Consider the following 144,179-nt stretch of genomic DNA (forward strand, 5'->3'; position numbering starts at 1 on the left):
TCGATGAAAACATGTTAAATAAATTACGTTTAAGAACCATATGGGTATATTTTCTCCTGAAACTGAAGCATTATTTAATTTTTTTTTCATTAAACAAAGGAATCATATTCTGCTTCAAAGTACTTTTCACTAGAAGTGTTTTTTTTTCTGGCTTTTTAATCTCTTTTTAAGGAAAGAATTCGAAAGATTCGTGGATTCGTAGAACCTTCCTTGGATTCGGAATCGAAAAAATCTGGATTCGTCCTCTCTCTAGTATATATGGTTTAGTATTTATGCAGCTTCACGCGTAGTCGCTCATGACTATACTTGTCTCGCGACTTAAAGCCACGAATTATACAGCTGGACGCGTACTTAGGTCCCTTCTTAGGCAGCAACGGTGCTGCACTTTGCCGCATGCTTTGCCGCACGTCCCTTGCATTCATCTTTTTAGCGAACGCGTACGCATCTCCCGCTGCAGTGGTGGCAAAGCTGCGATCTCCTAACTGCGCGAATGCTTCGCGGTGCGTCGCTTACATTGTAACTCCGTGTCGGTCGTGTCCGTGTCGTGTAACTCGTGGTGTCGGACGATATTGACAACGTTACATGTACCACGCTGTGCGGGCACTAGAGCGTTTCAGCAGATCACGAGCACTGTACGAAAACGATTCAATAAAGGAACAGATTAAATAGATTTGTGTTGTATTCGTCTGTTTGTACGTTCCTAGCACAGAACAACAACAAAGGAAGCTGCCAGACCCACAACATGATGTCAGCCACTTCAAAGGAATCAGATGTTTGGGTTATCGTGTTCTAGGAACCGCTATCGTAAAGACTAGTCACTAGTAAATACCTCTTTTTTCTTAATAAACATATCCCCCCTCCAATCAACACCACCTAGATAACACAAGGCCTCCTCATGCTTCCCTCTCCCTGCGCGTGACGTAATGCTAGTTGCCCCAGCCTGATCACGAGTCCGATGGCCCGATGCATGCTGATGCAAGCGTTGTGCAACTTGCCGGTCAACTCTCCATGCTTCTACGTATAGTGTCTGTTTCGTGAGTTTTTGGCCTGTGCGTCGCGTACTGCATTGTCAGTTTTCTCGGGTGACCGGTACGAATGCTTTTGGAACGCTCTATGTAGAGATAGGCAGTGTCCGTTAACTGAAACGATGCTGGTGAGTCAGTTCCACGTGGGCCAGTGCTGTGTTCCTCGCTGTCGAGACAACGACGAAGGCCCAATAGTTCATGTGTTCTCGTCTACAAAGGATGAAGCTCTCAGAGAATCATAGCTGAAGGCGATTCCACGAGCAGATTTTAAACCGAGCGTTCGCTCCATGGTATGTAAGTAAACCTGAAGTCACTGCCGCTGGAATGCGCTGTGGGATGGGATCTTGCTTACATGTTGATTGCAATACGGTCGTCCTCATTCTCTCGCGGGTCTGCGAACTGCATTTTCAGCAATCGGAATTGTCGCGAAACTCACACATAGCGATGGGGCCACTGGGAAGACGACTGAAATCGAAAGCGATCGACTACGATCGTAGTCGATCGCTTTCGATTTCAGTCGTCGATTTCGCACAGCACCTCACACCACTCGAGTGGTGTGAGGTGCTGTGCCTTCAGTTTATTCAAACTGCGCGACCTACATGTCATCTACGCGTGCTCGTCGCGAATCAACGAACTCCAAACGCGCCAGAATGAAGAACATGACCCTTCAGAAAGCCCTAGAGAATTCACTAGGAACCAGAAGAGAAGAAGTAATGAAGAATTCAGTGTATTCTATGACGACTTAAAAAGCAAGTTAGGAGGCATCTGCAACACCACTTTTGGATAATGAGTGTGACCGACAAGTGTGATGTTTCTCCAAATTGAAAGCAACCCATCATCGCACTTAAGGTTTTATGTAACCATTTAAGTGTTCGAAGGAGTAAAGTAGTATCTTCAACGTCCGGATAAATATATAAACCTAGAAGTGCTTCATTCACCAGTGGGCCTTGTTCCCGAGTTGATGCTAAATTCCATTACGTTCGTTAAAACATCGCTTTCAACAACAAGAGCCCGACGTCGCTTGCTTATAGGCACGCTCTGGCGACCGTCCAAGTATCAGAGGGAAGCAGCGGAGGGACAACTAGCGTGACATCAAAGCGCGCATGAAGAGGCCTTTGGTTATCTAGGTGTTGTTGCTCCAATCCGCTATATCCCCGCCCGCTGAAACGTTTCTTATCAGCCGAACCACCCAATAATGAAACAAACGAGGGGGAGATAGCGCATCGTTAGAAAGAAAGGCCGTTCTCCACTGATGCTACGCTAAACCGAGGCCCAAGAGTGCGTTACAGAAATGCCATTGCATTTATCAATGTAGCGTACTTAATGGGATATTCTCCGTGCTCCACAAATGTTTCCTAACGAAAATGACGGCCATGTAACCTGTGTTTATGAACGATATTGCCACAAAGACTCCTACTCCAACCGCATGCCTTCCAAGCCATGAATGGAACGTACCACGCGAATGAATCTCTGTTCCGGCTCTGTGTTCGTCTGGGTACCCCGTTCATTCGCAGGAGATAATATTCTTTGTGCGGCTACTGCAGCAGCGTTTACATGAATATGACACAAGTGTATCGTATCCGGTTGTCGAATCGTATACACCCATGTAAACGGGTCAATTCGCTAGGAGAGCGAATAGTATTCAATTCGCTAAACAGAGCCAGGTCGAGACGGTTGACGTACATTCTGATTGTGCATGTAAACAAACGATGCGCATACAGGGAAGAACAGAGGATTATGGGAAGCGCGTTCGGATGCGAGCTAGTTGCGTCGTCTGCTGCTCCTAAAGTCAGGGTGAGAAAATGGCGATATTAGGGAGTTCTCGGCCACACTCCGTTCTGGATATGCAGGTTAGTCTACATTGACAGAAGCAGCAGAGCTTGCAGCTCTAGAGCAGAATTCATTCTGAAGCATGCTTGAATGTGAGCCTTAGACGCCAGGAGCGTAGCCAGGAAAATATTTCGGGTTGGGTTCCATGGGAACATTGCATGGGTTTCACCCACGTTTCCCCTTCACAGAAGCACTACCAAAGGTACGGTTTCACGAGGGGTTTAAACCCCCACTAAACCGCCCTTCTGGCTACGTCACTGATAGACGCTGCGTTTTCGACGTTTTAATGTTCGGTGTCAAGGTAGGCGGACACCGGAAATGGCAGTATTTGTGGATATGCGCCTCTAAGTTTCCAATATGACACGACGTGGTGCGATCTTCGATCTGGTCTCGATACGCGCATCCATGTAAACAGTGGCGTATCGTCTTCTCTCCGGTATCGACTCGATTCGATACGTTTGTGTCGTATTATTGTAAACGCGGCAATAATACGGTCTTCGCATGAGCACCACCATTCAGTAGCTTTCTTCGGTGAATGAAATGCCAGGTGAAGAAGAAGAATATCGCCATCACCTCAGCGCGCACTTATTCCTTTCTACAAGAGAGAACGCGCGTTTTCGCTGTCGCGTCATCCAGCTAAACTACTACCTCCATAGAATTCGCCGCTCTGTCTCTCCTCTTTGCCCCTACTGCCAGCAAGACGAAACTATTGAACACTTTTTTCTCCATTGTTCGCGCTACTCATCCCAACGCGCCATGTTCCTAGCCGTCCCGCTCCGTGCCCACGATGTTCCACTGTCGGCATCTTCCATTCTGTCTTTTGGTAGATTGTCAGGTCGTCATTCCATTCCCCCGCTCGTCTTTTATTCAGTCATTTCATTCATCTCATCCTCTCATCGCTTCACGTAACTGTCATTAACTGGGCCCTCATGTCACGATCCGTGGCCAATTGCCCCGTGCTATGCGCCACTGCGGAGAAAGACGAAGAAGAAGAAGAAGAGAGAACGTACGCTTCTATATATGGAGACAGCATCATGAAAATTTTCGCCGGTCTGTTTCCACTTGCAACACTTCTCTTACACGTCGTGGTGCACAGCTCTGATGGATACAGCCAGTCCGTAGCGGGAGGAGAGGAACAGGTCATCCAATTGGTCAAGTATGGCGTACCGCCCAACGGTTCTTCGCCATTTGCCTGCACGACTGGAAGCGATTTTTTGGGCTTCCTCTCACACAAGCCGAAATCGGCACAGCCTTTGGCTGATGCCGCAAAGCAGCCCAGCTACAGTGGATTAACGACAGTCATGTCACGTCATCAGAAAGGAGTCCACTCCTTCGTTACCTGCTTGTACGTCTTTCTGTTCATCATGCTCGTCGTGGGTATCATCTTAATTCCAGGGCGCTGTGGAGGCCGCAACCCACAAGCGGTCACGGCCAATTATATGACTGCGTACATTTTTTATGTGACCTGCCTTGGCGTTGTGGCCGTGGCCCTTATGGCCACGCTGCTTTCCACCATCAACACCCGAGACGGCATCGTGCGATCGCTTCAAGACAAGGCACCCAAAATGCGAAGGTTAGTGTTTGATAATTTGAAGGCATACGCAGAACGCACGTACGATGAAATAGACCAAGTGTCGAGCCGGTCTGCCAGCTTATCCAGTAAAATAAACCGACTGTTTACGTCTGACTTTGTCGAAGAATTCCCGAAGTTCATCAGACGGAGCTTTGCGGCTGATCGCATAATTCCGCTTTACAGCGTCTCGCGAGATTGCCAGAACGACCTTGCACGCCTCAGCAGATTATTGAGAGATCCAGGAATGACCGATATAGGCTATACATTCGTGACTCTCGGCGAAGAATGCGGTTCGCTACGGAAAAGATATGACGAACTTTTCGAATGCGCCGCGAAACATGTTGCACGCTCAACGAGAGGCGAAAGGATTCACATTGCACGGGTCGTCCTGTCGCGAAGTGGAAAGACGCCGCTCCATAAGGACGAGCGGAACGAAACACTCGGCAGCATCAATTCTTTGGAGAGGAAGCTAGAAGCGTACGAAGCGAAGCACGGTGTTTACAGGTTTCTCTCGGGAACGTTCATAGATGTCTTGCACGTCTACATGGTCACTCTTCTGATTTCTGTCAGTGGTATATGCTCGGGCTTCGTAACCGGACTGTGCGTTCACGACCGAAATGTCACACCTCATACGAGAAGCATGCTCTCCCAAATGGTGGCTTACATCCTCTTCTTGACTGCGTGCGCTTTTACTCTGTATGTAACATTCACAGTCTTTTGGGTAGCTTTTCTCACAGCCTATTCCGCTTTACCACACTGCTACCTTTGCCACCCGTACCGCACGGGACGGTATTCCATAGTGGACGACGCCTTCGACAAGCTGTGGCCTTCGAACCAGAAGACAGGCCTGTTCGCGCATTTGACAGTGAGCAAAGTGTTCGCGAAATGCAGCGACGAATCTGTGTCAATTTTAGACCTCAACCGTAACCCGATGCCAGTTGATGCCGGCCGTACACCGCATGCGGCATACCCGGAGGTACGTCTTCACCTCTTGTGTATGACGAACATGGCGCTTGGAGAAACAAAACGAGACGCAGAGAAGTTGAGCAGACTTGTAGGGACATTACAACAGGCTTTGAGAAACGTGACGAAAACCAGCAATGTAACCGCAGGGCGTCTTGTCGTGCGAGATATTTATGAGAGGTGGTTGGACGCCGGGAACATTGGATTTCATCCACACAACTGGAGCACAACGCTGAAAATCGTTGAACCTCTGATTTCATCCTATTATACTGCATTCTTAGAGCGGGCTATAGCTGAGGCTGAAGGGCTACTTCAGGGCACGATGAATGTAATTGGCCCCTGTTTCGTTCTCCTCAATATTCTATCAGCTGTCATGGATGTGACATGCGGGATGTTCGTGACGGACCTCGTCGGCCATTGGTTTGCTCACCTCGTTTCTCTGCCTCTCGGCCTCATAGCTATTCCTCTGATTCTTGCGCTATCCAGATATTTCGTCCGAACGAGAAGACCACAAGAAGCTGGAGACAGTACACTTACAACAAAACGCTCGAATCTCCGTAAAGCTCCGGTTGATTTGGAGCGTGCACCTGCATTGCTGACGGCACGGGATTCCAGATTCATTCATGGTGCGCAAACTCGTCTGCCGCACTCACCGGTTCCTCCACCGATTCCGCCACCCTTTCCATCACCAGCATCACTTGCGCCACTTGCACTTGCTTCTGGTACCAGACCCTTCACCTTCTCAACAGTACCTGCAGAAACGACTTCATTGCGGGAAGACATGCCACAAAACGGTGCATACTCCTCCAGTAGCAGTGCCTCAACCTCATCGTCTGTGGCGTCAGGTAAGAAGAGGCGAGCGACGGCCAATGCTGCTATCCAGACCCAGAAAGACCAGCCGTCAGTTATTAGTATTCAGACATCGTTCCCTCACCCTACCCACGGTACGGAGGCACTAAGGCTAACACTCGATCATTGTCAGTACGGTGGTCCACCATGCATGGTTCCCAGGCTGCAAGAGCATCCATGTCACCTGGCACTGCGGTCTGCTCATGCCCAAATGCTGTGCCCCCCACCGCAACTCTATCACCCGCCACCGCAATATCTTCTGCAACCGTCGGCAGCCATGTCACCTTGCTGCTGTAGTCATATGCCCTTATCAAACGAAGTACAATCACAACGTTTTTCAGGATTCCCTGCGCAGCCCGCTTCGCCTCAACAGATCATGGTCCCGCCATTTATACTGATCCAACCTCCCGCACCTCAAGTCCCTCAGACCACACCGGCCGTGCCACAGGGACAGCAAGAAAAGGTCCCTCCACGACCAGCCACATTCAGTGTCCGTTCGGAGTCTCCGGACAACCGGCAAGGGACCGGGACGCACACGGCCATCAACTTATTCGGACTTCCAGAAACAGAAGGATTTAACGTCCGAGGCCGCATTGCGACCCGTGTTACGGCGGATGCGAACGACTGGGCGTCCTCCACTTTCGACGTTGACCCACGCTGTGCGCACGAGCGGCAACAGCGACAAGGACTTTCGTCATGGCATTCGCACGGAAGAGATGTGTCTGCTCGAATGTCATGAAGCGCAATTTTAGTTAGAATACAAAGCCTAGTACGCACAAAGGAGAAAATGAATAAATTTTATTGCGGCATCTCATCACAGTCAGTCCTATTGTCAACAACCACAACTTTATTTTGAGATCATCAATCGGAGAGTTTGCAATCTGCCGCAGGGGGCCGGGACACAACGCGTCCCCCTTCATACGCAGAGTGACGTCATGAGGCAAATGTTTACAGGATGTTCATGTTCACTCCATGAAACACGCGATTCTTAGGGTATTCCTAGAAACGTTCATCTTGAGTGTCAGCTGCGTAGACTTCCCCCTGGGAAAGTTCATGGGAGGGAGACCTCGCAGTCGGCACCTATGTTTGAGGTGATTAATGGGAAGTTTCATCGCCTGGTGTGATACGATTGTCTGTTGTAGTCTAGTACTGATTCTTCGGTTCTGCCACGGTCTGTGGCAGAACTGGCAAATGAACTGTCAATGATGTCAAAATGTCAATGCTGTCAATGATGGCAAAGGAACAGGCAAAGGAACTGTCAATGATGTCGGATTGACTTTCCAGCTGCCGACCGAACACATGTAGCCCATTGGCTCCGCAGTCTGCTAACGGAGGGCGTCCCCCCCCCCCCTCCCGCAACACCTTCGGACCATAAATCATTGGCTTCATTGTATTCCGCTGGAGCTTTGTACCAGAGAGAATATTGAGTGACCGTGGTTTTGCTTTTCCTTGCACCACTTTCCATACTGTCCAGGTTCCTGTGCGTGAAAGTACTTAGGTATTTTTTGTACCTACTCATGACCTTGCCCTTTCCGGTAAGGATCTATTATAGATACGTTGACAATACGTTTGTTGTGCTGGAAAGAAAGAAAAGCTCACATGCCATCCACCAGGCTCTTAATAACGGACACCCTGACATTCAATTCACTTCTGAAAAGGAGGAGGGTGGTACACTCCCTTTCCTCTATGTGTTGGTGAGACGGGACCGAAGGCGCAGGAGTTTACCGAAAGAGTTTACCTGGAACAGCTTTCTACTGCAAACCCGGAGGGTTATCTTTTTACTCACACCACCCAGTCGAGCACAAACAAACGGTGGCGCATACCCTCCTGTCACGATGAGACGCACTATCATCTCATTTCATTTCATTTCATTTATTTAACCCTAGAAGGCCCGAGGGCATTACATAAGGGGACATCATCACCGAACATCTAACGAACATCATCTAACGAACATGTACGGTTACAGGAATTAACCAAGATACTCAGCGCCCTAAATAGATTGGGCTACCCTGGTACCTTCCTGAATAATACAAGGCGGCATATGAAAGATAATGCGAGCAGGGCTCACAATGCTAAGTCTGTGGTATGCATCCCGCTTGTCCAAAGTGGGTCTTATGCAATTCGTAGGGCTTTACACCCACTAGGCATTAGAACGGTTTTCAAACCAATGCATACTTTGGCAGCCACGTTTGGAAAGCCTCATGACAGCACCCCGCCGCATGAACAAATTGGTGTTCTATACAGGGTGTCCCAGAAAACGTGTCAATGAATTATAATAAAAAAACTACATCAACTAGAGTCATGCGGTCAATGGCATTTGTTCTTACTGGGTTTTTGCCACCTCCTCGTGTGAATGTCGTGTAACGTAAATTTAATTATGTAAATTTGCCTAGTAAAGGTCACTTTTTTACCCCACCAATGTGAAGAGCGTGTCTAATTTAGTCAAATTAATGATAATTGACAGGGATATTCAGAAGCTATCCCATCAGAAAAAATAGCCGTACATCATACTCTACGGAGGTCGCACAGAATAGCGCACGATGAATTTTTCAGCGCAATCTTTGTCAGTCCGACGAAAGGAGGTTGGAAAGCCAGCCCTCCCCGACACCGCAGAAAGAGATAAAACAGGCACGGCTTATCACGTCCGACATTCGCTGGGATAATGCTTTCCCTCTCCCAAATTTAGGAACTGTTACTTTTTCTACTATCACTCTGTGGGCTGGCTTCGGAACCTCCTTTCGTCGCACTGCGAGCGATTGCGCTCAAAAAGTCATCGCGCGCTATGGTCCGGTGCTCGGAAAAGCATGATATTCGCCTATTTTTTCCGATGGGATAGCTCGTGAGTATCACTGTGAATTATCATGAATTTGAGTGAATTCGGCACGGTCTTCATAGTGGTGGGGTAAAAAAGTGACCTTTACTTAGCAAATTTCCGAGTTCAGTTCACAAATATTTGCATAATTAAACTTGGCGTACATGACATTCACATTAGGAGGTGGCAAAAACCTAATAAGAACAAATGCTGTTGACCGCATGATTCTAGGTGGCGTAGTTTTTTTTATTATAATTCAATGACACGTTTTCTGGGACACCCTGTATAAAATCGCATTCGGGGACTGCGACAAAACCTACATCGGTGAGACAGGCAGGAAGCGAGTAACACGTTTTAAAGAACATTGAAGGGACGTTGCCAAGGCCACGAATGCCACACGAATTGGTTGATCACTGTGGGGTTAGCGGACACGTGTTTGACTTTGATAGCGGGAAAATCTTGACACGGGAGACGCGATGGGGCCCAAGAAAGTTTTAGAATTCTGGTTTATTAGACGTGATGTGATGTATCAGCCTGCAACGCAAACCGGGGCCCCTTACCGGAAGTGTACAACGCCCTCCTGAATAAATAGGTTGACATGCCCCCTTGTTTGGCCGTTTGTACTGATGATGTCGAGTGCATATAGGTGGCGAGACGTCTACGGTTTACTTTGTTATGTACAACAGCTTTATTTCGAGATGATGGATATGGAGTTTCATCGCCAGGGGCGATACTCTACCCCATTGCTGGTGGTGATGCTGGGGAATGAAGTAATGAGCCCCTTCACAATATGGACGGAAGTCCAATGGTATCCAGAAAGGTGAAGAGAGCTTTGAGGGAAGAGCGTTGGTGGGTTGGATGTGGACAGGGACCAAGAAATTTTGTGTGTGAGAGAGAGATAGAGGGGGAGGGGCGAGAGTCCAGCTTCTTAAGGGATCCAGAGAGTACAGTTCGGGAAGGTTGATAGTGTGGGCAATGGAGAAGAATGTGCTATAGATCTGATTATGTTACTCGGTCTGGTTATGTAAGTCGGAGCACAGTAAAGCATTTTACGTTATATCTTCATCTCCCGGGTTTTGGAGTATGTTTTCGCGTAGTTTTTGTGCGCGTCAGTTGTCGGATTAAGATAGAGAAAAAGCAATTCAAACGATATTAAGACTTACGAGCTTGTATCCCATGCTCATGCTTGTTTCATTAGGGCTTACGAGCTACTTCCGGGAAAAGGTATGCGTTACCACCATATGAAACTCATGCGCGGAAACTCATCCGTTTTTCAAGGAAACTTTGTAAATCGGGATAAGGTCCGAGTTCCTTTCATCCAGTTCTGGAGCACAGAAACGCGACCCGCGTCCTTCCTCTCTAGCCGCGGTTACATAAATCCGAAAAAAAATATCGCACCTCCTCACATCAATCCTCCCTAGAAAATTGGTTGACATGATCTGATGTGAGAGGATATGCTGCGATAAAGCCACTCGACCCGCTTTTGACGGGTTCATGTAAACGCGGCTTCTGACGACAGTCATGTGCTTAAGCCAGTGTAGAGTGTGCTGGTTGAAGGCTACCACGGTGAACGCATAGAAAAAGACGGACGGACAAGGGTTTCCTTGGGTAGTGAACGCGTCCCTTGTCTGTGCGTCTTTTTCTTTGCGTTCTTCACCATGACAGTCAGGTGCGCGGCACCTCCCCGTTTGACACCACTTCCTTGCTGCTGCTCCGTGAACGGTGCGAAATCGGTTTTGACTGTGTATCAGAGCCGGCCCGAGGCGAACAGCGGCCTGGGGCACGGGCGCCCCCTCTGGGGAAGGCGCCCGGGGCGTCTGCCCCTCTCGGCCCATCCTCGAAACGGCTCTGCTGTGTATTCGGAGATCAAGGGGCGTTTTTGATTAAGGAGGGTAAAGCAGTGTTGCCAAATTTGGGGAAAAGTCGCTAAATTTAGCGGATTTCGGGGTCTGTCTAGCGACAAAATTTTGTATTTGGGATTAGCGGATTTTTTGGTGACTTTCTGATATGTTCAGCGACTTTTTAGCGACACGAATATTCCTTCATGAAGTCAGGAAGAATCGTGATTTTCCTGTCACATTTCGGTGGACGACAAGCCCTATCGGAGAATAATATGAAATCGCGCCACCCTTTGCCGGCCGTAACTGCTCTAGAGCCAATCCCATGACACGGATAGTTGCAGCGGCTCAGCGTAGTGCAGTTTCGTTGCTGCTCTTCGCAGTGCTAGTTTCTTTGAGCTGTTGCCAGTTTGCCCCTTTTCTGACGAGCAGCGTGGACTAGACGCAAGCGCTTTCCAAAATGCCTCCTAAGTAAGACCAGAAGTATCGCAAGAGCTTGGTGATGCTGCCAGTATTCAAGGGATAGCTTTGTCTAGTCAAAGACTGCGACAAAAGGGCGCTGTGCACTATGTTGTCAGACATAAAAAAGCATAGAAGGTCGCAAAAAGACGAGAAAGCATCGGAACCTTTTGCAAGCAATAAACAAACCACGTTCGGTGCCTCCGATGACAAAACCAGAAAACGTTTTGCAGAAGATATTCAAGGTCCGAATTTTCTTTACTTTCTCTCATTCTTATCCACTCAGACCCATTTTTTCATGTCCTCTCTTGGCCAACTAGCACGCTCATTCGCCTACACATCCTGGTTGGTCTGTAACCACATTGTTTCACAACGTGCAACGAACAAAAAGGGCACAGTAGCGGCAGCGACTTTTTTAGCGACTTTCAGTTTCGATTTTAGCGACTTTTAGCAACTTTTCGGGACGCCACTAGCGACTTCCTGCGAATGACATTTGGCAACACTGGGGTAAAGCCAGTCCCCCACAGCTACCCGCAGTCGCGGCCGGAAACAGAGTATCACTGCGCGCAGAGCTAAAGAGAGGCTCTCATACGTCAGACACCTGTAACGTGCTCCGGTTGGCTTGCCAGAATCATGTGGCTAGGATTCAAAATGGCACTTGGTACTTTCTCGCTTGCGCACCTGCGTCCTTCTTCTGCGTGCCGGCTCAGCGGTTTCATTTGAACTGTGGGCAGCTGCGAATTGACGGCTTGATGATATCATCTTTTGTTGAAAAAGTTTGGTGCGGCGGGCTTACTCGTGTGTTAGATGTGTCTCTGTGTGTCTTGTACTATTTCTCGACCCAGATATCGGCCAGTCTATCAGACTTCGGAATGTTGTCGTCAGTTGAAGTCATGTTGAACCTATCTGATTTCGAGCACAATGTCAACAAGTATAAGCGTGCAGCGTACGTACTTTGCTTCGCTGAGACTACTCAACGTATTACACACAACGAGAGGACATGATCATGTAAAACTTGTTCGTTATTAAGAATACACTATGTGTGTGCGCTTTACAAGCTTGAACTTGATCACAGTCTGTTAGCAAACGCGACAGTTAGGGCGCTTATTCATGTTTTAGGCTTCTGAGCCACCGTGATACGTCAATAAATGTCTGTTTCGGTCACAACATTCCAGAGTTGTTTTCCAGTTATTTTAGGATCGCGGGACGATTGACACGAAACCCAGTAGAAGTCGATGGGAGCCAGGAACGTCCGAGTAGCGAACCGAAGGGGAAGGCTCCTGATTATATGGTTCAGGGAGCTGTTGGGGGCTGGTATAGCTGCGTTCAAGTGCAGAACGCCATAAGCGCCCCCCCCCCCCAAAAAAAAAAAACTTCCTGTTTATCTGCGCATATGTACAGGGTGAGTTTAGTAAAGCTTATACATTTCGATCGAGTCGTAAAAATACAAGATAACGTCTCCGGCGCTTCAAACTTTGCAAACTGATAGTCATTCGCCTAAAGTTTTATCCATATTTTTTTTCAAATGCTATCGCTTTGTAGAAAAAAAGTTAGAAGCAAACCAAGTTCTCACCCCGTGAATTTCCAATGGCCTATACCACCTGAAAAAAGCAATTTTTCCCCTATGTCTGCTTCACGTTCAAGTCACCACGTATAGGTGGCGCTGCCTGGAGACGAAGCGAATCGCAAAATGGACCAGATCACGTGGACCAGATGCAGGGTTTCGAGGCAGCGCCACCTATACGTGGGAATGTGAACGTGAAGCAGACAGAGGAAAACATGGCAGTTTGCGGGCGGTATAGGCCATAGGAAATGCATGGGGCGAGAATTTGCTTTGCTTCTAACTTTTTTTCTACAAAGTGATAGCATCTAAAACAACAACAACAACATGAATAAAACTTCAGGCGAATGACTACCAGTCTGCAAAGTTTGAAGCGCCAGAAACGTCATCATATATTTTTACGACGCGATCAAAACTGTAACCTTTGCTAAATTCACCCTGTAGATACGCATAACACATAGAGATATTACTTGCCTTTTTGTCCTGGCTCTTATTGTGTGGTCTAGTTTGTTTGATTGTTTGGTATGGTATTGAGGAGAGGCCAGCCGAGTCTTAGTTATAGTGTTTCTGGATAGGGAGGCGCGTTGACTTCGGAACGGCTCTGATGGTGACTTCGTGATCCTGTCTTTCTTTTTTCTTCTTTACTGATTTACTATCTACTTTACTACTACTTTACTTTATTACTACTACTTTACTGCTGTTTACTACTTTACTACTTTTTTATTTTTTTACCACCACTTTTACTTTTTTCTACTGCTACCTTACTACTTCACTACTACTTTACTACTGATACCTAATACGTATACTCCTTTCTACTGGCGATGTCGAAATATCTGATTTCCAATTTGTGTTTTTTAGGCGTTAGTCATTCGACAAGGCGCAGTTTGAGCGTAAAACATATCCGTGTGCGCGCAGCGTTGCGCTCACAAAATTACTCTGGAATGGAATATTATATTTTTGCCACCATTGCTGAACACTGATAGGATTGTTGATGAACTACAGCTGTTTTAACAGGCAAACGTTCTGGTTCAAACGTACACAGCCAAAAACCGACACTTTGGGTGGAGTTTTGGTCACGGAGGCACCCTCACAACTTGTTTTAAAGCGTTGCCGTCACAGGCCTCCAACTCATGACCTAAAACCAGTCAAGCCTTCACGGCCTTTCACCCTCCCACCCTTCAACTCATAGCAGATGTCACAACCCTTCAAGGCCTCACGAGCCCTTCACACTCATGCGCCTTCAATTCATTGGAACTCATTGAGCAGTGGTTCCCAACTTCTGTCATTCCAGCGAAGCCGTGATCGTGGAAGCATGACCTCAAGGAACCTTACACTGCAGCAACTCTGTAGAAGTGGGTGAGGCGAACGAGATGTCGTACAAGTAGCAAATTGTTGTTATGTCTAACTGATCATTTAATCGTTTAATTACAATTTCTTTAATTCTTTATTGGTTCGTCATAAGATGTCTCTTGTGGTTTGCCGGATTCATTCAAGTGTTTCTTAGTAATTCCCCGCAGGTAATGGAGGTTGTGGGTTGCCAGTGATGCTTGTAAATCCCAAGTCCATGCAAGCAGGAGAGTAGCTCCGAAGCTTCTCCAAGTAGTAGCTCAGACTTTTCAAGAGCCTGTACTGCTTTCGAAACGCAAGAGAAAAGCAAAAGCGTTGTGCGGAGAAACTGTCGGGTTACGTTGCGCGTTGATCGAACCGACGAAGATAACAGCTGCTGGCTCTACTCTTTCCAATGTCTGCCAGCCACGGCAACTTGGTCCTGCGATCCCGATGTCAATCCCAATGTCAAATCAAATGTCGAGCACAGTCCGATAACAAGGATGTCCGAGAGTGAGCCTTGGGCGTCGGTCCTGTGAAAAAGCGTCTTAACTCGCAACGTACTTGGGGGTGTAAGTGTCTCAGTGCAGCAGCTGCTCTTTTGATCCCTCTGAATACCGTGGAATAAAAATGACGCGAATATTTCATCACAATGTGGTCAAAAACTGTTAATATGGAACAGAAGGCAGGGTGTTTCAATATGCCTCAACCTTGGGGTACGTTGCAACAGGCTAAGGGGACGTTCAAACAATTGGATATTGCATGAGGCAGGAGTGACAAATTTGCCGTGCATTCATGGAAATTGTAGAACGGGGCTTCGTTACAACAATCTCGATGTTACTAGCCTTTGTAAACCTTACACCGCACCGATTCCTGGTTCGGTTCTTACTTCTCAAGTCACAACAGAGAGTAATATTTCATGTAGTCATCCAAAGCAGTAATTGGGCGCCGTTTATTCCTCAACGTACTATAGGCTTTGCTCCGGTGAATGTTTGCTGTGTCTTGCTTTTCCCTGCGATGTATGTACCGCAAGTTGAAACACTTGTTGCAATTTGTCCTATAGCGGCATGCCACCGGTAAATTAACGACACTTTGCCGCCTGGAGGGACTCCATAAGTTTCTAGAGTTTGAGAAGCTAAGACTGGACTGACTAAGAAAGGACATCCAAGTATGCTTTAACTTTCGTGCTTGTCGTATGAGCATTCTCGAGCACAGGGAAAATAAGTGTAGTCAAGGAAAATTTGCCTTTGAGGCCAGAAATCATTTTTGTTGTCTCTGGGACGATTCGCTCTACGCAGCACCGTGACACCGTTCTGAATGCAGCAGAAGTATGAAACGACGCCACCGTCGAAAGTTGAAACTGCTTGCGTCAAACACAATAAGTGTCAATTAGTTAGTGAACAAACTTGTTGACATTAAGTGTGGTGTCTTAGGCACCTTTTCTGGACGTCCTTAACGTAGCGAGGTTGCACTACTTGATCTCTGAAAGATAATGAAAACGGGAGAACCGTAAGGTTCACGCAGTGGGTTTCTTATTTTTTGCAACGCTACGTCAATCAAGGTACAGAGAGGATAATTATGCCAAATTTCGGAAGACACAGAAAAATTTCGGTGTTATCAAAGACATACATGATTGGTACTCGTGGCCTCTGCTCACGGGGGGTCGGTGGGCGAATGTAGTCTGTCATGTCTTCATTTGTGCGAGTCCACCAGCCCCACTTGTGTTGTGGTGGCAAAGGGTCAACCTGTTTCAATACCCCATAATGCAGTCGATCGAAGTCGGTGGAATTACCCTCATAACCGCTCAGTGACAGAGAATCGTCGATACTGGTAGATTCTCTATCACATCTGACAACGTCGCGCGTTGAGCAACCCTTCAGCAATCGCGCAATTGCCGCGGCAACGAAGGCAACCGAAAACAAATGTTTTGCTCTCCGCTCAGCCAACGGGGAACATACTTACCTTCCTGCAAACGCCGTGCGTGACGTTCGTGAGGGCAAGGTGGAAATTCCGCCGTCTGCTCTATAGCAGCATGAGTGCTACAAATTTCTCCGAAACCATATCCTTATTCCAAATAAAATTTCATGGTTGGATCCTCATCTATACGAGACCGTCCCTTTAAATGCGAGAGAGAAGAAGAGCTGCTGCCTTTTTTCCTCGCATTTGGGGGTAAGGGAGAAAACGCGCATATGACGCAGGGACAGAAATGAGCCGTTCTCATCAGGGGCTATTTCGTCGCTTTTTTTCCCCCGAAAACGGCAACGGCATCAGCTCACCAAAAGGAACAGGTATTGGCATTTCGCAAAACGTTTATCTTTCACAATTAAACGTTAATGAGTCATTAAAATGCTGCTAGTGCCGCCATAAGGTAACATATTTGACCTAGCATATACTAACACCATTTATTGCAATAAAAAAAATCCCTATCTTATGCAATCCTGCCAGATAGCGCATAGGCCTTGCACAATAAAGTCATACGCAGATTACGTCGTTTTGTAAAGGGACCAGAGCTGAAGCATTTTGGTGCACACTGCTGTGTGGGAAAACCAAGTGAGATGAGGAGTTATATAGGTTCTCGTAGATAGATATAGCGTATTCTGAACAGCTGGAGGGTTCTATTCATCATTCTTCCAGCAGAACCATTCATTCTACGTTTTGAGTGACATTGTTGCAGTTCCAGGGATGAAGAGCTCGAAGGAGATACGAAATTATAACCCTATGCACTATAATAAAGGTACCAGATGCACCAGCAACACAATAGTTCTCGCGCAATAAATTTTATTGCTTAGTGCTTCAACAGAACATCCTCAGGGACATTCCGGATGATCAAGTGTATAGCCAGTCCTTCGTCCAGTATCAGAGCGGTTCCCGTCACCCGGTTCGCAAGACCTCAAGCCACGTGCTGCGATGCGAGGCACCAGAAATGGTCCCAACAAGACACGTGTACTGTCCACTGTCCCCGACAGTAACACTCGGTAACGACAGGACAGTCGGATTTGTAACGGCTGGGTCTCCCGAATCTTGCACGATCCATGCGTATGGCGCTCCAGAACTGTCCACGTCTGATCCGTTCACTTTGTAGTGTTTCAGCCACCTCACAAACGGAGTTAGGTCACTCACAATTTCGCATTCCAACGTTACCGTGTCGCCTTCGAATACTGTCTGGTTCCCGGTGACGGCAACGACCGCTGGCCCGCCGGGAAGTCTCTCTTGCACTTCGACCAGGAAAGTCCAGTTAATCGAGCCGTACCTGTTGTACAGGATGCAAGTGTAACGACCGGTGTCGTTGATGCTCAGCTCACCCATCGACAATGAGTATTCTCGAAGTTTCGGAGGGGTTCCCAGAGGCCTTGAGGTGAACGGTTGCCCGTCTTTGAGCCAAACAATCACGGGTCGAGGGTAACCCGTGGCGGGACATTTCAGTTTGATGGAAGTTCCGGAAGGACGGGCGTTGAAAGATTGCTGCTCCATCTTTCGGACGTTGGTGAAACGCGGCGGGAAGGTTGGACTGGAGTCGTAGATGGGAGAAATGTCATTGTCTTGCCACGCGTAGATGGCGGTGAGTATGAGCAGGAATAAAAGTGATAGCAATGGTCCCGTCATGCTGGATGAGGGTGTCAAGGACTCTGTGTCGATGACGTCAGTGATGCCTTCGTGCAAGGACTTCGTTTACCCTGAAAAGCAGAAGGGGAACTTAAGAAGGCGCATCCGGCTCCTCGTTTCACGGAATTTGCAAACTTAGGCAATTACTCCCTCATATCTCTATGCAGACAGAAAAAATAACCGCGCGAGAAAGAAATTCGACTTGTCCGTACTTTTCACCTTCAAAACGTTATTTAAAAAAAGCATAGACACAAGAAGAACTTTAGCCATCCTGTCGTTCTCGAAGATAAGAAAAGTACAGAGAAAGGCTCTGGCACTTTGAAGAGCACGCAAAGAACGGCTATTTTTCTTAGTGATAAGTGCGATGATATGACTGCAGACACTTGCGCGTATTCTTCGTCCGACTGTTCAAAAGAGAATTCGAGTAAAGTTGCTTCTAGGGAGATCTTACATCGCTTCGTTATCACAAGGCGTCATGCATTACAGTGAAATCTAAAGTCGGTGAAAACAGTGCTGGGAAGACAATATGACTTCAAAAAGTGCACCCAAACACAAGCACTGAGCTACCAACCCCACTGTATTTCCGTAAACAACATGCTCTTGAATCGTTACCCTCTTGTCCTGTTTTTTCTCGTGCTCGAAGAATGCTTGGCCCTTTTTGTGTTCCCAGCGCACGGGGTTTGAACGATATTTGGTGCATCCCCAAACTACCCAGGTTTTAACTCTTTTGAGTCTGCATAATAGTTCGTGGCTTTGATCATGGTCGGTTTACCTAAGAGAAAACGGTGCAATATAGGAACGTCACGCATCTGACCCCTGGGCGGTCTGAAAACAGTCTGCAGTTCTCCCCACCTTGTAACTGCATTCTTCTCGTTGTCCAAGCTTACATAGCACCACAAGGCGAGTTCCGCACAAAAATCACAGCAAGCGCATTCAAAGACAAAGCTCTAGCCTTATCTACTGCACACAAGTTCACAACCACCGCAGCACCATATACCCATTAGTATACTATACTTACCACCGCGATGGGGGTCTTGAAGCACAGAGAAAATCCTAAACGAGTCACTGGGAAATCAACGAAGGCGCTTATCTACGTTCCCAGTAGTTGAATGCCTCTTCAGCGTCACAGACACAGCCACAAGTTCTTCTGTACACTAAATGCACACGAGACTCCTGAGCTATATGCCTCATCACATTTTATTTCCCTCGCTGCTCAATCACATAATCTGGAGCACTTTACAACCGACTTCCTGTGACAGAACTTTCTCGAGCTCCCAATGCGTTTTCACAATCTCGCCTTGAAGTGGAAGAGCATCGGGGCCCCTCGTAGCGTACCGGAAAAGTACAAGCCATCAACATCCTCCTACGTTCATCCTATCACGTGACAATTTGAAGTCGGGCCAAGTTAGCACGCTAGAGATTGTTGTGTACGACGCTTTATTAACCTTCATTGAGTCGCCGTGGGGGTGGGAGTGCCTTCCCGCTAAAAGGCTGACTCAGATCATGTAACCTAGCTTTCAATGGAAGTTTGGCAGAAGGATGAGACTTGGCTGTGATGGTGGGTCCCGTTTTGAGAAACGGAAAGTAAATTGGGTTAATAGGTTCTATTAAGATGGACTCATTTGAAGATGTGAGAATCGATGTAGATAGATAGTGAAGTAAAGTCTTAAATTTGTCGGACGACGCTTCTCCTCTGTACATTAATTCACGCATTAAGCTAAGATATGTGTTATTCAAGGTAAATTAACAACACAATCTGAAGTGGACAAGAGGCCCTATCAGGCACATATACATAAATGTGAGTAGTGTAAGTAGCAATGGCAAGGCGTGCATTTCAGATATCGGCGTTTAACACAAGCAAAGGGCAGAGTTGAAGACAGCTGACATAACAATTTTGAATAATATTCCTCTACCACAGCGGTCTTGCATTGTGTCCGAAAGTGCAAAATCCAAATTCTGGAGAGCATCGTCACCCTGTTAACGTGTAACTGTAGCGCGCCACAATATTATTTGTTAAAGAGGTTATTGTGTGAAATGCAAACTACATATTGTTGCCTGATGGAGAGAGACACTCTTTTGACTCTGGAGTAACGTGTATTTAGGGTTCCGCGTTTTCGATGTTTATTTTTGGGCGGATCCGGCGTATGTTTTTCGATGCTTATTGCTTTTCACGAAATTGGAGTTTTTCGATGTTTTTCCTTGCGTGTACATGGTTTACCCGACAGTTATCGGCGAATAGCAATTACAACGTAATTTCAGTGTTGTGCGCGTCTAAAGCAGCCTTATGAACAACCAATGCGAATTACCAATTTCTGAAGTACCAGTTCTATAAGTGCTGCAAGAAATGACCGGAAGGCGTTTGCTCACCCTGTTCGTTACGAGGATTCTTCAGATTCATGTGGAGCCGCGATTGCACGTGCTCCGATATGCGCTCCGGCACCTCTTCCACAGCCCACATTAACTGTCACGCGACAACACTTGCATACGACAACATTTTCCTTCCTGAGAGTTCAAAATATTGACTTACGCAAACGTAGTCCGATGCCCTCTTCGTTTTTCTTCCCATCTCGGGTGCCACGGAAAGACAGGACCGCCGTACGTGGAAAGTGCACTCTAAAAACAGAACTTCACCGCATAGCACGCTGTGCGCCAACCATTGCCACGAATGATAGGGTTGTCGCTTCTGATTCGAGGAGAAAAGAGGGCGTACGGCTTTTTGTGGAAATTATCATATATCCAAATTGCCACAAAAAGGCGTACGCCCAGCACTTTCCTCGAATCCTATCATTCGTGGCAATGGTTGGTGCACAGCGTGCTTTGCAGTGAAGTTCTGTTTTTAGAGTGTGGAGGTTTATGTATTGTCGTAACCTCTCCACTAAACAACTAAAGGCCGATGACCGAGATTCTACTTGACGTCACATCCCTGAACGGTTCGCAAGCGCGGTGGGGCACCTACAATGGCAGAAGAATGAGATTCCGAGCAGCGCACGCGATCCGGGACAAAAGGATTGACCCTGGAACACTCAATGGGGTCGCAGGTCATCCAACCATAGCAAATACCACGAAAAGATGAGTAATAAAGGAAAGCCTGCTTGGCATGTTGGAATCTTAATCTGGGCATGGTGCGGCAATCTATTTGTCATGATCACTGGAATGTTCCTCTGTATTCGATGGTTTTCGATTAAAACCGAATGAGGGAAAATTTACCCCGGCGTATGTTTTTCGATGTTTTCGATTAAAACCGAAAACGCAGAACCCTACGTATATTGAAAGCGCCCAATACCTACCGAAAAATAATACCCGTCGCTGACACTTCGCTCCAGCGATCAGCGCAGAAATTCCATCTTGCAAGGGTATTTTGTAAAGGAGAGGAGATGTCACAGCTGTCTCAGTTGGCGACTTCGCCGTGAGTATCAATCTGACATATACGAGGGACGCTCAGCAATAAATAACCTTTTTTAAAATCGATCAAAACCCCAGTGCGAAGGTAAAATAATGGGACGAGACGAACACAGACAAAGCGACGACACACAGCACTGACTGCAACCATAAGAGTTTATTTCCGTCACTATCTCCTTTTAAACTAATACCTTCTCTCCACACTAACCACAGCATCACGTGAGAATACATTCCTTAAAACCTTAAAAACGCATTTAGAATTCTGAACTGTATATCGTGTTCGCTATCCTTGATGCCGACGATGGGTCGGGTCTTCTAAGTGCAGACGTTGTATTTCAAAGCCCCGGCGTCACACACGTAGTCACGTGACAGCTGTGTACGACTGGCTTCCCTGCTGGAGGTTTGCACCGAAGCAGTGCAGCAGTCAGTCATCCGTTTTCTTATGAGTATCACTCATGATGACTATACTTCAAACATTCGTGGGTTTCGATTTAGGTGACTTCCACATCCGCCATATCCGCATGACGTGGCGTCGTCGGACAACCACATATTGGACAGTCACAAGGAGGAGTTGGGCTGTCGAAAGTTTTGTTCCCAGCGGGTGACGTCAAGCAGGCAATGCACGAATAGCTACACGCAAGACCGGGAGACTTCTCTGCACGAATACGCACAGGCGCTTTCCAAGGGATTGCGCAACTGCATCTATACGTAATGAGTATATATACGTAGAAAAATGATATCATGTTTTCTAAAAAATTCAGGTTTGCCACTATCTGTCAATAAAATATTTAATGCTACTTATTGAATCACTCTCGTATTAATATCAGAATATTTTGGGGGTGTTGAAATATATTTGAGAGGGTGTTAGGGGTGTTCGTGTGGTGCCAGGTAAATTCCTGCTTCGTTCCATGCGACGCAGACGAAAAATTCGCTCGGATCATATGTTAGCTGACGCTTTGGCATTTAAAGGGTTAGAGAAGACTCGTTTTTGTGTATTATAGGTCACACACACACACGCACACATAAATGGGATGATGATGTGGTGGGTCATTCTCCACCGTTATGGCGGTACACTGCCCCATTGCGCTTGTGGAAGGGGTGAGAAAGTGATGATGATGGAAAGGTGCTCTATAGGTGTATTATAGGTCAATAGCATACGTCGATGGCATAAATCAAACTAGACACCGACTCAGGTGGGCAGGCTGCGTCCAAGTTGAGGAGTTGGCTGTGGTGCGGAAGTGTGGTTAGGTGGATGAATGCAATCTTTGCTCTTGATACATTACGAGCCATGAGCGAAAAAGGATGGCCAAGGCACATATATGTCTCTCAGAAAGCGCACCCGAGCGCAAAATGTGGCTTGTCTTTGCTGATTTGACCAGTTGCCCTGCACTTTCTCTTCGTTGGGTGATCGACGGTCGAGCCTATCCATAGCACTCCTCAGAGACTGTCGGCTGGACGTGAACATCCAACAGAACACCAAGCAGGTGCTCAGTGTCCCCGGCGAAGCACTTTCTTGGTTTTTGTCACTCTACCTCCGTTTTGTGACGGCAGCGGCATTACTCTGCCCTTTACAAATACGTGGCGATATAAGAAATGCGAAAACTGGTGGCGAAATTTGGAGAAAGAAATTATCTAAACTGGTTCGTTCCAAAATTCATTGTTCCTGAATAAATTGTTTAAGATAAAATAGGATATCCAAGATATGGGTCCATCGTCTATACGGCCCCACCTGTCAATCCGTGTTGGAAGCCTTAGACCTGTTCGTCACCAGGGGATCAGGTTCGTACTCGCCGCTTCTCGAACATCACCAGTCGAGTGTTTGTGTGCTGAATCACATGAACGTTTCTTGAACAGGCGGCGATTTTGTCTTGGGGCACCATATGTACTGAGAATAAGAAATCACCTGCAACATCCAGCACTGATAGGATTGACATCGAGATCGCAGGACCTTGTTGCCGTGGCTGGCGGTCATTGGAAAGAGTAGAGCCAGCAGCTCTCATCTTCATCGGTTCGATCAACGCGCAACGTAACCCGACAATTTCTCCGCACCACGCTTTTCTCTTGTGTTTCGAAAGCAGTACAAGCTCTTGAAAAGTCTGAGCTACTACTTGCAGAAGCTTCGGAGCTACTCTCCTGCTTGCATGGACTTGAGATTTACAAGCAGCACTGACTTGTGTTAAAAAACACTCGATTCAAACAACTCTTCATCAACAAGTAATCGGTCGTTAAGCCGTTGTCTAATGCTAACTGCGAGAGATGCTGAGCTTCACGAATTTGCTTCTTACAGTTCCCTACATGTAAGGGCGTAGTAATAGGGTCCCACCTTGGAACTACACTACATTGACATTAACTAAATATATATATATATATATATATATATATATATATATATATAAAGTACAGCAAGCAGAAAACTGCTACACCGATACTACAACAATAATTTGAACACTTGGATTCGGAAGCGAAAAATAAGGCGCAATTTGAAACATGGAATTTGGGTTGAAATCTAGTGCTACTGATACATCCAGGCGTTATCGGGTTGTTATGGGTTGGTCCCTGTCCTGCGAACTGCCTGCGGTTGAGTGCACATATTATTGAAACATATCTATACCTCGCGATTTATAGGGACCTGCACCACATTTTTTAACATCAAATGTGCTTCGCGTCCTTGGTGGCACAATCAAATAATATATGCGCCACACATTCGGTGATACAAACTGATACGTGATTGGAATTCAGGGAGAAATCGGGTATAACCCGAACTGGTCCTCAACTGATTCGGGAGGGTGTAATCGGGGGAAATCGGGGTTAACCCGAAAAAGTCAGACCCTATACCATATTGACGCTATAATATATATGACCTTATATAATGAATATCTTGTGAAACAACCATTTTTTTACGTACCGCCCTGATTTTCAATGCATGTGCGCCACGGCTTGGGAAGCGCTTGTATATTCCAGCAGGAAAAGTGTCCTTTTTGCGAGGGGCTTTGAGAGGGAGAGGAAAAACATAAATTGCGTTTTTTTCCATCGATCATTAATCGCAAACAATCTCAACGGATGACTACCGTTCCTTTTGTATTGATGTCAAGATAACGCCATCTTTCATTTTACGAGGAGCAAAATGTTCCACCTTATAGTGTCCACTTAGCCTAACGTAGTCCGGTAGGTACCTAACTCTGGGTACCAAAAATGGTGACGCCTCAAATATCAAGTGCGGCTTTTAGTGGCATGTTGTCACGAAATGTTGTCATAGTATGACACGAACCCGACATTCCCGTTTATGATTTGAATAAAAATTTGTTGCCCTTGGTATCATACAATACGTAAACAAGTGTTCATAACATTTGGGGATCGCAGCATAGATGCCAATACCAGATATCAACACCTCCGTCATCGTCATTGACCTATGGCGAAGTGGAGCCAGGCGCTCAAACAGAAAAGTGGGACAGTGACGGCCGTTCCGAGTTCCTCCTAGGCAACTGTCCGAGGTATGTTCATCTGATACGTCTTAGAAGGTTCGGCACATGACCACGGACCAAATACCCAGTGCCAACAGGTACAATGTGTGAGAGGAGTCCCATGTACTGGTTATGTTCCAATATTCGGCTCCGAGTCAATTCGGCAGTCTGAGTCGACAGCTCCTTAGATGTCTCAGAGGCGTAGCTTTCGAAGAAACTCTGCGCCGCGTTTGACATTGCAAGATGTCGTAGGCACTACCCCCCACGCACTGCCTTCGAAATTTCCACTGACCGCTACCAGTTATCAGTTAGTGCTGAGACATCGATACGTTTGTCCTATATATCCGGCTGCCGCATCGCACCGGACCTGGAAACCTTGAATGCAACGACGGACCTTCACTGCTTAGAACCTTTGAAGGGCAGGAGGACGCCGCTGTGATAGCTTAGAGCAAGTGTTCATATCGCGAATAGCGTACACTCTTAAAAATGAACTTCACCGCATAGCACGCTCCTAGCCAACCATTATCTCGAATGATATCGTTATCTGCCTTGATTTGTTGAAAACGGGGGGCGTACGCCATTTCTGTGACACTTATGCTGTTCATAATTGTCACAGAAAAGGCGTACGCCCCCTGTTTTCAACAAATCAGGGCAGATAACGATATCATTCGAGATAATGGTTGGCTAGGAGCGTGCTATGCGGTGAAGTTCATTTTTAAGAGTGTACACGCCACTGGCACAGCGAGGAGCAGAGTTATACACTCTTAAAACTGAACTTCACTGCATAGCACGCTCCTAGCCAACCATTATCTCGAATGATATCGTTATCTGCCCTGATTTGTTGAAAACGGGAGGCGTACGCCTTTTCTGTGACACTTATGCTGTTCATAATTGTCACAGAAAAGGCGTACGCCTCCCGTTTTCAACAAATCAGGACAGATAACGATATCATTCGAGATAATGGTTGGCTAGGAGCGTGCTATGCGGTGAAGTTCATTTTTAAGAGTGTACGAGGGCGCTGAGCGAGGATGCATGGTTCAAAGTGTGCTTCGCAAACGTACTTTCCACAAATCGGTCTTGCGATGACGTGCCGAGGCAAGAATTCGGACGTTCAGTGTGGCTGAACGGACTCCCCTTTCCGCAAAGAATCATGGATTAACCCCTTGGGACGTCGTGATATTTGCTGCTACACTCTTAAAAATGAACTTCACCTCATAGCACGCTCCTAGCCAACCATAATCTCGAATGATATCGTTATCTGCCCTGATTTGTTGAAAGCGGGAGGCGTACGCCTTTTCTGTGATAATTATGAACAGCATAGGTGTCACAGAAAAGGCGTACGCCTCCCGCTTTCAACAAATCAGGGCAGATAACGATGTCATTCGAGACAATGGTTGACTAGGAGCGTGCTATGCAGTGAAGTTCATTTTTAAGAGTGGAGGTTCTACACTCTTAAAAATTAACTTTTACCACATAGCACACTCCTAGCCAACCATCATCCCGAATGACAGCACACTCGCCCCTGATTTGCTGACAACGGGAGGATGATCCTATTGTGTAATGGTACAAAAGGGTTACAAAATAGGTTCCGCCTCCAGTTTTCAACAACGAGTGGGCGAGAACGTTGTCAATCGGGATGATGGTTGGCTAGGAGTGTGCTATGTGCACTCTTAAAAATGAACTTCACCACATAGCACGCTCCTAGCCAACCACCACCCCGAATGACAACGTTCTCGCCCTAGATTTGTTGAAAACGGGAGGAGGAGCCTATTTTGTGGCCATTGTGCACGGCACAGAATAGGCTCCTCCTCCCGTTTTCAACAAATCAATGGCGAGAACGTTGTCATTCGGGATGGTGGTTGGCTTGGAGCGTGCTATGTGGTGAAGTTCATTTTTAAGAGTGTGGTAAAAGTTAATTTTTAAGAGTAGGTAACCATGCGCATTTCAAAAATATTTATTTATTTTAGGGAAGCCAAAGACGAGTGCCATGCAAAACAAGTATTTTTGTTGAAGTTACCTGTGACATCAAAGTGACGTCCTATTTGTGCCCATCGGCTTTCCTTCGGCATAGTATAGCCGTGAAGTCTTGCGAGATCCTGTTGTCGAAGAAAAAACTCTGGGGTAGAACGAGATCAGTTGAAAACAGGAGGCGTACGCCTTTTCTTTCTTTTTGTGAATTATGAACTGCATAATTGCAAAAAAAAAAAAAAAAATGCGTACGCCTCCTGTTTTCAACAAAGCAGGGCAGAGAACGATGTAATGCGCTATATGGTAGTTGGACTGCAGCTGGAGTAACCGCCCTTCCGCTAACGGACTTAGGTTTGCCGTCTTACTACACTCTTAGAAATGAACTTCACCGCATAGCACGCTCCTAGCCAACCATCATCTCGAATGATATCGTTATCTTCACTGATTTGTTGAAAACGGGAGACATACGCCTTTTTTGTGACAATTATGAACAGCATAAGTGTCACAAAAATGGCGTACACCTCCCGTTTTCAACAAATCGGGGCAGATAACGATATCATTGGAGATGACGGTAGGCTAGGAGCGTGCTATGCAGTGAAGTTCATTTTTAAGAGTGTAGGGTATTAGTTTATCAAACGAAAAGCGGAGCTTGTGACCAAAGGTAACAACACTGTTCCCATAAGAAGTTACGTCGGAGCTTGAATCTGTGAAGTCTGGGAAGCTAATACTGCTCTGGTCACGTGATGAGACTCGGAATGGTTGAGGCTTGCCCGCCTCCGATGACGTTGCGAGGACCTGAACCTCTGGCTCGGACAGAAACTGTTAACTGCATCGCACACACAGAGAAAAAAGTATTTTTACTCGCTACCCTATCGTGGACAACACTGCCAGCATCGTGGAAATATCCAGAAATATCGATAGCGAATATCAAACCTTGTGCAACTCGTCCTTTATATGGACCCCCACTACCACGGCCTCTTCAGCATATTAATAAGTATCTTTTAACACGCACGCACACAAAAACGCATTACTTACTACTACTTATTTACTTCCCTTAAAAATGTTACTTAATGAATGACGCTACTTATTTACTTCCCTTAAACATGTTACTTAATGCGCTATTTTATTTAAAGGCGTAAAGACTGTACAGGCAAAGATACTCTATTAAACGTTACCCTGTGCATAAAAGAGTAGTAGAGTGGAGTAGTGCCGTCTTGTAGTACTTCTTTTTTTTTATGTCAATGTTTTGGCCGTACGGCAACCGCAGTATGGTTCAACCCACCGTGGCCTATTCGTTGATACTGCAACACTTCGAACCATATAACTGATGATGACGTCGATTGTCGCTTTTGTGGCGCAGAAACAAGAGGTGGCGGTGAAAAGAAAAAGGACATGGGGATACGTCGACTTCTTTATCTCAAGACCTGAACTTTCATGTTTCTGTTTCTTCCGTGATCGCACTGATACATACGTCTGCTGTTGTATTTGTTGGTGCTAATTATTCCCATTTCCTCTAGCGCCCGAGAGAAGCTGATGTGATGGCGCTGCAGGGCAACGAAGGTAAGGCGACCTCTTTTCGTAAAACCTAGTCACCATAGACGAATTATTATGGGAAAGATCGAGTTGTCTGGCTGCAGGGTACCATATGCACCCTAAACGTCTTTGTTGGCTATTTGTCGTCAACTATACTAATGGGACCTTAGAGTGACTATCGCATCCAGAGGCGTAAGTACGAGACCGATGCGGCAATCTTCGACACCGCTCCGCCATCTATACGTGGTCAAATTTCCCTTGCAAAAAACAGATATTTTCAATATTCGTACTGCCTCTGTAGCTAAGGAAGCCGCAGCGATTGTAACATCACGATGACGTAAGCTATGCTCACGAATGGGAGCGTAGCGCTGGCGGTTGTCTCCAAATTCGTCTGCTTCACGTTCGCACCACAATATACGAAGTGAAATATGTCCTCGGTAAACATGCTGTCTTGCGCTTACTGTTCTGACCAATGTCGCGAAGAACACGATGTTACGCTTCTTGGTATACCAACACGTCCGACGCTATCTCAGGAGCGACATTCCACAGGCAAATCACAGTGCATAGATTCTCCGCGACCTGCAGGCGCCGTCCCACCTTCTCTCCTGTCGCCAAAGGCCCTCCTGCCTCTCCCCGATTCGCCTTGTCCGAGTGACATTTTCTCCGATTTCCAAAATGGGAATTCCGGCATACTCTCAACATCCGTCTTCTGCTCTTGCCATGCATTACATCAAATTGCACAGAAACTCCTTCACTTTTCTTCGTGTCGGATTTCTGGCGTTATTATGAACGAAGAGTAAACCGGCACTGTAGCTCCACAATCGACCGGGACGGATGCGACAGTCCCTTTACAAGAAGAGAGAATAGACGATGGAGAGATTTCTGCAAAGATCCTGTAGCATATCGTCAGCATGGACAATGACGAAGATGGCGCAGAGCGCGTGATCTTATTAACCTAGGCGATTCCGTCGAATAAGTCAGTTGCTGTTAACACCCGGGCTGTTTACATCATTCCTCTCGTGCTCCTACATATTTGGTGACCCGGAACAGCCGCCGATGTTCGGCACGAGCCCGCCTTGTGATCGGCCTTCCGCTAACCTTCCACCTCCTCGTATGGCCTGCTCTTCCTCTGTGCCACCCGTGGCACACGTCGCCGTGCGGCTTTTCCCTTTCTGGACCTTCAACCCGAAGATCTGGTTTATGCAAGCGGAAGCACAAGTTCTGCTGGCAAGTATTACCACTCAGGCGACGCAGTACCGACACATTGTCGCTGTTCTGCCTCCCGACGTCGCCTTGGAGGTAAGCGACATTCCATCCAGCCCACAGGCCGACCGCCCCTACACTGTAAACTTTTTCACACCTTTAAAGGTGTGCGCTATGCACATTCAACCTGGTTGTGTAACATTGCATTTCCAGGATGATGTTTTACAAAATTCGGAAAGCATTACTAAAGATCAAGTGTCAGTGCAAATCTTGCTTTCATTATGTCTTGGATATCGTAGGTACGAGCTAATGCATATACATGCATCGCTATCGATAATCGAGCACGCGCAAGTGCCTACAATACTGTTGAACAACGTTGAGATGTTGCAAGACTGAATTTTTGGAGGACAGACAGCACTCGAGTAAATAAAAATTGTGCGAAACCGTGCTCCATTATGATGTTACCGAAATTACACCTAAAAAGGCGTGCGCCATGCACGCTATTACACCTTTAAAGGTGTGAAAAGATTTAGAGTGTACGACCAGCTCAAAGACTCTATTGTCCAGCGTACGACGGCGTCTGAGCGCAAGCGATGAAGACGTGCTTGTGCTGGCGCGCGCTCTGCGCCATCTTCGTCATTGTCCATGCTGACGATAAGCTACAATCCAAAGGCAGAATGGCGTAAATGCAGGTTAGCTGGTGGATATAAACTCCATGATAGGAAGCCTGGAGAGATGGGCAAGACAGGTGAACAAACACAATACGAGGGCTCTACAAAATCGTGCCGGCTGCTTTCTCCGACTGTTTTTTGTAAATTCGATTGCACAGCTATAACGCACCGCGTAGCACAAATATTTTGCATGGTTACTCCTCGTGGACAGCTTGACAGACGAGGCAGGATTTCGAACGACATTAAATGTAAACTCATAGCTCCTTTAGGTGGAAGTCTATTACACAGTGAATTTGGGTGGAGAGAGCCACTGTGTTTTGTTCCGTGGTGGAGGTCTGGCGTTGTGCCCTCGTGTTGTGTTTGTTTACGTGTCTTGCACGTCGCTCAGGCTTCCTATCATAGAGTTTACCCAAAAACAGTTTGTCTGTGGAAAGTGTTTAGATGACCAGAATTTTCGATGACCCATTTTTTCGACCGTTGTTTTCGACTGATGCGAAAGAACGACGGGCACAAGTGTCCTGCAACGCGCGCGTATAAGGCGTTTGTTCTGCATACCTTTAAAAAGTCCTCCCACACTAGGAAACAGCTTATCAGAGAATTAGGGAGCGTCGTGACGTAGAGTACTCCCCTGGCATGTGACTCGTGACGTAGAGCGGCACAACTCAAGCAGGATTTAGTAGCGCTTGAGCTGAGGAAATAAAGAAACAAAGAGGAAAGGCACGAGGAAACTCTTCGACGCCACGCGACGTTCGCGTCGGCATTACGCGGCTGGTTTCTTCGAAAAAATATGACGGGGCGGTGACAACAAACCGCACATCGAAAATACGAGGGGCGTTCAAGTCAAACCGGGACTTTTCATTTTTCGCAAACGTAAAATGAACTTACAGGCGAGTAATTAGTTTTATTTTTCAACGTAATCTGCAGCTGCACTAATGCACTTGTCCCAGCGTTTAACGAGGGCTTGGATGCCAGCAGCGTAGAAATCCTTACCGACGCGTAGCAGCCGCATGATCGGACCGCATTCGTGACCTCGTCGTCGGAACTGAAGTGTCGGCCCCCAAGGAACGCCTTCAGTGGCCCGAAGAGATGGAAATCGCTGGGGCCGAGGTCTGGACTGTAAGGGGGATGTGGCAGCAACTCCCAGCCAAATTCCTGTAAGGTGCGTGTCGTGAGACGCACGGTATGCGTGCGTGCATTGTCCTGTAGGAGGAGGACTCCTTTGGTGATGAGGCCCGGTTTTCCGAAACTGGAGGTGTTCATGAATGATAGTGTTCAACGTTCCCATAGAAAGGTCCGTCTTTCGAGCCATCGATTGTGGTGTCGTGGGGAACGAGCAGGCCGACAGCGCCGCAGAAGCAGCACTCTCGTCTCGGAACCGGACCCGTATTGTTCTGCTCAGAGGAGACCGCCGTTCAATTCTGCGACGTCTAGTGACACCCCTGGCTTCCCGCCAACGGACAACCGACATTCTTCCCCCCTCTATGTTGAACAGAGTTGATCCCACGCTCGCTTTCCGCATGCCACGAAACACATCTCGTCAGGATGCTGCATTAATCCACCGCATGCGCCTCGATGTGGCCTTTACAGCTCAGTGGCGTTACCGCTTGAGACAAATTGATTCTCCCACCTGCTGCCACTGTGGTGCTCTTGAGGATCTGGAGCACATTCTTCTTCGTTGCCCTCACTACGAACCTTCCCGAACCACACTCTCCGAGTCTCTTCGTCAGCTGGACTCTCGCCCTTTCTCCCCACCGAAATTGCTTGGTCCCTGGCCCAATCCAGCCCAGCAACGCTCTGCGCTCAAAGGTCTTCTGACATTTCTGGACACCATCGGACTTCGATCGTTATTGTAAAGGGGCACGTTATTTTATTCCCCCCATTCCACCAAGCACTGGGGTAGAGTATCGCCTGTTGCGATGAAACTCCCCACTCTCCAAGGCCGAAAATAAAGTTGTTGTTGTTGTCGAGCCAGTTCGAGACATGTTATCCGTCGGTCCTTGAGGATCAGGCGCTCCACAAGTTGGATGTTCTCAGGAACTCTGACACTGGGCTTGAGCCGCCCCGGCCGGGATCGTCCTGCACTGACGTACGACCGTCTCTGAACCTTTTGCACCGCTCAAACGCTTTGCTGCGGCTAAGTGTATCGTGGCCATACTGAGCCTGAAGTCTTCTGTGAGTTTCAGATGACGTTACGCCTTCATTCACGAGAAACTTCATGACAATTCGCTGTTCGACGTGCGCGCTCGCCTCGTTGTCGGCCATCTCGTCTAGCACGCGTCTTCTGTTTTGCACAAACTTTGGACCACCACGTGGTGAACGCGGAGGCCTGTCGCGGGCGAAAATGATGAAAAAGAAGTAGCGGGAGCCATTTGTACACTCAGGAGACAGAAAGTCCCGGTTGGACTTGAACGCCCCTCGCATTTTGTACGTTGGCTCCTGATAGGCAGTTCGACATTTGAGACAGGATTTCGAGCCATGTTCAATGGCGTATCATTGCTCCTTTAAGATACGGCAAGGTAAATAATCTCTACTGTTATACTTTCGTTTTGGATAAGTGCACATTGTCGATTGGGGGAAATATTGCAAGTCTACCTTGCACAATCTGAGTATGATCGCGATCTTTGACCTCAATTCATTACACTTTCTCGCGTTTCGTTTTGTTGAAATACTCTTTCTTGCAGTCCCGTTCCGCCGCCTAACACGCGGTTTTTCTGCAGCTCACGCTTAGCGTAACTAGCCTAGCGTCGCTAGGAAAAATCGTTAAATTGCAAATATTTTGGCTCAACGAAAGTGGGCGCTTATCAACGCCCCTGATTGAGCCGATATGGAACTAAACAATTTGTACCTCTTTTCAGCCGGCGCGTTATACGGTCAGGAGGACAACCCGCAGTACGGAGCACGTAAGTACTTCGTACGGCTAGGAAAGCCTGTCCTTGTATGTCCTTTATATGAGTTCCTGTTGGTGCTACAGTGAAGTTACCTAGGCTATCCTATGCACAGTTGGCATTTGTTTTCAGCCGGGGCGTTATACGGTCAGGAGGATAACCCGCAAGACGGAGCACGTAAGTACGGCGTACGTCTAGGAAAGCCTGTCATGGTGTCGTTTCTTTAGAAGAGTTCCTGTTGGTGCTACAGTGAAGTTGCCTAGGCGATGCTATGCACAGTTGGCATTTGTTTTCAGCCGGCGCGTTATACGGTGAGGAGGATAACCCGCAATACGGAGCACGTAAGTGCGTCGTACGTCTAAGAGAGCCTGTCATGGTGTCGTTTCTTTATATGAGTTCCTGTTGGTGCTACAGTGAAGTTGCCTAGGCGTTCCTGTGCACAATTGGAATTTGTTTTCAGCCGGCGCGTCATACGCTCAGGAGGATAATTCGCAACACGGTGCACGTAAGTACGTCGTACGTCTAGGAGAGCCTGTCATGGTGTCGTTTCTTTAATGAGTTCCTGTTGGTGCTACAGTGAAGTTGCCTAGGCGATACTGTGCACAATTGGCATTTGTTTTCAGCCGGCGCGTCATACGCTCAGGAGGATAATCCGCAATACGCAGCACGTAAGTACGTCGTACGTCTAGAAAAGCCTGTCATAGTGTTTCTTTATATGAGTACCTGTTGGTGCTGCAGTGAAGGTGTGTAGGCGATCCTATAGTGTATAATGTAATATAATAATATAACTTTACGACTGAGTCGTTCACTCTTAAAAATGAACTTCACCGTATAGCACGCTACTAGCCAACCATCATCTCGAACGATATCGTTATCTGCCCTGATTTGTTGAAAACGGGAGGCGTTCGTATTTTGCGTGACAATTATGAACGGCATTAAGTGTAACAAAGAAGGGCGTACGCCTCCCGTTTTCAACAAATCAGGGGGCTTAATCGCTTCATCGTTGTTACGGTCGTTACAAGCTAACGAGTGGCGGGAAATCCAAAAAGGTGGGCACGTGACACATTGCGCGTGACGTGTACCACGACCTTCACGTATCGCGCGAAGAGCGCCGTGCACGTGTTGTATCACATGCCCACCTTTTTAAATTTCCTGCCCGCCTTTTTGAATTTCCCGCCACTCGTTAGCTTGTAACGACCGTAACGACGATGAAGCGATGAAGCCCCCAGGGCAGATAACGATATCATTCGAGATGATGGTTGGCTAGCACCGTGCTATGCGGTGAAGTTCATTTTTAAGAGTGTAGTGCCTCTTTAGCTACACCTGAGCGAATGTTTTACAGTTTTTAACTTCGCATTGTTTTTATTACAGAGAGCGATCGGAATGTGCCGCAGTCAGGTAAAAAGATGATAATGTCTTTCGAGGCTCTTATGGCGCTCATTGTTTGCAGGCAACAGCACAGCGAAAGAGACGGGAAGGGCTGCCTGTAAGGAAAATTAACAATGCTACAGTAACACTGCAATCTTAAAACAAAGCTTCACCACATAGCACGCTGAAGGCCAACCATTGTACAGAGCGGTACCTCTATCACTCTTGATTGGTGGAAAGCGTGGGGCGTATGCCTTTTTGTGACAATCAACATTTCCGCATAAGTGTCACAAAAAGGCGTACGCCTCCTGTTTTCAACAAATCAGGGGAGAGGACGATGTCATTCGGGTTTCTGGTTGGCTAGGAGCGGGCTGTGTGGTGAAGTTCATTTCTAAGAGTGTGGCAATGCAACGGTTGGGAACACTGCTGGTTCCAGATATAGCGTGTTGGAACAATATACAGGCATCGGAGTTCCACCCGCGTGATCTGGAAGTACACTCTTAAAAATGGACTTCACCGCATAGCACGCTCCTAACCAACCATCATCTCGAATGATATCGTTATCCGCCTTGATTTGTTGAAAACGGGAGGCGTACGCCTTTTTGTGACACTTATGCTGTTCATAATTGTCACAAAAAATGCGTACGCCTCCCGTTTTCAACAAATCAGGGCAGATAACGATATCATTCGAGATGATGGTTGGCTAGGAGCGTGCTGTGTGGTGAAGTTCATTTCTAAGAGTGTAGTAAACAGCATCGCACCCAATGTTCACATCCGCGTGATTTTTCTTTGTTTCCTTAGTCGTATCTACACTGTTAAAACAGAACTTCACCACATAGCACGCTCATAGCCAACCATCATTCCGAATGATATCATTCTGTGTATTGATTTGTTGAAAATGGGAGGAGGAGCCTATCTGGGACACATTATCTTGTCCCAGATAGGCGCCGCCCCCCTGTTTTGAACAAATCAGGACACAGAATGGTACTATTCGGAATGATGGTTGGCTAGGAGCGTGCTATATGGTGAAGTTCTGTTTTAACAGTGTAGGGATCGAGGATTATTCGTTGGATAATTTTAGGGTTAATTTTAGCGTGTTTGGGTTGGAGTTTATTATTTTCAGGAAATTCTTTCTTTTTTTTTGCCGTTTTCACCACCGATTTAATATCAGAACTATCCTTATGGTAACCGACGGTTGCAAAACGACATACTGGCAGAAAGATTGTCATGCGAAAACACTGAGTGCTATACGCTGGTAACTTCTGCAGACAACATCTGTACCACGGTCACCCGGCGACCTAAATAGGGTACCCCAAACAGTGATTTCTCGAGGTGTCTCTATAGGCAAGTACGGAGTTCATGAGTATTCATACGGATGATTCATGTGCTGTTAAAGGAGCATTGAGGTGACTATGATATACAGCGCGCATGAGCGATACCACAGTGACTCCCAATTTTCTTCGTTTTTCGGTGCGGAGTGTTCTCCAACGAATAAAACGAGATCCTGCCAAAGAACGATGAGCGCACGTGACCTGCAGAGCGAGCGCCAGGGCTTTGTTCCGCACACCTTAGAAAAATCCATTTCGTCGTGGAAAGACCGCACTGCAGAACGAGACGTCTGACGTATCTACTCCCCTCACGTGACCAGTGGCGTACAACGGCACAGTTAAAGCATGTATAAGCGGCGCGTGAGCTGTGAAGAGAAGAGAGAGAGAAAGAATTGCATGGAGCCTTCACTACATCACGCGAGAATCGTGTCAGCCGTCCACGGCTGCTAACTTCGACTGTTCTCTCTCTCCTCCTTTTTTCTTTTGTAAATTCGATTTCACATCTGTAATGTACCGCACAGCGAAAATATTTTGCATGGTGACTCCTGGTGGACAACTTGACAGACGAGGCAGGATTTCGAGCGACATTAAATGTCACCTCATTTCTCCTTTAAGTGGAAGTGTATTACACAGTGGATTTGGGTGGAGAGAGTCAGCGTTTCTTGTTCCGGGTCTGGCAACTAGCGAAACAAGGCAATCGCGACACAAAAGCAAACGAGCACCGTCGACTTGTCGTCAGGGCACAGCTTTCCTTGCTTGAGCTCTCCGTCACTGGAACCCACACAAGCGCAGTTTTCCCGGTACTTCCCAATTGCTTTTATTTTCGGAATGTTTTAGGGACAAATTCGAAATCCCACAATACTAAGGTCATATTTAAACCGCAATGCACCCCCCCACCTCTGTCAGGCATACACTTTACATTCTACATGAAGCAGAAATTCTTCAGCGAAGTAATTTGAACGTGCATGTAATTATTTAGCACGCCATACCGCTATAACCTGTAACGTGATGTTCCAGTAATGCCTAGGCACGAACTCACATAGCACGCTGCAATCGGTGAACTTGAGCTTCCCTTTAATGTGTACGTTACTTGCCTTTACATTGGATCTTCGAGTCGCACGGAAGGACATCCTGTTCCATGTGCCCTTCTTACACCCCCCACTCGCAGTACCCCCCGATACAGTATCAAACAATTCGGCTGTGACCGTCCGTAGTACATGCTTTTTGATTTCTGTAGGTCGTGTTTTGAGCAGTTGTGTTGCTTTTGAGCAGTAGTATACTTCTGCTGTGGTTACGATTTCGTTTCATTTGCACTTTCAGCTCAAAGGTTGGTACCACTTAAGATACTTAGTAGTTGTATGGGTTATACAAGGTCTCCCAGAAAACGTGTCATTAAATTATAACACAAAACTGTGCCGCCTAGATACACGAGGTCAACTACATTGATTCTCAGAACGTTCTTACCACCTCCAGATGTGAATGTCATCTAACGTATCTCTTATTATGCCGGTTTTTCCAAACTGAACTCGCAAATTTGCCAAGTAAATGTCGCTTTTCTTACACCATCAACGTGGACCGCGTGTAGAATTCACTCAAGTTCATGATAGTTGACACAGAACATTGTTACAAGCTCGCAGGGAGGGTTGGAAGCTCGATCTGTCCAAGCCCGTCAGACACAATTCTGTTCGCACCAGTGCACGTGTTCATGCCCGCCCCAATAGCCTCCTCTTTATCCATGACAACACTATTCACCCTCCTCCCCCGGTTGCGGGTGACGGAGGCATCCTGAGTCGCCCAGAGCTGGTGTGGCCGAAGCTCCTTAGTATGGTGTCAGGCGGTCTGCGTGGACGACTAGAGGCCTGGATCTACTCGGCATCTTGATGCGGTATACCACGTCATTGAGCCGCTTCACGTAGAGTCCTTGCCATACTCTTAAAAATGAACTTCACCGCATAGCACGCTCCTAGCCAACCGTCATCTCCAATGATATCGTTATCTGCCCCATTTGTTGAAAACGGGAGGTGTACGCCATTTTTGTGACACTTATGCTGTTCATAATTGTCACAAAGAAGGCGTACGCCTCCCGTTTTCAACAAATCAGTGAAGATAACGATATCATTCTAGATGATGGTTGGCTAGGAGCGTGCTATGCGGTGAAGTTCATTTCTAAGAGTGCAGGGACGCTGCAATTTCGGCGAGAGCCCACGTTTCCGCGTTGGGTTATGTAGCGGCCGGTGGACAACGACGAAGATGACCACGCGCCTGGAGCACCTGCCTCAGTTCTACCGGCACCGTCCTAGCAGTCCTTCGAACGGTCTCATCCACACGGCACGAACTGGTCACATTTCCAAAGGCTTCTTCTGCTCGGCAAGATCACAGCTGTACTGCAGACGCCGTATTGCGAAGCACATCCCTCCGGCACACACACGCGTCTCACAGCTTCATCAACCATCACTTCTGCCCGATGTTCACAGCACCCCGGCGCTCCTTCACTGCCGGCCGCGACACCCGAGCTGCGCGCTCACCTGCCGGTCGCGGCAGTCGCGGCAGCCGACGCCACGGCACGCTTCAGCCGGCGTCTCGGCGTCTCTCAACGTCTCCCACAGCCTCACCATCTCCTCCTCTGGGACACTCAGAGCTTCGGCTCCCGTGCCGGTAGCGGCACCCCAGGACATCCACTTCCCCAGCGCCTCACTCTTTTCCTCGCTCTTCTCGGGCAACCGGCTCTGATTACTCATCAGCTGTGATGCTTCGCCACCGTCTGCCGTGCCGTCATCCTGTTCAACCGTGCATGCTAACCACGGTCGCCCTCGCTGCCCTCCTCCAGTGAAGTCGCGGACATCATCTGCTTTATCGCCGCTCCGCGTCTGAGGGGGGAGTGATGTAGCGGCCGGTGGACAACGACGATGACGACCACGCGCCTGGAGCACCTGCCTCAGTTCCACCGGCGCGGCCATGCAGATAGGCCACCGTCATCGCCTCTCCGTGGCATACCATCATCGCCGGTCGGGACTCATGTAGAGGAACTCCACCTCCTCTACAGTTACATAACCAGACAGGCTGGCCTTCCGAGCATCCATCACCAGACACTCTCAAGTCATAGCGTATCTTCATACGGGTGAAGGCTTGTTGCAAATGGTGCATGGCAAACCTGTGGACAGTCTCCAATCGTGTACGGAGTATCTGAATGTAGGTCGAGACGCTGTTTGCCGTATGCTCAGTATCTTGAGTTGACGCAAGGGCTAAGTCGTTAGGAAGATGCAAGTCGCAGCCAGTAAGCGTCATTGCCGGCGTCTTCCGGGTGGCTTCTAGGGGTGCTGTTCGGTAAAACAAAAGAAAGAGGGGAATGTGATCGTCCCAGTTATTTTGATTCTCGGCTACATCCCTTGCAAGCACTGCTCGACAATGGAGACCATGCATAGTTGCTTGGACAGCGCCGGGAACAATCACTTCGGTATACGGTGGCACCGTGACAGTCTGACAACACAGGACATAGAGGTTGCGATCAGATGCAGTAGCGCTACACGAAGAAAGGACGAACTGCCGGGTCCCCAAGTGTATAGCGTACCTTCCCTGAGGTGAAGAATACATTTGTGGTCTTTCATAAAATGAAATCCAAGTATGCACTGATCCGCGGTGTCAGTGACGTAGATGGCACGTTGAAACTCTTGTGCAGCTATAGTCAAGGAAACTGCGGCGACGCCTTCCACCAATGCCGGATTTAGGGAAGGGCAGACGGGGCACCTGACCCGGGGACCCCACCACAAAGGGGCACCCACCGGTAAAGGTCTTGTCCAAGGGAAATCTGTTTTGCATGCCTGAAGCGCATCCCTGAAACGCATCCCTGAAACAGAAACTTGGTAAAAATCTGTCCTCCGTCCACACATATCGACCCCAAATAACACATTGGATAGACATAGAATACCCGAGGGAGCCCCCAGAGCACAGTGCCCCGCACTCTTAAAAATGAATTTCACCGCATAGCACGCTCCTAGCCAACCATAATCTCGAGTGATATCGTTATCTGCCCTGATTTGTTGAAAACGGGAGGCGTACGCCTACCGTTTTCAACAAATCAGGGCAGATAACGATATCATTCGAGGTTATGGTTGGCTAGGAGTGTGCTATGCGGTGAAGTTCATTTTTAGGAGTGCGGGGCCTCCACCACTGTAAATCCGGCACTGCCTCCCACATTTCGCGGCCACATTTCGCAGCTCTTGCAGACTTGTTGTGTATAGCACCAGGTCGTCGTTCGGCAACGTCTCTACAAACGGCGAGCTAGTGGGCTTGTTGAAGCTCCCTACCTCGTCTCGGGTTTTCAAGTCATGGATCGTCACCACCAGCTCGCTTGCTACCTAACTTTCCTTTCGTTAAAAATGAACTTCACCACATAGCACGCTCCTACGCAACCATAACCTCGAATGATATCGTTATCTGCCCTGATTTGTTGGAGGGAGGCGTATGTAACAGAAAAGGTGTACGCGTCCTGTTTTCTCTTTTCCAGTTTCTCTCTCCCGTTTCTTCTGGTCTCTACCAGCTGCCGGCCTCTCCGGCAGCTGGTACAGGCAGATATGACAATTACCGATAGTATCAGACCCACACACACCGTGGAGTCCAATGACCAAGGAAACCTATCGCAAGTTACAACGCTACAGTACGTATGTGAGCGTGACTCAGTGTGACACGGCAGCTTAGCACTGGAACCCAGAGCGCACTGTCGAAGTCTTGGCCTCTGTTCGTTGACCTCAACTCTTTTGTTGAGCGCAGCGTGGTTATTTCCTCCAGGTTCGTAGAAAAACGTGAACATGCCGTTACGGAGAACGTAGGCGTGTCCACAGGCTTCTTGTCGAGCGCTACACTCTAAGAAAAAAGGGTGTGAAAGGGCAGTAACTTCTGTAGTTACCACCTATAGGTCAATAGAGCGTCTGATAAAGGGTGTAAATGGGTGGTAAAAGCAATTACCATATATCCAAATTGCTACAAAAAGGCGTACGCCCCCTCGCTCACCGAAACAGAAGCGGTAACCCTATCATTCGTGGCATGGAGTGACGTAGCGGGTAAAGCTTCGCAACCTTTTAGGCACAACATATGCGTAACGCCTATAACATAAAACGTATAACTACTCCACCCTTTTTTCTAAGACTGTAGGCGGACCAGTGACAATGAATAAGAGTAAGAAATATGGTCCGTGAGGAGAGGGTTGAACACTAAAAAGTATCGGTTTCTGTAACGGTATGGAGATCGTGTTACCGTAAATTTGTAACGGAAATACTTTTGCGATACCGATTTAAAAATGAATCGCGATCCGCACTCCGATACCGAAAAAAGTATCGATTCCTGTAACGGCGTTAGGTACAACTTATCCGACACACGAAAGGAATCACTTAGTTCCCGTCTTGGCTTTATCGCGTTGCTTCTCCCTCCCATGGGACAACTTTTTCATTCTCTGCGCATCGTACCCGAAATTCACGTTCGATCATATGGCTTGCCTATGTGACAGTGATACGCAATTCGTTCGGAGAGCCGCACTTTGTAAACAGAGCATATCTGAGATCCCGCTGGAATAACCTTACATCACTCTTCATTAACATTATCGGTCGCTGCGCGTTCCATGGACACAGAAACTAAATTTTGGCTCTTTCGGTTTTCCTTCTTTTTTTCCCTTTTTTTCCTTCATGTTTCATGCCCTAGCTAATCGCGGCCCACTTGCGCTGAGGTACTGCGACTGACCTGTGCGACTGAGTTGTATGACTGAACCACCAGAGTTCTTCATTTAACGCTATTTTAGTACTACCTCAGAGTCTACAACACGTTTGAATTTGTGTTCCATGCCAGAGGTCTACGTCCTACGATACTTGTGCTTTCTGTGGTGGTGATTGTTGTTGTGGCAGCTACGCTGGCACTTATCACCTTCCCTGAAATCCTAGGTAAGTTTCTGTAGAAACCTGTTGTGCAGAAAACTGTTGTTTAGTATAAGGAACGTCACTAATAACATCCATATCATCTTTAAAGAAGGATTCTTCTAGTCGATTTGTGCGAATGTTTCCGCTGCGCAGCGGATAATACGGGTGTCGCTCGGAGATACGTTGTCGGGTTCGCGGGATCCTTCTGGAAATCACCCATCACCCACCTGGTGGGCATCATTTTGACGCAGCCTGCCAGCTGATGGACATGAGCTTGGTCGCGCCTAATGTAACCTATCAGAATCGCAGTTTCTACACTCTTAGAAATGAACTTCACCACATTTCTCGCTCCTAGCCAACCACCATCCCGAATGACAACGTTCTTGCCCCTGATTTGTTGGAAACGGGAGGCGGAGCCTATCCTGTGCCGTGCATAATGGCACAAAATAGGCTCCACCTCCCGTTTTCAACAAATCTAGGGCGAGAACGTTGTCATTCGGGATGATGGTTGGCTAGGAGCGTTCTATGCGGTGAGGTTCATTTTTAAGAATGTAGGACCAGAGTCGCCTGTTATATAGGGGTAGCGGGGCGGCTCTTCGCCGCGAACTAGACTCAAGGACGAAGGCTCTTAGAGGACGACATGTGCGGGTGTATTCCTTGCCTGAACCGTAAACAACGGTGTGCAGCAATATGGGGTCGGCGACCAGCTGGCGATGCGAGAACAATTGAACCCGTCGAAGGTGGTCGTTCAGTCATTATTTCGTGTGACACACTTATGGCCAACCTCTCCGTATGAGCGGCTTTGCTCCACTGAGAAAGCTGGGACCGAAACAGCAAACAAAGTACAGCCATCACCTCCTTATTTTGCGAGGTAGCAACGACGAGCGTTGGGGCGAATCGCTGAGTTTGCCGATGTACGCAGAGACTTCCATCAGGATCTCTTTTGGAGCACGATTGCTTTTCGCTGGTGAATTCCTGTTGCGTTTATCCATGCCGAATTTTCTTGAAGTGTAGCGATCCAAATGCTCGTTTCAGATGGACTAGTAGAAGTCGCCATAAAATAAAGGAATTCACCAGTTAGCGTGCGATAAGCCTCAATACAGGTGGTGATGCTTTCTTTTTCAATGCACTATCAACCCTGGCCATATTTGGTAATTTGGTAGTGTGGCGTGTCGCAGGGAAAGGTAGACAGGCAGACAGCAAGGAGGCAACAGAATGAGACTGCACTCGGCTCGCGAAGAACTCGAGCCCGTGAGCGCGCGTCAGCGTTTATTTTTGGCGCGTATCTTCCGGTGGCGCCGACCTACAAGTTTTTATTAAAGTGGCTGTGACACTTTGATACCTGTGATTCATTACAGCATGCACACATTGTATTGCGCACCACAGGAACGTTTCCCAAGCTTCTCGATGTGTCGGACTCTCAAAACAACTGAGAATCGATTCGAGGACCCCCGTTAAGTACGATTCATGTTGGCATAAATAAGGCACGTGAATAAATAAAAGGAAAAAACACACACAAACAAACAACCAAACAAACAAACAAGGAGGAATATGTTTATTGAAAAAAGGAAGGGAGACACCGCCCTGCGGGAAATGAGAAGGTAGTATATTTCTGCCTTCATTAGTGTCATAATACCGTCCACCTGAGAGATGACGTGACCAGCACTCACCGAGACGGTCTTGGGGCTGTCTTCGATCGTCGCGGACCCCCACGAACACTCTCGGGGACCCTCGGGGGTTCCGCGGACCGCACCTTGAGAACCACTTGGTTAAAGTATTGAGGAAAACACACGCACTCGTCGATCTCCGACGTCAGTGCTTCAGTCATTCCTATTGGTAGTAGTAAGCACGTGACCTCTCTTGCGCTTCCTCACTGGCGGATTCGTCTGCGCTGGTGTCTGAGCCGCATGAGTTGCGATATTCGTGGTGCTCGCATACTAGGCGTCTATTACCTCCATTTCTGTAACACGTGGAACGCAGGTTCACATCGATGCGAGTGATTGCATTTTAAGTTTCTCCGGAATAATTCGGGACGAAGTGTAGCCATTCTTTTACCCTTATGAAAATGGTTGTTGAGCTTGAGGTTGTTTCCAGTCAACAGACCAAAGTCAACAGAAACAACAGATTTTCTTAGGACTTCTTGTTAACTTTGTGCTGACATCATATCTTTACTTCCTGTTGACCTGTGGCCGTTTCCTTTCTGTAGACCACTCCCAACAGAAACGCAACATATTTTTCTATTGAATTGACACATACTTTTTGCACAAGTCAAGCGGGTCCAGTGTACAGATTTTCTGAAGCCCTTTTGTTGACTTACTACTGCGCTGCAGGCATTTTTCATGGACACTGCTATGATAGCTGCTTGAAGCATTACGCGGAATTTGGAAACAAATGCGAGCAGCAGTATGGGAGAAAGTAACAAATTCAGGAACAAATTCTTGGTATTCTGGCTGTCATTCACACACGTGTATAGGATCATCGAGGACAGTCCAGTGTCATTCGCAATAGCTTAATCTGCCAGTGTTTTGCGGACGTCCACCTCTGAACACGTAGCATGTGGAGCTAGAGAGACATATGCAGCATGGCATTTCCTTTCTAAGCGATACAAATACTCTATGCTATACAGCTTGTCTTGCGAACTTCCGCAAATTCGAGAGTCCTGCTTATCTCGGAGTCAGAATGAAGGGTGAGGTGTCTCAGATTATTTGGATTACCCATACAACCAACAAAGAAGTTAGGAATTGCTTATAGTATTAACTTGCCATCAAGATAACATCTGTGCTGCTAACACAATCATCATTATCAAATAAAGTTGTTGCTGTTGTTGTTTGTTGTTGTTTTCGTAAAGTTGTTGCTGTTGTTGCGCTGTGAGATGGCCATTTGCATCAATGTCAACCTGGATGGGGAAATTACACGTTATTGCGCAAGTTTCCAGTTAGAAACACAGACGTTAACTTGATGGTGGGTTGATACTTATGGAATTCTCCACTTCAGTGTTGTATGTATACGTAACTGTATTAAGCTGATACACCTCACCCTTCATTCTGACTCGGAGGCAAGCAGGATTCTCGAATTTGCGGAAGCTCGCAAGTCAAGCTGGAGTCCTGCTTGTTTTTAAGAAGTATGTCTTTCTACATGCTAAGTGCTCAGAAATGAACATACTGAAAGCTCTGGTAAATTAGGAGGCGCTGAGAATTATTCTCGATGATCCCCACAATTATGGCCACGTGTTGCTTTTCAACACAGGTTAAATAACCCATCAATACACTTTCACACAACAGGAACTCAATGAATATCTATGTGAATAGCTCCGGCAATACAAAATCTAGTTTTTTTACAACAGGAAATTTATAGGCAAAATTGATACACTTCAACGGAATTTCCGTAGCAGTTTTCATGAAGGCAGAATAAATTCTATGGAGAGACGAAAGAGAAATATTCTATCGATTTTCTTTCGAACAGATGTCTATAGGAAAGTCGACGAATATAATTACACCTGTTCAAAGAAGATCTGTATGTACAGTTTTTATGCAGGCGATACCCTACCTCGTATTTTGCCTATTGATGTTCTGTACTTTGGCACAACAGGCTTTCATATAACAAGGCACGTCTTTTGATTTGCTGTTTCATGCTGTCTTTTGAACATGAAGAAAAAGGAAATCCAAATAAAGTTACTTCTTTGTTGTCGACCTATTTGGACAGTTTGAAAAACTGAAATTCGAAGGGCGTCAATAGCAGTCTTGTTTTACAATAACCTACAGGAAATCAAAGTGGGAACAAATGAAAAACAGGCCAAAGGATATAAGAAAATTCAATAACCTGGCAAAATTCATTTTCATAAGGCAAGTGTGCAGCTAGGATCTTGCTTTTTGAAAGGCACTTGTACCACAAAGTGGTTTTGCTCGCTCGAGAATAAACTATACTTATGCAACAGTGAACCAAACAGATTAAACTTCCTTATTCGTTCAATGTTCTTCCCTATGCAAAAAGTCTGCTTCAAAAGAAAAACATGCTGCCTTTCTGTTGCGAGTGGTCTACGGAAAGTTATACGCCATAAGTCAACACATGATGCCAGCACAAAGTTCACAAAAAGTCTGCAAAACAAAACAAAAGGGAATCTGCTGTTTCTGTTGACTTCGGTCTGCTCACTGTAAACAAAAAAACAACAACCATTTCTGTAAGGGATATGCAAACCATATGTGTAACTTCAATAGAAAAACATACTGCCTCTGTTGTAAGTGGTCTACAGAAACTTACCGGCTCTAAGTCAACAAAAAGTAAACATATGATGTCAGCACACAGTTAAGTAAAAGTGTAAAGAAGTTTCTGTTGGCTCTGGTCTGTTGACGGTGAACAAAAAAACAACAGCAAGCGCAAATCCTGGATAATCGCACAGGAAGTGAAGAGAATTTCAAGAGGACCTCCTGTATAATTTGTCTCCAGAAAGTACACTGTAGTCCACAAGTTTCGTACACGCCGTCAAGGGAAGTTCCGTCGCAGAAAATACATGTAATGTATCCCACAGGTAGCGCACACATAGTCAACAGAAATTCCTGTTGACTTGATGAACAAGAAGTCAAAGTCAACAGACTGTCAATGTAGGAAATAAAGAGTACATAAGAAGTCTGTAGAAAGGAAACATTCATTTTCGTAAGGGTAATATCAGCGATCCCATCAGACATTTTGCGTATCAATAACTTCGTCAGGTAAGGCACAGAGCAGCAGCACTTGAGCATCACCCCTAACTCACGATGTATGCAGGCGGGATCCAGTGAAGCACATCGGTGGTACAATTCTTTCCAAGTTTCCGTCGATTCAAGCTGCCACTATACACGCGGTCCTATGTAGATGGAATCCCCGAACGTAGTAGGACGGAATAAGATAGCTGGTGGACACACACGAAAAAGTCCGACATTTATTTAGGTCTGAGACATGAGAAAGACAAGGACTTGAGGTATGGTTGTCTCCATAGTGTCCACTTTGTCCCCTCTTGTCTTACCCTCCCTCCCTTGTCCCCACTCACCTTCTTGCCTCTCTCATGTAGCTCACGATATGATGTGTTCGCATGTAAAATTCCATTCGATGCCGGTTTGAAGCCTAAACTAGCAGACGACAAGAACCTGCGTTGTGTAGCAGGCTTGAAGAAACGTGCTTGGCTGCACGGACGAATATACAGCGGCGTACGCGGTGTACAGTTGTTAATCGTCTATTTGTTTTATTGTAGGAAAATCACGCGATGATGAGAGCGAAAGTAATGGTGCCGGCGCAGAGCAGATATCGTACTCTGACTCATCTGACATCACTGGCACCACTCCTGTACATGGTCCCAAGCCTGAATGTAAGAACGTGTTCATTCTACAGACTAATTTTGGAAATATGTTTTTGTTGCACACGCAGCTCAAAACCGTGTCTGTACTCACTATAAAGGACATATCCTTCATCTTCCGCTTCATCAAAATGAGTTATAATTGTTGGCATAACATTACATCAAGTGAATTCAAGCTAACTCTTGTCTCCGTAGATTTCTGCTAGAGCGCCTTGCGGGTGTATACAGGTGGAGCCGGGTGACAGTTGTTCTTTTGCGATTGCTACGCGCTTCTCGCAATGGTCAAAGTTAGAAGGAAGTTCCGTTTCTGGCAAGGGTGGTGAAACGTGTATACAGTGGCGTCGCTAGGGTCGGCAGCACCATCCGACACCCCCCTTCTCCTCTTCCAGTCCCCCGACCACAAGAACATCACGCAGTCCACGTATATCTGGCATCATATGACCGCAAATCCGAGTGTCCCCGCACCCCCCTAGTGACGCCACTGCATGTATGTAACTCCTGGTTTACTCACGTATACCAAGGGACAGTGCATTATAATAGTTCATAATGAGCTTCAGCTCTTGTTCTTCCCCGTATTTTAGGAAAGCGTAACCTTTCGTAATACGATAACGACCCATGAGAGTGCTACTGCATCCGTATGGTTGCCCACTTGAACTAGAATTAAAATAAGGCTTTAATTCTGTTTTATAAAACTATCTCAGAAGTATACGAAGAGAAGTGTCTCAGGAGGAGACACGCCAACATTTCGAGCAGGGACTGTCAGGGACGTCGTTATCATGTTCACTTGACCATTAGCATGGCGTTCACCTCTGTCGTAAAAGACTGAGTGGACCTTTTGGCATACAATATATATGGCATGGCTGTTCGCACGCAATACGCGTGAACCGTTTACCACGTCATCTCGAATGCCAATGATGCCAGAAGAAGAACAGTTCCTGCTCGAAATATCGCCGGCTCTCGTCCTGAGGCACTTCCGTTCACATTTCCTTACCGGTTCGCTGGATATGCCACCCTTCTATATTAGAATTATTGAATCCATAGTTAGCGCGGGCGTCCACTAATTTCATTTCAGGTTTCCTTCTATGTGTAACCGAGAGGCCGGACCCCGATGACATCGACTGGAGTAGGTTCATCGATCGGCCGCTCCCAAAAGACCTCTGCAACATCATCTTCTACAGCCTCGATAAAAAGAGTGATAACATCTTCAAGAACAAAGTTCCATCCGGACATGCTTTTACAAAGTTTCAGGAATACGGAAAACGCATTATCAGTTCCAACTTCGGCATCGACATTTCAATCTAGTAAGCGTTCTTCAAACTGCTGCACCCTAAAAGGACATAGCTTCACCATGTAACGCGCTCAAGGTCAAGCACTGCACAGAATGACAGTGTCATCTCTCTGGAGTTGGAGAGCAATGCGTACACTCAGAGATTTCCTCAGGACCCCCCGCACCTAACACCTCCTAAAAGTGCCCGACATGGGGGGGGGGGGGTAGAAAAGAGCCAGAAAACCAGCAAATATGGGTGGCACCCCCCCCCCCTACACACACACACCTACAGAACACCAACGCCCCGAGACGAAAATCCAGGGTATGACCCTGCGTTTGTTCTTTGTAACCACTCTCATAAGTGCAGAATGTCACGAAGAGGCGTACGGCTCCCATTTTCAGAAAAGAAGGAGGGGTGGGGGAGAAGGCGTCATTCGGGAAAGGGATGACTTTTTTAAAGTCAGTGTTAGCGCCGCGAAGCAACTGTGACTATGAGCGGAGTAGAGACGTGAACAAATGGAGAGAGGACAGCGGGAAGGAGTGGAGAGACGGGGGGAAGTACGATCTGGAACAGGCCCTGTGGACCCGGTAACTATCGTACACGTAGCCGTTGTCTTAACTTTGTCTTAAGAGGTTCGGCTGAATAGCGAAAGCACCAGAGCTGACATCAAGCTATAGGCACCAACAACCATTTTTTACGCTTGTGCCTCAACTTGCACACGTAAAGACCGCTGTAAACCAGCCACGGGGACGCAACCACGGTTGCGTCCCCGACTCCCAGGAGAACGCAATGCATTCTGGGACAGGTCCTGGCCTGACGTCACCGCGACCGTCGTCATACACTTGACCATAACAAATGGCGGCGCCTGGGACGAGCGCACGCACCGTTCGTAAACAAAGCGCCTGCAGCGACTGTGCTTCATTTTCTGACGTGTTTCGATCGATACCAGTAAGCTTCAACCAATAAGCTTGCAGTTAAAGAGGTGGGCTTGTGCATGTGGTTCCGTACGGTTCTCCATTCACAACGGTGTTATAACGCCGCTGGTGCCAGGGCTCACTCTGCCGATGTGGTTGCACTGAGAATTCACGAGAACGAACACGTACTCCGGTTAACAACCACCGTGCAATTTACAAAACCGAGAGAAATACCTTCTTCTAATGATTTTACGGTGACGACGAAATTCTGGCCAGCGCGAAAACAGGGTCACATGGCATCAAAATGGCGTTTCCCGTGGGGCGAGGTCCCCGCGGGGCCAGGGACTGATCTCTGCCACCCACTGATCTCTATAGTATAGGCTGGATCGCGCATAGGGTGCTCCAGAGCGTGGTCACTGGCCGCCATATTGATGGGCCCAACGCATTCTGTCGTCTGCATTTAGTTCAACCGGGGCTGCCCGTATTTTTTAATATTTACTTTAAACTAAAGGGCATTTCGTGCCGGTTTGTTGCGGCTTTGAGTACACTTCACGCGGACAGAGAAAGAGGGATAATTTTTGACAGGTAAGCTCTTTATTTTGAGGAAAAATCTGTTTATTCGTATCGCATACATCTGACAACTCGAACTTGTTTGCATTGCTACTAAGCTGGTGCCATTACGTACTATAAGAAAGTATGTCTGGCTGTTCCTATAAATCTCAAAACAATGTATTTTCTATCAACAATGCTCTTGTGCTTGCAGATTCCCGTCACAGTCGCTCAGCTGTGCCGAAGAAGCGGATGCAAAACCTGCGCCAATATGCCAATGTGTTCCACTGTTCTTTTAATTTGTGAGGTACGGTGGAAGTAAATAAACTGCTGTGTTAACCTCGTATGTGCAGTCACTCCTACAGCGTGTGAAGTCATGCATGTGCATGCTCTTGGTGCACAGCGCTTCGAATTTCTGTAATGAAATACGCTGACAGCTGATCAACTGCAACGCACTCGTGACAATAACGTTATTTTAAGATGAGGAATGGGGAGTTTAATCGCCAGGGTCTATACTCCACCCCACTGCTGGTGGTGAGCCCCTTCAGAATAAGGATCGAGGTCTTATGGTAGAACACACACAGAGACACTCGTAATACATAATACGATAACGGGAAACGTCGAACGAGAACCATACAATATCAAACCACATAATAACGAACAAGAACCAGGGTACACCACACGAAAACCGAACAACAAACGAAAACAAACAAAAAATATAAAAACGGGAGTACCTTACAATAACAAACAGTGTGAAACCTTACTAAGCAAAAAGAATGAATTTTATAGGTTGACATTCACCAAATGTACCTTCATGTGCACGACAGTTACGACCCCCTACAGAATACCGGCAGCGGAGAAGAAAAAGAAGGCAATTACCATTAAAAACTAGAGGAACACGGCTGAAGCACGTTTGGACTACATCAGCACACTGATTCCTAAGAAAAATGCGTGGTAATCAGCAATGAGGAGCGTTTAAAGTGCAATAAATACTCCAAATCAAATCGCTTCCCATTGTTTTCTATTGGAGCATCCGGCGCCAGTGTGCCCTCCAACATAGCGGATTTTTCCAACAAGGATTTTTCCGAGAAGGGGTCCAGCCTTGGCCAGCATGGTAGACACACGATCTAGGTAAATTAAACACTTTGTGAAGACAGAAAATGAGAAGAGGGTCAGAGCATCATAACCTCCCCCCTTTCTTGATCCGTCCCTGGTGGCGGGGCAGTATTGCTAGTCGTACTGTTCGAAAGACTTCCCAAATCTTGCCTGTGATTTGCCGTACGAGCTCCGACCTGATTCCCCATGAACGTTGCAGCCATGCTAAGGATACCAACCGCCGCCTTCAGGAAAAGGAAGGGACCGATGCTTTCCACAGGTACTGGGCCATGGGTTTCAAGAACTTTGCCGTTCTGGACATGGAGCTGTCCCCACGATCTGAGAGGAAGGACTACGGGGACGTGAAGGCTCTCCTGTCGGTAAGTTATTCCTCTGGAGAAGCGAAGGAGTAATTTCGTGTAAACGTCTAATTCGTTACCAGACATTGAAGAGCAAGGTACACGGCAAGATGGGCATATTTATTGGCATCTCTGTCCTCCTCAAGAGCGACGACTCCTACGGCAAAGGGACAGATATCTTCAATGAACTGGTCAGGTAGGAGTAACCTTGTCAGTAGTTCGTAGCACTTGTTCTAAGACAGTGCCTTTAGCGCGTTCGACGTAAGATGTCCAATAATTGGCCGTACACCAATAATTGATCGGAGTTACCTCAGAACTACGTCACTGTCACATAGCCTGCCCACTAGTGGGCAAAACAAACACACGCAGTTATATACGCCAGAACAAGCGAATGGCTCCCAGCCGCTGCAGTGTGACGGCTCCAGTCGATGCAGTGTTTACATAACACAGGAAGCTCTACGGATCAAATTTAAAGTTTTGATCCAACGTTTTTTTTTTATATATACAATATTCATTGGGCTTCGAAGATTTATCCTTGCTTTGGAATAATAGCGGATATAGCTCGCTCTGGACGTAGAAAAAAAAAAAGAAAAAAAGAAAGAAAGAAAACAAACGTGGCATTGGAACGGAAGTGCGCGTTCGCTGTGTGGGCTGTAGTCCTGCAGCTCCCAAAGAAAAGAACGCCTATCGTGCTGTAAGCGGACGTTCATTTCAGCCCTGTCGCACTCTTTTTACCAAAGTGCAGCTTGGGATGCGTTATGCTTACACAGTACACAAGTAACTTCACGTGGGTGGTAACGTTCGCATGTGTTTGCAGGAGAACGATGCGGTTTGGGGACGAGAAGGAGATTTCAGCGCTCTAAAAACAGAACTTCACAGCATAACACGTTCATGGTCAACCATTAATTGCACGGAATGATACTGTCATCCTCCTGATTACTGTAACACGTTACATTATGCAGTAGTCGGTTACGTGTCCACGAAAGTAACCTGTAACTACTTGCCGCGGTTTCGGTTAGAGGACGTCGGAAACGAAATTTGAGGGCTGGAAGAAAGTGGCCAAACGAGGTGTGAACTTCAAGTAGTATTATGTTGTCGAACGTATTTTGTGAATAAGGTGTAAGAATTTACATATTCTTGACCATTAAGGCTCAAATTTTTGTATGCTACTTCCCTTTCCAATCTTATGTGCTAAAACTCCGTAATGTGTGCTTCCTTTTGATTCCCCTTCCCCGCAAGCAGCTCCCACTTTCTCGCGCGATTTTCCCTTACACCACCAGCGTGCGCATTTGCCATCGCTCCGTTGTACTCTTTTCTGGCTCTAGAGAGGAGGCGGGGGGGGGGGGGGGGAGGTTCTGGGGCACACACACCGCGATCGCCTGAAATATTCCTGTTAACAGCTGCCACTAAAAACTGAGAGCAAGGTCATGCCAGACGGCGGTGATATGGTCTTCCTGGGAAGAAGGAGATAAGATAAGGAGACTCCGATGTTTGTCTACAAAGTGCTCGCTCTCGAACGCACAAGGTAACGGGATACTCTCGACAGCAGGCATTGCGCTAGCATTAAAACTGGGTGACAATATTATGGCGTGAATCCCAGTTCCGAGGAACCGAGTTCCATCCAGCAAGGCCGGCGCGATAATTTACGGGCTCCAGCGATGAGTCCGAATGACACCTCACGTCTTCTGTGGTGCTGCCAACCGTCGGGCCTTGGGTCGGGCAGGTCCCAAAAAAGGCCCAGGCACAGGATCTAAAACAATTTTTTTTAGTTATATTTATTCGGACTTTTCAAAGTGTAAAAGAAAATATAACTAAGTTACTCGAATGGAAACTGTATAGCCGTAGTTAGGTACATTTCGAAAAGGGTAACTGCGGCTGACGTCAGGCTATTTTTGCAGGCTAACTGTAACTTTGTTACCTAGTAGTATCTAACCCACGACTGTGCGTATGCCTTCTTGTTGCAATGAGCATAACTGCACAACTGTAACGAAAAGGCTTACGTCTATCGTTTCCAACAAATCAACAAATCAGGGCGGTGGTGGGGGGACGTAGCGTCTGAGATGAAACGGTTTGCCAGGAGCCTGCTATCACATGTGTTCCCATGTTATCACACGTAAGCACGTTTTCACTGGTAACGGGGCGGCACCACATCTTGCCGCTGACGCGGGGAACCATAGTAGTCTTCCGTTTGTGCCTGCTGTTTTTCAGCATTGAAAGGGTTTAGCTTAAACGATTGACACGCCGTGACGCCACATGTAGCCGATGACGCGTGGAACCCTAGAGAACTTCCGGTTGTGCATGTTGTTTGTAAACAGTGAAGGGACAAGCACTGCATATGTAACGATGAGAACCATTACCCGAACAGAATAACTACCGGCCGTTTTCGTTTCCGGCGTCGATCCCAGTGGTGGGGGATGGTAGTATGCATTTCCTTTAAAGCTCAGCTACGCCGATTTTCGAGTGTTACAGAATGGAATGGTACTCACACGATGTGTTCATAAGGGAACACTGATTATGTATGCAAAACAGTTTTCCCAAACTCCTCGCGGTTTTCCGAAAAAGTGAATTTTTAGTTTCACTGACATCCCGTCTTGTGGCCCGCAAACCCTGTGTCGACGACATATTCGTGGTCTGCCCGCGCTCCGGCTTGGCATGACTTTTGGCTTGGTTTCTTCCGCCAAGCCGGCCAGTTTCTCCTGCCGAGCCGTCTGCTGCGCAGATTCACATTGGGGAAGTGATAAACAGTTCGCTATTAGGGAGCCAGTATATTTCTGGACTTCACTAAACCCACGAGGAACGTGAGTTTTGCTTCCTTCGACTGCAAAGCATTTGCTAGGCCAGTACAGACTTCCTGGTGTGATTCGTGTTATGTGCTGCGTGCCGAGAATGCGTGAGCGTTTTGCTCCCGTCTGCAAGAACGGCAAGAACACTTCAGCATGCCGTTCCAATGTTTCAAACCACAATTTTCCGAAAGGTGAAAGAGAAATCTATTGACTGCAACAATCGGTTACAACTCCGACTGGGTGCCACCTTCGAAAGCAGTGATCTGTTCATCTGGCTCATACGAATGTTACGGAAGCAATGCGCAACTTGTTTCACAAGAAGCCGAAGATGTCTCGTCCGGGATGCCGTGCCAACCTTATCTGCAGCAGGAGATTGCAGGGGCAGGACTAGGCAGCAGATAAAGGTAAGACGCGTAATGTTAGACAAGTCAGTCATGCGGTGCAAATTGCATCACGTAGAAGAGAAAAATACGCTATCTGTCAGTTACTGCTTCATCCTTTGAGATTACGCCCCAGCGGGTGTATTCTCAGTACAGATTTGGAATTGCCTTATTTGTTAAATGATTTCGCAGGCATTCTGGCACCACCGAAAAGCTTGCACTCCACGTCTCAACTATCACCGTCTGGGTTTCAATCTGAAGGCTGTCACCAGTGCCAACCAGACGCCCCTTCAAAGTTCATCTGTTTTTGTTGACGAAACAGTGACACCTGGTACTGAGACATTTCATTTTCTGATTAATCAAGTGCATTCCACCACTTGTGCTCGACTTCTTGTGTTCGTATACCCTTGCTGTTGCTCGCTAGCTTAGAGCAACCATGCCTGAGGTGCCAGCGCTTTCAGAGTACATTTAAGCAGTATCATCGTATCACATGCACGGCAGCACATCTTGTGTATTTGGAGTAAGGTATAAATTCAATGTTCGCTCAGCTGTTGTATTTTGGTCACAAATAAGGTGTTCTTCCAGAGCGCTCAAGGGCAGTTCAAGCAGTTTCATGTGTGCAACAGCACATACTTTTTCTCAGTTTTGACTAAGGTAAATCGAAATCTTCCAGTTGATGTCTTTCGGTCATAAATTATGTTTTTCGAGACATTCAAACAGCATCATGTGTGCAACAGTACATACTTTTTCTCAGGTGCAGCAGAAGCTTGTGTTGCATTCAAGTGGTATCATGTATACGAAAACTAGTTTTATGCCTTTCTGTAGCTGCTGTACTGATATTGTGAGTACAGAGACATTCCTGCATAGCATATCGGAGCATCTTGTGTGCTATTGTTGGTATGATCTGCAGCAGTATATTGATAATGTTAATTATTCAATGACTTTAGCTAACATTTACATTCTTACTTCCAGGTAAACCTGCCACGCAGATGCCCTACCCCTTGGTATGCATAGTTCAAGATTTTACCGAAACAATCCACCTGGAGCATTATTCTTCAATTGGCAGTGGCATTACTATCACAACACACCACATACTTCATGTGTATGGTGCGTGTACAATGCATCAAACCTATTCTCATGTACAGACCAGCTGGTACGCAACTACAACATGAAACAACTGACACAGAGACCATAAAGTCATGCCTTTTCCTCCACGCCTCGGGTTTCATGTTATTATCCTCACATGCAGCTCAATTCGCCTGTGCTGTGCAGCATGAGCAAAAGTATATATTGTTTGTGGTCACATGACACGGAACATAAATACAGTGAAACCTTCCTATGTTGGACACCCGCAGTGCAGCCGAAGCGTCTCCTACGTATAGAGGTGTCCGAGTTACAGAATATGACGGCAACAAAAAATGGAAGAGATCACAGCTGTGAGAAATGTGCCCCTTCTTCAATTTAAGGTCCTTAGTGGTACCTGGTGGTGGTGCCTGGTAGTGGTACCTCTACCCACTCTTCACTGATAATTATTACTGGTTTTACTATATTCAATTCCGTTCAGATTCTACTCAATGGCATTACATCCGGAGCTTTTCGAGCAGCAAGGACTTGTCTCTGAAGCGTCAGCCTACTTCTCATAGCTTTGGTGCAGTGCTCGTTCAAAGGCTCTAGACAAACTGAAGACAAGTGCTCACGTAAAGAATTACAATGTAGACTGACAGCACTTGTTTTTGGACTCGAAAAACTAAAGCAACAAAAATGCTGAGACCAGAATAGGGGAAAAAAGGGGCAAAAGTCAAGGCCACTGGCTCATTTTGGGTCTTTTTGGTGCAAAGATGGGCCGACATTGAGGTAATTTGGCCAGGGTTTTGCCCGACATAGAGAATTTCGTCCCCATGTAGTTTCAATGGGAGCCTGCCCGTGCAATGAAATCATGGGGAGTTGTCCGAGGTAGGGAGGTGTCCGACTTTGGAGGTTTTACTGTACTACAGAGCATTCTACATCATGTAATCTAACAGTTGTTCACGTTTGGATATTTTCACCATGGAATTTACCCTGCATGCACCATACCATGTCCAAACACTAACAACTGCTAGAGAGCAGCATGTACTGTTTCCGTATAGCACTTATGGCGTGCGTCCTGTGATCGGAAACAGTGGTGTCTTTTTTCTGCTACAACCAGTAAACTACAGTAAAGATTTAGAAATACTGTGTCATACCATAAAGCACTATGGGAAATGGCAGTTTGAAAAACTGGAGAAGACTGTCATTAGAATGGGGGACATGTTCTACGGTGAAATTTCTTAGTGTGTGCTGTACCACGTAATGCACTGCAGGCCTACCACAGTATGGTAACGCGCTGAATACTGATTTGCTCAAAAAAGGAATGTGTACGTTTCTTGTACTAACTTCCCATTATCCAAAGTAGTAGAAAAATGTTCTCAGCCAATGGGGAGGGAGAGGACATCATTCTGGAGTCTCGTTGACCTACAATGTGTCGTGTGTGAATGTCATTTTGAAGAGTGTAGGTGGTACAAGACTGTGTTCCCACATTCTTGGCAGTGTTGACTAATAACCATAATAAAGTAGAGGGTACATTTGTTGCTTCATATATTTGTGTCATGGCAAAGTATGTAGAGATACATCTATCTCAACATGCAGGTGACAAAACTGCTTTTTATGCTTAAACTATGACAAATAGTTGTCTGTTCAGCACCACTAATCATGTGCCGGCCTCCATGACATGTCTGTGACATTCCAAAGTGATTAACATGTCCCATATATGTGTGCAATGCTGAAGATGACTGTGTACCTTCCATGGATTCTTGACTCAAGAAAAGTACTGTGTGATTTGCTAACAGCGCATGGCTGTACCTTCACAATTCTACATAAAAATATGTAAAGTTTGCCGAAGGAAACATCATGAAGGTCCATAGCGAAAAACCCTGAGACAAGGGATAGGAAGGGACATACACAATGTCTCAACATAGCGTGTTTATGTCCCTTCTTGTATCTCCTCTTCAGGTCTCGCCATTATGGACACTATCACCAGCTAGCTTGCTGTTGAACCGTTCTTTCAACGATAAGGGTCACTTTCATGGACTGGATGGCAGCCAACATGCTGTCAATAAAAATAATAATGGAAGGAGCTCAATATGATCCTTAGGCTGTGCGTGGTCATTGCTTTCTGACAAATGGTGACTTAGAATTTCAGGACAGTGCTTGCAGTGGTAGTATTCTTGTGTTCTCACCCTTGACGCCCATTGTGTGTCATCGGTCACCCGTAATCTGCTAATATGCACATAGCTCAAACAAAGTATATTTGTATTTCTTTGAATACAGTTGGTACAGCACATTGTTTTTTACATGTTCTTTGGAAAATATAAATAAATTCTCTACTCTGCAAGTCTCCTGTCAGCTCTACAGAGCAGCTTCGAATTTCACTAGAAGCCACGTGTGAAGCCTAGACCAAACTAGTGGTGAAGGTCCATATAGGTCATAGATAGATGCTATTATTATTATTAGATCATATGTCAGGCTTAGGTCCTGGTTGGTAGCAACGCATTTGAATCTTATTAAAAATTGGTGCAGGAGGCGACCAACATAACTAAATACACCAACTGCCTCTCACAAATTTTGTGGTGTTATACTTTTGAAACAACATTAATATGCCGCAGTGGTCTTTTCTCTTTTGTTCCTTTTAACCTAGAAATATTAGGTCTTCGGCATCACCAGCCTTAGTTGCTGAGCATAGAGTTATTTACGTTGAGCACTGCAGTTTCATATTTGTTTCTCTGGACAAGCAAGCCCGCTTCCCCATTCTGATAAGAGTCTTTCAGCTTTGACAGGGCATTTGTGGACAAGGAAAACATTTGGACTATTGTGTATTTTGCTATGAAGTGCACCGTACCAGGCAGAGGACACCATCCACCATTTCCACTAAGGTTATTAAATTTGTGATAAAGTACATGTACCTTTGGTCACTGACTAATTTGGTGGCAAAGTTACTTGAGTGGCAGTTGTGCAATTTTAAGCACATGTTTAAAAAAAATAGGATATGGGAAGTGCTGACTTGATGAACATGTGGAGTACCCAATATAATAATTGGGGGTTTACGTCGCGAGACAACTGAATGTGGAATACACAGCACAGTTCCTTATTCTGTTCCTTATTCGGGCAATGTTAGCATGGTTCAAGAAGTGGGAAATGTTGCACTACCCTTAATAACATCTGTTGGGCCCAGCAAACAGGGTACACATACCCTGATTTGAAGACACTATGCCTAACTCAAAAGCAATATGAGATCGACCCGTACGTGTTTATTTGCGAAACTATTATGAATGAAATATGGCCTGTGTGGTATAGAACAATGCGCACACTCAAGTAAACACGCAAAAAATACGTATAAGGGCTCTCGACCTACATGCCGCGATGCGCTCTACGAGATAAACAACACACTACAAAACTACATCCAACAGTTTTTGTGCGGGGCAACTCTAATGAGCACTTTTATATAACCGACGAATGGTTCAACGAATGCAGTTCGAGTGGTCACGATACATTCCTACGTCGTTCATTGCAGTCGCACTATGATGCTGCACAATATATGTATCTCGTGTAACAAGCCTGGCAATCGCACGATGTGCATGGGCAGAAATACGGCCTTCTTTCTTTGAAGACCAGTCCTCTGCAGGTGTGTGCTCAAACGATCACAAAGTCTCACGTTGTTGCACAATCGCTCCCATTCCTGCACTTGTAGTAAAAGCAGCAAACGGGTTGACGTGAATGGCAGCTGAACGGTTGAACTGCGAAGTTCTCGAGCACATAATCACAATTTCACGCTGAAAATGATGTTGAGGTGAGTTCGCGGTTGTTGTTTCCATCGTTCAATAGTTCTCGGGATTACCTCGGACTCGCTCATCGTAGCCGGCGGCCATAACTGGATTTCCTCGCAAACGGGAGAAGACGCCAGGGAAGTCAGAGAAAGCCTCAGCTTTCATCCAATCAGACGCACGATTCTCTATCTACGTAGATGGAGCAGGTTTATCCCATTTACGTCACAAAAATGGCTGCGCCCATGGCTTGTTTTGGTTTCTCTGATGAATTAATTTTCGTAATAGGAAGACAAAATTGAGAAACGAAGGTGTGTATCGGGGGCAGTTGGATGTGCTCGTTCTGAATATTACAACCGTTTCAACACATCGGGAAATCGGCGTAGCTGACCTTTAATGCTTTAGTATTAGAGTCCTCTCTACGAAAGAAGCTCTAGCGTGATCTGTCTGTAGCCGCGGCGCAGCATCCATGCGCGGTGAGTGGAGAGGGAAGGGAGGAACGAGAGGGCGCGCGGAGAGCGCGACGCGTGGTACAGCTGTGGTGGTCGACAGGTTCAGTCATGTCTGCGCGAGCACGTCATGAGTTACGAAAGTTGTGCGGAGGAGTGGCAGCGAAAGAAGGCTGAAGCGGCGAGACGGCGCCACCAGGCTGACTCAGAGGGAGTCCGAATGGCCAGTTTGGCTGCGGATGCCGTCTTGCGTTATCGTTCTGTACGTCGTATGAAGGGTTGCGTAGCGTTTGTGAAGGGGTTGTGTAGCGTTGCGAGTGCGAGTTCCCGAAGGGTTTTCAAGTTTTGATGCTAACGTACTTCCATGGGGTCTACTAACGGCCCGATCATGATTTTCTTTACCGTTATCGGGTTCAACTTGGGTAATGTACCGTTTCCGCTAGCGCTCCCTGATTGTAGGACCAATAGAATGAACTCAAGAAGAAAAGAACAGGAGTACAAGAACACAAGACGAGGAGTGTTCTGTATTTTCATTATGCACTTCGTACACCAACTAGCCTGTATCTACGCTATGTTTTCGTTCTGTAGCTGCCGTCTGGCAGCGTGTATGGATATGCATACCTCGGCAAAAGTCAATCATCAGCGTGCTCACTCATGCGCAGTGTGGGCAATGAGCTGAGCATAAGTGAGCCTACGGAGAGCTGAGCAAAAGGTGAACGACCATGACTGAGCAAGGGGAGGGCTGGGCTGAGGATGAATGAGCATGAATGGACGAGCGAAGAAAAAGCTGGGATAATGGGATAATGAAAAAAAACTACCGGGGGACGGGTCATAAGTGCTGACCTTTGCTTCTATGGGCACCAGAGGTATTTCATAACCATAACCATATCCATGACCGTGACCATAGATTTGGCGCACTATGACCTTAGTTGTCCGTGCGCCATAAAAACCCGAATCATCATCATCACCATATCCATGAAAGACCCCTTGAACTTCTTTCAAGAATGAATGGAGGATTACTTCTCTTGATGACAACGAAGCATGGTGCCAGTTAGGTGGCTCGTAGTGTGACATCAACCCGCGAGGGACGTACTTGGTCAGTGCCGATCCTTGTCCGTAAACGACGAACGGTATGGGGCGTCTTTTCACTGTTCTTGAGATCGTTGAAATTAGGGACGTGCTAATGAAATCCTCGAATTCTAGGCAGGGATTAGAGATTCCGACATCCGAATCCCAGTGCCCAAGACGGCCAATCGAATCTTTCCAATCCAGCAACGTTTGTTTGTTTCTTTTTCAAATTGTCGCCTCCGGAGTGCGCCGAAAGCCTTATTGACCGATTGGTCTTTTCTTGTTTTGTCTGTTTACATTGCTCTACACTAAAGAGTTCAGACAGGCACTGTTACCATTGCAAGCTTAAAAATAACATAGTTTTGTTTTTGATAGTTGCTGAGTTTGATGGAAAGATGGAATGGAGATGGATGGATGGAGATGGATGTTTGATGGAATTTGTGTATTTCTTGTAGTGATGGAACAACATGTTAAATAAATTACGTTTAAGAACTACTATACGGGTATATTTTCTCCCGAAACTGAACTATTATTTATTTTGTTTTCATTAAACAAATTACCATATTCTACTTCAAAACACTTTTCAGTAGAGTTTTTTTTCTGGCTCTTTCAACTCTAAAAAAAAAATGATTCAAAAGATTGGAGATTCGTAAGGTTCGTAGATTCGCAGAACCTTCCTTGTGTTCGGATCGGGATTCGTAAAATTCTGGATCCCTCCCACCTCTAGTTGAAATAAATGTCTTGCTGGGACATTTCACTTCGGACAACTCTACGTACTTGGTCGAGACAAAATACGACAGTCGTCAGCGAACCCGCACCCATGCACCTAAGGGGAAGACCACGATGGGGAAGACCAACCAGATAATCTTCTCATCGGCACTCGTGACCTTTTCATGACGTGTCGCCGTCCTCCGAGGCCTCTTCTTCGCGTACGCTCCACAGCAGGACGCCTATGACCCTGTAGCTGGAGAGAACGCTGCCAGTCTATGGTGCCACGCCCACATAATCTCACCCGGACGTCGCGCTTTGCATAGGATTTCAATGGCTTATAACGCTGATAATATATTATAGATCCAGACTCTGCGAAAAGGGAAGCGGGGCCTCGGTAAGTAACGGCATACGTTACCCAGGGAAATGTATATCTGTACGAATTGGTGCATGGAGCGCGAGCTACCCGTCCAAGAACCTTCCAGCATGCCGCAGTGTGGGAGCCTCACTGTGAGAAGACTTACAAATTAGGAACATTATGAAGATACTTATCGCACACACATCCTTATGGCGCGTACCAGATTCAAAAGCAGCTTCGACACCCGCATGCAATATGTAATTTTCTTTTTGCAGCACAACAGATCCGGACGGCGTCCTTCTTCGCACCACGTATCGCGATTCCTTCTCCCCAGATAAATGCGCCTTATGTGGATCATCAGTCTGGGCCAACGCACTTCTTCCTGAACAACCTTCATTCGTAAGTGTTGTGATGACGAGATGTAGGTTTATATTGGTCTATTCCTGAATTAAGAAGGGTAGAAAATCTAGCGAACCGGTAAGGAATATAATGAAGGGATATATGTGCCCCACGACGAGAGCTGCCGATATTTCGAACAGAGACTGTTCTTCTTCTGGGCACCGTCTTTGTCATTGGCATGGTGTATAGTTAGGGATGCCTTTAACCACGTTATCCCTAAGCCTTCATGTCAACCCGTACGAAAATTCCTGAATCCGAAACCAATCAGGTTTCTCCGAGCAGACCTGATTCCCGACTATTCCCGATTGAACTCAAAAGAGGAGGCCGGTAGTTTCTAAGAATCATGGGAAAGGGTCGACTAGAGCCCTGCACGGGCCGATTTTTCAGGGCATTCAGGGCCGGTTTTTCAGGGCTCATCCGTATTATCACGTTCTATTTGTTACTACCTAAAAGAAATTATACTGGGCATTTCTGGCATTCACTGGCGTCCCTTATCCATGCCCAGAAAATTATTTTTGTAATAACAATTAACACGATTTGTGGTTTTACGTCGCAGACAACTACAATTGTTTTCGTCTAACATAACTTAATCTCGCGCTGCCAAGGTAATTTCGCCTGATCGTGCTGCCATCACTTCACCTCGTCGTTTGTTCGACCGGTCTTGCAAGGGATCTCGAAATAATGTGCACAGCCACAGCACGTGGCTCCGGAAAATGTTCCTCGGGTGCACCATGTTGCGGGTCCCGGGTATATTAACGGATAATTGCTCGAATGTATTTCCGTTTCTGACAGTGGTATAATCGAGAAAACACGTTTTGTGGGATCCTGTTGCTAACGGTCGTAGATATGCTACATGTAATTTAATAATACGGGACATCGCGGGACAACGTGTTCGAGAATCTCTGTCATGATGTTACGTAATATATATTGCACGTGCAGCTGAAATATTTTCAAAGATTGTCAAAGCAATCCCGGTTGGCAACCAAGTATCAGGCACGTCCTTCCGGTTTGGTTCAGAGGGTATATTCAGGCGGAGTCAGGAAAGTGGCGTCCGGTATCCGGATGGACATACGCCGGAATGTTCTGAGAGTGCCTGAATAGTGCCTGTTTCCTTGGGAATCAGTCGGATAGTGCCCGGATACAGATCTGATTCAGGTTATTCAGCAAGTTTCATACGGGAATGATGAGGACGGTGCCCAGAAGAACAACGATCTCCGTGAGGCTTTCGTCCTCAGGCAGTTCCCTTCATATTCCGGAATTAAGTAGGTTGAAAACGTCGGACTGAGCGACTGCACTCTTAGAAATGAACTTGACCGCATAGCACGCTCCTAGCCAACCATCATCTCGAATGATATCGTTATCTTCCCTGATTTGTTGAAAACGGGAGGCGTACGCCTTTTTTGTGACAATTATGAACGGCATAAGTGTCACAAAAAAGGCGTACACCTCCCGTTTTCAACAAATCAGGGCAGATAACCATAGCATTCGGGACTATTGTTGGCTGAGAGCGTGCTATGCGGTGAAGTTCATTTTTAAGAGTGTGTCGCCATAGCCACGGTATTGCCATTTCAAATGAGGTCTTGTGCCACGACGCGTTCTTCAAGCATAACTTCACCACAGAACAGGCTGGAGACCGCGGGTGTGTAAGTAGCGGCGCTGCAGAACACGCTCTGTCCGCTCTGGAGCCTCTACTAGGCGTTTTTTTAAAGCCAAGAGAGTGTTGCGTATGCAAAGCGCTTCTGGATGTCACTGAACGTTCTTTTGCGGTACAGCCGTCTTCCGACCCGGCTGTCTGCAGACTTAAAAAGATTAAGGCCCGGCTTCACCCACGCCAATTCACATTTGAACCGAGATCAACGGTCCCTTAAAGGGGCACAAAACAGGTCGACGAACATTCTCCAATTATTATGCCCAATGAAAGAACGTAGCTCACGATATCCAAATATGAAATTCTTTTGCTTCTAGCGAGCGTCCTTAACACGAAACAATGCCATTCAGAGAGCATAATCCGCGCGAGCCTCTCCTTATCCTTGGAACCGGGTCACGTCATTATATTCCAGCGTATAGCAACACAGAATTCTAGGCGCTGGAGGTGGGGGAGATTTCGCTCTCCTAGCCAATGACGGACCCCACTGAGACAAGCTGCAGCTCGCGAGGGCACCGGTTGCGGGAACATCGCGGTGACCTCGCGGAGCAATACAGCACAGAAAACATAGTGCGCATGTGAAATAGAATATTGAGGGTTTTTGATACAGTTTGAACTGGCTACCTTGGATTGGACAAGTGGGAATATGTGTAGAGTTGATCTCACTTCTCGATATTACAACAAAATTAATGTATAAGCGTCCCGCATTCTAAATGGCTGATGATGTGCGACGTCAAAATGACGTGTCGCTATTGTCGTCAGGACATCGCAGGGCGGGGCATGAGGGCGAAAGAGTGCAGTGAATATTCAGTCGGTTTGGAGCCATTATTTACTTTTTTGCGACAACATTTTTTTGAAAACGTTCACCGTCGGCAACGTATCCCAATGTATTTAAAAAAAGTTCGCCTCGTATACCTGTTTATTGCTTGACTCTGCTTTAGTAAATGGAGTTATTGTCACCGAAACATTAATCACGTCACCAACTAACATTTGTATAAAAGAATCGAGTGTTAAGGCGGACACTATTCTTCAGAAGTCTATGGGGAAGTTGGTTGGCAGGGTTCTCGCACACCTCGCTAAGTTTCTACACGAAACAGGAGGGCCGGTTTCACGTCAGTTCAAGGCAGGCAGGTCCCATCGACCTCTTGGACTTTCATTATTTTTTATATTTAGAAGCTCATCGTATATGATGACCAACAGCGGTAAAATGAATAATTTCTACGGAATAGTTTTCGTGCAAAAAAAATCGAGAAAATCCTGCCGTGAAATCGAGTGTTCCAGTTTTGCTGTGTTTGCACGCGTATATCTCCCGAGTCTTAAAAGATACTGCAGTGAATTTTTTTTATGCTTTAGTATGCCTACAGGCCAGCAGTCCGAGCGCAAATTTTGGAGTTGCTGGAGTTGCTCCTGCGCGCAGGAGCAACGCTCTGTGATATAAAAATGGCGAACATGGCCTCTCGTGCGGTTTTGTTCCAACTTCGACGCGTGATTTCTCTGACTGTAGATATTCCTCACTACCTCACTATTCATCACTTCACTCAGCTTTTAATGCTCTTTCATCTGGTATATATATCGTGCGTATACCCCTACAGGTATCTACTGAAACAGGCAAATTTTAAGGTGTACTTCGAAAAAACAAGGATTTTGAGCGTCCGTTTCTCGAAAAGGCCCCCCTTTATTTCATTTACATTTTGCCAGGACATGGCCCCGAAGTTTTGTCCGCAAAATGCTGGAAAACTGCCTCTAGCACCTCACTATCGTTTTGAAATCTCCGTCCTCTGAGATCCCTCTTCAAGTTTGAGAACAGGAAGTAGTCACTCGGTGCCAAGTCTGGACTGTAGGGTGGGTGGTAGATTTCTTCGAAGCCGCACTCCTTCAGTGCAGCCTTTGCAACAGAAGCCGTGTGGACGAGGGCATTGTCCTGGAGCAACCGAACACCTCGACTCAACCTGCCGCGCCTCGTTTCCTTGATGGCGTCTCGCAGTCGGTGCAGGAGTGAAGCATAATACGTCACACTCACTGTGGTGTTCCTCTCTTTGAAGTCGATGAGGAGGATCCCGTGACAATCCGAAAATATTGTTGCCATGATCTTCTTTGTGGATTGTGTGACCTTGGCTTTTCTTGGGGGCGCTTCTCCTGGTTTGCGCCATTCCATCGACTCCTTTTTCGAAAGGCGATCATAGTAGAGCACCATAGTCTCATCCCCTGTGACAATTGACTTCAATATTTCTTCTTCGTTCTCTTGACAGAGCTACAAGAACTCTTCGGCACAGACAACGCGCTGTTGCTTTTGAACTGACGAGAGAAGTCGTGGCACCCATCTCGCACTGACCTTTTTCATGTGACGGCCCTCGCCAATGATGCGAAAAACGGTTGTTTTGGAAAGCCCCAGCCTTTCTGAGATTTCCTTCACCTTCAGACGCCTGTCGCTCAGCACTTCCTCCTCGACAAGAGACAAATTTTCTTGTGTCACCACTTCCAGTGGACGACCATCGCGTGGATCATCTTCAGTGGACTCTCGCCCCAGTAGAAACTGCTTACCCAGTCCTTTACCTTTGTGTACGACGGAGAGGCTTCCCTGTACACGTTGTCCAGTTGCGCTTTAATTTCTTTAGGCGGAAGCCCCTCTTTTGTCAAGAATTTTATCACAGCGCGGTACTCGATTTTTTTCCATTTTAATTGAAGAGTGCACTCTGGCTGTTTGAAATGGCGCTCTCCAACCGACAAAAGCATGGAGAGGGTTGAGGGTCGTGCTCCGGCCCTCCAACAGATGGCGCCACGCGTCCTTAATCGCATTGTCAAATTCGCGCGCATTTTCTACCTCGGGCCGGAAACTTATGGAAGCACCCTCGTATATATCAAATGAAAGAGCATTAAAAGCTGAGTGAAGTGATACCAAATATGGTAGCGAGGGATATCTACAGCCAGAGAAATCACGCGCCGAAGTTGGAACAAAACTGCACGAGAGACCATGTTCGCCATTTTTTATATCACAGAGCGTTGCTCCTGCACGCAAAAATTTGCGCTCGGACTACTGGCCTGTAGGCATACTAAAGCATAAAAAAATCACTGCAGTATCTTTTAAGACTCGGGGGATACACGCGTGCAAACAAGGCAAAACTGGAACACATGAATTCAGGGCCGGATTTTCTCGATTTTTTTGCTCGAAAACTATTCCGTAGAAATTGTTCATTTTACCGCTGTTGGTCATAATATATGATGAGCTTCTGAATATAAAAAATAATGAAATCCAAGAGGTCGGTGGGACCTCCCTGCCAGAACTGACGTGAAACCGGCCAGAGGCGTGTTTCCCTCCAGTTTATCTAGTGAATGACGTATTTTTAAGGCCTGACACTGGCTTTTGTCAAATTTTCAATACATGGGAGTCTATGGGAGATGCAACAAAATCGCTTCTTTCGAAACGCCCGCCCGCGACATTGGGGCCAAAATAATGTCATCCCTACAGTAATAATCGGAGAAAAGATTGCAATCAACAAATTCGACGAGCTTGCTGCAGTTTTCCAGATCCCTGGGAATGAAAACAATGGCTTTGTTGTTTGCTATCATGTTCTGCACGCTGGCGCCGATTTCATTACGTCCTTAAAGCGCGGAAGGAAAGCAAAGCGAAGAAGTTTTGCGACGGTGTAGCCAACTCTGTCCGGAAGCGAACGTTAACCAGACCGTTAAGCTCAAGTTTTAACAACCTTCGATCTCCATTCAAAGTTAACCCGCGCCACGCACCCACAAAATGAGATCTCCCGTTTAGTGAAAAGGAGCGCGCTCCATGCGCTCCGGAGCCGCTACTTAACCCGCCCCGCAATTCACATAATGATACAGCTATCTGATTTGTGGAAAGCGCCGGACATACTTCGTTTGGAGACCAAACTAAAAAGGTGCATGTCTCCCGTTTTCGGGTAATCAGAGAAACCAACGAACGCATTAGGGATGGTGGTCGGCTAGTATTCACCCCTGCTTCGTTTGCAAACAAATGCCGGACGCCTTTGGTTGGCGGGTCCATGCTGCTTTCCGGTTTTCCATTTCCGATCTCCAGCTCAAATCCGTGTCGCACGCGTTCACATGCGAGAGATGCAAGATGGGTTGTGGGGATTTGTAAAGTGAATTCGGTATTGCCTCCCCACGTGCAACGTCTACAATGTCCAGCGAATACTGGAGGAAACTAGACGGTGAACCCAAGAAATGATACTTAGAAAAACTCAACTTTGAAGGCGAGCAGCTTCCCGATTTCATCGACATGGACCTGCGCCGCTACGTGAAAATGCGCGATTGTGGCCGAGAGTTGTAGCTGTTACATATTTTGTTACATATACCAGCTGTTACATATACCAGCAGCGAGTGCTTGTATCTGGCACAGTCGAAGCAAGCCGAAACGCAACAGTTGAAGAAAGCAACTTTCGAAACTGTGCTACCCTTGGAGCCGAATCCATAGTGAGGGAATAATTATCACTGCTCACTGCACTTGCATGGCAGGGTAAGTCGTGTTTCGCTTAGGTTTCCATTTGTCGCCACTCAAAAGCAACGTTGTTAACGCTTGGTAATGACGCATTCATTTATGATTTGCTATTTTGCAGACTTGGTGAGTGCTGCAGTGACGTAGCAGCTCTACTATTCAGAGCGGAGACTGACGTTACGCACGGTGTGTGCGACCCATCGCCCACTGACTGGCCTTGTCAGTGGAAGTACGTGTCGTCAAAATGCCTGGTTCGCTATTTTTAGAGCTGTTTTATTGTACAGGAAATTTTGCGCCATCAGCCGAGTCGATTTCTGCTGCCATGAGCGTTGTCGTATGATTGCTGCGCAAGGTTTGTGTTTGTTTACGTGTCTTGCCCATCGCTCAGGCTTGCCTATCATGGAAGGCTATCCAACATCTACATGCTCTGTGTACATGCAACCAGCACCAGTTGCAGACATTGAATTCGTGAAGCCAGCCGTGGGAAAGAAACAGATGCATGCAATCAAACCAGACCCACCGAGAGTTGCAACCTGTACCGAAGAGCAACTCGGTCAATTTCTACAGGCAGCTAAGGTATGAAATATAAACAAAGTATGTACGGGTGTATACGTTAAAAAAGTCTCACCCACGCCCTGTATAAAACAGTATTGTGTTGGTTGAGTTAATCAGTCTCCTTATTCAATTCTTTCTTAGAAACTTGCTCCAAGTTCACTTGCCTTTGGATGCCTCACAGGGAGTGAAGACACAGACACTGCCCCAGAAACAAGTTGTGACTCTAAAGTTGTTCACAGACATTGTCGAATTGAAACCATTGAAAGCCTCTACCTTTGCTGTGACAAGGCAGCTGCACAAGAAATATCACTCCGTAAAGATGACTGCAGATCAATTGAAGAGCTGACAAGGGGGCAGTCAACCACAGTGTCTTGGACGGATAACTTCTTCCATTATGAAAAGAGTGATTTCGTGCCGCACTGGCGAAGAGGCCATTGTATCCGAGATAATGGGATACACAAAATCTCCAAAGGTATCTGCAATTGCCTGGGGACACGAGTGTGATCCAAAAGCAAGAGCGGCATTTATAACACATGGGGTATCAACGCACAGAGGGTTTGAAGTTCGCCAGTGCGGTCTTTTTGTACTTCCTGAAAAGCCATTCCTAGGAGCTTCTCCAGACGGCATTGTATCCTGTCTCTGTTGTGGTAGCGCTGTGCTTGAAATTAAACGTTCGGAATCACTTAAAAATAGGTCCTTAAAGCAGCCTGAAAATTTGCACCAACATGCCCAACAACCTGAAAAGGGATCACGCATATTATGCACAGCTTCAAACAGAGATGGCGGGAACAGATCTGAAACTTGCATACTTCGTGCTTTACACCGCTATCGACATACATGTTGAAAAAGTTCCTTTTGATGAGACGTTTTGCAATGCAGCAATTTTGAGAGCTGAATCTTTTTTTCTTAAATTTGTGTTCCATGAAATACAAACAAGAAGTGTTTCGCAGAAAATAGCAGAGACGAGCTCAACGTGCCTCTGTCAGGGTAGTAGAGCAGGCTCTATGGTCGAGTGTATTGTTTGTGACAGTGTTTTCCATTTTGTTTGCGTCAAGCTGAAGCGTCGCCCCAAAACATAGGCTTGCATGGTCTGTGAACAACACTTATGATATAGCTCTGGTGTATGTGTCTTTAGGCTTGTGTGGCTACCCTTTTCGTAAACCAAACATTGGTTCTGTGTGAAACTTGTGCTTCTAAGTCAACCTTATGTAAACGTGGGAGCAACAAGAGCTTTGAACAAGAACATACGGTATTGTTGGTCTGGTATTGTACATACAGAAAGGTCAAAGTGCAATAAACAATTATACACTGGTATCACATTCCTGGCAGATGTTCACATTTCTTCACATTATGGATCACAGGACAGTGTGCAAATATCAGATTTCTTTATCAAAAATTAGGGGATTTTGCAAGTTCGACAATGCGGCACACACAACAAGGGCTTTATCAATTGTACTCATGTGTGTATCCTGAGATCTTTTGATAAAAGAAATTTGCAGTACCATCCGAAAGATGCGAAACGTTTTGAGACGCCTTATTGATCGCTCCACATGTATTCGTACACTTTACAACTTTCGTGAGAGTGTAACTTCTGGTCGAAGACGGCGTCACTACTTTTGCTCCTTTCGCTGCAAATAGCTCACGGCGCTGAAACCCTCGATCAGAAAGTACGAGGGGCGTTCAAGTCAAACGGGTACTTTTAATTTTTCGCAAAAGTAAAATGAACTTACAGGCGAGAAATTAGTTTTATTTTTTCACGTAATCTCCAGCTGCACTAATGCACTTCTCCCAGCGTTCCACGAGGGCTTGGATGCCAGCAGCGTAGAAATCCTTACCGGCGCGTAGCAGCCATGATCGGACCGCATTCTTGACCTCGTCGTCGCAGCTGGGCCCCCAAGGAACGCCTTCAGTGGCCCGAAGAAGAAGGAAATCGCTGGGGGCGAGATCTGGACTGTAAGGGGGATGTGGCAGCAACTCCCAGCTAAGTTCATGTAAGGTGCGTGTCGTGAGATGTGCGGTATGCGGGCGTGCATTGCCCTGTAGAAGGAGGACTCCTTTGGTGATGAGGGCCGACCGATTTTGCTTCAGCGCCTTATGTACACCCCTGAGAATCTGGCAGTAATGTGCACTATTGATATCGAGACATGTTATCCGTCGGTTCTGGAGTATCAGGTGCTCCACAAGTTGGATGTTCTCGGGAACTCGGGAACACTGGGCTCTGAGCCGCCCCGGCCGGGGTCGTCCTGCACTAATGTATTTCCGTCTCGGAATCGTTTGCACCACTCAAACGCTTTGTTGCGGCTAAGTGTATCTTCGCCATACTGAGCCTGAAGTCTTCTGTGAATTTCAGATGAGTTTACGCCTTTATTCATGACACACTTCATGGCAATTCGCTGTTCGATGTGCGCGCGCACCTCGTTGTCGGCCATCTTGTCCAGCACGTGTCTTCTGTTTTGCTCAAACTTTGGACCACTACGTGGTGAACGCGGAGGCCTGTCGCGTGTGAAAATGACGAAAAAGAAGTAGCGCGAGTCATTTGTACACCCAGGAGACAAAGTCCCGGTTTCACTTGAACACCCCTCGTATAACCTCGCCTTCCTCTATTTTGTCTAACAGCTTTGACTGTGCTGTTAACTGCTTGTCTGACACTCTCCCTCCCCAAGCTCTCGAAATAAATGTGATCGCCCCTGCTGGTGAGATAGCCACAAGGAATTTTACAGTATTACGGTGTTTGTACTGAGAGTACGTCTGGCTCCTTGATTTGAAGCATGCAGGCTTTTGAATAAATATTTCTCTACAGTCGATCACACATCTGACACCATCAAACATTGGGTGTCTGTATGCGTCCGGCAAGTCCCGCCTTGTAGCTTTTTTTTTTTATGGCCACACTATCAGCTTGCTCAAATTTCCTGAAAGCACAGTGAGCCAAGAGAAGAAAATTATGCTTACACATGATGTCAACACACTAAAACGGCAAGCCAAATCTTCGAGCAAGAGTCCAAGCCGCTGGGGCATGAGAACCAAGAGAAATTGTTCTTCTGGTTCCTGACGAGTTTTGAGGTTAGGGGTCCAGAATGATAGAATAAGACTTAGTAGGGCAAGGCACATTTCTTTCGAGGCTATGCCCCTGTGAAATCTGACGGACTGGTCACTCTACAGCACTTGTTTGATGGCCGTATGGTTACCAAGAGCTTCCTTCAAGACACTGCTTTGTGTCCCTCCATCAGATCTTTTGTCTTCTGGAGTTCACTAGAAAGTGATGCAACTTTCTTTTTTCTTCAGGAAACAGTCCTCTTTAAAGATACTGTCAAAGTCCTCTGAAGGTATCATTGGTTCTGCGCACGCATGGTTAACGTGGGCAGCGGTATGCTTCAATCTGTGTTCTGTGCAAGGAGTGAATCATCCTGTTGCTCATATGGTCCTCCAACAGGAGTGTTCACTACACAGATTGTCTTCATTCTTCTGTTTCTTTTTTTTTTTTTTTTTTTTTTTGCCGAATGCGGTTGTACCAACTTCTGCTCTCCTCCGCCTTGCCTCTTGAAAGGGAAAAGGGAGGAGACATAGTCGGGATGTGATGGGCCATCTGATGGTTTCCCAGAAAGCCACACAATCACTGATGTGACAACTGGTCCCATTCAGCAGCGTATCCAACAACAAACCCACACAACAGTTACCATGGGCTTTACGAGAGAGTAAAACCGAGAGTGCCAAACAACCAATAACCAACTTTGGTGTCCGAATATAGGTATTAAAAACATATTGAGAGGTTGCTAAACTATCAGTCGATCTACACGGTACCTGCACTGGTGAAAACTGCTTAGGTGCTAGAAAATACCTGTAGCCGCTTGCAGCAGCCTAAGTGTGTAGCAAATACGGAATAACTAGTTCAACTAATAGCCGCAACTATGTACGAGTAACCATTTTTTAATGAAAGAAGCCTAAAAGTGGGCACACGCACAATGGCCAAAACAAGCGAAAATAATTGCTACAGCTAACGCTTAGAAGACAGCACGTACGCCTCTGGTATTAGCATTACCTTGAATTCTTTCTCTTTCGGCCTTTGCATTGTCCATAGTGACGTTAGTGCATTGCTGCAGGACTAACGTGGCCTTTGAGCTTGTTACTGGTAGTCACAAGCGCAATTATCCAGATATATTTCGTGACGAAAATATGTGCGAACCTTCTGTCACGCCTCTTCCGCTCGTTGCATTGTCGTGCACTACAGGGAACGCACCATGTGATGTTATTAGACGAACGTGGAAGGATAGTAACCGTCATTATCATTTCCTAAGTGGAAGGAGAAACGGTTTGCAAGGTCAAGGTAAAACCACTTCCACTAAATCAAACACACTGCCACGATAGAAATAGCATTTTCAGAATAGGGCTTCCTCGAAACTTGTACCATCAGCAGGATATCCGATAACGAAACACGGTCACCGAAGCACGTCCCTGAAGTCCCGTACTCAAAGATGCGGCAGGATCGTGCGGAATGGTGTACGGCTTGCTGCATGCATGCATGCCGTCTACTAGGCCGCCTCCGGCCGCCACTCTCAACAGGGAGATCTCTTCCACACCGAGAGCTTCGGAGGCGCATCTGACAAGCCGGTGAATGACAGCGAAGTTCAGTCAATAACCGTGGTGAACATTCTCACGTCTGTGCTTTTGTGAAACAAGGTGAGAGGAACTCTAGGTGCACCCACTGTAGCGACACCGACACGTCCTTGAACAGCCGTTGGTCTTCGCCGTCCTGTCACTGACAAACATGACAAGTTACGCCCAACTTACCTGTATCTCTGGAATCTAGTCAAATTTCCGGCGAAAGAGTTCGCTCTCGTTGGTCATCACACTGGCAAGGACGGTATTTTATTTCCGGCATAAATTCGCTGGTTGAAGAACGTTGAGCCCTGCTATGCCATACTTAGCAGCTGACAACCCTGTCAACATGGTGCTGTTGAATGCGCGGGAGGCTGGAAGAAAACAAGAGAGTGACGCAAGGGCAACCTCCTGCCGGCAATGTGCGGCATGCCGCAGAAATCGTACATTGCGTCGTCTACGAAAAGTGGAAAACGGAAAGGGGCTTTTCCCAGCCGCGCGGCAAGAGTTTACCGCGCGATATTCTGGTTTTCACGCACGTTCCCCGAATGTAAGTACGCGGCCTGACAGCCCGACGTGGCAGCCGCGGAGTAGCCATGGTGACACAAGCGCTCGCATCGGAACGACGTAGTAGCGAGAGTAGAGAGAAAAGTCCGCATTGTCTAAGTAACTACCTAGACGCATTCGCTTGATCCAGATCTACATCGATCTTGATCTCCAGGGTTGATCCAGACGACCTCTATCCAAGAAAATCACTGGAGCAATTTTCTGTGCTTGAAAATGTGTGTTTTTGTAGTTCAGCTTTCTATAGTAGCAAAGTTTGAGGAATATTTGGAGTACACTCTAAAAACTGAACTTCACCGCACACTGTTAAAACAGAACTTCACCACATAGCACACTCCTAGCCAACCATCATATACCGAATGATATCATTCTGTGCATATGATTTGTTGAAAATGGGAGGAGGCGCCTATTTGGGACAGATTAGCTTGTCCCAGAGAGGCACCTCCCCCCTGTTTTGAACAAATCGTGACACAGAATGATATCATTCGGTATGATGGTTGGCTAGGAGCGTGCTATGTGGTGGAGTTCCGTTTTAACAGTGCATAGGACGCTGTGTGCCAACCATTGCCACGAATGATAGGGTTATCACTTCTGATTCGAGGAGAGAGGAGGCGTACGCCTTTTTTTGTCAATTTGGATATATGATACAATGCACGAGTTCCTGCCCAAATGCCCAATGCACGAGTTCCTGCCCAACAATGCGAGTTCGAGCACAAAAAGGCGTACGCCTCCCTCTCTCCTCGAATCAGAAGCGATAACCCTATCGTTCGTGGCAATGGTTGGCGCCCAGCGTGCTATGCGGTGAAGTTCAGTTTTTAAGAGTGTATTTACCGCTGTGAGCGACAACGCGCTCATCATAATTACAGCATGAAATGCGTAAAGTAAAGGGACACAAAATATGAAGCATTTCTCCTGCTGTTACCCCGACACCGACACAAAAGGAGCGGGATTCATCCGTTGCATCATTCCTGATTTACGAGCTAAAGAAAGCGCTATATACGGTTTCCGTCTCACTCTCCTCTGGATGAAGGCCTACAGTGTGGAGCGCGCTTCTATTGGTCTCTGCAAACGATCTGTCCAATCAATCGCGGGAGATAGTTTGAGGAGACCAATCCGAGGCCTCTCCGCATCGCTACGCTTCTTGAGGAGAGGCAGTGGGAAAGCATAAACTGCGTTTTTTGTTTCTTTCTATCGATCATAAGTCGCAAACCACATAACAGGTAAATCCCTTTCTTTTGTGTTGATGCCCATCTTCCATTCCCCGAGAAGAAATTTTTGCACACCAGTCCCCGTTTAAGCAAGTGCTCGTTTGCAGGAGGGGACACTAGAGTTCATGCAACACGTCCGAATTTCACCAAAAGTCATGAAATTTCTCTCGTTCACCATGGCTGGGCGAGGATCATACGCAAAAGTAGGCGATTGGAATCTTTCCGCAACATGCTACAGTTCGAAGAGATCGCAACCATCACAAGTGGTAAGTTTACCTCTGATAGTGCACTAAAGCATGCAATACTGTCGTCCGTTTCTACGAGTATACAGGGTGTCCACGCTAAGTGTGAACAGATTTTTTAAAAATATATCAATCACTTTTTCCTATATGAAATCAATTGCAATATAGCATATTCTGAAGGGCACTCCCTAGGGGGGCATTAACACACTCCTCAGGCAATGTCTTAATTAACTTTCAATAATTAACTTTTTAATTATAAAAGCTACGAAGTTGCTCCAATGAGAACTTCTGATCTCTTCGGTTACCAGATACCAAAACCGTTTTCAGAACAAAAATCCGTTCGGTAGATCGTCCGCAAAAAATTCGTGAAGGAACGCCATTTTTTTCTTTATTTGGTTTATTGCGCATCTTTCCTGTTGTTGCGCAAAGAAGCGGCTTTCCTTTACCCCCAGTGTGAGAGAGTGAAAGAGCACAGTGCCGCCTCATGCGTCGAAGATTAACTTTAACTTGCGGAAACAAAACAAAAACACAAATCTATCGGGTGACTCTATCGCGACTGCCCTTATCTTGGGCTCCATTTTCTGTTTTCTTTTAATCTTTTTCCAGGACGCAAGAGGCGATAGTGTGCTCTTTCATCCTCTCGTATTGGGGGCGAAGGAAAGACGCGTCTCTAGAGATGCGCAATGAATAACATAAAGAAAAAAATGGCGTTCCTTCACGAATTTTTTGTGGACGATCTATCGAACGGATTTTTGTTCTGAAAACGGCTTTGGTATCTGGTGACCGAAGAGATCAGATGTTCTGATTGGAGCAACTTCGTAGCTTTTATAATTAAAAAGTTAATTATTGAAAGTTAAGACATTGCCTTAGGAGTCTGTTAATGCCCCCCTAGGGAGTGCCCTTCAGCATATGCTATATTGCAATTGATTTCATCTCGGAAAAAGTGATTGATATATTTTTTAAAAATCTGTTCACACTTAGCGTGGACACCCTGTATACTGTCGCGCCTCTGCATACGTAAGAGATAGGAGATAGCGTGGTGGTTCTGCGCAATGCGCAAAGATATTTATGTCTCGCGCGTGTGCAGAACCACAATCGCTATCCCTTACGTACGCAGAGGGATAGCGTACGACATGCTAAATATTATTTCGGATTGAACCGTAGAGAAAATTTGGAACAATCACAAGATTGTCAATCCACTCTTCACCGCAAAGGACGCTCTGCGCCTATCATGGCCACGAACGTTAGGGTTATCGCTTCTGATTCGGAGATAGAGGAGGGCGTACGCCTTTTTGTGTAAATTTTTATATACCCAAATTGACCAATATACCCAATATATACCCAATTTCAGGGTGTACCTAAACGGTGACCATATGTGTAAAATCAGGGTATTCTATCAGGACCAGCATGTTTCGAAACGACGCTTCTTTTTTTTGTGTGTGTGTGTGTTAAGAGTATTGCACAGTGTAACAACTTTCTAAAGATCAAGTGTGCTCGTTGATTGAAATATTTTTTTGCTCATTGTAATTCGCCTTCGGTGAAAATGAATGAATGAATAAATAAAGAGACTCATACCTCACCGATGGGCGAATGACGTCACATGATATCACGTGACGGCTTTTCTCCTATTTTTTAGAGCCTTTCGCCTTCCCGTCGGCATGCCTTTGAGGGTTCAGCTACTGAGCGCGTTAACTGTCGAATCGGACGAGTACATATGTTTCTTCGTGAACAATGGCTGTTTAGCCGATTCTCGTGACGTTCATATTCTTGTGCCGGTTTCAGGCATGTCCAGGCGGTGCTTATACGTACGATATAAATAAACCTGGTGTTTCGAAAGTGCACAGCGCATGGATGGAGCGCATGGCCAAAGGGGCAGACAGCATACACATCTTCGAATGGAAGGAGACGATCTCCAAAAAGGTATATATATATATATTAGACGCATCTTCCTTCGAGCTGTGGGCAATATACGGATTATAAGTGATTTAATATCTTGTTTTTGGCGCTGATATTATCGGCGGGTATTATAAAGCAGGTCGAAGATACACGAAGAAGTCAAGCTGGTCTCGCGTCTTAACCAACGTGATGTTATGAGCCTATTCAAGGTAGACCAGCGGCACGGCTGAGCGAGTTCAGGCGTCCCGCTTCTTAGTGCTAGCCAAGATCGCACTGGAGATTAGGAGGTGGTGGGTTCCAATCCTAGCACAGGCTATGCTGTCTGAGGTTTTCCCTTGGTTTTCCGAAGACTTTCCAGACCTATGTCTGCACAGTTACCCCCTGAAGTCGGCCCAGGACGCATACTAGCTCCCATGTCCCCCCACCCCTTCCTGGTGTCCTCTCTCCTTCTGTCCACGTCTCATAGCCAGAGTTGCCTCGCGGCGCTAACAAGGAGTGTAAAAAGAAGGAAAGGAAAGTCCTTTCTCTTATTGTGTCGCTTGGTGGTAGCCGAAAGTGTGAAGTTGTAATCATTGCCAACTAGTGAAGGGGGTGATTTTTTTTTCTCGTCTTTCTTCATAACTTTCTGTGTCACTCGTTCCTCCTACTTTTTGCTTATTTCTTATTTCTTCTTCTTTTGTTTTTGGGAATAGCAAACCCACATCATTAACTTACCTTTCCCTCATTTTTTTATCGTCATTAAACATATCCTCCCACACTCTTTATTGCCTGACGGGGTAGAGTCGGTGTTAGTAAGCGTTGTGTGCGTCATCGCTAGAACAGATTAGGTTACCGTAATTTCACGCGTATAAGCCGCACCGCAGATAAGCCGCAGGACGCGTTTTTTGGGACGTTTTGAAAATTTTCTGGCAGATAAGCCGCACCTGCAGATAAGCCGCGGGCAATACAAGACGACTGATTTGTGCGACAAAGGAGACCATAGAGAAGGCCATAAACCCTGTAGTCCATACTCCGGGATCGGCACAGTGTACAACAGAGGAGGCCAGTTCTGGAGTTCTACCAAGATCGGATTGTGCCCTTGTCGGGTGTTTTTCGTGGGGTGATGGGTCAGTGATCTTCCAGAAGACGTGAATCACTGTCACCACTTTCCTTAAAGCTGCTTGGGGGAATGCACCAGGAAGATCAATCTACTCGAATGTGGACCCGTCCCTGTTACGCACTGTTCGTGCATCGGCAGGGCAGTGCTGTTCCAGAGACACTGTCGGCTCTTTCGTTAAAATCGGCGTATGGGGAAAATACCAGGAAAAAATAGTCATCAGATAAGCCGCACCGGTGGATAAGCCGCAGGGCGCCCGTAAGAAAAAAAATCGCGCATAAGCTGCGGCTAATACACGTGAAAATACGGTACTCAATAGCCTGCCAGTGCGTGCTGTCACTGGAGTACATCCCTAGGAACAGTGCTCCTGTTGAGCTGCGTCGCCGCAGCAGCCTGTTCAGCCACCTGAAGTTTGGATGATTAATTTCTGTAGGTTGTTTCTCTCTCTCACTTTTTTTTTTCCGCTGAAGAACGCAAATCTGTCTCGGAAGCTCCCGTGTCCGTTTGGCGGCAGCGGTGGCGATGTGTCTTGGGGTGAAGCAGCCTCGCGGGGCAATGCCGTATGAGCGCGAGGGCAGTCAAGCTCAAAAATATTTTTTTTTTCGCTGCTAAAACCAAAAGTGTTATGAAAGTTCGTAAAATGAATGCCTAAGAGGCGTACCATCAAATGTATTTTTTCTTATATTTTTATCAGGACCACCTCAGGCTTAATGTATGGTAAAAAGCAATATTACCAAAATTCTTTTTTTTTTCGCGTACTGTTACAAGTCAAAATATTTTTAACACATTCTATGCCTCCTACACAACACCACTAAAAGCTGAAATAGCTATAAAAAAATTGCAAAGTTCCGTAAGTTCCCGAAATTTTAAAGTTTTCTCAGGGCACAAACTCTCGTGAAATGTGTCCTTCATCGGGTCTTGACACGAAAATATTATGCTTTGCCTTCACTCAGAAGAGATGCCGTAAGAATTTGCGCAAATGGAATTTCGCTAGAATTATTTTTTCGCCAGGTAGGTTACATGTCAAAGAGCAATATTCAAGGGGCAGCCACGGCGCGAAAAAAAATTTCCTGCAGAAATAAGTCGGGAGTGGATTGGCTGCATGAAAACAATAAAACACAATTAATTTGAAAGAAATCGGGATGGCCGAGCGCAATGCCTGTGACCCAACCAGGCACATCTGTGTTGAACATGTTCTCGTTCAATGTGCGACATGTTTGGCATGGAATGACCCTAGCGTTACAAGTCAATTTGTGCTTGCCTTGAGTACCAAGACAGAAATGTACACTGGTCGAAGCTGCGTACCCTGTTCTTTCGCGCGCTGTATCCGTGCTTCGTGCGTGATCTGCATGACGTGCGCGTCCCTCGCTAGGAAAAACGCGGTAGCCGTACAAGCTGGTAGCCGCTTTTCTGTTTTTCAGATATGCTGGGCGTACAACGTCTACGGCTTCGAGGAAGGCTTCGTAGTGTTCGACTTCGGTCACGACGTCCTGAACGATTGTGCGAGCCCGAAGTCGAACAAAGGATTTGGCTCCATTTTTCAAATTGTGGACAACATGACAACACGCCGCAGAAGATGCAAAGATGTCGAGCCACCTGACACGTGGAGACGTAACTTCCAGCACGTGTTAAAATAAATCATCTTCGCTGCTGTGTGGCACAGGTGTTATGGTGTCAGGTCCAATGCGACAGCAAAGGGGGAGCTTTACGAACATCCTTACGCTCATGCAGAGATCTGCATATGAAGTGTATCCAAGTTACATCCCTCTCACTCCTCCGCTTAGGAAGAGTCGTCACGTCACGTGTTGATGTTTAAAATTCGTTTATCAATATGTAAGCACTTTTCGGACGAAACCATTACGTAAGTGGATTGTCGGCTGAAGCCGGACATGATGGTTTCGGTTGCATAGATGGGTTCCGGACGTGACAGCCTCTTTAATTGGCTGTGCACTCTTAAAAATGAACTTCACCGCATAGCACGCTCCTAGCCAACCATAATCTCGAATGATATCGTTATCTGCCCTGGTTTGTTGAAAACGGTAGGCGTACGCCTTTTTTGTGACAATTATGAACAGCATAAGTGTCACAAAAAAGGCGTACACCTCCAGTTTTCAACAAATCAGGGCAGATAACGATATTATTCGAGATTATGGTTGGCTAGGAGCGTGCTATGCGGTGAAGTTCATTTTTAAGAGTGTGATCCATAGTCTTTTCCGTGTGGAGGTATGGGATCGCGTTCTTGTCCTTGCGTAGCATTTTAAGAATGGCCATTACTTGAGTTGTGTGAGCAGCGTAACTGAGAAGCGATAAAGTCTGGCGCTGGTGTTCCTTTCCCACTTGTTTTCTGGATCACCTTCCGCTCGGTGGCCCATATACAAGCGCTAATGTCATTGGTCAAATGACCGGTGACATTATAGCGCATGGGATGCACGCCTCTGGTGAACTCACTTGATGCGTGCTTTGTTCGTTAACACGTAACACGATGCCTTAGTATTTGCATTGTTTCCAGCATATCGCTGAGATTTCGGTTTGTTTTCATCCTCCACACGTAACTATGCATTCATTTGCTATAGCAATCAATCACTATCAATTTCAAATTCATTAAACACAAAAATAGCATAAATTTTGAAATACCCCCGGAACATCCAAATATGCAAAATAGACGTCTATGCGACGGTTCTGGGATGTGAAAACAGTAGGAACCTGGAGTCGCATGGATGTACTTTCTACGCAAACGGGCTCTCTGTGAAGCTCCCACGGATATCGTAACATCCAATCTGCGATGTCGCCATGATGTATCTGAGATGTGTATGGTTTGTGGGGACGAACACCAATGCAACAAGTTTGCACCAATTGTTTTGAACACAAGGGAGATAGCAGTGGACGACGTCGTTCAGAAAAAAGAGATTCTGAGGTGTCACCAACAAAAATTGGTGCATTTTTGCAGCTCAGCAGTTATGCGTACCGGAAACCGCAGCAAAGACCGCAGTACACTCTTAAAAATGAACTTCACCGCATAGCACGCTCCTGGCCAACCATAATCTCGAATGATATCTGCCTTGATTTGTTGAAAACGCCTTTTTTGTGACACTTATGCTGTTCACAATTGTCACAAAAAAGGCGTACGCCTCCCGTTTTCAACAAATCAGGGCAGATAACGATACCATTCGAGGTTATGGTTGGCCAGGAGCGTGCTATGCGGCGAAGTTCATTTTTAAGAGTGTAGTCTTGTGTTCTTGTCAATATTTCCCCTTTCCTATATGTTTGCTACAGCAATGCACACAACGGTTGTCTACCGCTTTTGCCACTTCTGGAAGATATCTAATACCCCAGACACGCGGGCACGATTGAAGTCAATTCCAGTAGAGGCCCTTTACAGCTGCAAAGGACACCTTCACGAAAGAAATTAGTGCCGGTGACACACGGCAAGAGAACTCATTTTGGTGTTTAGCCGATGTCGCGCTAGATTTTGCCATTAAAACGGTCTACACGTACGACATAGTAACAGTAAATATAACAATACGACCAATGAATTCAAAATACCCACTGCAATACCTGCACGCAGACTTCGAGTGCGCGAAAAATTGAGGATACGACTACAATACTGTTGAACTTCGTTCAACAGTATTGTAGTCGTATCGTCCTTCGTTCGAAGCTACGCCATATGCCTTTACAGATAAAAAGCGGAGATAGCTGATCACAGCTTCTCAAAAGGACCGTTTCGTAAAAGGAGATTCTCCTTTGCCGTGTGCCCCGTCACGCGACGCCTTTCCATTAGGTGTCCCTTTGTGTAAAGGAGTTCAAACGTGTCCGTGTGTCAGGGATATAAGACAGCGTTTTATCCCTTCAGTAAATTGAACAGCTGATAAAGGGACCAGCTTTTCCTGGTCTCTTCCGTACAAAGAGATTCTACTGTAGCTTTGCATCCGCAAGACCAAAAGGTACAGGTCCTGACAAAGGTTTACGGAACACACAATCAGTGTATTTCCTCTTCAGTACGACACCCTAGCAGCGGAGCAGAGATGGGCTCGTGGGTGAGGGAGTGCGCTGGTAGCGACACACCGGGGTAGTTTCGGTATCGCTTGAATGTGCTCAAAACGTGGTTTGAATTCGTGTCGCTATTTTTTGGAGATTCTAGACAAGCCTAGGAATGTGACACAGAGTAAAAACAAATGTGCTTTGCTATTCTTGATTTCCGGCGACCTCTCATAGTTTCGGTTTATGGAACTGCCTCTCCCAGTAACATTGAATGAGTTTCCATTGTTTTCTGAAGGGTGGAGTCCCATGCACGCGTGGGTGAACGGTGTAGACGCTGTACGCCTGGATTAGCTGTCGTACTTGAGTTACAGTGCCCCCAGGAAGCAGAAGAGGGCCTCTACCTGAATGGGCAAGTGTAGAAGAAAACGGGGAAAAACGTTAAATGCGAAAAGTCCAAGTTAAAAAGTTACAAACTTAAAAAGTTACAAAGAAGTTAATGTTGCGCGTACCTGGGTTTTTGTAAACAGTCAACACTACTATCTATAAAAGCGAGAAATAAAGGACATTGAATTAAGATTGTCTTCCACATCGCTTCTGGACAAAATCCCTAAAAACCCGGATTAAATTATGTGGATAAAATATAAAAAAATCCACCGGATCAAATCCATGTGGATTAAATCCCAACAACCCTGCTGGAGTGTCTCACGGACGGGAAAGTACACCGCTCGCGTGTTCAGTAAACTTTTGTCAGGACCTGGACATCCTCTTCGAAACAAACTCGGTAGATGCATAGCGGCAGCACAAGCAGCGATTTATTTCGTTCGAATAACCGACCTATGCATGCGTAAAGGCCGCAGTGCGGAAATGTGTTAGCATGTCATGTGCTACCATGCTGTACGAGATGCTGTAGTTCACTTATGCAATCACCTGTTATGGTAATTCTTCTAGCGCGCCATTGTTCAGTCGCAGGTGAGTCGTCATCTTCGTCCGTCTTGACGCGGAGGTAGTCAGAACGTTTCATGAAGAGAGCCCCATGCGACTTACTGTCACACATGGATTGCATGCAGGGGCGCATGCAGGGAGGCATGTTGCGTAACGATTCCCAAGAATTAGGGAAAAAACGTAAAGCGTGCTTCACCTCATACACCCGTGTGTTGGGTGAAACCTACCCCAACACCTCCCGTAGGCGCCATACATTTTGAACGCTTTTTCTTCAATAACTTGATTTCACTTTCATAAATTGCAGTGCTCTCTGGGGTTGTCTCGAATATGTCATAAAACGAATATATTCACGCAGTTTGAACAGTCTACGAATAATTTCCTTTGTTCCACGGAGGTATACGTGAAATGCAAGGGCTCAATAGGAAAATGGGTCGAAGCGCGCCAGCACAGGGAACCAACGGTTTTCTACATAGAAAAGAATGCTTTGGTAGAATGATGCAACTATAGCCGTAGTATTTATATCCCGGTGAATATTTCGATAAACGGGAGCGTTTATGAGTTAGGAGTCATGAAATTTGCTGGCCTTGTCAACGGGAGCAAAAATTTGGGCAAGCGCGCCAGCACGAGGGACCGGCAGTTTTCCACCTACAAACGAATATTTTGGTAGAATGATGCAACTATGCCTCTAGTATTTAAATCCTGGAGAGCATTTTGAGAACTGGAAGTGCTAACCAGTAAAGAGGTATCAAAATTGTTAGCCTCGCCCACGAAAGTAGAAAGTTTGATAACCATTCTTTACGATTCATGTGAACGACTGCAATGCGAACGTAGAGAAAAATATTGCGTTTTTGGTGCGGTGTTCGCTATGGGAAATGCATGGGGTGAGAATGTCCTTGGCTTCTGTCATGTTTTCGACAAAATGGTACCGTATGAAAAATATATCGATACCGTGTGTCGGACATTTCCGGGGCACGGCAAAAGAACACCAGCTGGTCGAAATTATCCGCAGTCCTGCACTAGGCAGACAAACCTTAAGCTCAGTTCCCACATATAGCGCTTTGCTACAGAGCACTAGAAAATTGCGCTATATTTTCTTCCTCACATTGCTACGAACCGCTATAAAAGCGCTCTTGTCGAAGCAGAGCCCCGGTCAACTTTTCTTGCGCTATATTGAGCGGTGAGTCTGCGTTGACTAATCGCTGCTGACAAATGTTTACTGCTGCTGTTATTCTAATTACCATGATGAGCCTTTGGGGGGGTGGGGGGGTGAAAATCGCTAATATGCGCAGTGCTTTGTTATGAAGTTTAATGTAAGAATGATGACCACTAAGAGTAGGACAAAGGAAATAATCTTGCGATTCAATAAATAATAGGAGTGTTTGTGCTTGCCGCTGTCTTCTTCAGACAGGATGTGGTGACGTCATGCAGTGTTTCAGGTGTCTGTAGCAATGCATTGACCGTTACTAGAAAAAAGTGTAGCCATAGAAAAATGGAGGATGGTCGATGGTGTGCATTTTCCTGGATCGATTTACGATGAGCACTGTTTTTGAGTAAGAGGAGTGCGTGAGTGTGTGTGTCTCGAAATAGTTTGATACTGGGTTTCTGCTTTGTTCAAGTGTTTCTCTCCGCTTTTTTTCCCTTGGTGTCTGATAGACATGCGCTGACATGCCCAGACCTGTTCTGTCATGCTTTCCTTCTGCATGCAGTTCTGCATTTTTTCCTTTTTGAAAAGAAAAATTCTTGACGATGTCGATAGTACTGCTTTGAATGGGAGTAGAGCTAGAACGATTCTTAATAATTTTTTGCGATTCAATTAGTTCAGAGAGTAACCGCAAGGGGGACAGGTGCATGGCTTTATACACCGTTTTCCCATGGATGCCGCCATATTGAAACGCGGCGCCGTCTAGTTGCAGGAGGACGTTGAAAACTGTTTACCACACATTCCAGAGAGAAGGAAAACACACGGGCCGTATGCTTCCTCCCTGATATCGCTTTCCTCCTTGCTGGAGTGTGCTGCGTACGAAAGCGCTGGGTGTGAGGCTGGCTGGAAAACGGTGTATACAGGAGGAACAAATCGTCATTATTCAGTTATCTGCGTGGCTCTCGGATGGGACGGACATGTCTCGACTAGCTCGTTGTATGTAGCCATTTTTGGTGTTAGGATATTTAGTTTTTTCCTGTATTCGTAAGTTTAATTTAGTAAAGGCTTCAGGAATGCTTAATTCCTACAATCACCTCTCATGTTTTCTGTTTCCTATGCAATCGTTGTAGTAGAATAAAGGAAATAATTGTGGGATGCAGTAAGTAACAGGTCCTCTGTATACAGCATACACATCCTTGAGCCACGTAGCTGCATGCTTGGGTGATGACGTCATGCCGCAGCTCTACTGTTTCAGGTGGACCTTGTCCAGTTGAGCATTAGTGAAAAAAAAAAACAGTGTAGCCCTGAGACAAAGGAATGACGTCACGACCAATGAGCAAAGCCTGCAGACAGTACAAGGATTCACTTCTTTCTTGTACTCTTGCGGGTGTGGACGCGCTAATTCTGTTCCTAGCAATTGCGTTGGCCGTTAGTGGAAGAGCGTAGCTTCGGTGGGGTTCTGTTTGCCTCTGATGGGGTATGGGTGTGTGGTTCGTCACTGGTGAATGGTGGATTTTGTGTCGAGGGGATCTACAATGAGGGAATGCAGTGTACATATCCGATGAAGGTGAGTGTCTTTTTCACTCTGTTCAAATGTTTGCTTTCCTCTGTTGCCCAGCGCTCGTGTGATTTTTCCTAGTATGACAGGGCTCCTGACATGCCCCGACCTGCCTGCTTTCCTTTGTTGATGCTTTATATTTTTTCTTTTTTGGCACGAAAGGTCCGTGTTGATAGTTGACGATGACGCTAGTGCAGCTGCACCCTCGATTTAAATGGGAATAACGCCAGAACAATTCTTAATAATTTTGCGACTAAGTTTGTTCAGAAAGTAAAGTGCAAGAAAGTTCAGAGCAGTCGCATGGTACTGCGCTCCCTGTGACTGCTGTTGTGGTGGGCTGCTTTCCTTCTGTGCCTGGTTCTTTTTGTTGTTTGCTATAGATGGTTATCATATTTAATCTTGCTTTCCCAGCCTCCGTATTATGAGTGTTTTTCTCCTTGCATGTCCAGAGCTGTCCTGACCTGCCCAGACGTGCCATTATGATGTCACAGCTGACATCACAGGATGTCCAGAACTTGTGGTCATAGCTGCCCACAGAACCATTAACCGCCCATCAACATCCAGCAAACGTCGGGCTGTGGATGCTGAGTGCGTCTCACGAATGTACACATTTGCTCCCGGCTACGTTTTAACTACGCCCGTACTACCGTGCTAATCAAGAGAAAATTATGCGAAATGGACGTCGTAGGACCGCCGATGCGGATCTTCGAGGGGCCTGTGGAGTATCTCTATCCCAGTCCCATGGGTATCGCGCGCCTATGGAAATATCATAATTTTAATCATGAAATGAATACAAGGACGCAAGTGTGCACCCAAAATACTTTATTTCATTGTAGACTAGTATTTACATGTGCATTCGTACATGCCTGCCGGCACATAAGCAGTACAAATAATGAAAGGACGTGACAAGGTGTCATATATCATTCCCGTTCATACAGATTGTGGTCCCAATATCGTCACGTTATGTAAACAAGAAAAAAAAACATCCATGTTACTCGCCGTATAATTAGTTGGTATCTTGCATGGAATCGACGCAACTGTATCCTCACGCTCCTTCACGCCTTATGAATGGCTACCGGTCTCTTTAAATTGTTCCTTTCTGTGTCTTCCGGCCTCTGGAACTCACTGGCCAAGTTCTGGCGCCGAGGCACACTGATAAAAACGAAGGACATAATACAGACACCATCGGTCTCTGCACATACGCATACCAGCGTCTGGCCATACCTCCCGTTTACCTAGCATTCTTACCTGTAACGCATAAGAGAGTAAATAATTCCAAGACTGCTCATAGAGAAAACATCCAACACTCTCTGGAAGACGCTGAGACGCACCCAGCAATGAGTGGCCGATGCTGAGCGTTATAGCCGTTTATGCCTGAAAGAATATCAAGAACACAGTGAGTGGACCACAAAATAAAAGTAGCACACACGTGCTAATATGCCTATATTACAAGCTTAGCTAGGATCGATTGCATTTTTTTTTGCATTTGCAGTTTTTTTCACTAACCAGTGCTACTTGAAGAACAAAGGAGTCTAAAACGCGAGCGCTAACAAACAAAGGCACCACGGCCGTTTACCTGTATTTCGGTCATAGATAGTGGCCCCCGACGGAGAATCCGTTACCTAGAAAACACCTGCACCTAACTCTTCACAAAATTCAAGCTGTACTGGTGCTGTTCGCGTTGAAAATTACCGTATTACTCCAAGCCATTGCAGATGCCGCCATGTTCCTCAGCCTCTCCAGCGGCGTTTGAAATCATCCGCACAACGGGCTGTGGATCTCCCTTCTGCGCGTTGCGAAAAAACAAGCATTCTGCGCAGATTTTTCCTTTGGCGGCGACGCAGTCAGACGACAGAGCGGACCCGGAGAGAAGAACGAGGCGGAAGGTGAAAAGCGAAAAGGGGTGCTCAAACAGCTCTTTGTGGACACAGTGCGGATGGGGTGCGCACGGTGTCCCCAGAGTGATATATGTGGGACGTCCGCTGCTGTATACTCATTGGAGCATCCCAACAAACGCGTCCACGAGACGTTCTGTGGATGTTCACTATAGGCTGCGGATGCTCGGACCCTTGTCGGCTGTCCAGGGGCGGTTACTGGTTCTGTGGGTGGAGATGCTTTGCAACCTGCCCCTGTGTTTCGTCGTGCCCAAGGATGCCCAGTCGCCCGCACCAGTCGCCCAGATGGCGTCGTTAATTTTCAAATAAATTATTTATTTCTGTCTGCTCCCTTTCTGTTTAGTTTTTTTCTACAACCCGAGTTTTACATAGAAAATCCACAAATATTGCATTGAGCCAGAGTATGCACAATTGTAAAATTTAAATTTTTAAAGAATTAAAGTAAAAAGTGCAATACTTGCCGTGCATTTTCTGTGCAAAACTTGGGTTGTATAATTACTACTGAAGTTACGGTCGTGTGCACGTCAACGAGATGGAAATTTAAACCTCTAAAAGGGCGTGCAAAGAAAGCGTTCTTGCTACGGAAACGTTCTTTAAGAATCGAAGTGGACTGTGTCCAAGCTAAGCAGGAATGTATCTGAATGAATAGAGGCGTTTCAGCAGATGACCGTATACAGAAGGATGAGGCCCTGAGTGCAAGACTCGTTCAGAGGCTCGAAACACGCGAGAACAAAAAGCAGCAATTATCCCGCGCACTTTCTCACGCTAAGTTCGAGGCAGAACATCTAAGAAGGCAATGCAACACACTTCAGCAAGAAAATAAATTATTGTCACTGCCCGAAGTAAAGCAGGGCATAGGGAAAGGAAAGAAAGTCAGTTATGGTGGATCTAGAAGAAGTGATCGCAGGAAGCTAAACGTGGCCGCATAATACATGCAACTTTCTCTAGATAATCTACGACAGTGCTTCGACTTGGCTGTGAAGAAGGTGTTCATCAGCGACTTGAAGGGCATTGTCCACAAAATTTTGTACCGCGACACTTGCTCCAACGTTCAGCTCGGTACGAAGCCACGTTTTGGAAGCTCGGGAATTCCGACGTACGACGAGCTCTGTCAAGAGTGACCAGAAAATTGTACAATTAGTCGTGAGAAAGCTGGACGATCACTGTGTTATGAAACAGTTTTTATGCTTTTTCTCTGTAACCACCGCGCAGATTTTGGGTAAAGTGCGGATAATCGCGCACTAAAAGCCCCTGAAATAAAGATGCAAGTAAGAACTGAAATCTAGATTGCCGATGAAGCACATCACATCCGACCGAGTGTTATCGTTCGCTTTGCGTATTTGTTAAAATTGGGAGACACAGGGTTCTTTTTTCTTTCCATGTGTTAATGAATAATTAAATCTCCATTCCATTCAACGAGCAACATAAAATGAATAGAGTTCGCTGCATTAGTTCGCTAGCGATATCGTTCGCTGGATGCTTGTATTTCTCCACTGTCAGTCAGACACAGGTGTTACAGTTGTCCTTACATCTTTTTCTGGGCCGATGTTTATGGGTTATAAAATCTCTACACCCACTAATTCAGTTGTTTCATTACCGTTACAACTCCACTTCTGCTGAAAATACGGTTCATCAACATAGAAAGTATTAGAGAACAACTACAACATCATTGTCCCGGTTGAGTTGGGAAGTACGTCCGACGATCCGACGATACCCACGTTCCGCGAGCGTGAAGTCAGAGCCTCAGGATAGTGGGCATATGCGTTTCATTCCATTGGTATACGAATACAGAAGGTAATGTGTTATTCCGCTCAGTATCCTGTAGTACTCCCCTTTATAAAAGAACGCGACTACCATTTTTTCAACATATCCGCCAGAAATACGTAGAAGGTAGCAGGACCTTGGAAAATCACCAGTGATGAATCACCTCGTGTCATAGTCAAAATTTATTTGTTGCTGGAGAATCGCCCTCATCTTATCACGTTATCTGTGTTCGGCATACTTTGCGAGAAAGGAGCAGAAAGAACAGATGTAATCGGCACAGTGCAAGCGGTGCAGCGGGTGTAACTGCATTTATGTTTCTTGTTCAATGGTTTTACTATGCATTAGCATGAATGTTAATTTAAAAAATCCCGTCTCCCAATTTAAACAAATCACGAGATAGCACTTGATCGGCTATGACCCGTTCCCTCAGCTGTTCACAACGACGCTCCTGTAATTTCCGGGATACGTGTTTATACCTGTGACAGTTGGTTTCGTATCTGACTTGAAATTTGTTTTACTAGTCATGGGTTTGCAATCTGCCAGTTCAAGTTACCCCTGCCCATTCTGCACAGCAGACGCTAAAGAAAGGGCGAACCCGCAAACTCCAGTTAGTTATTTTAACACACGTCCTATAGCGCGTACCCTGGAAAATCTGCAAGCGGATTGCGACAAATTGGCACATGGGGTACGATATACAGCCCTCTTGAAACTTGACCCGTCATTCGTAATTCCGGACACGCTAGATATGCGTATCAGAATTTTTTATGGCCTGTTGGATAGTGTTATCATGAACAACAACAACTTTATTTTCGGCCTTGGAGAGTGGGGAGTTTCATCGCAACAGGCGATACTCTACCCCAGTGCTTGGTGGAATGGGGGAATAAAATAACGAGCCCCTTTACAATAACGATCGAAGTCCGATGGTGTCCAGAAATGTCAGAAGAGCTTTGAGCGCAGAGCTTTGCTGGGCTGGATTGGGCCAGGGACCAAGCAATTTCGGTAGGGAGAAAGGGCGAGAGTCCAGCTGACGAAGAGACTCGGAGAGTGTGGTTCGGGAAGGTTCGTAGTGAGGGCAATGAAGAGGAATGTGCTCCAGATCCTCAAGAGCACCACAGTGGCAACAGGTGGGAGAATCAATTTGTCTCAAGCGGTAACGCCACTGAGCTGTAAAGGCCTACCGCTAGGCAAGAGCACCTCGCACACTTTGTTCGACTTGTCAACACCTGTGGTGTTAAATTTGAAGTTTGGCAAAACGAGAAAAAGGGTCGTGACTTCACAAGTCTGACGGGAGATGATTGCAAGACGTTGCTGCAGAAACTGCCTGGAAAAATGAAAGTGACATTGCTTCGAAACACGGAGCAATTGGTCATAAAGCTGTGGGAACTTTTCAGGAGTCTGATGACTCATTTAGAGACTGACAGAACAGGAGCAAGTGCCCAGCAAGAGGCGGCGAGCTTTGTAGGAGTTTTCATTGACGTGGGTAAACAGAGGAAAGGTTATGGCGCTGGCAGGGTTAAGCCATATATGCATGTAGGTAGGCAGGAAGGAGTGAGGCTCATGAAACAGCTCTGTCAAGACGTGAACCTTTACTGACAACAACTTTCAAAATACAGCATTCCACCACAAATCGGTACGCGCCCACTGCACCTAGCGCGCCACATGATATCTCGGTCGCGATAAGCCGCGCATTGATGCTGACGATGACAGCGCGATGCTGACGCGCTGACGATGACCGGCATCTGCACGTCGCTACATGCACATACTAGCTCATCGTGCTTCAGTAAAAGCACAAAAAGTTCAGGTGTCTCGGTTCCTTTTCAAGCCAGGGCATAGAGAAATAAAATGACATCCTCAAGAAAATACACCACGCGAAAACTAACAAATGGAACCCTACCGCCGACGCACTCAAGCTGACGAAAACAGCGGAGCGTATACCATGCCCCAAGAATGCTCATGCGCATGTAAAATGTGAATCTGAGTACTGGGGTGATGGTATACAGGAATCTCGGAGAAAAAGATCGCGTACCGCAACGGAACCTCTTCCAGCGCAGCGCTCATCACAACCAGTGCCCCAGACCGCTGGCGAGATACGGACGGAACTGCACGCATTAGGTCAAACCACTGTCAGGACCACTGTCAAAGACAAGACGAAGCTGCAGGCAATGCTATCCTCAGCTAAAAGTGTGGGCCTCAAGACAGCCAATTACGGGCCTGTTCTAGAGCCCCCTCCCAATGTTCACTTCGTTATCTGATTTCGTTTCCCACTTACTTGTGATTCAGTGCTCTCTCATATTATCATGCTGTGATGTATTCCTTGTTAACTATTCCGGCTAACTATATGCTTCGTGGTATTTATGCGATAATGTATGTTCAATTACCATGTACTGCCTCAACTCGCGTGCGCTTTACATGCTGAGTGTGCGCTTGCGCTCAAAGTGTTTTTTGCTCAAAGTGTTCTACACGGCGTACGCGCCAAAAAAAAAAAAAAAAAAGCAAGACAATTTCTTATGGTATTTTCTTTTCTCCCGGGTCACGTGGGCATCTCTCGTCTAAAACTTCGGCCTTCACCGTGAATCTAGAAGACACGGCAGCTCTTGACGGCACGATAGAAGACCTATTTCAAAGAGTGTGGCTATGATCGGCCTAGAGATATGGAACAGATAGAGATTGGACAGCAGGAAATGCCTGATACATGGGTAGTATGCGTTCTGGGCAGACATCAGGGAACTGTGCCGACATTCGTCCGAGTCGTTTCTTGCAAAACAGCGTTGCAAAGGTCCGTCACATAAAGACGCTGAGAGACGGACGCGTTGAAACGCAGTAGTGTGGACAGCACTTCTCTTTCCAGAGGGAAATGAATTTTTGATTTAGAAATCACTTCGCACTGATCCAACCAAGGCAACAAATCCAAAAACTTTTTTACATGATCATTCCTTATCAGTGGAATGTTCCCTCCTAAAGCTATTTGATGTTTTCATGCGGAAAATGTTATATAAGCGAAATCGGTCGATGTGTTACTCAAAGAATAAGAGGGCTATTGAAGGGAAACAGAACATTGGTAACATATGATATTGTGAAATGTTTTGGCTTCATGGCCTTATTGAATCAGTGCGAAATGACGTATAAATCAAAGTTCCCCCAGCAAGAGGGAAATTGTGGAGGCGACACACATTCGACAGAGAGGAAATATTTCTTCCAAAAAAGACATCTCCTCGAGTCTGAGGAGCAGTGTGAGAAACGCGACAATGACACAACAAGAACTGACGAACAGGCGGGAACGGTGGATCAGCATTTCTCCCATATCTCTTACCGACAGCTTGTATGGCTTGCTGACTACATAAGCATTTGTTCACTGTGAACAATGTTCCCAAGCAGAGGGAGAGCGTAGCATTTGAAGTTGTATTTAAGCTTCCCCTTTGTCTTTTTAATAAATCTGCTGGTAGTGAGTGCATGTCCCAGTCTTAGCCTTCACTGTTTGTGGTGGTGTTGGTGAAAGGGCTCGCCGTTGTCGGCCTCACAGAAGTGGATGACGTCACGACTGACTCCCTGGCGGAATGCGCGGCCTGGGCCGACTTCTAAGGGAACTGTGCCGACATGTGTCTGAAAGCGTCTGAGTAAAACCCAGGAAAAACCCCCACACAGCATAACCGGCACAGGGATTCGAACACGGGTACCTCCCAGTCTCGACGTGAGATGCTCTATGTTCCTTTTTTTCTACGGTATGTTAAATGCACCTGTAGCGTATCAGCACAGCCAGCGCGTCATCGCTATCATTTGCGAGCCGCGCCCTGAGTCATCTTCTAGATTCATCGAAAATAGTTCATTAGAGCGATTCGTCTTGTGGAGCCCGGTAGCCTGATTCCTTTTGCTCCCACACCTACTAAACGAAAGAGGAGCACTTGGTCGCATTGCACAGTAGCAGATCTTGACTGCTGACAGCTTTGCCCTTTCCACATTCATTTTACAATCTTTTGTGGATTTATTCACATAAAAAAATGACTCTCAAAAGAGGGGAAACACTCAGTAAACAGTAAGCGAATCCAAAGAAAACAAAGTAGCTGTTCACTAAAGTGAAGCAGTGTGCGTGGGTTTTGACGGTGGACTATACCAAAATGGAATGCACATCCATATTTGCTAGACTTTTTCCTTTCTTTTTCTGGTATCTTTTCTTTCCAGCTTTCTCTATTCTTTATTTACATACACGTACGCGATGTGCACTAGAGCCCTGCGCGGATGAGATTTTTGGCATCCGCATCCGATCCGCAGCATACGCAACCGTTTATATCCGCATCCGATCCGCTGAGCAACACGCAACATCCGCATCCGATCCGCAAAATCCGCACGCTTCGAAGGACGCGTAAGGACCGTCGGAAGCATGTTGGTATAGTTTCGGATGCCTCCATGCTGTCACGGAATGCCTTCTGGAACGCGTGGAACGCTACGTCGCCGGTGCTCGCGTGGTTCCCAGACGCAAGAATGCCTCCTCTCCCGTATTGGTCGTCCATGGTCAGAGGTGAACCCGAGCATGCGATCGTTGTCGGCGCGCAATACAAATAAATTGCTGGTGGAAAAATTACAGTACGCGGTATATCCGCATCCGATCCGCTGCCTTCGCATCCGCATCCGATCCGCATCCGACCTCGAGCCATCCGCATCCGATCCGCACACCACAGAAAGTGCTAAATTTTCATCCGAATCCGCAAGTATCTTGCGGATATCCGCTTCCATCCGCGGATGGTGCAGGGCTCTAATGCAGTGTTTCCCAAACTTTTGGCGGTGACGGACCCCCAGAAGCGATGAGAACCAATTCACGGACCCCCCCCCCCCCCCCACACACACACACACACCGTCACAGCCAGTGCATCACCAGCAACCTCGTCAGCTGCTGCGTGCTTTCTATACAGCTTCAGAAACGATTCCGGACTAGTTTCTTCTTCTTGTTTGTATGTGTATGACGCGGACAAACGTGCATTACAGGACTTTTCTATCAGAAATTAGAAGCTAGCCGTTGAAGCATGCTTGCAGCAATTTTGGAAGTTCTGGGTGTTTGGAAATCGGGCATCATGTACGAGCGCGTGTTTGTGGGGACGAAAATCCTCACTGAAATGTAAGAGACTGTCGCGGACCCCCACGGACACTCTCGCGGACCCCCAGGGGTCCGCGGACCACACTTTGGGAAACACTGCTCTAATGTGCACTACAAAAAATATAACGCTAAAACGACTTGAGGGTATCGTTTGTGACAACAAAATGGACAGCGCAGACAGACTCCACGCATGAGCACTTGTATGTGTGCGTATCGTCTCTGCCTGTGTCTGCGTTCGTTCATTACCTCTAGATACAAAAATGCATTTGCCCCAAGAGCAAACTGGATAGACAGACTGGACAGCTGAGACGACTGTATATAGCACAAATATCACAATGGAATATAACGTATCAACTGATAGCTTTTGCTAGTCATTGTCGTACTCGGAAAAATAACCTGAAATTTACTAAACAATTCTGTTACAAATACAAGTACCTACACGCATGCATGTAATATTTCACTAAATGTACGTACAAAAGTATCTAAATACCGGCAATAGGGTAGAGTATCGCTCCCTTGCAATGAAACTCTCCATTCACCATCTCACAATAACGTTGTTGTTGTGTTACTTTGTTTCTTGACAACCCTTCATGAGAAGCCTTTTTTGCGGAGATCAGGAGGCCGTATCCCTTCAAATAGCTGCATGAAAATCGGCCAACTGGATGCGATAGAGGTTATCTCTGGTATCTGCCAGCGGGGCTTTATCTGTTCACAATATCGGAAAGGGTGTGCACGACGACCTGGGCGAACGTGTAGAAGGGAGAGGGACAGGGGAGAGTTCATCCTCGATACGCCACGTGGTGGCTTCCACCTCAACTAATCTGGCTTGTCCCTGAATCTTGCTCATGCCCGTGCAGCTTTGGGAAGGCAGAAGATTGCGGGAGCCCAATAACATAGTAATCCCATATAATGTGCATTTATTTGGGAGAATGCTTGAACACGTGACACCAGAAACCGTGGTCAGAAGTGAGGAAACCTTGTGAAGCCCGCCCAAGTAGCTGAAAAAAGACGAAACATGAATTATCAAAAATGTCTTCTCAAGCTTAAGGCTACTTTGAAAGCCAAATGAAAAACAAGAAAAAAGACCCATGCGAATTGTGGGTCAACAGCCCGCGATGTTGACCCACAGTTCATGTAAACATTTTACACGTCATACCTAATCCTTTATGTAACATGCCAATGATGAGCCCAATGATGATCTCTCGTCCTCAGGAATTCCTTTCATAATTCCTTACCGTTTCACTGGATATCTGCCCGTCCACGTTGTTACTACGTAGTCATACAGGTTCCTGCGGTACGTTTTTATTTTTTTCAAAAGCCTGCGCTTCGGTGACTAGTGGCTGGCTTGTCCCTTCAGATGACGCACCCTTGGAAGTCGCTGAGAAGGCTTGTTAGCTTAGCTCAATTGGTAGAGCCCTGGACCGTCAATCCAGAAGATGTGGGTTCGAGTCCTACAGCCTGGCTAACCTTTTCAGTGACTTTCATCTCTCATCGTTACTTTGTGTCTGTTCGTGTTTTAAGCGCTTGTTTTCCATCTTGTTTGTTAATTAAAGGCATAGTCTGGCAATCCCAGCACAAGTTCGAATGTTTTTTCTTTCTACGGGTAGCGCACACCTTTATTTACCGAAACCTTGCACCACTTTTCGCTGATTTTAGCTGTATATATGATTCATTACAGGCATTACAAAGCATTGAAGTCTACGTGGTTTCAAATTCGCGCCCAGAGAAACGTGTACGCGACGTTTCGTGTGGTGACATTGCGACAATAAGAGGGCGTTCCTTTGGGGCAAGGCCTCGGTCGCCTCCGCTGCAGAATGCTACGTCCACACTACATCATCGAAAACCGCATACGCCGGGAACTCCTTCACCGCTTTTACGGCTTTCGCAACCCTCTCGTCGATGCTCCCAATGCCGGAAATGCATACACTACCGTCCTCCGCTTCAAAAACTGATCGGTTTCATTCTTCGAACTGTACTCAAATTCCTCATGTGTAACACGTATAATGTATTTATGATAAATCAAGGTAACAATTGCAGACCACGCATTTATTACGTTTTATACAGCAACCTGAATAGCGATGCCCGCTGCGCGCAGCATACGGCATACTGCCATAGGCATGCATCTATACATGTCAGCACATAGTCGACAGACACTTACTTCCTCGCCTTCTCTCAGCAGATGCTGTGATGTGGTCTACATATTTATGTTTCTGCTCTTGTGCGTTTGCTTTCGTACATTTATCGACACCATAGACTCGTGATTATAATTTCATAGACAAGGTTACGCGTCCGCCATGTTAGTTGTCTCATCTGCTGCTCTTCCTCCCCAGCATTCTCACACGCGGAGCGCGCTGATCGGGCCCGACTCGCGACTTTTCTGGCGCTCCCGTCGAAAGTAGAAGCAATCTCTACTCTCGCGTCGCGTTGTCCGGCGCCTTTGCGGCTTTCCCGGCTCTCGCGCATTGCTGTGTGGACGTGACAAGTTGTCCGGCATTGCCGTCGTTCGCGGCTTTCAGTGTCGTAGTCTCAATGTAGCACAAGTCCTTGCGTTCCACAGTAGAGCATAAGTGAAGGGGGCGGGGGAAAGGACACTGACACGTCGCCATCCATGCGCGAATGTCACACGAGCGGATGAGGAAATTCCACTGCCGGAACCAGTTTGAGCCTCATCGTGGGCGCAGGACCACTGCCCTACATGAACTCTAAACATGACGATTAAGAGCTCAGCAGGTTACTGGAGAGCTGTTTGTAGTGAAGTGGTCCTGCCAGAGATATGTATCCAGTTGTCCCCCTGTCGCACCGGCCATGTTTTCTTCAACGATGATTGAAACTGAGGGCCATTTAATACGCACGTAGCGCCATCAAGCGTGTAGCTCGTCAACTTCTCAGGGAGTGTTCGAGCCAGTGGACCCCGACAGCTGGACACATTACACGCCTCATGGCGCTACGTGCATGTTCAGTGGCCGTTGGTTAAGACTACCTTCAGTGGCCGTTGGTTAAGACTACACGTGTGACAGGGGTGTAACGCCAGGGAGCGAACTTTAGCTTTAAGCGTTGTAGGGACTTATCAAAGCCTTTGAGGCCGCAGCGCAGTGAAGCGCAAGAACTTGATAACCGCGCTATCAAGATTCCGGAGGGCGTCGCGGCCGATGTTGCTCGAGCATTCTGGATTACACACGTGCACTCGCAAGAGGGCTCGGAGGCGGAAGAACAGAGGATAAAAAGGCCCACACGGGTGTGTTTGTGAAATCCCCTCGGGAGCAACGGCCGGAACGGTTCCGGTAAGGTTTGCTGTGCGACGTTGAGGAGGAGCTGGCCGCGGGTAGAATGGTCAGGTCACCAATAAACCTTCTTTGCTGCTTAATAGTTCTTGTGTAGTTCTTCTGGAGGGAGACTGACTCGGGGAAGCCCCGAGAGTGGGACTGTCGGCCGGCAAAGGCTGGGACGGTGTTTTTTTTCCACAGCGTAATGATGACAGATGAGCTTCATATCTTTAAGGCGCCTCTTTTCCAACAAACAAAATTTTGGAGTATAGTATATGGCCGTAAGAGAAGTTCTATTGGTTATCGTATTCGATCTTGTCACTCACTTTCTCGAGAATGCAATGAAATTACATTTACCATGGCCCAAATTCAATAAGCAGTCTCTCTTAACCGCTGTCGGTCGCACACAGCACTGTGGAGGAGAGCGTCCTCCACTTGAAACTTCTGTACGCCTTGCACTGCATGTATCCTAGAGACCGTATGGAGTTGCCATTGAGACGTTGAAGTATTATGTAACCCCGTTTATAATCTTCTTTATTATTCAATTCGATCAATATACCCTCCACCTCCCCAAAAGTGATCTAGTTTCTTGTACATGAACATTGATGCATGACTAGATGTAGCTTTTAGTATGACTAGAATGGCGCCTTAACCTGTCACGAAGTTGCAAACATCGTAGTATTTGCGTAATAAAATATTTATTGTCATACTTACTTGACTGAAGAAATCCATCGGGATATCAGCGACACTGCCCGTCTCGACAGTGTCCGTAGCTATAGTAGAACATGTTACTGTATCTTGTGTGCTGGGTACGCCCTTTCTGAAAGGTTGATTCTATTTTAGCTTGAGTGGTAGGAATACGGTCCCTGAATGAGAGACCGTGGCAGTAGTTTCCTAGTCTATACTGGTTCTCACAAGCATACCGATTCGGTGGTCTTTACAAACTACATATTCGTTTTCCTTATCTCCTCATCTAGTGGAAATTCCGTGCACACGTAACTACGACCGTCTGCTGGATCATCCATGATCATCTCGAGGTTATGGCACCATGCCTCAAGTAGTCTCCAGAAAAGCAGCAGTGCATCGCCAAGCACCCGGTGAAAACGCACGGCAGTCATTTCGACGCATCGAGAATTTACAGTGTTTTTGTAGGTCGTTAATCAACGAATAAATCAAAGTTTTATTCACTAAACAATTTTGATAGAGAAGTGGGAGAAAAAGTTGTTAGTTGTAGGGTCCCGAGGAGACATCGTGTACATCCTGACATTGGGGGAGAGTTATGACCACGAGAGTCCATCTATCTTCCAATTTACGAGGGGTGTTCAAGTCAAACCGGGACTTTTCATTTTTCGCAAAAGCAAAATGAACTTACAGGCAAGAAATTAGTTTTATTTTTCAACGAAATGTCCAGCTGCACTAATGCACTTGTCCCAGCATTTCACGAGGGCTTGGATGCCAGCCGCGTAGAAATCCTTACCGGCGCGTAGCGGCCATGATCGGACCGCGTTCTTCACCACGTCGTCGGAGCTGAGGTGGCGGCCCCCAAGGAACGCCTTCAGTGGCCCGAAGAGGAGGAAATCGCTGGGGGCGAGGTCTGGACTGTAAGGGGGATGTGGCAGCAACTCCCAGCCAAGTAAAAGGTGTATGTCGTGAGATGCGCGGTATGCGGGCGTGCATTGTCCTGTTGGAGGAGGACTCCTTTGGTGATGAGGCCCGGCCGCTTTTGCTTCAACGCCTTATGCACATCCCTGAGAACCTGGCAGTAATATGCACTATTGATGGTGGTACCACTGGGCAGAAAATCAACATGAACAACGCCAGCCTTGTCCCAGAAAACAGCGGCCACAACCTAACCCGCAGACGGGGTGCTTCGGAACTTCTTGAGAGCTGGCGAGCCCGCGCGTTTGATGCGCGTTTAGGCTCAGGAGTGAAATGGTGCACCCACGTTTCATCGCACGTGATGATCCAATCAAGGAACGGCCTTCAGTATCGAAACTGTACCTTAGCTCTTGGGAGATTTCCAGACTTCCCTGCCGGTCAAACACGGAGAGCTGCTTCGGGACCCAACGGGCACTAACTTTCCGAAACTGGAGGTGTTCATGAATGATAGTGTTCAACGTTCCCACAGAAAGGTCCGTCTTTCGAGCCAATTCGAGACATGTTATCCGTCGGTCCTTGAGGATCAGGCGCTCCACAAGTTATATGTTCTCAGGAGCTCTGACACTGGGCTCTGAGCCGGCCCGGCCGGGATCGTCCTGCATTGATGTATGACCATCTCGGAACCGTTTGCACCACTCAAACGCTTTGCTGCGGCTAAGTGTATCGTGGCCATACCGAGCCTGAAGTCTTCTGTGAATTTCAGATGACTTTACGCCTTCATTCACGAGAAACTTCATGGCAATTCGCCGTTCGATGTGCGCGCTCACCTCGTTGTCGGCCATCTTGCCCAGCCCGTGTCTTCTGTTTTGCACAAACTTTGGACCACCACGTGGTGAACGCGGAGGCCTGTTGCGTGTGAAAATGACGAAAAAAAAAAGTAGCGCGAGCCATTGTACACTCAGGAGACAGAAAGTCCCGGTTTGACTTGAACACCCCTCGTAGGAGCCGTGACCGGAGGAAGGGCCGTGCATTCCCTTCTCGCGCTCGGGCATGCAAAGATGAGTCCTACACAATTATACAAGTGAAAATATCTTATTAGAGCCAATGGTGCTGGGGAATTGTGCCTAATGCCAATCAGATGAAGGAGGAAAACCCAAAAGAAAGGCCTTCATAACCTGAAAAGGAGACAAGGCAATATATATATATACATATATTATTATTATTAAACACCACCCACAACAATCACATGTGGGCCATCCATCGCGGTATCAATCAACACCCGCTGGCCCCAGTGAGTCATCTCACTTCCCCTACAGAAAACGTACACTAAAGAATCAACCGCAATGCATACACGGCTGTACAAAGAAAACTACTTTATTTTTCAATCAACATAAGGTTCAATCTTTCAGACACAATTTTTGATGAGCCGGAGCGCCCATATCAAAACTAGCAACATTTATTGTGCATCAAGGGACACAGCTTTTAATTAAAGGCGATATTCTGAATCAGTATCAGTATAATCAAAATTATTTTTTATTAAACTTTTATTATAAGAAGTCTCAGATTCTTGTACGTGACCACCGTCATTGTGATGACAATTGTCCACAGCCAACGATGTCATAGTGGGGACACAACTTTTAATTTAAAAAGTTTCTTATTAAGTGACAATACAAGTGCTGATAGATGTAAGGAATTAACCTAATTTTGAGCACAACGAAGAAGACACATCTAAACCAACAAAACTGGCACCTTCTCCAACACACAAACCATTGAGAAATGTAGGAAAATAATATATCAACTGAAACACCACAATATTAACTAAAATCATCCTCACAAACGAACGTTACAAAGCTTACTTTGTTTTACGAATCCATTGAGGTAACCACACTAACACATAGTAATATACATGACAGAAAGGAAAACCAAGGGGAGCTCATTTTCTCACTCTTTCACACTCTTACCTCAAAACGGGCCTGGAAACTTTCTGTCTATATACAGCCAAAGCGAAGACATATTTTAACTGCGCATGCCTTGTTTCTCTAGGACAGAACTTTTAATTGAATAGTTTCAATCTTCTTGTATGTGACCAGCGCAGACCTAAGAAAATACTTATTCATTCAATTCTGAAGAACAGAGGAACACATCAAGAATTATATCAAAACAATCCACCGCCAGCACTAATCGAGGGCAAAAATGGGAGCAGGCAACGATGTCAGAGCGAACCGGATTTCTCAGCGTGAGCCAAACTTGCACGTTCTCCAACACGATGTTTATTCACGAATTTACGATGTTTATTTAGGAACCTCCAACAGGCAAACAACAGATACATGTAAGGAAAGCACCATAACGTTAATTAAAATCCCTCTCGCGGCCTCAGCTACGTGAACACTATGAGAACAATTTTCGTTCTATCAAACAGATGCTGCAAAGCTTACTTTGTTTTATGATTCCCCTGGAAGTGCCCACACTAACACATAGAAAATAGACATGGTAGAAAGGCAAACCAAGGCCAAGCTATTTCCCGCTTTTTCCTTCTTTCCTGGAGGCGGGTGGGGACATTCTCTCTTCCGCACATACATTTTCCTTCTTACCTCAAAACGGATGGGGGGACATTTTCTCTACCAAAGCCGATTGCTGTGATGCCTTTCTAAGTTTGCAGAGAGACGATATTTTTTTTATACTAATTGAACGATTACCACAATTAGATGTAAGGATTCTATGCTCACATTATTCAATTCTGAAAAAGACATAGTGAAAGCACGGAGAATCACAATTGTTGGTTCTTCTCTTTTTTTTCTAGCTCATCTTTTTTTTTTTTTTTTCACCCACAAACGCGTTTTGGAGTAGCCAGTTCTGACTGGGTCGGGACTAACCTCTCCATATTTTTTCTTTTTCCAATCCAATCCAATCATCATAAACTGCAATCATCATCATCATCTTCATTCAATGATAGAAATATTATGCTAATATCATCTCAACGAAACAATACTAAGCCAATTTATCAAAACAAGAAATAATTAAAGCAACGATCATTACAAATTTAATAAAATAGCTTTCAATATTTTATTGTGTTTGAAGCAGAAAGTTGTACGTGCAGCTGGCAGATGAACCACAAAGAAACAACACAAATATTCGTCTCAGTGTTCTTAAATGGAAGTTAACGTAACAGTTTTGTGCAGCCAAACAATCATCAGACACAACTCACAATCACATTTTCACATTCTGTATACATAATAGCGAGTTGATGCTTTCCCAACACAGAATATTCGATTTAAGATCATTACTTTTTTATTAATGTCAATCCAGTGAACACCTGAAACAAAGACATCTTTTTTTTTTTTTTCACAACAGGGACATGGCACAATCATTTTCTAAGCAAGTGGCGTACATTCAGCAGATGCAAAAAAAAAGCACACACACATTTCGTTAACATACAGGACCAAGTAGAGGGATCCAAAAACTAAACACAAGAAGCTGAGAGGGCATGCTTTCTAGCCGAACTCCGCCAACCATAAACTGTCTATATACACAGCAATCATACACACATAATCATTGAAAGCGTGTACTTTTCTTACACGAAGACGTTTCAAATTTTTTATAAATCAGTTTTCTTAATTCTCAATCCATGAATGTTGGGTGATCTCACAAGCACGACATGGATGGGAACTCAATGTTTAATTAAATTCTCAGCCTGCTAGCCTAGCACACGGAAGAAGAGGTGCATGTCAATTTGAACGACTCTGGAAGTGCGATCGAAACATCAGTAAGGCCACAAAACTTTAACCAATAAAATGAGCACAGGTATGGCTTAATTAAGAGTAGAAGCACACTGGGGAGCAGTACAAACAATCACTCTACAAAAGAAACATCGTCGAAGAGATGGTCGGATTTTGTACATGTTACCATAAGTCATGGGAAGGTATGATAAGTACATGCTTCGAAAAAGAGTCTCGAGACGATTAGATTATCACTGTATTTCGATATGTCATATCATGTGAAACAAGTAAGAGTGAAAGTGGAATGAGTAAGACAGTAGTTGTGGTTTCTCCTTCCAGATGACGCGCCCTTGGATTGCCTTGTGTTTCGGGAGCGTCAGGAACGTCCCGGCGTGTTGCCGAAATGTTTTCGACGTCGGGTACCTTCACTTACGCGCGTCACGCAGATGACCCCTTCTTAAAGTTTGAATAATTGGTTAAGCAAATTTGCTCCGAATGATAATCGTGATCATCAATACCCCCGGCAAGGAGAATTCACATTGTGTGTATACAGTACATCAAAATTGTATCAAACTCTTGACCCCTATCGTTAGTGATCGATTGAAAACTATGTAGTAAACTACTTCTCGAAACATTCGTGTGCCCATAAGTATCGCTCAGCTAGCTAAAGCCTGCCCATTGTGAAAATTACACTCTCTGAAACAATGTTCGTAAATTGCAACACCTGATCACATTTTAATTAAACGCTTACTGATGTGTGACAGTCTTCACCTTCAGACTTCTCCTGGAACTGTTCCGACATATGGGCGTGTCTGCGGGACGTCCGTAATATGTCGAATGCAACATAATATTTACTAGTGGTTACGAAAAAAAAGTTTAATATAGTTTATTCTACAGTCGACCCTATCAGCCGTCGTCCTTCAAAACGCTTATTTTACAAAGCCGGACGACAATTTTGGCACACACACAAAAAAATCAATACGATTAGCATTTGATGTATAGAGACATTCAAACATGCTGTATGGGCCGTCTGACTATGCAGGAGTTTTTAATCTGTATCTCAGAAAATGCCAAAATTGTACAAAACTGTGAGCAGTTTTGACTGCAAAAACCGTAGCAAGAAGTGATCTTTGGTGTACAGTTTGCACTTGGTTACCTCATTATGAGCTATAAACCTCTACGATTAAAGTACACCCTTTGGATGTCTTCCATTTGTAGTGCCTGTAACCTATGACACCATGAATAGGCTCAGAGTTTTCTGTACGACTTCAGGAAATCTGTGGTACATTTTGTGAATTGGATAACCAATCTATGTTTATGTGTGAACCGTGCTGCTTCTAATGAATAAGTTTGCAAAACCAATATTTGCTTAGAAATGTTACAGCGAAATTCGCTTGTCTTTCACTTGAGCTGCTCATCCCCATTGTATTAAATAAAACATTCGGCTGATAATTGTGGTCCGATATCATACTTGACTCGATTGACATTCGTTCTTCTCATATCCTTTGGGCGTTGATGTTGTAAAGAACATGTTTCTCTGTGCTCTAATGTTGACACGAGGGGGAGTTTATGGACGGTGGGGAGGTAACAGGGTAGAAAGCTCTTTGGCAGTCCTCTCCGACTCGACCACTACATCTCCATGCGATTTACAAAGGATATGTGCACGTAGAGCGGAATATTAATTTCCAGTCAGCAATTGGACCTAATTGTTGTCCTCACTCCATCCGTAGCATGGTAAGCACACATTTCAAGTCACTATTCGTGCTCTGTTTTCGTTGCGATGTGTGGAATTCAGTATAGCGATTATGTTATTACAAAAGAATCTACACTTATTCTTTCGATTATACACTTGTTTATTTTCATATATATTACAACTGTCCTATTCCAAACTTCGAAGTTTTTGATTGCTGTCTTTGTCTTGAGTGATGATTTGAAAATACATTATATTTATTTTTTTATATTTTTTTGGTACCCTCAGGGCATAAGCTTTACAGAGGGGAGTGGGACAAGAAACTAAAGAAGAAACGACAGGCACATACAAGGCAATTTCAATCATAACATAACATAAAAATGCAAAAAAAAGAAAGAAAAAGGAAAAAAAAAAAACACGCAAACAAGGTGGCCTAGCAAAACTAATCACTTGCAGAGTAATGAATTGCTACTGATTTCTTGAAGAGTGTAATGTCAGTTATTGATGTTAATGATGATGGCAGTTGGTGCCACTGAAGCGATGTTCTAGGTATGAAGGACTCAGAAAACGTTGTGGTTGCACAGCGATGAATACCCACTTTCTGGCTATTATCGACGCGACACGATATGTAATGAGGTTGGAGAATAAGCGATTCCTTCAACGAAGGGTTGTGGTGATAGATTTTATGAAAGAGGTTCAGGCGACTCAATTTACGGCGCACAGACAGAGGTGGGATATAGAGGCTACTTTTCATTGATGATACACTAGCGGTGCGATTGTAATTGCCGAGAATGAAACGTGCTGATCGATTCTGAACAGCTTCAATGGCGTGAACGAGCGATTCTGATATGGGTCCCAGATAGCTGCCCCATATTCGAGTTTTGGTCTAATGAGTGGTTTGTACAGTGTTAACTTTAGATGAAGAGGTACTAGATAAAAATTACGTTTGATGTAACCCAGAGTGCGATTGGCACTACTGATAATGTGTTCAATATGCGTGCGCCAAGATAAGTCCGATGTGATATGAACGCCTATATATTTATATGATGAAACGTGTTCAAGTATGGTGTTGTTGATGCTGTACTCTGAATAGTTTGAGGTTTTGCGGCAAACTCTAAGGTGTTTGCATTTATCAATATTGAGCTCCATATGCCATGTGTTACACCAATCAAGGACATTATATAGTAGTTCCTTACGATGGGTCGCTTGAATCCTGCGTCGATTAATAAAGGTGATATGTCTTTGCCTTATTTGTAGCGTTTTTTGTGACCTGCATTTAGTTGCCATGAACTTGCAGAATCTCATACTGATGTTTCCCGTTTTCGTATATATATATGTATGTTTCGTGTTGTGGGGGGCGCTGATAACCCGGCAACTTCCGCGCGATAGCGCAGATAGCGGAAGAGATAAAAGAGCGAGCGCTCGGGAAAAGAGGAGATTCGTGCGGCATGCAGGCTGGCAGACGGTCACAAAAGCGAGGAGCGACGAAGCGGGCAGACGGCCAGCAGCTCTGATGTAAGGCAATAAACCTTGTTTCTTTTGTTCAACTGCTGTGTCAGTGTTCTTCGGGGTTACGGCGGGGTCGAATACGGAACCACCCCGGGTTTGTGGGCCGAGGTTCCCACAAAATTGGCGCCCAACGTGGGGCGCCAATTTTGTGGGAACCTCGGCAAGCAGCAACCTTGTGGCAACCTGTGGCAACCTTGTGGCAACCTGTGGCAACCTTTTCAAGCAGCACGCTGACATCACCTGAACGAAATTACACCGTGACAGAGAAAGAATGCCTGGCTATCACGTTCGCACTGAATAAGTTTGACATGTACCTGGATAGTGCGAAATTTGCAATCCAGACTGACCATCAGGCACTCGCCTGGCTGAGTAGATTGAAAAATCCCGCCGGAAGACTTGCACGTTGGAGTCTGACGTTGCAACGGTACGACTTCTCGATCGAATATCGGAGGGGGACCTCTAACAAAGCGGCAGATGCGCTGTCTCGAGCACCTCTGCCCCTGGAGGACGTCGTTACCACGCAGGAGCTCGTAGCCGCGGTTGGACAAGCCGGAACGGACAGCTCGTCTCTTCGGTGTCAGCTCGGATCTGGGATCGACTGCTGGATGTCTTTTCGCGGTTTGGATTCCCGGACCAGCTTATCACGGATAACGCCTCGTACTTTACAAGTAAGGTGTTCGTCGACACATGCTCGGCATTGAGTATCCGACACAAGAAGACGTCCCCCTATCACCCCCAGGCAAACATAACTGAGCGGGTCAATAGGAATATCAAAATGATGATGGTAACACTTACCAGCAGGCATAAGGATTGGGACGCGCGTCTAACGGAGATTGGCTTCGCCACTCGTACGACGGAAAATAGGTCTACTGGGTTCACCCCTGCCTATTTGAGTTTTGGACGGGAAATAGTATTCCCACTCGAAAACACGCTACGAACACTGAGGGAACAACCCCGTCGCCCGTATGCACGATATGCGGAAGACATTCGCAACCGTCTCTCAACTGCAGTTCGTTGTGCACGTGAGAATCTTGAGGTCGCACGACTGGAGCAAGCATCCCAGTACAACAAGGGTCGACGCCAGGTAACATACCGCGTAGGAGACTTAGTCCTGAGGCGGACGCATCCACTTAGCGACGCGGCGAAGGCCTTCGCAGCTTCTCTCGCGGACCGATGGGACGGGCCTTACCGGGTAAGTGCGCAACTTACACCCGTAACTTATAGACTTGAACGTTGCAGTACAAGCGAGGAGTCCGGCCCAGTTCACATCACAGACCTCAAGGAGTTCATCGATCGCATCTTGGAGCAAGATGAAGGGCAAGAGGACTCCGGCACAAGTTCGTCGCAATCCCAACCCTTCCACGGCCCCATCGACACGGAGTCGCAGCCCGCTGAAGATGGGACAGTTCGGGGCGGGTTACAGGGGTCTCCTCGTTATAACCTCCGCCCTCGTAGACCTCCAAGGTGACGCTTTTTCATTTTTTTTTCCTGCAGATGCCACGACCACCTGCAGCAAGAAGCCGTTCTCGACCCCAACAACGGCACCGATCTCAGCGATTCCCTGGGAACTCTCCTGCTCGGAGGCCTTCCCCGTCACCCAGATCCCCAAACAGATCAAATAGACACCCCACCGAGCCTCCAGCGGTGTACACGGAACAAGAAAGAAGCGTCCTTTGCCCCTTCTGCGGTGTTCCACTGATCCACCCTCCGACCCATAATGCGGAAGCCCTTTACCTGCATCGTATCCAACAAGCCACACAGCAGAGGGCAGCAGCTAACAACGTGGCCTCCGCTCCTACACGTCGGGACATAGTCGCTGCAGTGAACCTACTTCGGCAGCTGGCCCCCCAAGTTCACGCTCGGCCATCCTTCTCACCGGACCCTGAGGATATAATCCTCGACCTCCCCGAACTTCCGGACATTTGCCTCAAGGGGGGAGAGTGTGGGGGGCGCTGATAACCCGGCAACTTCCGCGCGATAGCGCAGATAGCGGAAGAAATAAAAGAGCGAGCGCTCGGGAAAAGAGGAGATTCGTGCGGCATGCAGGCTGGCAGACGGTCACAGAAGCGAGGAGCGACGAAGCGGGCAGACGGCCAGCAGCTCTGATGTAAGGCAATAAACCTTGTTTCTTTTGTTCAACTGCTGTGTCAGTGTTCTTCGGGGTTACGGCGGGGTCGAATACGGAACCACCCCGGGTTTGTGGGCCGAGGTTCCCACAGTGTGTATGTTCTTAAAGGTCGTGCAAGAGAGTATTAGGTGAAAATTGTCCAGTGGTTCAAAACAATCGATATGGTCGTTGAGTTTCAATAAGTGACGGTACTTGAGATGTCATATATATGTCTGCTCATTCGACATCATTGATCCATGTGATTGCACCACCTGGTAGACGAAAATAATTGTTTATGCTTTATAGTGGAACATATCACGTGATAACATTTTTTATGTTTTAATGCTTGCCATGTCAATAGAGAGATGTACGAGGGTGGTTCCATAAGTTTCCGGCCCGACCAACTTTTAATAGTCATAGGGACGAAACAAGTGTATCACTTTTCGACATGGTCACCCTTAACTTCGATGCACTTTTGCCACTTTTCAACCGGCATTCTTATACCCTTGAAAAAATATTCCGAAGTTTTGTCCGCAAAATGCTGGAAAACTGCCTCTTACACCTCACTATCGTTTTGAAATCTCGGTCCTCTGAGATCCCTCTTCAGGTTTGAGAACAGGAAGTAGTCACTCGGTGCCAAGTCTGGACTGTAAGGTGGGTGGTGGATTTCTTCGAGCCGCACTCCTTCAGTGCAGCCTTGGCAACAGAAGCCGTGTGGACAGGGGCATAGTCCTGGAGCAGCCGGACACCTCGACTCAACCTGCCGCGCCTCTTTTCCTTGATGGCGTCTCGCAGTCGGTGCAGGAGTGAAGCATAACAAGTCGCATTCACTGTGGTGTTCCTCTCTTTGAAGTCGATGAAGAGGATCCCGTGTCAATCCCAAAATATTGTTGCCATGATCTTCTTTGTGGATTGTGTGACCTTGGCTTTTCTTGGGGGTGCTCCTCCTGGTTTGCGCCATTCCATCGACTCCTTTTTCGAAAGGGGATCATAGTAGAGCACCATAGTCTCATCCCCTGTGACAATTGACTTCTATTTCTTCTTCGTTCTCTTGACAGCGCTCCAAAAACTCTTTGGCACAGACGACGTGCTGTTGCTTTTGAACTGACGAGAGAAGTCGTGGCACCCATCTCGCACTGACCTTTTTCATGTGAAGGCCCTCGCCGATGATGCGAAAAACGGTTGTTTTGGAAAGCCCCAGCCTTTCTGAGATTTCCTTCACCTTCAGACGCCTGTCGCTAAGCACTTCCTCCTCGACAAGAGACAAATTTTCGCGTCTCACCACTTCCACTGGACGACGATTGCGTGGATCATCTTCAATGGACTCTCGCCCCAGTCGAAACTGCTTAGCCCAGTCTTTTACAGTTGTGTACAACGGAAAGGCTTCCCTGTACACGTTGTCCAGTCGCGCCTTAATATCTTTAGGCGAAAGTCCATCTTTTGTCAAGAATTTTATCACAGCGCGGTACTCGATTTTTTCCATTTTAACTGAAGAGTGTACCCTGGCTGTTTGGAATGCTGCTCTCCAACCGGCAAAAGCATGGAGAGGATTGAGGGTGGTGCTCCGGCCCTCCAACAGATGGCGCCACGCGTCTTTAATCGCATTTTCAAATTCGCCCGCATTTTCTACCTCGGGCCGGAAACTTATGGAACCGCCCTCGTAATTTCAACAGATCCACAATGAGTCCTAGGATACACACCTCGTGTATGTGGTAATTTGATCTGACTGGTTCCTTAATGAATGCAACACCATTTGCAACAAATCCAACTACGTCTGACTTCGACTACACTCTTAAAAATGAACTTCACCGCATAGCACGCTCCTACCCAACCATCATCTCGAATGATATCGTTATCAGCCCTGATTTGTTGAAAACCGGGGGCGTACGCCTTTTTTGTAACACTTATGCTGTTCATAATTGTCACAAAAAATGTGTACGCCCCCCGTTTTCAACAAATCAGGGCTGATAACGATATCATTCGAGATGATGGTTGGCTAGGAGCGTGCTATGCGGTGAAGTTCATTTTTAAGCGTGTACTTCAGTTCTTCGATAGCTGGTCCTTCAGATCTTGTTGTGCAAATATTTTTCAAATGACTGTGTATTTGGTGCACCTTCCAACGGTGTAATATCTCCCACATCTCCGAATACGACCATGTCTATGACATATTCAAATACAGTGATAATGCAATCGTTTAGATGCTCTTTCTCAAAACACGTTCTTATCATGTACTCCCACGACTTATGGTAAAGTGTGCAAAGTCCGTCCATCTCTTCGGTGATGTTTCCCTTGTAGAGTAATTATTTGTTGTGCTTTCCAGTGTGCTTCTACACTTAATTCAAGCATACCCGTGCTCATTTTATTGGTTGAAATTTTATGGTCTTACGGATGCTTCGACATAGCTTCCTGCATCGTTCAAATCGACCTTCACCTCTTATTCCGCGTGCTATCAGGCTTAGAATTTAATTAAAAACCGTATTCACGCCCATGTCGTGTTTTTAAGATCACCCAATCTTGATGGATTGAGAATTCAGCAAATTGATTTACAAATAACGCGACACGTTTTCCTGTAAGAAAAATGCATCCTTTCGATTATTTTGTGTACGAGCCTCACACCCTGCGTGCGCAATAAATACCTTTGCTTCTCTCTTGACAGGTGAGGGAAGGTGACAGGAGGTGGTCGCCGGGGTTCAGCTAGAAAGCATGTCCTCTCAGTTTCTTGTGCTTAGTTTGGAAATCCCTCTACTTGTTCCTGTACGTTAACGAAAAGATATGTTTCTTTTGTGGAGCAACTTTTCTACTTCCATGATGTTTTTGCATGTGCTGAATGCATGCCGCTTGCTTAGGAAATGATTGTGCCATGTCCCTGTTGTAAACAAATATTGGCTTGTCTTTGTTTCAGGCGTTTACTCGACTGACATTAATAAAAAATAATGATCTTGAGTCCAGTATTTTCTGTGTTGGGAATGTCTCAACTAGCTAGTACGTAGACACAATGTGAAAATGTGATTCTGAGTTGTGTCTGATGATCGTTTGGTTCGTGTGTACAAAACGTTTACGCTACTTTGCATTTCAGAAAACCGAGGTGGATACTTGTGTTGTTTCTTTGTAGTTGATCTGGCTGATGCATGTAGAGCTTTCTGTTGCAAAGCTATCATAAAAAATTGGAAGTTATTTTAGTGAATTGGTAATATTAGTTGCTTTAATTATTTCTCGTTTTGATAAATTGGTTGAGTATTGTTTTGTTGAGATGATGTTTACATATTTCTATCATTGAATTTATTGATTCTCCGTGCTTTCCCTATGTGTTCTTCAGAATGGAATAATGTGAGCATAGAATCCTTACATCTATTTGCGGTGGCGGTTTAATTAGCATAATAAGGAACATTGCCTCTCTGCAAACTTGGAAAGGCATCACTGCAGTTGGCATTGGGAGAGACAGCGTCCTCCATCCATTTTTAGGAAAGAAGGGAAATGCACGTGTGAAAAAGGGAATCTTTGTAGCATCTGTTTTATGGGAAGAAAATTGTTCTCATAGTGTACGCCTGCTTATGCCGCGAGGGTGATTTTACTTAATGTAATGGCGCTTTCCCCGCATGTATCTGTCGTTTGGATGTTGTTTGTCTGTCTGTTGTTTATGTCGTTTGTTTGGAGAAAGTGCAGCTTTGGGTGACGCTTGGAGAAACTGGTTCGTTCTGATATCGTTGTCTGTCCTCAGTTTCGCTTGTTATTTGTGAGGGCTATGGATTGGTTTGATATATTTCTTGTTGTGTCCCTCTGTTCTTCAGAATTGAATGAATAATTATTTTCTTAGGTCTGCGCTGATCATATACAAGGTGATTGAAACTGTCTAATTAAAAGTTGTGTCCTGGAAGAACAAAGCATGCGCAGTTAAAATATGTCTTCGCTTTGGCTATATATAGACTTATAGTTTCCCGGCCCGTTTTGAGGTAAGAGTGTGAGAGAGTGGGAAAATGAGCGCCCCTTAGTTTGCCATTCTACCATAGATATTTACTATTTGTTAGTGTAATCGCCTCCAATGCACTCATAGAACAAAGGTTTTCATCTGGGTTTTTCTCCTTCATGTGATTGGCACAATTGCCAGCACCATTGGCTTTAATAAGATATTTTCATCTTTAGAATTGTGTAGGACTCTTCTCTGCATGTTCGAACGAACGCGAGAAGCAGAGCCTCTGCACGTCCGAGCGCGAGAAGGAAACGCACTGCCCTTCCTCCAGCCACGGCTCCTAAATTGGGGCATAGATGTAATCTGTTGGTCATAACTCTCCTCCAATGTGAATACATACACGAAATCTCCTCAGGGCCCTACCTTTGTTGTAAGCAGATGCACAAGCTTCCAGCCCATTTTACGCATTTGATAAGCTCGTGTCGACCATCAAGGTCCTCGTAGTGATGAACAGATAAACATGATCCTTGAGTCGTTATCTGTGCTCCCACGTATAGAAGCAGGGCGAACAGAATTCCTCAATGAAATACGGACTATCAAATCTAAACTAGACGCCACTGACAAGAAAGTCACCGAGCTATTCACTAAAGTCGCAGCAATATAGGGCGAGCTTTCGTCATTCCGCGATGTCCCCAAGAGGGTACAGGACCTGTCGAATACAACTGCCTCGTTATCTAGCGGTGTCCGCACCATAAAGGACCAGATTGACAACCTTGAGAATAGAATGCGGAGGAACAATCTGGTGTTTCATGGCTTGAGTGATAGCTCTTCCGAGACGTGGGCCCAGTCCGAAGCTCTGGTAACTGACCTGTGCAAAAATAATCTAGGTATGGAGATTCCGCCTCACGCAATCGAGCGCGCCCACCGCATTGGACGCTACCAACCAAACAGACACAGACCAATTATTGTCAAGTTTGCTTCTTACAAAACGAAAGAGTTTGTTATGAGTGCTGGCCGATTTTTAAAAGACACCGGTATTTCTGTCACGGGCGACTACTCATTATCAGTTCGCACGGCTCGCAAGCACCTCTTGGCTTTCGCAAAATCGCAATCTGCGCCTTCTAAGCTCCGCTTCGACAAGTTGTTATTGAATGGCAAATTGTATACATTTAACCACGCCACCTCAAGCATTGTTGAAAAAGGCGTATAGCAGCAAGAGTCTGTCGAAGGGCGCATTGTATCGAGTGTATCACTTCCTGCTTCTACCAACTCCGCGTCCCGCCCTCTCTCGGTCATTTTTACCAATATCAGAAGCCTCCTACCCAAGCAGGATCAACTTAAGAGCCTTATGTCCTCCTGCGATTGTGATGTAATTGCCTTAACCGAAACATGGCTTTCCGCTGACATATCTGACACGGAGCTCCTCCCGAACGACACCAAGTACAAAATTCATCGCTGTGACAGATAGGGCCGACGCGGGGGTGGCGTGCTCCTTGGTGTTCGAGACTGCTTCTCGTCGTCTGTCATACCTGTGCAATCAAGCTTAGAGATTGTATGGTTAAAAATTGAGTGTTGTAATAGTCATGTCGTCATCGGAGTATGCTGTCGCTCACCAAGTTTTTATGTTGGTTTCATCGAGCAATTGCGTTGCGACATGTCTGTCGTTACTGCTCGCTTTCCTAGCAATGCTATCATCCTGATGGGCGATTTTAATATGCCTGGTATAAACTGGTCTGTCCCGTGTGTAACACATGACTCCGCTTCCATCAATAAGGATTTTCTCGAACTGTGTCACGACTTCAACCGTACGCAAGTGGTACCTTTTCCTACAAGAGTTTCAACCAGCTGTTCAAGCACACTTGACCTAGTTTTGTCCACACGTCCTGACATTATAGAAGCTATCTCCGACATCGGGAAACTTAGCGACCACAATGTGATACACTATCAACTACATGTATCCGTGCCTAGGCGGCCTAGTTCCAAGAAAGTTATTCGTCTCTACGACAGAGCCGATTTCGAAGCTATCAACGAAGAGCTTCAGTCTGACTTCTCCACATTCTGCCGGGACAGCGCCAATAGGTCGGTCGAGGTCAACTGGCTTCTCTTTAAAAACAAACTCTGCAACCTTGCTGAGATTCATATTCCCAAGACCACTATTCCATGCCCGCAGCCCGCTCCATGGTTTAATCACTCGCTCAAGTCTCTGGCTAGTAAAAAGAAAAATATGTTTCGCCGTGCCAAATACTCCGGCTCCCAGCATGCCTGGGAGAGATATCGTTCGGCCCTTTCGCTGTATAGGAAGTCTCTCAGAACGGCCAAACTTAAATTCTTTCAATCTGACCTTGGGTCAATTCTGAGCTCAAACACCCGGAAGTTCTGGAATTTAATTAACCCGCGCTCGGTCCCAGATATCCAGCTTGTAGACGGTGAGGGCACGCTACTGCATGCGTCTAGGTCTGCTGAAATCCTCAGCCGCACCTTTGCCAGCAATTTCACTGTCGAAACTCCCATCTGTGACCAGCTCCGCAGTCCATGGCATACTCCTCCGCCAATGGCACCTTTTATAATCACGGCTCATGGTATAACGAAATTAATTGATACGTTAAAAATGTCATCATCCGCTGGGATTGATAACATTAATGCTAAGGTCTTGAAAGGCACCAGGACAACCTCTGCGGCTCACTTAGCACTCATCTTTAATCAGTCGCTAAGCGAATGCCAAGTCCCCTCTGACTGGCGTATAGGTAAAGTGATCCCTATCCATAAAAAGGGTGATCGATGTTCACCTGCCAATTATCGCCCCATTTCACTAACTAGTGTTCCCTCAAAGCTTCTCGAGCATATCATTCGCTCTAATATTATCAGCCACCTAGATAATCATAATCTTCTTTTCCATCGGCAACACGGCTTTCGAAAGGGTTACTCATGCGAACCCCAACTAGCCCAGTTCGTTCATGACCTCCACGATAACCTCGACAGTCGCTATCAAACTGACACCATCTTCTTAGATTTTTCAAAAGCCTTCGACCGTGTTCCCCACAACCGTCTGTTACTAAAACTCCGCCGTTTTAACATCGACGACCTCACCCTATCGTGGATCCGCCAATTCCTTGCTTCACGTTCCCAGTTTGTCCAGGTCAATGACTGTTGTTCCGCACTCACCCCCGTAGTCTTTGGCATCCCGCAAGGTTCCGTCTTCGGACCTCTCCTATTTATGATATACATAACGACCTCCCTGACCGACTTTCTTCCAATATAAGGCTGTTCGCCGACGACTGCGTCTTGTACAGGAAAATCACAACCAGACACAATAACACTCCAAGATGATCTAAACCTGGTGGATCAGTGGTGCAAGGAATGGCTCATGCCTCTTAACATCGACAAGTGTTGTCACATCACGTTTTGTCGTCACGTTCCTAAGTTTTCATGCTCGTACAGCATCAATAATACTAGCATCCCATCAAGCCCTTCATACAAATATCTTGGTATCGCACTTCAATCTAATCTTTCTTGGAACACGCACGTCTCCACCATTGCCGCAAAGGCGAACCGTACGCTTGGCTATCTACGACGGAATCTTCGCCTTGCCTCCCCCCAAGTAAAACGCCTTTCCTATATTACCCTCGTTCGACCACAGTTAGAATATGCCGCTGCTATCTGGGACCCCTCCGTTGCGTACTTATCTAACGAATTGGAGAAGGTCCAAAACCGAGCCGCGCGGTTTATCACCAACAACTACTCCACTACCGCTAGCATTTCCCAGCTAAAGCTTCACCTTGACCTACCACCCTTATCAACCCGTCGATAAATTTCGAGGCTTTGCCTTTTCCACAGGCTCTATCATTCTGACATTCCTTCGTTTCCCTACATCGCACCAGCTCACTCCATCTCCTCACGCATTGACCACCATCTCAAGGTATCACGTTTCCGCTGCAGAACGACGGCGTTTTCTAACTCATTCTTTCCTAAGACATGCGTTGATTGGAATTACCTCCCCATCGATGTCATCTCTCACCTTCTTCCCGATCGCTTTCGCAGTTCACTGTCCACATTTGTTTAATAACAATGCTCATTCTTTACGTCACATATCGGTTACTGGATTAATTCGCACAGTTTCCGTTCGTTTGTTCTTATTCACCCTTTCAATGTTTACAAGCAGAAGGCACAACCGGAAGTTGTCTAGGGTCCCCAGCGTCAGCGGCTACATGTGGCGCCATGTTGTGTCACTCATTTCAGTTAAACCCTTTCACTATTTGTAAACAGTGAAAGGGATTAACTGAAATGAGTGACACGACGTAGCGCCACATGTTGCCGTTGATGCGGGGACCCTAGGCAACTTCCGGTGTGCCTTCTGTGTGTAGACATTGAAAGGGTGAATATGTTTGTTCGCTTGTTCAGATATGTTCTTTATGTTCAGACTGTGTACTTTTTCGCTTATTTGCTATTGTAATGAAATGCTATCTCCTTTGCCACCTTTGCCACTCTCCCATGTAATGCCCTCTGGGCCTTTGGGATTAATAAATGAAATGTAATTAAAAATGAATTGCGCCGTATGGCATGTTCACTACAGCGGACCATCATCCCGATTATAGCATTGGCGATTTGAGGAAACAAATCAGATTTAAATCAGATAAAGTCGGGATTTAAATTTATTGGAGTAAATCAAATCACTTCAAATCTGGATTTATTTTCAGTACACCAAATCAAATCCATTTTTAAATCCGGATTTTTCAGGTCCATCGCAAATCCGGAAGAGCAACTATAACGCTGCTCAACAGCTGTGGAATATTTCAGAATCGACCGCAGCTTTCAAGCTTCGATTTGGTACAGGATAGCAAATTACTAACGCTAATTCCCAACAGCTGCGTAACTGAAAAAAAGAGGCGGAACATGGAAGATATACTTCATCAATGGAGCTCCATGAGTATATACTGCGGCAAAAAGAGATGTGAACTTGACTGCAGGAGGAATATAGCACTGCGGGAAACTCCGTGCACATTGCTTCTTTAACACTAGGTACTGTACACCTGCCATAAGCTGTAACCGTATACGACTATTTCTGGACGGGAAACCAGTCAACTTTCTCACCGGCACGACAACTCAACATTAGTCTCTGTTAAATATTGACTTCGAATTAACTGATAAAGATTTTGCTGCACACAGAAAAGTTGAAATGGCACGCAAAAGTAGTTATTGTGGTCAAAGCATATTCGCAAAGCAAGCGCTACAAAAGCGCGCTGAGACAGCAGCCGGCGGGCGACAGCGTGGTTCCCAAGTTTGTCATACAAACATCCGAAATGCCCGCCACGTCCGCACATGTAGCGGTCGCACGTGGAGCGTTCCTATTGGTTGCCGTCAAAGGGCCGCTTCCGCCTTTCGCCGAATGTTTCTGTCCACTGCTGTCACAAGGAAATCGGTGACCTTCCCATCGTACCCGTCGGAACGGAAACCGGCGACGGTGGTCGGTTTTCCGTCGAAAAATCGTCGTATGCGGTTACCGCTATACGATGCATTTCTTGCTCTGCGAACAAATGCAAAGAACGGCGAGAAGTACAGATATGGGAGTGCAGCATAATGATACAGTACTGCAAAAACCGGGGGGGGGGGGTCGGAAGGATAATATGGGTCCTAGAGCGTTTTTCCCCCCGCGCATGATATATAGGCCGTAAAATGAACAGCGTGCAAAACTGTCGGTACAGTGTTCGGGTATTACCAGCAGAACAACCTTTTCTCCTATCAAGAGTCGCTGAGGTTTTCTCAGTGGTCTATTCGCGGAATATTGGAATGTATTGTGCTTAGTGTCCGCATTACACAGTGATGGGAAGTAGTTGAAGGACCAAGCACTTTAAGTACATTTCTTAGTACTTGTACTTAATTTAGAGTACATTTCAATTCGCGTACTTTGTACAGTACTTCAGGTACTGTTCTTCGGTACTGTCATATCCATTACTCAATCACCGTTTGGCAATACAAACATTTGAGTCAGCTGTAAACTATCAATGTTTTCTAACTATCACTTTGCGAGATTGCTAGCTAAAACTTTCCAAAGATAACAGTCGAAGCATAATTATCTCGCATTTTATAACTACCCAGTGTCAAACGTTCAGCGACACGATCTAAAGTTTTAATGGACTTGATTACTACTTTTAAGTATTTTGAAAATGTATTTGTACTTTGCTTTAAGTACATTTGCACATAGTTGCTTGTACTGTACCTAAAGGGAGACTCAGGGACAATTTGAAATTAGTATAGTGACTGTGCAAATAAGTTGGGATTATTCTTCCGAAATGATAAATAAAGTTGGTTTGGCACTCGGAGACTCGTTAGTTGCCAAAAGAGCTAAGCAGCTCATATCCAAACCGAAACTCCGGAAGGCCCCCTGTCCGGCCTCCTGTGCTCTAATACGCTACGTCACAGGTAGTCTCGTGGCGACGGCAGACGCGCATGCGCGCATTTTTCGCGCATGCGCTCGGTAAGTTCTCTGTGCGGCATGAATGACGAGTCATCAGTTTCGCCTGTTTCGTTCTGAAATACTCGTCACCAGTAGAATGAACCTAGAGAAGGCCGCACGCGAAGAATACTAGTGAGGTGAAGCACAGTGTTGCTGGGCTGCTCTTCCGTGGAGCAACGGCGAATCACTCAAGGGACAACATTCAATTTCTAATTATCAGTGCCACCTGGGGATGATAAATTGTGTTCATTGAAACATATCATGCGCTGTTTTTCGGTGCCGAGCCTCTTTTTAAAGTAGAACAGGTGCTAGGTACGTGATACTTTATGCATCAAGTACAGTTTTGAGGCGCTTTGTCTATCACTGTCATTACATTAGACAGTAATGCCGTTTACACATTACAGGGTGTCTCAGTTAAATCCCCGGGCTAAATAATTCACGGACGGGTGCACCAATCCAATTACTTTTAAAAAAGTACCTGTCCGATACGGCCTACAAGCGGCGCACCGTGTGAATGAGTGGCTGGCGCTCATTATTTAAAGGTACTGTAAAGCAGTAGACAAGCATGATATACCGGTGATGTGATTAGAGACTTTGTTTGTTCTAAATATCATATTTGGAGCCAGACAACGCGCTATAAATATTTTTAATTTGACATGAAAGATGTGGCGCAGTGGAGCAATGCGCCGCCTGGTGTCGACAACCCCTGTACAGCGGGCAACACTGAAAATTGGTATTACGCACTATTACATCGGAACTTTGTTATTTTAGTAACCATATTATTAGTTTTCCTGTTTACGTATGCATTCCGAAACCCCTGTTAATAGTGTTTTTTGCGAAGTAACCCAGCGCGGGCCGCTGTTCGATGGAGGCTCTCCCTACTTGACTGCTGCGCCTGCGCGCTCCTTCTGTTCGCGGCCTCTTTCGAACGAACAAACTCTCTCTGTGAACCTCTGTGAACAAAAAGCGAAAAAGTCCCGAGGCTGTCTGGCTTCTTGAACGTCTGACACATTTTTTTCAACGGCTCAGCATTTGATTTCAGTTCGCTTATCCGTTTATCCTCAGATGTGGACTGCAGGGGCGGATTTTATGGTGAATTGTTATGTCGTGCCCAGTGTTATACACATGCAATGTGCTTGCCGCCGTATATGTGAGGAGCTCGGATTCATTTCGAATACCTAGTACAGTGTTTCCCGTAACCTTTAATTATAATTTTCTAATTAATTGCACCATCGATTGGAATGAAAGTTGCGCAGGTTTGTCCTGGTGGCTTGGACTATCGAATAGTCACACTAAATGACATTTGATCGGTGCTGCTTTACAGTACCTTTAAATAAAAATTCAAAGGAGTGTCGTAAAAAAAAAAAAAAAAGAAAAAAAAAAGAACTCTAAAGCAGGGCGCCGTTTGCATTAGAATGGGTACTACTCCTTTTGAGACCGTCAGTGAACACATTTTAAAGCATAATCTGCTACCGAAGCAGGTCATTTGTTGCAGTAATTAATTGGTTTCGGTTTATATAATTTTGTCGCTGCTGGTTGCGGCGAAGCACAAAATGACGTAATTCATTGGTGTAATTCGTTGCTGGGTAAGGGGCTGGAAGAGCGTCCTTTCTCCGCTTCGGTAGTATGCATTTTAGTGCCGACGGCGCCCTGCTTTAGAAGTTACGTTCCTACATGGCACGTATTTGAATTTTTATTTAAATAATGAGTGCATAGCTCATGGTGCGCACTTGTAGGTGGTATCGGACAGGTACTTGTAAAAAAGAAAGTTCTTCGATTGGTGCACCGGTTCGCGAATTATTTAACCCGGGTATTTAACTAAAACACCCTGTATAGCAGAGGCAGCCCCAGCCGGAACAAGCGTGTGCAACAGTCGCGCAAGTATGCACCTCGCTCATATAGAGGGTGTCTCACGTAACGTGTCAAAAAATCATACTAAAAAATCTACACGTCGGAAAATCAAGGGGTCAACGGTATTCACCCTCAGAGAGTTTTTGCCGTCGTGTGAGAACACTTTGGTGAAATTTTCGCCATGGGAAATTTAATTTTCCGAATCAAAGTCCGGAAATTGTGGAGTCAACCTAATATTTCTTCGACAGATTCTGGAAGCACGGGTCGGGTTTAGGCGTTTAGCCCACTAACGGAAAAATTTATGTCGTGGGACAAAACTAAGGAAAAAAAATTGAAGAGTGATATTAGACGGTAGGAACAACTTATTTATTTACACATGGTAAACAAGACTTTCGTGCACGAGACTGCACTTCTTCAGGTTACAAAAATATAAACATGGTACAGGCACATATATACAGTTGAAGGGGGAGTTCTGGCACGAGAGGGTAACAGGTTGATTTAAAGGATGCAAACACAGATAAAAATCAAAAGAACATAAATACAAAAGCAGGGGTATCAGAAGCGAAACATAACGCGAGCCCAAGGGCTTATACACAGGAAACGAGAACACTTTTTGGTGACGTTCCAGGAATTAAGGATAAAAAGGGGGGGTTATGGCGACGGAATGAGGACACAGGTGCGGAGTACAAAGGTGACCAGTGGACCGTGAGAAAGTGAAGACGGATATGGTCTCAGGAGAGAGACAAACGAAGAAAATGTGGAAATTGGAGAGTTGTGTGTGTGTGTTTATCATCTTTTTTTATTTGAAAAAATTATATTTACGGGTTCAATAATTGTAGCGGGCCTGCGTTGATGTTCAAACCATGAGGCTTCAGAGAATGGAATTTTGCAATTAAAAAGGATTCGCGATTTTTGCGCTTCATGTCACTGTTATAACCCGATTCAAGGATAACGATTTTGAGGTCTGTACCTAAAACGTGTCCAGGAAGGTTAAAATGTGTAGAAACGGGTGTAGGATGGCTATTAACAATATCGGATTTATGGCCGTAAAACCTTTCCCTCATGGTGTTCGAGGTTTCTCCAACATACTGAATACAACATTTAGTGCACATAATGAGGTAACATACGTTAAAAGAGTTGCAGTGCAATCCCTGTCGGATTTCGAAAATAAAAGAGTTTGAGGTGCTCGAGATAAATGTACATGGGCTAATGAAATGACATGTTTGGCAGCGTTTGTTACCACAAGGGGAACACCCAGGATTTGGTCGGGATAGACGGGATGAAACTAGTAAGTTACGAATGTTACGTGATCGACGGAATGTGATATTGGGGGGAGCAGGAAAAATTATTTTAAGTTTTTCGTCGCTCTGGAAGTATGTTGAGATGGCGGGTGAAGATGGACCCTGCGCCACTCAGTGCTTTGTTATAGGCGGTAACGAAGGATAAGGGGTTTTGTTGCTGCCGCGGTTCATGTGAAAGTAATTTATCCCGATCTAGAGATTTGCACGCATTGTTTATAAGGTTGGGAGGGTAGTTTCGTTTTCTAAAATCGTTGGACATTTCTTCAGCGCATGCCTCAAAATCTTCTGGGTTAGAGCATATGCGTTTTAGACGTGTGAATTGACCAAAGGGGATGTTCCTTTTCTGAGTATTAGGATGGTAGCTGTTAAAATGAAGGTACTGGCGTTTGTCAGTGGGTTTCTTGTATAGATTCGTGACCAGCTTACCAGACTGTTTAGAGACAGTCACGTCTAGAAAATTCACTGATGAGTGGGAAAGATTACACGTGAACTTGATAGCCTGATGTACGGAGTTAAAATGCTCGAAAAACGCAATTAAGGATGGTTCTTCACCCGACCATACGATGAAAATGTCGTCAGTGTACCTTAAGAAGACTAAAGGTTTGATCGGGAAGGATGCTAATGTTTTTTCTTCGAATTGCCCCATGAAAAGATTCGCATAGTTGGGAGACACGCGTGACCCCATTGCTGCACCTTGAATTTGGACAAAATGTTTTTCGTTAAATATAAAGTTGTTGTACATGAGCACAAGCTCAAGGAGCGAGAGGACAGCTGATGTCTGGAGAACTTCAGACGGGAAAGATTCAAGAAAAACTTTCACACCGCATCGAGACCCTCATCGTGTGGTATGTTTGTATAAAGGGATGTAACATCCATAGTAGCCAAGATGACGTTGCTCAAATCGCTGCTTATTAATTAATTAAGTTCTGCTTATTAATCGAATCGACTTTGAGGAGAAAGTCATTGGTGTCTTTTACGTAAGAGGGCAGAAGCGGAGGAACGTGTTTGATACAATGGTCTAAAAGGAGAGAAATGTTTTCGGTGGGTGTGTTTATTCCTGATATTATAGGCCTGCCGGGGTTATTTTTCTTGTGTACCTTAATCAATAGGTAGAATGAACCTGGAGTAGCATTTTTGGGTCTAATGAACTCCGCAATGTGACGTGGAATAGAATAGTTAGTGATTAGCGCGCTGATCTTTTGGTTAATTGTGCGACAAAATAGTGGAGTGGGGTCAGAGTCAAGAGGCTTGTAGAACCTAGCATCACTGATGTGCTCATTTGCTTTGCTGACGTAGTCTGAAGAATTCATCACGACAATTCCTCCGCCTTTATCAGCGGGCCTGATTATGATATCATCACGAGACTTGAGATTCCGTAGTGCTATCCTTTCTTGCTTAGATAAATTAAATGATCCCCGGTTGTCAAAAAATGTCATGTGAAAAAAAAAATTGGAAAAATCGGCTTTTTCTGACACACGTATTTCAACGGCGCACGAAATCGGCAGAAAAATGCGATGAGAGGAGTACATGCCCCAGTTTATTCCCTGCCCTGTACCAATGGGAATCCATGTAGCCTCAAATTATTATCGCGAGGTCTCTTCCTATCCCTTTCCTCTTGTTTTTTTGCAGTGTTCTATCTATCATCTGGCCAGGGGCATGTCCTCCTCTCATCGCATCTTTGCGACCGATTTCGTGCGCCATTGAAATACACGCGTCAGAAAAAGCCGATTCTCTAAATTTTTTCCGCTCCTTACTTTTGTACCACGAAATGAATTTTTCCGTGGTGGGCTTAACCCTTCCCATGCTTCCCGAATCTGTCGAAAAAATGTTAGGTTGACTAGGCAATTTAAGGACTTTAATTCGGAAAATTAAGTTTCCCATGGTGAAAAATTCATAAAAGTGTTCTCACACGACGGCAAAAACTCCGTGAATGTGAATACCGTTGACCTCTTAATTTTCCGATTTTTAAATACAATTTTCTGACACGTTACGTGAGACACCCTATATACAGGGTGTCAAAGCTAACTCTCAACAACTGGTTCAGTCCGCAAGGTGTTGGCCTCCTTCAGGCTGGTTTAGAGTCCGACGGAGTGGGGCGTAGCGCACCGCCGCGCGTCGCGAGCCAGTTCATAGTTCCACGACACTCGGCGAAGCGCGGCGCGGCGGCAACGCGCGATGCGTCAACTGCCGTCGTGGGAGAAGAGCACAGCTCTATACATCTGACGGTAACCAGCAGGCCGCGTACGGCGTGGGCTCCGGTGGACTCGCATTTCCCAACATGGCGTTGTCCATTAAGTTTTCGATCGAAGCTGTTAAGGAACTTCTGTGTCTATATAATAGGGTGGGCTATAGAGACAAGGAAAAGAAGGAGAACAGCTGGACAGACGTGTAATTTTCTTCTTCAATTCAGTGTATATATTTGGGGGCACAAACCGTGTTACAGTAGTATAAACATAACAGTGCCGACAATGAGAACATGAATTGTCTTTAGTCGGATTCCAACATGCGGGTACAGTTGCCAGATATGCTAGCTTTCCCACTACGAAATGTGAAAATCCACGGTAGTGTTTTCGCCGCTCTGCGCCAAATCGTGCTAGGCTATGATCCCGGGAGGAAGTGTGACGTAGCGAACGCTAGCTGTCGGCGCGGAACGCGGGTAGCGATGGGCGAAGACTACATCGGACCCTAAACGATCCTTAAGCTCAAGATCACGCGTTCGATCCCGGTCGAAGGGGAGGTAAATAGTGCTTAAATAGCACCGTGTGTTGGATATCTTAGGTGCACGTTAAAAGAACATCAGACGCGTGCAGCATATCGACACAGAAATGGGTGGGCGGACAGACTTTACGTGTATACTGTAAGAAAAATATCCGTAATTTTACTGCACAAGTGACTGCTAATTCTGTTGTCGGCATATGAGCCGTAATCTATATGCTGCATAAAATCCGTTTTGAATGCACACTGCACAGTTCCAGACTGGGTATTCGCAGTTTAATATCCCTTTAATTGCACACATATTTCCAGTGACTTGAAAAAATAGTTCACATTATTTTTCAATTCAGAGTGTCAAAGTGGGACAGAAAAATAAATATGAAGCCCCAAATACTGCCAGTTATGGCGGTATGGGATGGTGCCCAATTTGGCACATCGTGCAACTAAGGGTTCATATATTGCAGATACCTTCCATACATTCCTGTGCAACTCTATGCCTATTCATGAAACACGTCTAAGGCTAAGTGTTTCAGTACCTGCTAAGTGCGAAGTGCTATGACTACCTGTGTTTTCACCACGTTCGCATTGCAAGTTGGCGCGCTCGCGAAGTTGTAGCCAACTTCTATCTCTTTCCCTTCGCAAGTTCCTCGAAATTGACATAGATGGCACAGGGATATTGCGCAGTGTTCGTTGATGACTACGCTATCTATTGTCAGACTTGACATCTCGCGCGTTTCACATGAGTTGTGGCACGTTTTGGAGTTGGTGCCGAATTTGGGACCGTGTGCAATAGAGGGTTCGGCTCTCTTTTCGCTTATGGGAGGTGCGCAGTGTGCACTCCAAAGAACTTTTTTTTTGCAATATCTACTTTGCGGCACATATGCCGATAACAGAGATAGCGTCACTTATGCGTAAGATTACGCTTTTTTTTACGGTGTACATGTACTCCGATTGCAAAGATGTGTTCGTCATGAAAGTTCTTACCACGCAGGGCGTCCCATCGGGTTCATTCCGCCTTTGGAACACCTCATATCTTGGAACATAGGGCATTAAACATGTGAAGTTGCAGCGCTTCAGGTAGGCTTGGATAAAGACTTTCCCCTGAAATGAATATTCCTTAGGAACCTGTCATGACCGGATATGCAGAGATAAGAGGGGCTTCAACAGAGATCAGATATAAGTTTTTTTTTTTTTTTTGCTTTTCAGAAGAATCTTGTAATGTGCCACGTAATTTGTGCTAACACTAAACATTTTTTAGAGTGCAATTTAGAAGGACAATGTAACGGTGCACCACGAAAAAAGAAATTCCGAAATCGCACTTTGGAGAATGTAGTGTACAATAGGAAGGAAGGAAATTTTCTTCCATCTCTTCTAACTGCTCATCTTCGCATCACAACCATTTAACATTTCTTGTTTGTTGCATCTATTTCATTACATTGTAATAGTGGTGACGACACTCTATTGACGTCGCGACTACAAACAATCCAAGCCAAGGGTGCCGGAACAGGGGGAGCAGGGGAAGCGACGGCTCCCCCTCATTTAGAGATGAGGTAGCCCGGCTTCTCCAGCCAAAGGGCACTGCCACAGGGCGACAAGTTCTTGTGCGAATTTTCGTTTAATTGCGAGTTAGGTTAGAGAAGAGTTATTGCAACAGGCACTGGTTGGTTGGCCATGACAGCTTCGGGCTTCCCCAAACTTATGCTTGCTGACAGGAAGTTATGCTGACAGCTTCCCCAAACTTATGCTTCCAGATGTTTTGTCAGACGCCTTGGACGGATAGTCCGAGTGGTCGTCCTCCGGGTAGGTTTCGACCCCCTACGGCGAGACCAGGCATGGCATTTTCGGGTCGTTCCAACCGTTTACGTAACCCGAAACCACGTGCAGTGGCGTCGGAACTATTTTTCCCACTGATCTCTATGTATAAAGGCTGGATCGCGCATGGGAGAGGGGCTCGTGGGGGAGAGGCGTGCCTTCGGGCCGCCATGTTGGTGGGCCCTAAAGTGCTGTGTGTGCCCATAGAAAACAATGGGAGGCAACAGATATTGTGAGTATTTATTGCGCTGCAAGCATTGGTCGTTGTTTGTCATCACACAATTTTGTAAGGTGCCAGTATACTGATGTATCCTAACAGTGTTTCACAGGTGTCCTGCCGTTCGATTCTTAATTACGTTATGTTTTGCATTCCGAAACTAGACGGTCACTGCAGTGCAGCGCTGGGGATTGTACTACAGCTCGTTTCCCAGCCAATATTTCAATAAGAAACGACTTGAGGTTAACAACAACCATGTATATAATGTCCCGTACTGCGTTCTGGACCAAAATTGTTCCATAAAGAACGGTCCGGGAAAAGATATACTCGCATGGCAGAAAGAGATCGTTCTGTAGAATCACAGCCGTTGTTTTAGCCGTGTATGCGTTTAGTGTGATTTATATCAAGCATCGCCTTAGAAAGAGTCCTTTAGTAAACGACAGCGGTGCTTTGCCTCGCAAATATGGACACACCAAAGCAGCCCAAATAATTACTTCACGCAATTAGATCACACACGTTAGGACAGTTAATCAGGTAGTGATGTAAGCTTAATCAATTAATTTACTTAGAAAGTGGTAACACCTCCTTGAGACACAGGACTTACCTCTTTTTGAAGTACAGCCCTTCTATGTTTGTTTGCTTCTTTCTCTATTTGTTCTGAGTATTTGCAGGCGCGGTTGTGCCAAACTGAATGTCCTTCTCCAGCACTCACATGCTTTTGTTGAATACAACTGCAGCGTGAGAAAAGCTGCTTGGAAACGGGGTCCTGCTATCCAGTGCTGACTTTGTCATGCTTGTTATGTGGAGCATGTTCCAAAAAATGCAGCTCCACGTATGGTCTTCAAATTGCAACAGGACTATTTGGAGCTTGAAACAGTCGTGATTTTGTCATTTTGTCCCTCGTGTACCCACTACCCAGTCTCTGAAACGCAAACACACGATAACACGATATGCTTTTGTAATGAAGATCACTGATGATGAGTAAAGAGAATATACGAGTTCAAGTTTATTCAATATTTTATATCATTCATTATATTATTCAACATTTTATGTCAAGTTTATACAACGTATATTCAAGTTCAAGATTTATTTCTTGCACTTATGCGTTTGAGGATACAATGAACGTGCAGGGAGGTCGCAAAAGACTACATTTATTGTTTTGTGACCTTGCTACAATGGCAATATATATTTTAGGAATGACAATGGTCAGGTACGCTCTCTCAATTTTAGGTTGGAATGAGCAATGAATAGCAACTTCCCTCCTGATATTTTCTCATATATGCTAAATTTTAAATTTAATATGATCGAATATGTGATAATATAATAATAATATATAAGAATATAATATGTGATAATTGAATGTGATCAACAGTAGATGTAAACAACATGAGCAGCCAGAGAAGTGCATTCTCAATAAATAATTTTCTTCTTATAGCGTATATGTGCATGCCTATTAACTGAAACAATTATCACAGTTCCCTGACAAGTTTTAATTTCTGAGAGTGTACTGTAGAGGCTGCTTAGATCTACAACAGTTCATACAAGGTATTATATACTGTGAATGCCTTCAAAAATCCCATGTGACACACATGCCTTTACTTTCTGGAGGTGCTGTGGTAGTCAAAGTTTGTGGGCATTACGCAGGTTCTGCACCCATTTCTTGAGTATGTCGAGGCAGCTGTGAAGTGACCTGCATTGATGATGATTATTCCAATTTTTATGGTGCATCGACAACAAAGGAAATAATACATCAGAACATTGGTTTGGGTGCAACCAGTTAAAAATGAATATGTTGTTTAATAAATGCATTGGACAAATGTTAAAACATCAGTTCAGAACATGGTTTAAAATCCCTGTATCTTCTAAAAATTAAAAAGATTAAAAACTATTCTAAAAAGAATATGGGGAACTCTTCTAAAAGGAATTATAATCTCTAATTATTATATTGCTGGGTGAAGGAGCCTAAAGTCTAAGGTGTGTTTCTGATGTGAACATGTAAGAAAATATGCAAAACTGAGAGAGGCTAACCACAGTGCGTGCACTGAGGTTGTTCCTTCCTGTAAAGTAGAAACCAGTGGATGAGGAACGTGATACTTACCTGTACACCCAGCCGTATCACACTGCACAGATTATTCACTGGGTAGCCCTCATGACGAAACCTGTATTGAGAGAACACTTTTGCCTTAAAAACTGCTTCAAATAGCACGACACGCTACAAATTATTACTATCGTAACAAGCTGACGATACAGCTCAGACACAAAGGCGTTATTCAAGTCGCGCCACACCACCGTTACGTAGGATTCTTTGTCACAAATCAAACCAAGGCACAAAACAATACCAATACATGAAAAAAAGTGACAATCGTGGTCTCATTATGACGTAATACCGAACTTGTGCACGAAGGTAATTCAAAGAAATGAATGTGGCACTTGCTTCCGCAGACGCAGAGAACACCGTGTACCATGCTAGCAATGCATGCAAAAAAGCGCTCGAGTGCTTGCACATATATTGATGACAACACTACCTGTGTAGTGTTACGTGTTCTTTCAAGCATATTATGCACTCAAACTGTATTTGCCGCCGGGTAAAATGCAAGTGTGCTCGATTGAACGTCGGAAGGGCGATCAAGCAAGTCGTACAAGTTGCTCTTTTTGGGCAAAAAAACACTTCATAGTGGTCAACTAAATATACAGAATGGACGCCTATTTATTCCTTGATGAAGAGTGACTTACCTGTATAAATTTAGGCCCTGTAACCTTGCCAGTACGGTTGGTACGACCGTTATTGCAAGAAGTTGCCATGATCGCTGCGGCGGCTGTTGTGGGTACAGTAAGATGGCGGCCGGTTTCTTCACGCTCGCGCTCCCTATCCGCGATCCAGCCTTTTACAATCGAGATCAGTGATTTTTCCACTGGGGAAGTGAAAAAAAGAAAAATGCTACCATAAACATCATCATCATCATCATCATCTTTTATTTTCCTTGAGGGCTTATGCAGGCAATACAGGGGTGTTACACAAATTGTAAACGTGGTCCAGGCAAATTACGACATGTGCATACTTGTACAGCAGACCTAAAATCACACTGCAGAACTAATGTCAGATATGTACAATATGTCAGTGAGAAGATAATGTTAATATAATTACAAAGATAATTTACATATCTTGTACACATATTTTACAAACAAGGAAAGATAAACGAATGCTATTAGCCGCGAGAATGTGAGGTGTTTGGACGGGCTTTTTCCAGTCAGGGGGGGTATACGTTTATTTCGGAAAGGTCAGCCTGACCGAAGGTCGGCTTGCTATTCCTAAATCAAAATATATGACAAAGATGAAGAAAAAAAAATAGATTTAAGATGATGAGGGTGGCGCGATGTGTAGATGACATGAAAAGTCAAATCATAATTGCCACATGAGGTCTGTCGTGTAGAGAAAGTCCAGGAAAGCTCGAGTGTTGCAAACCTGACGGGCGTGTCGCACATGGCCAAGTAATATAGGAAGGTATATATGTGTGTCCCAGAGCAGTCAGGCGTCCTTTGAGGGTGTCGCGTGCAGTGTCGCAACGTCTGCAGTGCAGTAGTAGATGCGCTGTGTCTGCTTCCACCCTGCACGAGACGCCTTCTTGTCGGCCGGGTGTTATCTGGCATTTTCCTCACACCGCGGCACACAACACTTGCACACGTCACAAAATAATCTAACTGCACTGTGCAGCAACCTGCACTTATCACTTCTGAAGAAGTAAGAGCGCAGTGCGGCAGTGCGAAACAACAGGTTTAATCTGGGAGCGAACAGCAAAGGTAGAATGAGTGCGCGAGAAACGGTGCTCATGCGCCACAAGGCTGTTGTCGCCCTCTTCTAACGCCCCCCCTCGACAACTAATGCTCAAAGAGACCCATGTGCTCCCTCAGAAGCAGTAGTCGCGGTCGCGGGATGGGTTTGGTTAATGCGTCGGCGACCATCCTGGCTGTTTCGCAGTATTGCAGGTGTATGACTCCGCGCTGGACCAAATCTCTGAGATGATGATGTCGCACGTCAATGTGTTTTGTTGGCGCGCTGTGTCCCTCGCGAAGTGCAAGCTTAATGCAGCCTTGGTTGTCCTCGTAAAGGCAGGTCGGCTGAAGTTGGTCATAACCAAAAACTTGTAAGAGCTGTCGAAGCCACAAAACTTCTTGTGACGCGTGTGCCGCTGCGACATATTCGGCCTCTGTAGATGACAATGCTACAGACATCTGTTTCCTCGTGGACCAGGAGACGGGACTGCCTCCAAGCTGGACGAAGTACCCGCTAGTCGATTTGCGGTCCGACACATCTCCTGCCCAATCCGCATCCACGTAGCACTCCAGCTTCATACCTGGCTGCCCAGAGAGTTTCAGCTTTAAGCTTCTGGTATTCTTCAAGTAACGTAAAAGCTTTTTCACGGCATTCCAGTCTTGCTGGCGTGGCTTACTCACGCGACGACAAAGAATTCCGACGGCACAAGCAATGTCCGGTCGCGTAGTTGTGCTCAAGTACAGCAGCTCCCCGACAGCTTGACGGTACTGATCGTTGGTCGGCAGTAAGCTGTGATCCCCACTAAATTTCAGGTAGTCGGGGTCCATAGGTGTGTGACTAGGCTTGACGTCCATGAGCTGGTATTTTTCCAGAAGGGTGTGGATCTTTTTAGCTATGTGGATGTAGAAGCAACCATCTTCTGATCTCTCTATTTCGATTCCTAGGTACCGGCTGACATGCCCAAGGTCCTTGAGCTCGAAATGCTTGTTCAAACTTTTCCAGGCTCCAGTAATGACTGAATCATCCTTGTGGCAAATCAGCATATCGTCAACGTAGAGAAGGATATATATGCGACTGCCTTTTTCTGTCTTGAAGTAGAGTCAGGGGTCTGCCTCGCTACGGCTGAAGCCCTCTTCAAGAAAGACTTCGTTTGCCTTGATGTTCCATGCCCTCGCGGCCTGCTTGAGCCCATAGAGGGATCTCTGCAGCTTGCAGACTAGATGTTCTTTACCCACCGAAACGAAACCTTCGGGCTGTTTCATGTATATGTCTTCTTCAATCACTCCATTGAGGAAAGCAGTCTTCACATCGTAGTGACGAACCTGCAACTTTCGTGATGCTGATACCGTGAGAAGAACCCGCAAGGTCGTAAGCTTTCCAACGGGGGCAAAAGTAGCGTCGTAGTCCTCTCCGTATTTTTGAGAGTACCCCTGGGCAACGAGCCTTGCCTTGTATCTCTCAACATTGCCGTCTTTGTCTCTCTTTGTTTTGAAAACCCATTTGCAACCGAATGGTCGTTTTCCAGGGGGAAGCTCCACAAGAGCCCACGTGTTAAGTTGGTGAAGTGAAGCAATCTCTTCATTTGCAGCCTCAATCCACTTCACTCTCTCACAAGCTGGCAATGCTTGAACTTCTTTCCAGCTCCCAGGATCAGCAGTTGGTGCGGCCTGAGCGATGTAGGAAAATCGGTCTGGCGGGACGCCCTTATTGCTCCTAGCCGAACGCCGAAGCTCAGTTACGGCTGTCCCTCGATCCTCTCCCGGTGTACCACTGACCTCTTCTTCCCCGGGTGAAGATATGCTCGGCCACATCTCTACTTCTATCTCGCTGGGACTATCTGCACCCGCTTCATGACGTAGCCGGTGATCTCCTGATTCTTCGTGACATGGTGGAGACGATTCTGAGCAGAACTTCTGTACGATTGGAGCTTCATCGATTACCGCGTCCCGAGTCACCTTTATCTTATGATTCCCCTTGAGAAGTACTCGGTATCCCTTCTGAGTTCCTCCGTAGCCAACCAGTCTCCCTTCGACAGCACGAGCATCCCATTTAGACCGTTTTTCCTTTGGAACATGCACGAAGACGTGACTCCCAAACATCCTCAGATGTTCCAAGCTCGGCTTTTTGCTGTGCCACAGCTCGTAAGGTGTTCTGTGAACTGCTCTGCTTGGTAGTCGGTTTTGAAGGTAGCACGCCGTCACGATGGCTTCGCCCCAAAAAGTCGTTGGCATATCCGCTCCTGGCACTCTCACACAGTGTGCGGTTTTTCCTTTCTGCTACACCGTTTTGCTGAGGGCTATACGGAACGGTGGTCTCAAGCTCAACCCCACAGTCTCGCAGAATCAGTCGAGATGTACTGCCAGTGTACTCGGTTCCGTTGTCCCCACGCAGGACCTTCGGGTACGTGCCAAACTTAGTCTTTACTAATGCAAGGTACTCTTTAAGTTTCGAAGGTACCTCGTCCTTGGACTTTAGCAAGTATAGCACAGTGTAACGAGAGTAGTCATCGATAAACGTTACAAAGTACTTGTTCTTGCTCGGCGTAAGAACCATCATGGGCCCGCAAACGTCCGTATGTACCAGGTCCAGTACGCCTTCCGCTCTTGAACCGCTCACTTTTGGGAAGGATGCCCGCTTCATCTTTCCTTTTATACAGCTTGTGCATTTGAGCAGCCGGTCGCAGTCTTCAATAAGGATTCCGTCTGCCAAACCATCCCTGTACAATTGCTTTACGGCTTGTGCATCTCGGTGCCCTAACCGATGGTGCCAAATATGGATGCAATTCCTATGATGCGAAGCTTGTGTAATGTTGGCCACTTCGGTCTTAGCTGTCACAAGCCGGTAAAGGTCCCGCTCGAGCTTTCCTGTAGCCAAGACCTGCTTAATCTTAGCAACCGTGCACTGGTCTCCCCGGAAGGTCACCACGTTGCCGAGACCAGTTAATCTCTTCACGGAAAGGAGGTTACCCTCCAGAGAAGGCACGTAAAGGACTTCTGTGACAGGAACAGTCTTGACTACCGACGGCGATACCCGACACTGCAGGGTGCCATCTCCCACGCCTTGAGAAGAAACGTGCTGACCGTTCGCAACTGTAACCACTTCTGTCTTCTCCCTGAAGTTCCGCGTGAAAAAGTTCAGGTCGTTGCACATATGACTTGTGGCGCCTGAGTCGATGTACCAATCCTTGGCAGAAGAATTTCTCGATAAAAGAAAAGCAATCTCCGACGAAGACGAGTGCTGAGATACTGCCGTCTTAGCGCGCTGTCTGCTTCTTTGTTTCTGCGATTTTCTCTGCGCCTTCCAAGCAGCGCAGTTCCTTTTGATGTGTCCATTCTTCTTACAATAGAAGCAATCTCTTGTATCGCTGGACGTATTCGTGTCACGGGAACCTTGCACACGAAGTGCCGCTTCCGAGTCGGTCATTGCTGACACAACTGTCATCTCTCGCTTCCTTTTAAATTCGTCTACAAGCTTGCCTTTTACGTATTCGAGCGTGAGGTCATCGTCGGGCCGTGTATCAAGTGCGGTGACCAGTGCTTCGTAGGAATCCGGAAGCCCGCTAAGAAGAAGAGCAGCGACTTGGAAGTCAGTTATCTCTTGCCCAATTCCTCGTAGTCGCTCCACCAACTCCAAGGTGCGCCTTATGTAGACTGGCATCTCTTCATCCTTGTCCAATCGTGACTGATATAATTTCCTCAGTAAATACAGCTTATTACTGAGGTTTGCTCTCTCATGAACCTTCTTCAGTTCATCCCACATCTGCTTCGACGATGAGCAGTTACAGACGTGCACTATTTGGCTGTCATCGACGCTAAGGCCAGTGGCGTATCTAGGGCGTGGCAGGTGTGGACAGGTGCCATGGGCGCCAGGTGAACAGGGGCGCCATTATGTGGTCGGGTGTGAATGTGCCAGGTCGGGCACTCAACCGGGCACATTCATAAATGATCTAAAGCACCCGCTATTAGAGAGGTTGTAGTGTGAAACCTAGTGTGGACCACACGAAAACGCATCCCCAAGGACATCGTGTTAGCCATGTTGCCATGGGCGCAGGTAGCTCCAGATACGCCACTGGCTAAGGCAAATCGTACTTTGCGCTTTCCGATCTCCAGCAACCCACGCAGCCGACGGATCCACTGGGGCTTCGTCTGCAACGTATGTCCAAGTGTCCTCCCGGATCAGAAGCATTCTCATCTTGAATTTCCAAGCATGGTAGTTGCCGTCTGTCAACTTCGCAACCATGAACTTGCCCGAGTCTCCCATAACTCCGACGGCTGACGCAGCGGTAGTTCAATTAGCAAAACCGAGGAAGATAAGCAGGGAACAGTGCATCTGAACAAGGTGCTCTGGGCCCATAACCTGAAGAAGTAAGAGCGCAGTGCGGCAGTGCGAAACAAGAGGTTTAATGTGGGAGCGAACAGCAAAGGTAGAATGAGTGCGCGAGAAACGGTGCTCATGCGCCACAAGGCTGTTGTCGCCCTCTTCTAACAACTTCAGACCGATAGTCGAGCCACACCGCTACTTAAAAGAAACTATTCCCGCCGCCACTATTCCCGAACTTTCCGAATGAGTTGAGAGACTCGTTCCGTGGTTGGTCTGGAAGACGGAGGAATGTAAACGCGAAGGGGATAGCAGCAGTTTTCCCGCCGGGGAAGTTTGGGAATAGTGGTGGCGGCAATAGTTTGGTTTAAGTTGCGATATGGCTCGACTATCGGTCTGAAGAGTCAAGTGCAGGTAGCTGCACAGTGCAGTTAGATTATTTCTGTGACGTGTGCAAGTGTTGTGTGCCACGGTGTGACGTCGAGGAAAATGCCAGGAGACACCTGGCCGACAAGAAGGCGTCTCAGACCTTTTCGAAGAATCTTCGGACTTCCCCATCCCTACAGCTAAGTGAAGTACGAGACTGACGCAACAATTGTTTAGTTAGGTAGCCTGTGTGGCAATTTTGAGTTTAAGGATTTGTGCAACTTGCTGGGTAGCCTGGCGACTGTGATTTTAAGAAGCAGAGATCACTTTTGTGCAATTTGTCGGGTGGCCTGTAGGGCGATTTTGATTGTGAGGAGTAGAGGTCACTTTTGTGCATCTTGTCGAGGAGCCTGTGTGGCGAGTTTGATTTTGAGTTTCTTGAGCATAGAGTGTCCTTAGGTAATTTGTTGGATAGCTTGTATGAAATTTTAGTGATCGGTGAAGATTTGTCTAGCGTAAACGGAAGCCGTGTATTCATCGCGAGGCATCGTTCAGCCACTGGCCGTGATCCGCTTCACGCGCTGAATCCGAATCTTGATTAGCACGGAGCTCCAGACATTACTCATCGTCCCGACCGAGGCCGTGACAGGCATCTGTAGGCTCTTGCTGGGCCCCAGACCGCGCCAGGAAAGCCTGGTTTAAGAGCAGACGGCAAAGGATTGAGGATATTCGCTTCCAGTCCCGGGGAATATAGTTCCAGATTTTCGTGGGAGGTGACATCCCAGTCGTGCTGTGATACTATTGGTAAGGGAATCTTCGTTCCGTGCCGCGGCTCCCAGTCAGACATGTATTTCATGTTACTTCTGTTGCGTCTTCCATTGCTGGGGCTGCCGCATCGGCAACAAGCTCACCAGACACAAATATCCTTGACTGGAAAAACCCGCACAAACACCTCGCATTCTCGCGGCTAATAGCATTCGTTTATCTTTCCTTGTTTGTAAAATATGTATACAAGATATGTAAATTATGTCTGTAATTACATTAGCATTATCTTCTCACTGACATATTGTACATATCTGACATTACTTCTGCAATGTTATTTTAGGTCTGCTGTGCAAGTATGCACATGTCGTAATTTGCCTGGAGTACGTTTACAATTTCTGTACCACCGCTAAATTGCCTGCATGAGCCCTCAAGGAAAAAAAAAAGAAGATGATGACGATGTTTATGGTAGCATTCTTTTTCGCTCCCCCAGTGGAAAAATAGTTCCGACGCCACGAAGCCTACACAGCAGAACGCCGTCTGAGTTCCGAACTGGTTGCGTGTGTTTGCACGATGAACACAAACGGAACGGGATTCGTCTGTTGTGCCCTACTCGATTTATGATAGATAAAGAAAAAGCAAAAGAAACGCTATCGACACTGTTCCACTCCTTCTCAAGACGTCCGACAATGAGGAACGGCCTCTCATTGGTCTTATCAAACGATTTGTCCAATCGTCGTGGGAGAACGTTTGGACAGACCAATCTCAGTTTGTCGCAGCATTGTCGCATGCGTTGGTGCCAAGATGACGGCATCGTTCGTTCTGTGAGGAGAAAGTTTTGCATTTTAGTGCCCCTTTAAAGGGCATGGTGGAATGTCGAGAGTCCTCTTTGTGCAAGTGGCCCTTCTCCGTGAGCTCCAGTCTAGGTCACTGCAGTACATTGCAGGAGAGGGTCGTTAGCGAGGAAAGATTGAGGATGAAGGAGAAGCAGGAGATGAAGAGGCAATAAAGGGTTGCCCTTCACGGCGGTGAAACGTGTGTCTCTAAGCAGAGGAAGCGAACAGATAATAAATAAAATCCGTCGCTCCTAATGGTGTAGAATAGAAACATCTATCAATCAACTAAAAAGCGGAGTTTTGAATTTTCCTTTTAGATTAAGAGGCAGATTTAGACTTCGGTGTTGAAGCCCCAAGATAGACCATCAAGCAATTTCTAATGCGCTTCTGTTCTTCACAAATGAACTTTATCCAGCACTTCCTTCGGACGCCATAATTAGCACCACTCTCGCGGGTGCGAATCAAAAAGCGTGTGGCGTACTATTACCTGCAAGCATTTGTAGCTGAAAGCTGAAAGCCATCTGCTTGACCCACTTGTAGTGTTTAAGCGATTTTGAGTAGGCCTCCCTCTCACTAGCTGCGCCGAGTATGATAGCGTTAGTGCCAGTATTTCACTCTTTTGACCTAGATTTCACGTCGCATGTGGTTTCACACAACGTTTACGACTGTAATCGGCAACGCCATTAAAGAAACGTGCGTCCCGCTCCTGAATTTTCATCGTACTGTTGACGGCATGACTTCATCAAGCAGGCAGGTGGCAGCAGCGCCCCACCTCAACCCCACTGCTACTTCTACTACTAGCCTGCACTGCTTTTCCATTCTGCGTGTATAATCATGACCTTATGTAAACCGCCATACACTGCACTGGATGGCTCAATAGAGATTCCTCTCCAGTTTCGAAATAGACTGTCTCCTAGTATGTGGAACCAAGGTACCGAAACTTACTTGGGCATCCTTTGCCAGTGCACCGTCGTGTTCCTTATGTCTAGTCCTTATACAGCCATCGCTATCTGTGCCATGCTGGGCTGGTGGTAGCACGTATGACCACCCCTCAATGTCCGTGCATGGCCCATAGGAGCCCGTGGCGCAGTCGTGGAGAACACATGCTGTGAAAATGACAGAACACACAATATGCAGTTTGCAAAATGACTTCCGTACTGCTGGGTAACGTGAATTAACAGGACAGTTTCATAGTTTCTTTTTGGGAAGAGCAAGCCTACATCATGGCTAACCTTTCCCTTACGTGTTCTCTTTTTTTTATCAGCAGTAAACGACCCCCCCCCCCCCCCCCCCCGCCCGCCCGCTAGGAGAGTGCGAGTGACCAGGTGTATGAACACAGCAGAGCATAATCGCCGTGGAGTGCTGTGCTACATTTTTTCCTTTCGTTTCTTTTTTGCGTCGGCGCTGTTCGGACATTGCGGATACATACCCTGTATACACTTTGTGAATTGACTCCGTGTGACAATATGCTCTCAAACACATGTAAGTGGTGAATCACGGTTTCGTAGTTGTTTACTATTTCTTGTTAGTGCTCAATCGCTTCTGCAAAGCATCTGAAATAACTATCACCTTTCATAGTCCAGCTTTAAATGTGTCGACTGTGCTATTTTCACATCTGCTGCATTGTCATATGTGTTATAATATGATGTATAATAATAAAATGTTCACGCACAAACGGCATCGAGAGTAATTCTTTTTACAGAAGAAGAAAAAAGTCCTTTCCGCTTAAAGCATAGCAGGATCGAATCCGGCTACACCTAATAAAGGTGCATCGTCAATGAGAATTTCAGGGGACTTGATTGAGAAATTCCTTGATGTGGCGTATGGGGTCAGTGGGGGAAGTAAACTGACATCCAATGGTTGTTACTGTTTTGTCGTGGCATGCCAATAAAGAGGCATCCGTACAGTGAGACATGCACTAGACAAAAAGAACCCTGTATTTTCGAAACCTGCGCTTTTAAAGCTGCCGGGATACGCACTCACAGCGCGTGTACAAGTAATCACAAGTGATACGGGGTTACAAGACGGCTAGCGTAAACATTGATAAGCAAGCTACATCTGGAACAGTGAACGCGTATCACACATCCCCATTTCTTTACGAAGCTTGTTTGCAAAACTGACGTTGCGGAACTGAGAACTAGTTCAACAAACAAACAAACAACAAATATTACACCTGTAGTCTTTCAGGAGGCTTCACACAGCGACCAGACCGCGTGTGTAGGTGGGTATTGTCCGAGCAGGTCCGAGCATCGTCAGGTGTCGTGATGTCACCTGCCGGCCGTTCCTCCTGGTGCTCGGCAGCTTCACGAAGTCACGTAGGGTCAGGTACACGGTCGGACAGTTCCGCATCTTGTTGGCTGACCTCCGCTCCATCAGGCAAGGAGAAGGAATCGTCGTCGCTGATGCGGGCTTTTCCGTCATACGGTATGAGATGCGTTCGTGTACGACGCACGTTCCTTCTGTTCGTCTCCAACCCAATAAGGGCGAGGAGTATCGGCCTTGCAGCTGACGGTTCCAGTTCGTTTTAGGTCCACTATCCAGACCTTCTTGCCGGTCTCAATAGGTGGGAGACGTCGGACTCCATGACGTGAATTGTACCATTCTTGCTTCTTGTGCTGCATCCGATCCTCCCTTTTCTTTAGTTCTCTGTAGTCGACAGTCTCAGGCAGGAGATTTTCACGTGCAGTCGGAACAGTTGTCCTGAGCCTCCGGCCCATCGGGCTGAAGCCGTTACGCAAGGGAGAGGATCGGTAGACAAGGAGGGTTTCGTATGGGTCTCCAGTCTTCTTTAACGAGTTCTTGATAATTTTCACCGCGGCCTCCGCGAGCCCATTACTTTGCGGGTAGCGGGGGCTAGAAGTGATGTGGGTGAACTCGTACGCTTGCGCAAACTGCTTGAACTCTGCGCCTGAGAACCGGGGTCCATTATCACTGATGACTTCGTCGGGAATGCCATGCCTTGCAAAAACAGACTTGCAATGCTGGATGATTGTTTTAGAAGACAGGTCTTCGAGCGGCGCAATCTCAGGAAAGCGAGAATAATAGTCCGTGATCACCAGCAATTCAATTCAATAACGTGTGCAGCTTGTGGTGTGGTGTACTTTTCTCAGTGTAACCCTGACCTCAATCTATCTTCCACTTTCGGAATCCACCCCGCACTTCGGTTACAACACTATGAACCTATCGCGCTGTGATGCTTGCTTGAAAGGAATACAATCTGGTATGCTGTGTTGTTTTTCTTTTAAAAGGACTTCAGGTATCCATAATAAGAGGCCTTCGTAGCAAGAAAGCCATAAGAAAAGGCATCTTCTTGATACATTAATATTTCTCCTAAAGACAAGGGTACGAGTGACACTACATGTGCCATACTGCAGTCTCAGAAAAAAGGGTGGAGCAATTAGACCTTTTGGGAGGTAATAGTTGTCGCATATGTTGTGCCTAAAAGGTTGCAAAGTTCTACCTGCTGACTCACTCTCTGCAACGAATAATAGGGCTACCGCTTCTGATTCGGTGAGCGAGGGGGGCGTACACCATTTTGTTGTTATTTGGATGGATGATAATTTCTTTTACCACCTTTTTACACCCCTTATCAGGCGCTATGTTGGCTTAGGAGGTAACTAAGGAAGTTACCACCTTCTCACACCTTTTTTCTTAGATTGTGGTTCCCAAATTGTGTGTACGTTGCCCTCGTATTAGCAAAGGTGCTCAAATATTTCTTCTATTTTCTTAAAGAAGGTATAGAACGATCATGACACATGTAGTACGGATTCTCAAGTTGTTCACGTGTTCTATGTTGTTGGACGTAACTCGCTACCAGTAACTCGGTACTGTAACTAGGCTACCCTTTCATCTGATATATCTATCCTGCATATACTTCCTTGCGGCATGTGCTAAAATAGGCAAATGTTTAGGCATATTTTGAAATAAACATGGAATTTGCGCGTGTATTTCTCAAAAAGGTCCCACTTGATTTCGTATATATTTTGCCAGGATATGCCCGATGTTAGGCTTTTGATCTAACGCAAAAACTTCTTCTCCAAAGGCGTATACTGCTGATTAGCGCGTTAAAACGTGGCCCCACTGCGTACCAACGTGTCGGAGATATCTACAGCCAGAGCAAGAAGCGTCGAAGTTTGAACAAAACTTCGCGACAGAGCATGTTCGCCGCTTTTTATACGATACAGTGTTGCACCTGTTCGCCTAAATTTGCGCTCGGAGTGCTGGCAGGTAGGTATACTAAAGCACAAAAAAAAAAAATGCACTACGATATCTTTTCAAACTCAGAATGTATACACGTGCAAACACGGCAAAATTGCAACAATCGAATCCAGGACTGGATTTCTCGATTTTTTGCACGGAAAGTATTCGAATGATTAATTTTACCATTAATGTTGATCATCATCATCTGCGATGAGCGTCTAAATATGTATAAAAAATCCTTAAAAATTCAGGAGGTCCATGGGACCTCCCTGTCTGAGCTAGCGTGGAACCGGCCTACAATTATGTTCCTGCTAACCTTCTCAGTGACTTCCATCTTTCAACAGTCTAACTTAACTGGCAACGAGTTTCAACTTCTATCTGTGTTCTATATAACCTGTGTTAAGTGAATATTTGTGAAGTAAATAGTACATATGCGGGACTTGTGGTTATATACTTTCAATGTAACACTCTTTGCTGGTGAAGTGATGCATTAAAGAACCCATGTATCTCGTGACTATGATGCAATAAAGAGTTTTCTACAATGACATATTGATTTTGTTTTTAAAAATCGCGCAAATTAACTCTTGTTTGGTGGTTAGGAGGTACCCGCAAGTGTGCATTGGCTGCACCTCGGGAAATCGTTGGGGTACGATACAGGCTGCCGATAACGGACCATTAACATCCCCGTGTTGCAAACCGTATGCCGGACCACGGTAGTGTCGGTCGCCGCCGGCGCACCAACGTTGGGTCGTCGCGCTGTGCTGCCTGGGTATCGATTAAAAATGTGACTCGTTACTTTTCCCGTTACTTTTAAATTGTGGGCCATACCAAAGCGTACAAGCCCGCAGTGAATGCAACCATGCAGCTCTTGTTGCAAATTCTAATATGAGACATCAACATACATGACCCCAAGCAGCACACAATATTGGACCCATATTGGCTGGTCATTGGCGATACGGGTCCAATATGGGACCCGTTTCGCCAAGATTTTCCCCATATTGGCTGAAAATGGGCAATATGGGCCCCATATTGCCCAGTTTCAGCCAATATGGGGAAAATCCTGGCAATATGGGCCCCATATTGCCCACTTTGAGCCAATATTGGGAAAATCTTGGGAATATGGGCCCCATATTGCACGCGTACACCCCATATTGACTGAACAGGGTACGTAGCCGTGTTGCACAAATGCCCAAGTAGCACGGCAAGATTGAACGTTGAAGCGTGTGAAATACCCTATTCACTACATCGTTACATTCAACAACTTCCCGCAGATGATACACATTGTTCGAAACAGTCAACGTACTTGGCATTCCCAACGTAAAGTTCGCTAGAGTTCGACACCTCAACATTCCACGTCTTGAAAGTCGCCGCCATCTTCCTTCGCGATGCCAATGCCAATCGGTCGAGCCGACTGTGAGCAAGCGAGTTGTTAGAGCGTAATCACGCGTCCTACAAGTAATGCGCATGCGCGACAGCCCGAACGGACGTTTCATAGGGCTAAAATGTCGCTGGGTGCTGTAATGGTAACGAAATTGCGGCAGGTCAAGTAAAAAACACAATGTTTGACAAGAAGGGATGGCTATTCTGTAAAGTTAGGTGATTTCAAGTTGCTGCAAGCAGTGTAAATTGCTCTGGCGTGTGTCCGTCACCGCCACGAAAGTGTTTCGCTGCTTTGTATTCTCGGAGCGGGTGGGGAAATTGTTAGTCCACAGAATATTGCGATCCCAATGAAGGCTTCTGAGGGATCTTAGGTATTGGCAGTTCTATGGGACTGCTTGTGATCTTCAGCGCGGGCGTAGCACCTGTTCTTCGTTTTTTTGTGTGTGTGTGTGTTTGGGCAATGCCGTGTTTCTTTCCTTATTTTTCGTTCTTTTTTTTTTTTGAAGTGATGTGAACGTGGATCAATTAGATCCGCAGAAATAAAAAAGCAAAAATCATACAAAAGTAGTGAATATTATACAGCATAATGCTTTATTATTACACGGGCTCCCCGTAGGTGTTATCACAGAAATATTGGCAATATTGGCGCAAAATGGGCTTGCCAATATGGGCAGCCCATATTGGTCCAATATGGAGCCTGGTTGCACTCCCCATATTGGTCCAATATTGGCAGCCCATATTGGGCCAATATTGGCAATCTTGGCAGCCCATATGGGTCCAATATTTGACCAATATTGGCGTGCTGCTTGGGACATGATAAGTGAAATTCACAAATACATTTGAAAGCAACATACAAAACACATACATGCGTTTATTACAGATTTATATACACATTTATATATATATGTACACAATACCGTTTTCTACGAACGACTTTGGTTTATACATATGTACATATACGCGTGCCTAATACACGGACCGATACGTGCTGACTAGTCTATGACTCACATCACATATTTACACAATTACATACTGTAAGCAGTAGGTCGCGGTTGTGAGGGATTACCATGTTACTGTGGCGTGTATGGAACACGAGTGGTCTAGAGACGGCCGTCACAGTTACCTCTGCGTCATTGCTTGAGTCGAGCTCATGGTGGATTGGTTTGGATTGGTGGATTGGTTTGCTGAAAAGGGTTGCCACTGTTGACAGAAAGTTAAAAAAGTAATCGATTACTCAGTAATTGATTACTGAAAATTGTAATAAGATTACTTGGAAAATTACTTGCTCACAAAATTATCTGATTGCGTTAAAAATTACTGAAAAAAGTAATTGATTACTAGTAACGCAATTACTAGTAACGCGTTACGTACAACTCTGCATGGAACCCTTGATCGTAATTGGAGAGGAAAGCTACGTCAAAATGATGTACAGTTCGAGCGCAGGGCGGAGCTAAAAAGCGAAAGAGCGCAGTGAATATTTCATCCGTATGCAAGCGCCTTTTGGATTTGAGCGCTAGTAATTACAAGGAGCTTCCACTGCCTAAGTTGCAAAAATATAGCGCAGAGAAATGCGCACGTTGTATACATGTTTACGGCCCCTTTAAAGGGACTGAAAAGTGAAAAATAACCCCCATATTTTTGCCCACTATCGTGCACAACATCATTGTTTGATAACACACAGAAAGCATTACTTCTCAATTCGGCATATTTTTTACGTATAAATATTTTGAA

The 144,179-nt window shown here is 46.1% G+C and overlaps 1 protein-coding gene and 2 long non-coding RNA genes across 3 annotated transcripts in view; 1 reads left to right on the plus strand and 2 right to left on the minus strand.

Moving 5' to 3' along the window:
- Positions 1–16,986: 16,986 nt before the first annotated feature.
- LOC135390046 (uncharacterized) lies at positions 16,987–19,160 on the minus strand. Its single transcript, XR_010421677.1, has 2 exons — positions 18,858–19,160; positions 16,987–17,910 (listed from the first exon to the last, which is right to left on the minus strand). It is a non-coding gene; the product is annotated as an uncharacterized LOC135390046 (long non-coding RNA).
- Positions 19,161–24,634: 5,474 nt separating this feature from the next.
- On the plus strand, positions 24,635–79,973 carry LOC135389210 (uncharacterized). Its single transcript, XM_064619274.1, has 19 exons — positions 24,635–24,729; positions 28,185–28,227; positions 32,930–32,974; positions 33,092–33,136; positions 33,256–33,300; positions 33,420–33,464; positions 33,583–33,627; positions 34,331–34,357; positions 34,410–34,445; positions 36,976–36,982; positions 41,491–41,582; positions 46,783–46,896; positions 47,957–48,185; positions 50,931–51,090; positions 51,153–51,265; positions 61,926–62,049; positions 75,190–75,348; positions 77,107–77,244; positions 79,738–79,973. The coding sequence occupies exons 2-19, from the start codon at positions 28,206–28,208 to the stop codon at positions 79,951–79,953; spliced, it is 1,662 nt and encodes a 553-aa protein (XP_064475344.1). The 5' UTR covers positions 24,635–24,729; positions 28,185–28,205; the 3' UTR covers positions 79,954–79,973.
- A 15,607-nt stretch (positions 79,974–95,580) lies between these two features.
- The window catches only part of LOC135388299 (uncharacterized), a 58,162-nt gene continuing 9,563 nt past the window's right edge, over positions 95,581–144,179 (minus strand). Inside the window, exons 2-5 of the long non-coding RNA XR_010421324.1 lie at positions 137,814–137,974; positions 125,771–125,887; positions 98,658–98,763; positions 95,581–95,678 (exon numbers count right to left, since the gene is read on the minus strand). This is a non-coding gene — a long non-coding RNA (uncharacterized LOC135388299). The remainder of the gene's footprint in view (positions 95,679–98,657; positions 98,764–125,770; positions 125,888–137,813; positions 137,975–144,179) is intronic.

This window comes from Ornithodoros turicata, chromosome 3 (genome assembly GCF_037126465.1).
Source record: "Ornithodoros turicata isolate Travis chromosome 3, ASM3712646v1, whole genome shotgun sequence".
Classification (NCBI taxonomy): Eukaryota; Metazoa; Arthropoda; class Arachnida; order Ixodida; family Argasidae; genus Ornithodoros; species Ornithodoros turicata.

What these genes read in the sequence shown, in the direction of transcription:
- LOC135389210 (XM_064619274.1), top strand. Translation starts at nt 28,206, where the DNA reads ATGGCGCTGCAGGGCAACGAAG. An exon ending in GGCGCTGCAGGGCAACGAAG is followed by an intron (nt 28,228 to 32,929) that starts GTAAGGCGACCT and finishes ACCTCTTTTCAG; the next exon opens with CCGGCGCGTTATACGGTCAG. An exon ending in GATCGCAACCATCACAAGTG is followed by an intron (nt 75,349 to 77,106) that starts GTAAGTTTACCT and finishes TGCCGGTTTCAG; the next exon opens with GCATGTCCAGGCGGTGCTTA.